We start from the raw sequence: 122,647 nt of genomic DNA, 5'->3' as shown, positions 1-122,647 counted from the left end.
TAGGCCATAGTCCACCACACTGGTAAAGGGTGGATTGGTAGTTCACTTGCTTTTAAGAACATTATGGTGGATTGGTAGTTCACTTGCTTTTAAGAACATTATGGAGAACTTACTTACACAAACAACTTACCGTATTGTTTGGTATTGTATCCTTTGTGTTGCAGAAACACAAATTCTTAAGACTATAATAGCTAAATATTTAAATCTACCACATCTTTGAATAATTTCAGATCGGAAGAATTACAAAAAATAAAAAACTTCACGTCTGTGGGTGGTGAATTTGAAGCTACTATAAAACAAGTTAGTATCCACAAAGTAGTATTGACAACTGTATGATGTAATGTTAAGCCATCAGCGAACAGCCATCTGCAATATCTTATTGTGATAATGCACTTTGAAAATGAAAATAAAAATGAAATTTGTTGTTGAAATATCTGTCACTTTACAATAGTATTAGGAATCCGGAATCCCCGCTATCCTGCATATACAATTAATCTATCTAACAATGAAAACAAAATACCTACAATTTAACATGCTAATAAATAAAGATATTACTACAATACACAAATCGCCATCTAGCCCCAAAGTAAACGTACCTTGTGTTATGGGTAATATACATAAATACTTATAATATACAGATGAACACCCAGATACTGAAAAACTGTAATGTTCATCACACAAACATTTTCCCGTTGTGGGAATCAAACCCAGGGCCTGGGACTCAGAAAGCAGGATTGCTACAAACTGTGCCAATCGGCCGTCGAAAAATTTATGTGTGCTTGTTGTGTGTGTGTTTTTTGTTTTTTTTGTGAAGTATGAAAATATCTCAGTTATTATTAAAAAAAAGCTTTGGTTAAGCTTTTTCTACAATAATTATTGAGATATTGGCCCTAAGCTATTTCTTATAATAATTGAACTTAGCTAGTATACATCTTTTTACCTTTATGTGCATTATGCAATGCAGTTACAAGTGATCTACAGCAGGACTAAGTTTCATCAAAAATTGATTCCCTGTCCAGAAATCCATTTTGAAACACCTACGCAACATTCGGTTAATTGCACCGGCAAATGAAAAGGTTTAAGAGGTCTTGCTGCATTTTATGAAAAGATACTTTATTGTAGCATAGACAAGTAACATTAGAGCTAAGAATTTAATTCACAAACCTTTTCAGAATACATCTTTGATGGCTTCCCTGGCAAATATGCAGAAGATAGATATTTTGAATTTACCACCAGTGGCACGGACCCAGTTAGATTTGAAGCATGTTCAAACAAACCAAGCCAGTATGGATGAATCTCAGTAGTTGTTTTTTTTTTGTTTGTTGTGTAAATATGCTTTAAGTATCTGTTTAAGGTTTTAGTATATTCATTTTTAAATTAGTAAGTGTTTTTTTATTTCATTGTGATTCAGATTGTGCTACAAAAACGAGGTCCTGGTATCTCAATTGCGGAGTTGTAAAATTGGTATTGTCCACAGAAAAGATGTTTATATTTTCTGTACTGTCCACACAACCATCAAGCCGTCAGTTCTGGTTATTTTCTCTTTTAATGTAAATGTATATATATTTTTATAGTAATAGTTGACAAAACAAGCATTTGTCCCTGCTGATGGTAAGTAGAAAACCATTGTATATAAACTGAACAACACTTTGCAGGGCATGCAAGGAACATGTCCTGCAAAGTTACGCCCCATGTCCACCTACCTGAGGCAAGTATTAAGCCAAATGTGCCTGTAATTAAACCAAAAATTATGCTTTTCAGACCAGAAGACAGCAATGCTGTTCGGCGACAGAATAAGCATGGCGGTAATACTTTTCGGCACGAGCTCCGTCACAAAAGGCTCTTCAACTTTTATTAATATGATATTTATGCAATAATAGTTATTTGATAACCTGTATAGGAACAGCGAGGTGGGTAGACTTTGAATCCTTTTTCCCCTATGATAGAGGAAGCCTATTCTCCATTGAACAGTGGCTCTGGAAGGGCCTTAGAGAAGTAATAGCAGTTGAAGTAACTATTTTAATTATATATTAGATGTTTCCTATTTTACTTTCTTGCAATAACTACATTCTCTATTTAAAAGTACACACACCTACTCGATTCCTATTCATTGATTCAATGGGCCGGGAAGCGTGGCCCACTTCATGAATATTCATCATACTATTAGAAAGAAGTTTGATAAATGGATGTCTTATGTATGTCTTAAGCTGATTCTTGTGTTTTATCCTTTTTGATAATCCATAAATGAAACTCTGAATCAACTTTCGTTTTGAGTTAACCCAATTTAATAAAATTAACCAATTGTTGATTAATTTTATTGAAATGAAGCTTTGATACCTCTGTGACCGTGGAGCAAATTTTCACAAATACAGGGGGCCCCAGGTTCGATTAAAATCAAATAAACAATTAATATTTTCAAAAAGTTTAATTTAAATGTAAGTAAAATTAGATCACGTTTAATAACTTAAATAAAATCTTAACATATGAAACATGTAATCAACAAAGTACATTTATGATTACACTTAACACTTAGATAGGTACAATTTATTAAAGTCTAAACCACACTGGTCGGCCCTGCGTTACCAAAGATATTAAAAATTTTACATATTATGAGCTAAACTGCACTTAATTTTAGTGCAGTTTAGCAGCAGCAAAGCAATTCGTCGGGTGCGGTTCGGCTTTAATTCTTTAATGGTGCTGATTTGGCTGCACACAAAAATCTAAATTGACATTTAAAAAATAATGCTATCCTTCTCCTTCTTATTCTCATTTCAAAATTCTCAAAGGAATGCAGCACTATAGTCGTAAAAATGTAATAGGCCCGTTTTGACATTTGTGCAAGACCATAGAATGTAACTTGGAACGAAACTGAAAGAAACAAAAAAATAAAAATCAATTACATACAGTGTTTTAAAAAATACGTAAATTTTTTTGGGACGTTAAATAATACGAAAGAATATATCGCGAGTATTCTTTTTGCGCTTACTTCATAGTAGCATGCAATTTATAATTGTTGCGAAACGTTCCGAAAACAGTTACGTTCTCAGTCTTTTTTTTTTTTATACTAGAGCTGTAACCATTTTTTTACTGAATATCGAAATTATATATTGTGTAGTTATTTTTACTGCAACGAATGAGCTTGGTTCTCAAAATGGGTTCTAAATAATGAGTCTGAGTTGATGTATCTGACCAAGCGGCACATGACTGAAGCGTCCCCGCGCGCACTGCGCAGTTTTTCGTTCCTCATCTTGTAAAGTTGACTGTGCGCTCGTTTAAGTTTGATATATATTGTTTACTTTTACGTTAACTATGGCTCTTCTATTTTGGACATTAATTTAAACATAGTGATTTGACTCGATTTTTGTGTTTGTTTTTATATAGTACTAACTCTGTTTCAACATGTTGAAAAGTGGACGTATAATCAACAGCCAGTTACGCGTATTGGTTGTGAAGTTAAAGGAATACTTTGAACGAACGAACACTTTACAATACATAATAATATCAATCCAGTACTGATACAAACTTGAATTGATTTATCGTGAGTATCGAGTACAGAGTCTTATGGTTCCATAACTAGTTACGTCGCGATGACAAATGTCAAAACGGGCCTATTATATTTTTACGACTATAGTTCAAAAACTGTCAATTTAAATTACATTACATTTGTGTCAAGCCTAATTAGTGCCATACATTTTTCTACATTTAGGCACATAGGTAGGTATATATAACAAGTGCTCCCGAAAGCAATTAATCGTACTTTACTAATATCATGACACCATTTCACATGCAAATATATATTTGCTAGCACAAGGGTCAGCGCAGACCAACCGGCAAATTGTTGTGATGCTGTCGTGAATGGTGGAATACTTTTCCCACTTTTTAACCCACTTCCTTGAAAAATTCAGGTTATCAATTATAATGTTTTTTTATATATATGTTCCGGCATAACTCCATCATTTATATACAGACCAATTTGCAAAATTATTTTTCTTTTCGAAAGGATTTTATTCCGAAATGGTCCCATTTAAATTTCATTTATATTTGATGAAGTGTGACGGAGGCAGACAACCGAACTCTTCAAAAAATTACAGCAAATCAACCGCGATTGCTGCTATTACATAAATAAGTATTCAATATTTACGCATCGGACAACATTTAAACATCACGTACAGGCGTGATGTTTAAATGTACACTCGCACAGATGTATTTACTAGGTATATTGTAGTACACCCACATTTTATCTGTAATTTATTCGAATTGATCTATAATTTCTTCATACAAACAATCCTCTACAATATCGTCTGAAGCTGCAGAGTATACAATAATAGTTAAATAACAACAGTACTGGGCCCCAAGTCTACTATTACAATAATTTGGTCGATCATTGACAAAAAGTATCTATAATTTGACAATAATAATTGTACTAGGTCAGCCTGTAGGGAGGGTGCAATTCAAGTTGTTTACTTTTCGCTCGGTTACCGTTTCGTTAAGTTTTTTACAGTGAATTATTTTATGAAATAAAAACTAGTCAGTACAGATTGTGTTTAAGTAATTTAATGGAAATATCACAATATCAAACGTAGAAATATGAGTATGCAATCAGAGTTTGACGTGCGGTCTGCGTTTACCCTTACAACTTAGGTTATAATATTAAACAGGTTTAACATAACATAAAACATAATGCACGAAGTTCCTAAGTTTAATTCATTAAAAAAAATTTAAAACCAAAAGCAATTTTGACATGATGCGCTAAATCTTTTGCTAAAAATAACAGATTGTTTATCCCTAAAGCCATATGGTAACAGCTTACAGACTAGATAGGCCAACAGCTTATTTTAATTTTTTAGGTAGATATAATAAGGTAACTGTTTGATTTTACGGGAGTTTAGCTGCGTCTCGTGTCGACCAAGGGCTATAAGCTAATTCAGTTATTTTGAGCTCGCTTTGGGACAATCATGCCTGAGGTATGACTGACTTGTGGACTACCTGAGTCAGACTCGATTAGAAAATGTCCATTTAATCTCTGGGCCTTATGGTACTCAAGCTAAATGCACGGGAAAGGCATATGACGACTTTGTTCACCACAGCGCTTTTTTTTTTAAATTCCAGAACAAGTTAGCCCTTGACTACAGGCTCACTTGGTGGTGACCATGAGGCAGTCTAACATGGTAGAGGGCTAACCTATTAGGGGTATGGGTGTTTTATTGCAACCTGATAGATACCTACTTTTAATCAGTTTTTACGGGTCATCGTACCGGAACGCTGAATCTCTTGGTGGCACGTCTTACTTAGGGCCGTTAGGTAACTAACTACGGCCGATGCCTCCCACCTGATCCCCCAGAGATTACTCTCGTGGAGATTGAACCCTGGACCTCCCACTTATGAGATAACAGCGCCAGAGAGCTCATATTGAATCAACACATCAACCATATAAGGATTAGGTTAGGACACTTATCATAGCTGATGGGATTGATTGTACTTTACATAATGATAATTCGAACGCAAACTATTGCTTAGTAAACTTCTTGGTCGAAAACCTGTGTTGTTTGCTTCCTTAGAAATTTTGTAAGAGGTATAATTTCTTATCTTAACTAAACACCTACTATAATAATATATTCTAGATAGTTTGCCTGAACATATTTCGATTACCTAGGTATCCATAATATAACTATAATGTTCCATAAATTCCACCGATCACTGTTGAAATACGGCCGATTTTTCCTTAAATCTCTGCTTACGCATTGCCTTTTCCTCAGCCTCGCGTCGCTTTTCCTCTTGTTCTTGTATAATTTCAGTGTGAAATTTATTAGTTTTCGCTAGTTCTTCGATCTTAGCTTCAAAGAAATTTTTGGCTCCATTTACCCCTACTTGATCTACATTAATCTCAGTTAACCGCGCGAGTGCTTCAAGTCCGGAGTCTGTTTCAAGCTCGCCCGCTCTCGCTTTTCTAGAATAATAATATGATAATTAAATTTAAAAAATTAGAAACTCCCTGACACAGGTTTGTCATCATTATTATCAAGATGTCAAACCATTACTGGCCCATACAGGGGACGGATCTCCTTCCATAATGATGGATGTAGTCCTCTTCGTGTGGATTGGTGGACTTCACACGCCTTTGAGACCATTATGGACAAATCTCAGACAGACAGGTTACCTCACGATGTTTTCCTCTTGACCGTTGAGACAAGTAATGGTTTTATTGCTTAAAACGCGCATAACTTAGACAACTTCGAGGTGTGTTCTGAGATTCGACTTTGTCACCCCTAAAGAGAAGCCGATCTCCTAACCACTTGGCTTCGCTTCCATCGCGGCCATCTTAGACCGATGAATGTTTTGTTTCTTTAGCATCATAAGAAGTGGTCTGTCGGTCATATCTAAACCGATTTTGTTTTATTTATATTATTGTAAAGGGTTTAGGTAGGTACCATCAGTTTAGTTCTGCCGAATTTTCGTAAAGATCAGGTCAATAAAAGTGTGTATTGCAGATAAAAAAGACAAATCCTCTGCAAACCCACAATTAAGAGATAACGAAAACAAAAAAAAAAATATAAGTACTTATGCGATTATGCCACCATAGATAAGAGCGTGGCCGCTAGCACATAATGAAAAAAGTTGGTCGTAAAAAGAAAAAGTTTCAGTGGACTCAGTTGCATAACTTTGCAGGCTATTCTCAATGTTTGCTCAATTAGTATTCATTTATTCTTTTCAAACTAGACGAGATCGGGCGTAACTAACAAAAAATGAAATTTCCTCTCGGTCTCAACTAAATGTTGTATACCCTTATTCGATGTCTAGACCCGACAATCAATAACTTTAGGTATGTTTCTCGTCGAGAGAAACTCGGTCTAGCTACCTTTTAAAGCTTGACGTAAATCCGCATGTTTCGTATGTTTGAATAATAATAATCTTCTGAAACTACTATCCTTATTTAGAGTGGTAAACTTTATATGTATCTATAATATGGACATTCAAATAAATACTTTATCACACTAAACAACAACCGAACGCGTCGCGTCGCGTAAATTAGTTTGGGCTAAATGCAGACTCAAATCCGTCAGGAAGTTTCAGAGATAAGCGCTTTAAAACTATCAAACATAACATCTAACCCTTTAGCTATATTAATTGTTCAGCTATAGATTAAAACTACAAAGTGGTTTTTCGCAACCTAAAAATGTATTTCATTATCATGATTTCCTATCACCGTCGTATGACACATCTTATGGATCACCCAGGGCAATGCTTACCGGTAAATTAGTAAGAATTCTCGAAAGCTAATTTTGTTGTCACCGTCTTCGTCCACCTCAGATATCATGGCTTTTAATCCAAGATGGGTTTGCGGTGCGCCCAGTCGTTCCATCATACGTTTGACTTCGTTCAGATCCAGGTAACCATCTTTACCCTCGTCGAATCTGTAAAGAGAGAAAATAAATTATTAATGTATTATCTATCTAGTATATATGTATATGTTGTGGCCACCACATATATACTTCTGTAATCTATCTCGTCATCATCATTATCATTATCAACCCATTGCCGGTCCACTATAGAGCACAGGTCTCCAGCCACAATTAGGGATTAGAGAAGGGTTTAGACCGTATCCTACCACGTTGGCCAAGTAGCAAGCACGCAAGCCTTTGAAAACGTTATGGAGAGCTCTTAGATTCAGGCATGCACGTTTTGTCACTGTGTTTCTTCACCGTTAAAGCAAGTGATATTTTATAAAGAGCCCATAAGTCCTAATAGTTAGAGGTGCGTGCCGTGAACACGATTCCGTTCGGTGAGGTCCGAGTCACTAGGCTAAGCCCTAATCAATAGTCTATCACCGCATCATTATTTATCTATATATAATTATTATAAAACTGTTATTAGACTATTCCTGTAGATTAAATATTTTTTGATAGTTTCCATCGGGAGATTTATTTATTGGATTAAATAATTCTACAACCGACAACACACAAAGCACAAACGTTGGACGTCCATCGCTGGTCATGTTAGCTCCGGGTATAACACAAGGGTTAAAGATTTGTTCTCACACATGTCACCAATCATTCAAAAATTATATGAGTGTCGTGGTGTGACTGACCTAAACCAATGCCCTACCATTTGTACAAATCAGTAACGTAAGTGGTTTGTTTGAATGGACTCTAAAAATCGATCGTATTATAATGCAACTGAAGTCTCAAGCAAGTCACAAACAATGATAAATTATTATGGTAGGTATTGAGAATACTTTCAATCAACGTTAATATTTCATAATAATCATGGATTCATAGGAATGTGACTCACACGATAATATTATTAATTATAAGCACCAATCCACACTACGTGGTAGACTACGGCCTAAACCCTTCTCATTCTGAGTAAAGACCTGGGCCCTGTAGTGGGCCGGTAATGGGTGATGATGATGACTATGAGCTTTGTAAAATAACCCACGGTCTCTCAGACACGAACAAGAACAAGCTTCAACTAATAAATCAATTTCAAATCTTTGTCTACTTGTTCTTCCGGGCTACTAAGAAGAAAATTAGACGGCAATATTTATAGGCATTTAATAACAAAGGTAGCCTGACAGAAAAGAGAAGCAATAAATAGGGGCGCTACGTCCACCATCGCTAACTTAGCTTGAATGTAGCAACCCATTGATTACGACAGAACAATTTGATACTCATACTGAAAAGATAAGGAGAATTAGATTTGCGGGGGGAAAAATCAAGAAGAATCTTCAATATTTACGTGGAAGGACAAAGTAGAGGAAGACCAAAAAAGAGATGGTGATATTATGTCAAAGACTGTAGATATGCGTTTAAGTGGATAGGAAATGGATGAAGGTTAATGAAACTGAGTGGAACGAGAAGGCATGTTGTGCTGACCTCACTCAGGGTGGGCTTGGGGTAAGCAAAGAAAAATAATCATAGTCATCAACATCCACAACCTAATGTCCAACTGCTGTCCATATTTCATTTAGAGGTTTGTAATCAACTTATTAGAAATAGGATATGATACGTAATAAGTTAATAACTAATAACGTCAAGTGGGTACCTATAATTAAGGTTTCCCTAACAGAAAAAGGTCCGTTAACACTGACGTAAGGCCAGTTATACGATAATGAAAGTATTATACGCATGTTATGAATACTGATGGATGTCGTAGATATTGCGAAGCCGGAATACATACTTGTCACAAAGGTTTTTACTGCCGTCGTTGTTAAACTATAAAATATCTCTATTTATTAAAATAATTTCAATTGAAGTAGCCCAATCAGCTACTGTAAAGTCCCGGTTTAAGAATACGACAGCTGTTTACATGGATGTCGTATAATATTCCCAAAGTGGATAATTGTAAAATAATAATATAATAATAGTATTGTATAGTTGGTTATTATGTGAAGTCCTGTCTCCCGCGGTAGTTTTACAGGAGGCGATATTGCCTTCTGTTAAACTACCGATCCCTTTTTTTTATTGTCATAATTACAAAAAAAAAGTCCTAAACTACATTTGATAAATTAACAGGCAAAATTATATTAAGGGAAAAAAGAATTAAATGAAAGACATTGAAAAGGTGAGATATTCTTTCCATTTTTGCATATAAATTATATCTTTACCTACTCCTTTGGAGCGATAGATGGACTTTATGGAGAATTAAAAGGAGTTATATTAATCTAGGGGAATCACTGATAGGAAACATTTCAATGTTCTTTCAAATTTCGCCCTTGCGTTAGTTGCCGTTTTGAAACTTAGTGATTTACATTATTTTTTCAAGAATACCGTCCAAACTAATACTCTCGCATTCATCATCAGAGGAATGGACATAAAATACAATTTCAATTTCCACTAGGAACAATGTGTAACATTTCTAAGATTTTTTTCTAAACTTTTTTTTTTTATAATGTAGAGGACTTTTCAAGGACTTTGTAATAACCACCGAGGAAGGCGGAACGTAATGGAACTTTACAACCTTAGGACTTCGCCAGAATTATTTAGAATACTTAATGCCGAGGACACCGAAAGATAGCAATTGTGAAGTGTAGGGCAATGAGGGACTTATGCCGGTACTGCTCTTTATTGTTTCGGATCCTCCGCGCAAAATACGAAACAATAAAGTCGCGGGAAACTGTTTTAAAGTACCGCACTACCTTAATATACTGTAACAAAGTTTATTTCTTATTGCTTGCCATACATATCGATGACCTTTTTATTACATTTTTTTGTTATTTCCGAAACATTCTATTCCATTAACTTCCGGGAAACGTTACGTATTCTGTACACACATAATTAATTTTATAAACGTTGTGGTCTGGCTGGTTCGATAAAACATTGCTGTAAGTACCGGGTAGGTTGGTACTTTTAATTACGATAACAAAGCTGAGAGCAATTTTTTTATATTTTAAACCTAAAAATATTTTTTTATTATTTATTTTATAGCTTATCCCTGAAACATATAATACACTAGCGATTACCTGCGACTTCATCTTTACACAGTATTAAACAAAGAAGCTCGTGCTGTTCTATAGATCTTTTAAGTTACATATTTTTAATACGGATTTTTTAGTAATAAGTAGATATATTGAGTTAGAATCCAAGGCTATAACTGCTGGCAAAAAACTTGGCATCCTCAACAAAGTCAAGCGCGCCGCAACAGCTTCTTACTCTGTACCAAGCTCAAGTCCGGTCGTGCATGGGGTACCTACTGCAGCCATTTATGGGACGGCTCTACCAAGTACCAGCTCGATGCTTTGGATTCGGTGGATCGTCGTGCTAGGAGACTCACTAGGAACGACGCTGTAGACTTCAAAGTTTTTAACACCGTCGTAAGGTTTCCCGTCTAGCGGTATTCTACAAGAGAGAGTGTTCTCAGGAGCTATTCGATTTGAATTTGCAGAAAGAGTCGGCACCGTCACGTTGTTGAAGTACCATCAACACGTGGGAAGCACTTTGCTTCCTCCTATCTAATACGCACAGATCGCAAAGATCTGGAATGCCCTTCCAGCTTCAGTCTTCCCTAATACCTATATCTTCTTCTATAATCTTCTTCAAATCAAGAGTGAATAGGCATGTTCTAGGCACACGTGAATAGGCTCCATCTTAGACTACATAATCACATACTCGTGTTTGCAGATTCAAGAAGAACCTTTACAAATACATATGTATAAAATTACTCTAGAGAAAAGAAGAAAAATTCAAAGATTAGTAATATGATGTCGTTACATATATATTTTTTGTGCTTAAAAACGCAACAGATTATATTAATAGACTAAGGAATTGTCTGCCCCATTAGTAGGTTCATAGCGACCGTGCGAAGTAGGGTCAGGTCGCTAATAGTAGTAACCGGTAGTGTTTTAAAATTAGACAGTGTTATTCAACAAGGTTTATCTTACGGAATATTTTTAATGGTAGTTCCCCTTACCTACGACCTCACTGATTTTGGTATCTCCGAGACATACGTTATGACCAATTGCTTGTTCTAATCGATGCAATAGATAGATAGACGTTCACTGCTAATCCTTATATTAAGGATTTCCACATAACGAGGCCTTCATGTCGGCCATCTAACTTGTGAGGGGTCTATCAAAGCTGTATTTTCCCCTGTAGTGACTCCATCGGTTCTCAAATCTTTTAGGGTTTCCTCGTACCTCATTTGATCACGTGCTTTATTTACGAACGTTATACTACTGTCGTAGCTCGCCCGCTCACTCACGTTTCTTATGAGACCCATATTATGTCATAACTTGGTGGTACCATGAGTCTCAGAAACATAGTCACTAACCTTAGTTATGTTCCCGAGCATGTTATTTACTTGTTAGAGAAACCCAAAAAATTTGTTTTTGTCCAAACCTGAGATCGAACATCCGTAATCTAAAAGGCTTACTGATTGACCAACGAGGCAGTAGAGTGACATGGCGCATGGGCCGAGGCATAGAATTACTACAAATACTTTTAAAACTCTTGTTAGGTATGTAGTTATGTAAATATCTCAAAAGATTGCTTGTTGACAGAAGTGGATGTTAAGAAAAATTACCTTGAATAAAACAATTGTGAAGACTCGTTATATTAATCTATATGTATCTGTCTTGTACTTACGTATTCCTAAGTCCTTGAAACTTGTTTTTATGGTTGTTATTAAAATATTATGAAGGTAGCATCTAACTAGGTAATAATTATTGTAATCTTTTTTTTATTGTCGTTTCATTTACTATCCGACTGCCCAAAAAAGGAAAATAGGTAAGGTTTTAGATTGTAGATACGTATGTTTTTAGCCGTAAAATATAGCCCAAAGAAGAAAGTTACATAGGGTACCTACTAATCACATAGAATATCAGCAGTATTACGTATACCTGAGCATTTATATAAAAATATATCCACCTATTTGGGTGACATATTGAACGGTTAATGGGTCATCATTCGCATTATAAGAATGCATGAACAGATGGCTTATAAAAAAGATAAACTTTAAAGAAATATACTAAAATTCTACGCAGATGAGTACTAACTTATCTGCGTAGGTTTATTATTAAACAGAACTGGGATAAATTCTTGCCTGCGGTTCAAGCCCCGTCTAAAAATAAAAAAAAATTTACTCTCTTGACCGATTTTCCGCCTTGGAAACGATGCAGATGTTTTCCGCCGTAGGTTCCAGATTATTATTTTTTCAGTGGCATTTTATTGCATCTAGATTACCGAACGGACTACCCTAGATTGGATCGCTGGATGGTTATCTATAGGATGTGAATATTGCAGTGCAATAAAAAAAAAAATTATACAAACTGACATTAGTAAACGTACATAATATTGTTAAATTTTCTATGTATTTGCAAATGTCATAATTTTACACTTTTTAACTATGGAGCCAAATTTAGTTACCTATTTGACATCGTTCACCGTTACTTACTTCGATTCTGACGTCACTTGTGTTAACTTGTAGTGTCCAAGTGCCGTGCCGTGCTGTAATATGAGATGTACACTCTAAAATGAAATACCATCTCACTGTTGATGTTTTACATAAAGGAAACCTATCCTCATTATAATTGTAAAACGTAAAGTATCCGATGTCAACAGCCTACACAAAAACGTGCCTACTGCAGATATAAAGGTAGATAAAGTAGGTACTTGCGGCTGCCTATTGTAACGCATTCAGTAGTAAAACGTAATGCTAGTTGCGGTTTGCAAACTGCATTGTCCAAACGCAAACCGTTTTCAAACAAGGCATGTGCTATTATAAACACAGAATAAATAAACTACGACAATATACACATCGCCATCTAGCCCCAAAGTAAGCGAAGCTTGTGTTATGGGTACTAAGATAGCTGATGAATATTTTTTTATGAAAATAATACACATATATACTTATAATATACAGATAAACAGCCAGATACTGAAAAAAAAAATGTTCATCACACAAACATTTTCCAGTTGTGGGAATCGAACCCACGACCTTGGACTCGGAAAGTGGTCGCTGCCCACTGCGATACTCGGCCGTCAATAATAAATAAATAATAAGAAAATCCTTCAATTATCAGACACCCAAACAAAGGAGGTAAATAGGTATATTCTTTTATATGTATGTAAACCGACGGCTCACCTGATGGTGTAAGTGGAAAACCATCGCCTCATATCAGGGCAACACTTCGTAGGGGCACGTCCTGCAACTTGCTGCCCTATATACTTCAACCTTAGGCGTAGGTGTTGAGCCTCATGAGCCTGTAATTGCACCGGTAACCACGCCCTCTAGACCGGAACACAGCATTGCAACAATAAGCTTTATCTATCTATTTTCATCTTTATATTTGCATCATCATACAATTTACTAACTCCAGGTTTGAAAAACTCTAACTTGAAACCCGAAACCTAAAATTATTATATTTTTGACCTTACTAGAGGAACTTCTGATCCGCAGGCCGATTTACTATCGCAGTTGACAAATTAAGCAAGCCGCTGTGTAAATTAGCCAATAAACAACTTGTTTAAATCCATATTTTGCATTCCAAGACGTAAGTTTCCAACTGAGTTCATTTCATCTCAATTGGCAGGTACAAATACAATGTGCAACAACGTTTGGATCTGCTTGCCGGAATCTAAAGTCAAACACAGCTACAGGCTACAGCTATTAGTTAGAGACAAGATCAACTTACAGTTCCGCCAAAAACTTAACCCACAATCCAAGTACTCAACACTCATGCGCTCACACACTCAAGGGACTCCAAGAAGTATTTCTTTAGTACCGAGGTGATCACGTAAACCACAGCATATTTGCTGGGGTTAAGTGGTTGTTTTGGGTCGCCATTGAGTCCCACATTATATACCCTTTCTCTGAAGTTTTGGGTATAAATAAGCATAAAAAAGCATAATGAAGCAGAAGACGAAGGTTCGCTGCGCCTACCATTCATCAAATAACCTAACAGTCCACAGCTGGACTAAAGGAAAAAAACTCCCAACGAGATGATACGCCCATAATCACCACGCTGGACACGGGTTTGTGATCGCAGTAAATGGCCGTTTTATTCTCTTAGTCCCCTCATACGACCCCGCGAGAAGAAGGGTGTCGTATGGCAAACCCTACCATAATAAATATCTAATAAGTACTTATTTTGAAAGTGACGAGGTTACGTAATACGTAGCTGTATTAAGACAGATAACCGTAGACTTCCGTAGACTTTCATAGTCGGATAAAAACAGACCGACAACTTCACCAATTAATTAATTTTATTGGACATCCCATTAAGGAAGCTTTCAAGTGAAAGCAAAAGTAAAAAACAGTTTCAAATAAAAACTTATCCTATTTTGTTACCTATATTTTTACCAAAAATGCCCCAAACGTAGAACATTACTCATAAGTGTTCAGAGTTCTATCATCAGTAGGGTTGTCAGAAACAGAAGAAGAAGGGTTGCGTTTTTTTTTTAATTCCTTGGTCTCTGTAACCATCATTACTATCAGTCTTCATCATTATCACCATATTGAATTTAATAATTCCACATGCAATGTGTGGCGGCACACCATGCATCGACAACACCGACCTATTGGAATGTGAGCTTTACGGATTGTGATTTAAAGCAAACTTCAACATATTTGTGCCGACTCGTATACGACGAATCAGTGGCGTGCAGATAAATAAATAAATAAATAAATAAATATAAATATACTACGACAATACACACATCGCCATCTAGTCCCAAAGTAAGCGTAGCTTGTGTTATGGGTACTAAGATGACTGATATTTTATGAATAATATACATAAATACTTATAATATACAGATAAACACCCAGACACTGAAAAACATTCATGTTCATCACACAAACATGTTCCAGTTGTGGGAATCGAACCCACGGCCATGGACTCAGAAAGCAGGGTCGCTACCCACTGCGCCAGTCGGCCGTCAAGATGACATTAAATTAAGAAAATCTCCAGTAAGAGCTATAAAAATTTAAGGGTATACTTTTTATCACTCTTTCAATGCCTATCCTTAAATTTTCTTTACCTCGTACGTGGAGATTTTTTAAATTTTATATCATCTTCCCGCTTAGTGCATACCCTGTATGCACGCCACTGCGACTAAGGTTTAAAAACTGATTTACTTGGGTAATCTCGTAATGAGATATTTTTTTAAAGGGAAGAATCTGCTGGTTACGGGTTTTGTTGGGATAATTTTCCACCAAAAATCTTTTTAAATACAAGGGCTCGGATATCTAGTGCCATTTTTTAAACGCTATCAAATATCTTCGAACAGTCTGTGTAGATAATTACTTATAAGCTACATCTTAAATCACCTTATCCGGTGCATATGGTTGGCGACCCTAATAGCTTAACAGCATGATGCTCATCCTTGCGGGAGTCCCGCTCGACCCGCGTCATGGTTTTGTTGATACGCGACTGCGGTAACATTTCGCGTCATTGCGGTCGAATCAATGATCATAATATTTAAACCATAATATACGAGTACCTACGTAGTATTCCCAAAAGATTGAATATACTGATTCATACGCTCTTCAGTCTTGTTCTCTTGAATAATAGTGCCTTTTAATGAGTATACCTATACTTATCAATTAAAGACACGCATAGTCTCTCCCATCTATCAAGCTTGAATAATATGTACTACACGTAGCTTCCAGTCGCGAAAAAACACGCAACTACTACTGAACTTGATAGAAAATGTGAATGTACCCTGATATATTATTGAATACATCTGCATAACCTTTTTTAGGGTACAGACGTGATGTTATGTTGTGTGATTGCGCAAACAACGCATCGCGCTTGATGTGCTATATTTTTTTGAAGAGTTCCGTTGTGTTTCTCCGAACCTCTCCATCAGATCAATATGGATCGATAACCTCCTGCCTTTTGAACGGTAAAAACTGAAATCTAATGTTAAAAGTCTATAGCAACAGCTAACTTTAAGCTCATTACTACATAATATAACATTTTAAGAGTGTCTGTTTGTTTGTTTATTTGTATCACCAAGACCGACCAGACCATGTGTAGGTACCGTTCAATCGTTGAAGAGATTTTGATAAAATTTGATAAGACCCGTTAAAATTTGATATCCCGAAAACGGACATGGGGTAGTTACTTTTTAGTTTTGATCCCAGAAAATAAAGATAGGTAGTTTCATATTCATTTCCTAGCTAGCTTGTTTATTAAATAGTATTGAATGACGTGAATTTGAGCACCTTTGTAGGGAGAGGGTGATAAAGAAAAATAATTGGTTTACTTAGACATGCAACTCAAATAAAACGTTCATTTATCAGTAGAAAATGATGAAATAGAAAAGTAGGTCAAAGATAATAAAATGGAACTGCCTGGTATCTAGACTAACGAACTACGCCACCTTTACGCTGTCGACAATTAATCAAATGATCAAAGCCAAAATAGTCTTTTTAGTTTAGTCATACTCCACTTAGGGTCGACGCAAACTAAAGATTTTTATTCCTACTTCCAATTCCTTTAAAATTGCAAGGCTCATTCTCACAATTTTTGTTTGCAAAAAACCAAAGGTCACATTGCACAAAACATTATAGCGTTACAGTTCCTAAAATATACGAGTACTTAAATGAAAGGGAACGTAGAAACGGTATATTTACATATACACATATGATATGTGGTATAAATACTACCCATATTTATACAACTAGCATAATGCATTACAAAACTTATTTATTTACTAAATAAGTTTTGTAATTTATAATTACTTTTTATTGCAACACAATGAATGAATGTCATAAAGTGATAAATTACAGTTTCAGACTTAAGTATAATAAATAACTGATATAATTTTTGTAGGTACCACCACCACATTTTTGATACTCCCTTTTTCACAATACAAATAATATATTTTCAAATTGAAATCTTATTTAAAATCCCAATGAAATAGGTAAATGGCTTCTCTTAAAAAGCAGGTATTTCAATGCAAAACAGGAATGTTTGAATAACAAATTATATAATGAATTATTGTTACCGATTCATATTTTGAGAACGTTCAACGTATGTTTAAAAGTTGAGAAAGCGGTAAAAGTGTTTTGTAGTGATATAAGCTTCCTAAATTATTTAACCTCGTTTAAATTTTTCATTATTGGGTACTTTTTATTTATAAAGTTAGGATGTAAGCAGCTTTTTATAGCTGCTATTCAAAGGTTCAATATATTTTTTGTGGATCATTAAACTAGTTATATATAAAATGTTTAACATAAATTAAATAACATCTATGACTGCAATGGGATTACATTTACTTTTGCAAAATAATAGATATGATAGTAGACAGGAACCTTGCCTGCTCATGTTAATCATGGGTAGATAACATACTAACAAAGCTACGAGTGAACTATCTATATTAGGTACTAACATATTGTAAAACAACAGCAAAACGAACTAGTAGTTATGAAACTTAACTATTTCCCAACTATCCATTATATTGTTTATTTCCAACGCATTTAATTTTTAAACGATCTAGCGACCGCGATTCTATTGAGATCGATTTCGTAAATGTAACAAAACAAATCTAAAATTGCGGTTACTAATAATATAAACATGCAATACTTTTGTTGCTAGCTCTACCTATTGGCGTTGGTAGCATATTATTACTATGAAGTCTCACGAGCTGAAAGCAAAACTACTGTAAGTTCCACCAATCAGATTTTTTCAATAAATAGCGAAGCTGAATTCTCATAATCTAAAACAGAATCCTGATACGTTTATTAAGATTATTTAAAAAAAGTGACTTGAAAGTGGTGGTGGAAAAGCGACCCTGCACTGGAAAAAGTCACGTTGGTAGAGTTTTTCTTATATTTCAACTGGCAACTAAATGTTCACGAGGAGTGTACGCAAGGAGCCGCAAGACTCTATAACCAAACCAGACTGGTGCGCAAAAATGTCTATACAAAACATAAAATCCATCGAATGAATTAAATTTCGTCGTTAAATCTTTTAGTTCAAAAAATAATAATATCACCAACATCGACATCTCAACCACAGGACATCCACAACTGGACAATAAACGTTTGAAACAGCACACTCCCCAAAGACGAGCCCCAAAGCTAGTATCCCCTAGAGCTAGAGCAAAATCCTGCGATAACAGCTTTTGGGCCGGTTCCTCGGTGTATGACGTGTGAGTAAGCAGTTTCGAACGTTTGTTCGTAGTTTTCATACAGCTATTTACTGTGACCTTGTGGAGGGTCTACCAAAATTGCACTTTCCAGTGCGGGGTCGCCACTTCAACACCTTTGGCACGCAATGCCTATCAATTCTCCTAGCTATGTGCCTCACCACTTGGCATCTCTGGTTCTTTAAAAAACTACCTTATATAGCGCTCGGTAATTTTATGACTTCTGCAAACTAGTTGTATTGAATTTCAACAAGGAGTGGCAATATAAGTCTGTCGGTACCTAGTTAAACTTATCAGTGAACGCTGTAGCCATTTAAAGAGCATTGACATGCTCGCAATTGATAGGTACTTAGCTACCTACCTATTTTATTATGTTATCTTATTAAATTGCGTTATTTAACGCAATTTTGCTCATCAGTTCAGAGATGTATAGATTTCATACTATACAAAAAAGCGGAGTTATTTTTTGATATTTATCAGTTAGGTAGGTGGGTAGCCGACTTCTAAAAGAAGGGTTTAGGGATTATTTAAGATTTCAACCCACTAAAAACTCGATTGGGATTTCCTAAAAACGTTTTATCCAGGGTCAAAATCTTCAGACCTGCAAATTTTGGAGATATTTCATAGAAAAGATATTTGAATGGCCCACATTATAAATGTCATCAGAATAAGCCACTAGCCACGACCACAAAACGCCGCAAATGTATCGGCATATTTTCTGAAGTGAGCGACAGCGACGATTTCTAGTGTATGACGGCTACCGCGCTGGCGTCAACCATGTGCGGCTAGTACATATAAAATGTATGAAAACTTCAGAAAATATGCTGGTTGCGGCATTTTGTGTACAAACAATTACACGAAATCGATTAGACATTTCCGTCAAGCGATATCGATACGTAGTATTTATTATCAGTTTCCGTGATATCTGACGGCCGATATCGTTACTGACCGATATTTACAGTACCTAATATCGAAGTAACGATGCAATGATGATGGAGCTTTGGAAGCACACTAAAAATAATATAGAATGGTTCAGTTTGGTTGGTAACTGTTCTCAAAAAAAGAGTCTAAGAAATTACGAAATAACAAAATCCCGAATAGCGGGAAATCGAAATCGGTCACTCGGGAACAGTAAGTATACTTACTTATATGTACATTTACTGTACATGCGATCAACTTCTTTGCAGAATCAGGCTATGGTTAAAACCGAACGTAAATCAATAGTATCGTTTCTAAACGTAAACCGCGAAAATCAAGCTATCTGAGAGCTTTACGTGAGAGAGCTGCCTACTAATATAAAATAAAGTAAATACTAGGTACCCATAACTATAAACTGTAACGAGAAAAAAAAAAAAAAATAATGTACCTCGCTAACCTGCATAAAAGGATAACCCCTAAAAAACTGACAAGTTTTCTAGGGGTTATCCTTCTATGCAGGTAGTATTGTGATTTAAGTATATATACAGTGTACAAGTTTATATCAGAATTGATACCAATGTTAGTTTTAGACTGTCATACGTATTTAAACTTTGAAACCATTGAATTAATCTTGGGAAAATTGGGATCTTTGGGAACGTCCATAGGCTGCCGTGCGAAAATTTCGCTGTAGGGAATGCATATGACGTTAGATTGGGGCTAAGTAAGCGTAAGCGAGATACCGCGAGTTTATGAATAACAATACTGCGAGTTCTCGCGAGATTGGCAGTTTCGTGTGTTTTTTTGCAAATAATTCCAATATTTGAATAAATTAGGAAATAAAATATATAACCTACCTACTGATTATAAGAAAATATATAAAAGTACTTAATATTTTACAAATTATTTTCAATAGGCTTTTCAAATTCAATTCTTGTTCAGAGCTTTTGTCTGTGCCAACTGTGCACAAGGTACTTCGCCAATTTCTTGTAGATGGAGAAGGCACGATCGATCGATTGATCGGTGAAACGTGTAATGAAAAGTTAATGTTTAGGCTTTTATGTATTAAACATTGTTTGACGTATCTGTCTATAATTCTTAAATGACTTCTAAGTAACAAACTTTGACGCAAGAAGTAGGTATCTATCAAATAACAAATGAAAGAAACAACTAGAGAGAACATCTTCTCTTCTAATATCAAACAAAAATCTTTCAGTAATGAAACAGTTATTTTATAACAAACAAAAAATAATTAAGAAAATATACCTATATATATATATTTATATATTAGTCATACTATAACAAATTACAGAAGAAGACACAAAAATTATACTAATTGAAGGAAAGATTTGTTCGGTTCAAATGAAAAAAACAAAAAACGTTTTATTCGTTTCATTCGAATAATGGCTTGCATTATTCGAATGAAACGAATAAAACGTTTTTAACCCACGAGATCTCGCCCTTTTTTCGTCCGAGATTAGTCTCGCTAAAAAGGCCAAGATTTCGCGAAAATGACAAAAAAAAATTTTATGGGATTGTTTTATGGGATTAATATTTGTTTTATTATTAATTATTTTTAAAGTACCAAAATTAAAATTAAATATTTATTTTATTCTGCTTGTTACTATGTGCTGTTATATCGGCAACAGAAATACATCCTAAAAATTTGGGAAAATTTCAACTGTCTAACTATCACGGTTCATGATATATAGCCTGGTGACAGACGGACAGACGACAGACAGGCAGGCAGGTAGATGGAACCATAAAAATTTTATAGGTACAACAAGCAGCAAGCTATTGACAACCTACACTCAATGGCATTACTTTCAATGAATCGTTTATATAAACTTTTACTTATTGGCTATAAATATTGATATGAAATATCGAGGTTTTCCGTTCGATTTGATTCGTATGACTCATGGGTGACTTCATTTTATTGAATGACCAATCCATATACTTACCCTTATTTGTAATTTTAATAACGAGTCGATCGTAACTATGCTAAATTGAAGTGGGAAAAGGTATTTTTAGACTGGTACCTATCGCGCGGCAGGTAGGTAGTTGCAGGAGGGTGAGAACCGCACAGCTCGCCACCCTGTATGATATTCCCAGGCCAAGCTTTTCTCCCGAAAAATAAGAAACGGTGCCAATTCTGTACATTCGTAAAAAGTCAACTAAAAAAGTTTTAATTAGGTTGCTTTATTTGTATCCTCATTGGATTTGGTTATGATACTATATAAAAATTAAGCCATTGATTTATTATATTGAATGAAGCTTCTGCCAAGTTATATTATTAAGAAATAAGTACAAAAGGTGTACGGTAATATAACGATAATAAAAACTATTTCATCAGATTTAAAAAAAACAAATAACATTTCGGAAGATTTCTTCGAATTTTGTTAATACATTAACTGAGTAGGTAACTCTACCTACGATGATATGATTATGATAGTATAAGCAATTATATATTAATACACAAGTAGTCACGCGCGAATTCTGCCGCTGATAGTGAAGATTACCTACAAATTACCAGTGAGTCTCGCCAAAATCGGTTCAGTTTACAAAGATTAGCCCGGCAAAACAGACAGGTTTGTTGGATTATTCTTACGTTCAAACAATCATCTGAGCCAGAATGAGGCAGATACCATCTCGATTACAGAAATATAACAACTGAATTTATTTATTCGTATCGATGTATGGATAGCCCACGATAATATGTTATCTGTATTTAATATTAAGCACGTTACATATTAATGTGTATTATCTAATCTCATAGATCATTATGAAAATTATTTGTTACGTTAAAATAATAAAACGAAGCAGACAGTTACTCTAGTAATGACCTTAAGACCTTAAGTGAAAAATTGCAGGATGACGTTCCATAAAAGGAAGTTTCAGAGGGGATCCTTCAAAAAGGGCGACCATGATTTTCTGTAGTACGGGATTTGTCGTTGTTTTTAGATGAGCATTGAAACTAATATTTGTATTCATAAACACTACCCACTCTACCCAGTTGTGTTTGTGAATCGCTCTAGCAAACCAACTGCTGCCGGATGCAAAAAAATCCAACAGTTGTTGCAAGCGTCGGCCGATTGTTACCATACAAATTATGCAAAGAGTTTACGAATGTCGTTATCAAATTACGCATTTTGTATTAAGACGAGGAGCTGCGTGGTGACGAAAGATCAGACTACAGTTATCACCACCCCTCTTCTTGCGGCGAGTGTCGTAACTCGTACAAGGCGCCTAAGGAATTAAACGGAGAACTTGCAGCGTCCTCTGTGCACCATCTGTGGAATCACTAACCCGTCTACCCACCGTGGTGATTGAGGGCAAACGCTCCCGTTGGGAGAGGCTTTTACGCATGTAGTGGACTGTTATAGGCTATTGATGAATTTGAAATCATATAGCCCGAATTAAAATGGGTTTAGGTATTATTAAAATATCCTTAAATTATTAGGAAATCGACAAAGTTTTAAAGTCTGTTATGTGGGTACCGTGCGTTTCAAAAAGAAAACACATGAAAACATTGCGAAAAAAATGTACAGTTAGTAAAAATATATTTGTGTCCGTGAAAACATTATAATGTGGTTAGTTAGTGTTCACGGGGCACATGACATTGATTTTGTCGCCCGATATCTCTACCGTCCGGTACATCTTCTGCCTAGCAATGTGATCATACAATTCTTTTAGAATGTAAAAATGATATTTCCTTGGAATTAGACTGATAAGTTAGCTCGAAAAACAGGGATTAGCTTACAATCGCATAAAGCTGACAATTGGTATGAACTATGAATGTTAGAAGCACTTTTTTTAACGAAATGTGATAAGTCTCCATCGATCCCACCTGTGCGATTTTTTTAATTTTATTCAAGGTGCTGGCTATATTTTGGGGATTTCAGCAAAAAGATAAGCTTCACCATAAGGTTAGATGTCTAACTTCACAGGAATATATTTTTAACTAGGAATAAATTTAATTTATATTGAAGTCGTTGCTTTTAATAGACAATACAAGAATCACCAACCTCCTGATAACACCAATGATTTTTCCCCAGAAAGGTTGTTGAATTTAATTATGTCAATATTATTATATCATAGAGCAGACTTTGAACGATGACTAAACTTAATATTCAAGAGACAATAAAACCGTGTTACCTAAACGTTTAACGTTCTTGCGCTGGCTAGGTCATGTTCACCGGATGGAACCTTCTAGTTTGCCTCGGCAGGTTCTTCTTGGTGAGGTGACACATGCTAAGAGGCCAGTGGGCCGACCTCGCTTGAGATTTAAAGACTGTGCCAAGATTGACATGACCGAATTCAACATCGACCATAGACATTGGGAGAGGCTGACGGAAGGAAGAGATGAATGGCGCAAGAGCGTTAATGAGGGATGCCATATCTATGACGAAGCTTGGCTTGGTGTTCTCGCTCAAAAAGGAAACGAAGGCATACCACGGGATCTTCAGGTTGCGCCGAAGGGTTTAACTACCATAATATCTGCGGCCGTGAATGTCGCTTGCGCATCGGCTTATTTAGCCATACAAAGAAGTGTCGCTTAGACAGTGTTTGAACCGTCTCTCAAGACGAATAGGCCATTAATAATTAACGTAGGTAAAAAAAATCTAACTTGCGTTTTCCAGTGAATAGTAGTAAAAAGACGCGTAATCAGAATACCTACTGCAAGTATGTGAATAAGCCTTACAAACCGCTAAGCTATGAATCGGATATGACTAAGTATGTAATAGTTGACACTTATGTTATGAATACCGCTAACAGTTATTCTACTTGTTAATTTGCTATGTAAAGGTGAGCAATCCATCTACTAAGAAGCCGACCTTGCAAAAGTAGCGATAAATTACAGGTACCTAATAAGTAATACTTAAGACGTAACTCACCATTTTATTTACCTAATTTTATTTTATTTAAGCGAATGCTAGATAGACGATAGGCAAGAGTATGTCCTGTCCCAGAATTAGCTATTAATACATATTTACACCTACAGGTAAGCTAAAATTTGGGAGTATTATTATGTTTTAATGAGGGAAATAAAAAATATATATATAGCCCCGAGCTTGGCACCGTGAAAATTAACAATTTCATTTTTTTTTTTGTAGGTACACAAAGCAGGCATCGTCTTGTAAATCCTATTTTTTTTTCCGTCCTCTGAACTAACATTTTCATACATGCACAATGCACATTTATATATATATATATATATTATAGTAATATATTTTATTTATATATTTGTATAATTTATAAATCTTATTGAATGCACCTATGTTTTTTCCTTTTACGCCTTTGGTTGCCTGGAAGAAATCGCTACGTAGCGATAAGGCCACCAAATTGTACTCTCTTGCTCTGTATTAATATCTTTGTAACTACTTTTTTTCTTTGTGTAAAGTGCATTCTTTCATTTTCGAGGAAGCATTTAGGTACAGTCCAATAAATCAGAAGCTAATAAATGTTCTATCGCACATAAAATAAACTCAATCAACAATCGCGCCTTATGAATGTTGTTATTACAATTTGTTTAGCATTGAAGAAACAAAAGGCTTTTGTTTAGTATAATGAGGAGTAAAAGGCGGGATAGGGTATAAATATACTGGCATCTTAAATATATTATGTACGATATTAGAAGTGCCATTAATTGTGGTTTTGAATGGTTAGTAGGTACTATGAACTAAAATTCATACATAATATTATAAATGCGAAGGTAACTCTATCTGTCTGTCCGTTTGTCTGTTTGTTTGTTACCTTTCCACGAATAACCGGCTAAACAGATCTTAATGAAAATGTGAAATTCATGTTTTTCATTCTCTAAAGTCGCATTTAGGTTTATAGTTATAAATATCAAATACTTATATAAAAGTTTTTTCGAAATCACCTTTTAAGGGTGGTAAAATAGGGAATGAAATACTCTGTTTATTTATTTTATTACTAAGCCCACACACCTGTAATTTGGAATAGGTATAGGTTTCTTTTATATAATTTACCCCAGTTAAGAAAAATATTTTATCCTAATCTACACCTAAACTACTACACGGGTGAAACAGGGGTTGAAAGTTTTTATGAAAATCCTATGTTTTTAAGTTAGAGGCAAAAAAATTTGCATTTAGGTTAATATTATGAATAAATTAAAGGCTAAAAGGTCAGGGATGCATGCACAACAGACGAGAGAGAAGCTTTAAATGCGGAAACCAGCCAGATAAAGTAAAAGAGAGGGATGATTTAAGGCGGTGTAATTAGGTCAGCAGCATATGGGGAGAAAATTTTGGGGCATAGCACCAACGGGATCTTCTCAAGCCCACCGATAGGAACCGCTCAGGAATGCCGACTTAAATTAGGAATTTCTAGGAACACTTGTACAACAACAAGCAATATTTCATAAAACTTTACTGTTATAAATGAGATATAATATTGTGACCTGATAAATCATGGAACTGATTTTATGATTCTGCTGGAGATTGGCGTAGGTGGTTCCGATTTTTTTTCTATTTATTAAATATATTTTTAATTACAGGGCAAATAAAAATTGCATGGCGTACGAAGTCGCGGGCACCAGCTAGTTGGATATATCTAGCAGTTAATTGAAAAAAGTGATTATAATTAAAGGTACTATTTCGGTAAACAGAGCTGAGCACAGGTACAAGACATCAAATCGCTCCGCTTTTGAGTAAAGATTAAATTGTTATTCTAGGATACAACAATTGAGCATTTTTGTTAAATAAGTCGGTGAGCAATATAATGTTACATGTCGGTTCAGTTTTATTGTTGTCAATTTATCTTCTTCTGAGAGCTTCTGGACATACGAGAATTTCAGTTCATAAGACAAATTGATGGCCATAAAAATTCCATGAGGGTCATAACAATTTGGGCGAAATAATTACACTTATTTGAGGCGGACCAAATATTTTTGTTATAGATAAGACTGTTCAAATTAATCTATTATTATTGTTATGTAAACGAGATCTACATCAATCTTTAATCTCATTTATAAATTGCTTGAGTTTAAGTAAAAGTATTTCTAAATTTACGTAAATTAACGTTAATATCTTTAGTGAGAGTTACCTAGACGGTAATGTCTTAATATATAAGTAAGTACTACCTGGTAAATATGCAATACAGTCAATCTCAGGTGGGTAATGTTTTAATTACAATTTAAGACATCAAAATGCACTTTACTTCACAGTTCGTGTGAATCTTCCAGTTGTCTTATTAAACAGGTAATCAAATGAAAGTTTTGATGAAGTTAATAATAGATCGCATAATCGTGAGGGATCTATTCTCTGCTCTCTCCCACGACGGGTCACCACATTATTTAATAAGTTACGTGTAAATTATACTAATGAGAAATAAAGTTTGTCTTCTTTACTACTTTCTCTACTTATTTAACTAAGCTATGTTCGAAGTTGTAAAAAAAGTTTTAAGTTAAGTTTTAGCTTTGTGTAAAAAAAGTTTTATTTGATACTTCAATATTTGGGATAGTTTGGTTGTATGTTACTTAGATAAAAATGAATCGTACTTAGGTATTAATTGAATTAAATCAATCTTTCTATTCAATTCTTAAAAGGTATCTATTAGTAAAAATTAAAGATAGAAATCTTTGCCCGGGAAGTCAGAATAATTACTAGGCAATTCAATTTTTAATTTCGGGTAGTCAGTGCCGCTAATAACGCAGGTAAAAGATAAAGTATTTACAATGCTAAAATACAATTCAATGAAAACTAAGAGGTATTTCAATGGGTAAAATAAAGCAAGTAATTATTTTTTAACTAAATCAATTTGCAATCTGATCTCAAGTTAAACAACATCAGCAAAATGCAAACACCTGTCAGGCTTATTTATGTATTCCACTCGCTCAAGTACAAAGCATGCATTATTAATTTTTCTAACAGGTTCATGTTTAATATTAAGTTTGGCTTACTTGTTAAACGTGTCCTCGTACTGTTTTATTTCCTTCCTGGAGAATTCGTGAAATTCCGTATAAACGTTTACGATTTTGTATTGAGGCTTGACCTCGACACCTTCTTCAAGTTTATCATTTATCGCCTGTCTCCTCAATAGGATGCCACTGAGCTCCTCTGTAGCTGCCATAGTAGTAATGCGCGGGAAAGACGTTAAAAAAATGTGCTTTTCCGTTAGGAGGAACCGTGAACACAGGCGCTGTTCGTACGGCTTTACGAGCACTGATGGGCGATGGCGGTTTTGGCCGGTCTGCACCCGCAGTCGAAACTCGGCAGTCAGTGCGTCGCACTCCGCACGCTTCCTTGTATAACAATCAAGTTGCGGGGGACGGAAGGATCGACTTGCGACGCGTCTGTGTGCCGCGCACCATACAATCTTACTAATCTTACAGCTATCGACGCAAAATAAACATTCACTAAGAATGACCTTCAATGACATACCAACATTGAAGCATATGGAGTCGATTTATCTAGATTTTAAGCTAGAGCAAGCTGCCTGGATTAGAACTAAAGTTTAAAAATAGTCCGCATCCCACTAGTCGTGTGATTTTATCAATAGTAAAGGTTAAAACGCCAAAGGCGTAATAGGTCAAGGTTACGAAGCATTCAAGTCTCTAGTTTAGAAAAAAATATTGAATGACTGTAAATATTGAACAATATGATATACCTTACGGTATGGTTTATGAAATAATATCGTAGCCGAGTTTGAAAACTGTCGTGTCAAGAATGGTCCCATATCCGGCGCACCCTGGCACCCCTTCAACAGTAGGTACACACAAGGGACACTTAAAAACCTTACTTAAAAAAAACATGAACTTATCACCAATGATAACCTAATAGTACTGGGACCCAATTGGGTCATTACGAGGAAAACAAATTTTGTAAATACATTAATATTGTAATTAATACTGTCAAATTAAAGTTAAGTAAATTTTTAAATATATTCCATAGAGCTTAACAATCGTTTATACGTTTTATGTAGTCTTACACTGGTTAATAGCCTAGCATTCGAAATTTGAAAACTCATTTAACTATTATTATTCTATTAACATTATTATTACTATAATTATGTTAATAGCTATATATCGGAGACTACCTACATTTTATACAATAAATATATATTATATATATATATATAAAAAAATGTTATTTTGGTTTGTGTACGCTTCAAAAATTCAAAAAGTACTGCACCGATCAAGCTGAAATTTTAGCATGATATTTAATACGCATCAAGGATTTTTTTTATCTATTTTTCTCAACCATTCAATCACAGTGTGCCACAAAGAAGCATGGCAGGGTACAGCTAGTAAAACATAAATTTGGCTTATTGAGTCGCATACACAATCGAAAGTTCACTAAAAGAAGGCATAATGTTTTTTCATCAATCAACTACATACATTTTATCTTCACAACAACTTTTATCTTGAAACCTAAGACCTAGTTGTCGGGTAGAATAATTTAGAAAACTGAATTCTTATGCAGTCTAATAGCGCCACTCTTGCTCCTGAAAATCAGTAAGGGATCACGGCCCTAAGTAATCGGATAAGTTAATTCCAATTGTGACACACATAATTCATGTGAGACGCATTTACAGAAATCAAGAAGAAAGTTTAAAAAAATCAAGAAATCTAATTTTATCAAAGTTCCCACTCACACAACTGTTTAACAAAAATTTATTTACTAACTTACCAAATTTAAAAAGACATTTTACTTCTAAACTAGAGGAAAGATTGTAAAATGAAACTCCTTTTTTCTATTTTTTTTTATTCATCATTTACGTAAAATTAAAACATTGATAATAATTAACGGTTTGTGTAGCTACCTTACGATGTATGTCTCAAAATCTCACCCTTCATAAATCAATATATAGAGGATAAGGGTTTTTTCTTTTAACCGCTACAATGGTGAGTATTCTACGAGTAGATATCTAGATTACCTAATACAATAAAGCTGGGAGAGCATCTACGCAAAGGGTTATTAAAAAACTCAACTGCCCATGTAGCACGTATACCCAATATAGAGAAGAAATTGATTTGGAAAGGAAATATTTTGTCGTACCATTTTAATCAAACCCTTTATTTTGTTTATAAAGCGTTTTTAAGCTCTACTATTTTTTTTCAGAAACTACTGCGTACCCGCAATGTATCTGGCACCTGTGGCACCTACTTTAAAACCATATTTCTTATGAAAGAGCAGCGACTCCATTATACTTATGGTATTTGTGCTCGATGATGATGACGGTGATTCGTAGTCGGAATAGAAGATATTTTCGTTATTCCTACTAAAAAACTAAAAATGAAACTAATGTTCTAAGTATATGCATTAGGGTCTGGCGTGGTCCAACCAGTTGCAGTTGCAGCCTCAATTTCAAATAGTACGCTGCGATGATGATGACGGTGATTCGTAGTCGGAATAGAAGATATTTTCGTTATTCCTACTAAAAAACTAAAAATGAAACTAATGTTCTAAGTATATGCATTAGGGTCTGGCGTGGTCCAACCAGTTGCAGTTGCAGCCTCAATTTCAAATAGTACGCTGCGGGCACCCGAGTGGCTTGCCGCAATGCCAGTAACTAAACCTTGCGTATACCTCATTATTAGCTGCGGATGCGTATACGCAATGATTGCGCATGCGCGAAGTCCATTGAGAGTACCCACGCGGACGCCGCATCGGCGCGGCGTACGATTCAGTAAGGTTAGTGGCAAGACGCAAGCTGGATTGCGAAAGTCGCGAGTGCGTTCCCGCGTAAATACATGTACCTACCTATTAATTTTGCTTTGGGTTATTAAGCAAAATTCTTTGAAAACCATTTAACCATTTATTTAACCATGATGTATCTTTGCATCGCCTGAGTCTCTCACAAGACTTAGATTTTCAATACACAATCTTGTCAAAATACCTATAATATAATATATATAATTTTAACTATTTCTGAAAACTAATGAAATAAAAATTATTACGGCATTTCATGAAATGCTAATCAATTTAATAAAATATCTGGCACATAATAGATATGAAAAATTTACAAAATTACTGTAACACTTAAATTCTCGTTAAAAAATCACGCTTCACGATAACCAACCATCTCCAATATCCATCATAATCATCATCATCTCAAACGATGGACGTCCACTGCTGGAAATAGGTTTAATAAAGGGATTTCCAAATTCCAGAGTCTTGTGCCGCCCGTGTATAACAACTCCCTGCAATTCGGACGTTGTTTATCTATAAGATTACTCGTTGTAAAATTAAAACAAAAACGTATCTTGTGCCAAGTAAGTACAACTCTTAACTCTCTGCAATCTTGAACACAACGCACCACTATTACGTGCTAATTCTCCAACACATTTTTATTTTACTGTTTTCTCACTCAAAGTATAGCTACTCCATGCAAATTCCTTTACGTGTGTGCGAGTCCCATCAAAATTATTTTTAAATCAGTTTCTCAAACTCTGTGAGTCGGACGACCTTTCATGACACGATTTTTTAAAAACAAAAGTAGGTAATGACCAGTCAAGAAACTCTGCACCTACACTGTATCACTACTCTATTTTTATGATCTATAAGAAAACATTCGAGACATTTATAATTCATAGTTGCAATAACATAATATCATGGAGTTTAAAAACAAAACGAAGCCGAATTCCATATGCTATCTTCTACTAACAAATGGTGAAAAGTGAACTGTTTAAAGTTTTACACCGATAGCGAGTGATTAACTGCTGTCCGCTGAGTAGTTCCATCCTTTATTTTCCAAGCTTTTCATGAAACCTACATCAAATAGATCAATTACACAATTGGTACACCCCGAAAATAGAAATGATTTTATTTTGGGATCATTCTAAAATTTACAATAGATACTACAAAACATTTCAAGAAACTAACAAAACGTTTAATCCGTTTAAATAAAAATAATATATTTACCTAATTTATTGTTTCTTATCTTCTCTTCTTTTAGTCTATCTGGTATTTTCTTGATGATCGATTCCGTAAACAGCCGCCTGGTTAGGTTCGGCCTAATAAATCAGATTTCTAATTTATATAGAGGAAAGTAGGATTGGAATGATGTGTGATTTCATTATAACTGCACTTATAAACATCCCGGCTTGTTTTCAATTTAGGGTTACGCCTTCTGAAATCTTAACTTAACCTTCTCTTGGCTATGTAAGCTAATTACATACATTTTGTATGTAATGTATGTAAGCTCTTAAAAATCTATTTAAGCTACGTTCAGTTATTTCTGGCGTTAATCAAACCAGTGTACGGCCTCTCTCTTCTTTCTTCTTCATACATCGCTTTTCAGGCATTTTTTCTTGTATTTCAGCTCCTTTAAAAGTTCCTCGAATGTTTTGGATTTAATTAAGTCTCTGCTTTCTTAATTTAATCTGTCCAATGTCCATGTTAGCGTTTTCATCATCATTATACAATTTTTGTTATATTATCAACTCCTTCTCACCGCATCTCTCGATAACAACGCATAAATAACGAAATGTGATTTAATCCGTATTAGCTTTTCTTTTCTCATAATTTTTCTTCACCCTTATCAAACTCATATTAAGATTTTTTTTAACTAAAGAAAAACCTAAAAATGATTTGAAAACTTTTTCAATTAAGTTTTTCATATTAATTACGTGAATGGGCAGTGGTAAACGCATAACGTTTTCCCTAAATAATAAGGTGACACACCTTTGAAACTTAATTTACAAAGTATGACACAATCGTTTTGTTTTTTTAATGTACGTTTGATGTTAATAATATTATCAAATATGTAATTCTTAGTAACATTTCTAATTTAGTAATTGGCATACGGACATCCCAGGGGATGCAGTTATGGGTATTTTTTGCTGTCTAAACCAAGCCCGAATATTATTATTCGTCAATGTGCAAGGCTAACAGTCACTCGTCAACATGAGGCGACATTCCAGGTGAATTTATTTTTTTTTATTTGGTTGATAGATTGTAAAAATCTCTTAATTCGGAGAATAAAATTTTCAGGTCAGAGAGTCTAACAAACGTTCCAGTTGATACGGAAAATAATCAAGACCAACCCGATGCTGCGAATGTGAAGATCAAAAGAGGAAAAATAAGCATCATTAAGAAATATTTGGTAGATTACACTGCTAATTCTAATCTCCATGGTCTCAAATACATTGGGGAAAAAGAACGCACGTCTGTTGAAAAGTAGGAAATTGTTTAATATTTTTGAATTTGACTAAACTATTTTCGACTGTCCATAATTCTCTCTAAAATTCGGCAATCATAAATTTTGTATGTAATTAGTATAAACATGTTTCAGAATATTTTGGCTATTTATGTTCACATGCTGCGTGGTACTCTGCGCCGGGTTGATTCGCAAAGTTTGGATAAAATGGAACGAAAGTCCAGTAATTGTGAGCTTTGCGGAAAATTCTACTCCAGTATGGCAGGTTTGTATTTAAATATTTAAATTGACATCGAAGAAAATGAGCTGAAATGAGTTATGATTCGCCGCGGCTTTGTATGCCAAATTATAAAAAAAATCCCAAGCAAAACTCTACGGCTAATCGCCGTGGCTTTGAATGCCAAATTATTAAAATTTGCTCAATCAAAACTCTACGGCTAATCTATTTTAATCTTGGCTTATTTCTCTTTTATAAACACACATTTTATATCGCTTTATAGATTCCGTATCCTGCTGTGACGGTGTGTTTTGAAACAAAAGCACAGCAAACCAAATTCAATTTTACGGAGTATTATCATCTTTACATGAATGAGACTACCTATAAAAATTTGACAGAGGAGGAGTAAGTACTTTATTCTGAAAACGTTGTTCAAGGCCTCTAAAATATTATTTTTAACTTTGGTAACTTGGGAGTAGGGTAGCGGTTTACCGCTACCCTACTCCCAAGTTACCATTAAACAGTGTCAGTTTCGGCTAGCTTCAACAGATGAAAATGCTGCAAGTTCTTTTTTAGGAATATGGGCTCCAGAGACAGGTCGACAGTCTTGTGTTGTGCCTTTAAAGTGCTAAAATCTCTTCCTAACAAGTGAAAATAGACCTAGTCGTAAAAAAATTAAAGTAACAAACACAGCCCAACTAGTCGTAAATCCCAAATAGCAGTAGGCCGTGCACATAGCTCTGAGAACTGTGGCATTGAAGTCAAAAGGATTCGCAACCTCATACCGGGCGAGGTACCTACCTAATGTATCCGATATATGGGCAGGTTAATATAGTAAAGATAAAAGCACGTTTTCTGATCGTTTTCATATCTAATAGTAGTTATTAAACATGATTAATGGTTAAAACGTATTATAAACAAAACGATAGGTCAGGGAGCTTCACTGACAAAAATGTATTCTTAAATCATACTTAAATATTTTTTCCCAACAGGCGAATTTTATTTGAGGACATTTCATTAGTATGCGACGATCATCTTGCACCGGCGAAAGGGAGAAGATTTTCTCTTGGGAACATGACAGTTGAAAATCTAAAAGAGGTACTTCATACGGTGTATTTTGCTGTCGGTCACTATGCATACTTAAAATGACTAAGGCATTATAAGTTAACATTTAATGGTATCATTATTACCTATTTTACAGTTATCACCAAACATAAGCGAAGTTTTTTTCGGATGCAAGTGGAAGGATATTCCAAAAGAAAATTGTTCAGATCTATTTTTACCTATACTGACTGAGGAAGGACTTTGCTATACCTTTAACACAATGGGCGCCGAAGATCTGTTCAGAGTGGAAAAGTATTAATTTTAATTATTCATATTCTTACATCCGAACAAAATACAGATAAATTTCACAAAAATCCAAATTCGGTAAATACTGTATATTATAAGTATTTATGTGTATTATAGTCATAAAAAAAATATTCAACAGCTATCTTAGAACTTATAACACAAGCTACGCTTACTTTGGGCCTAGATGGCGATGTGTGTATTGTCGTAGTATATATATTTTTTTTTATTTATTTATTTAGTACATAGCTATTGTGTGATATATAATTTGTAAATACTGCACGTAAATATTAAACTCTGAACAAATTACCTTAATTAATAATTAATTCTTTTAATTGCGGCGCAGTATGTAGCTACTTATAACTTTGTCCTAAAATTATTTCTCTAGTTATGTAAATGAAATAATATGTTGTTTGACTAGTCTCAACACAGATTACAATTATCTTGAATACTCAAATCGAACGGAAAACGAAAGTTGGAGTTTAGAAACGGGATATTCTCCAGAAACACCATTAGAAACTTATCCGCATAGAGGTTCTGTAAGTACCTGATCACAATTTTTTTATTTGGAATTTCATAATTTTTAATATTCACCCTGCAACTTCGAAAAAATATACTTTTAATTTATTATGATTTGATTAATTATGAAAGATATCGACGCCTTGTACACATTCTTTCATGTATACATTTTAAATTCAAATTCCAGGGTTATGGAGCTAAGGCTGGATTGACATTTTTGTTGAAAGCAAAAAAGGGTGAACTGGATTATCTGTGCAAAGGACCGGTACAAGGTTTTAAGGTAAATAGCTCAACTTTTTTATTTTAAAATAGATGTTAATTATTATCTCTGTTAAAATTGTAGCATTCAAATTTTAGCTTTATGTTTAACTTTTCTTTTCATGATATGGTGTTATTACTTATATATTTTCATATGCAGTGTTTAATGTTAAGAAAACATTACACTTACATAGAATAGTTAAAAATTTTAAAAACGGTTGTATTAGTGTAAGTGTTTGTAAGTAAACCTAATAAATAAAATAAAAATAAATAAATAAAATAAACTAGCTGCGCCCCGCGGTGTTATCTGCGGTCAACGAGACATTTGGTTATCTTGTTAGGGAGGTGAAGGACGGATGATTCTCGCTGTAAAAATACGAATGTCTGTAAACAAACACTTGGAAATTGATGTATTCCCAGGACCAAATGTAGCCTGTGAAGCTGTGACTTAGGTGTAGTTTGTGAAGTTAGACCATCTAAAGTTTCAGCGTGTAGAGTTAGAAGCTTGACTCTACATGAGATCTGATAACATTTTGTCATATGGTATCGTCTTGGCAACATTTAAAATGAGAATTCTCTTGTATGGTAAAACTATCCCACGATAGTTTACGTAGCCATGCAAGTTAAAAAGTAAGGCAAAAACAAACTAACCTTTGCGGTTCTACCAACACAACGATAAAGCTAAGGCCGCAGGTTTTTTATTGGTCCCACGCAGGACACAAACTTGAACTCAGCTAAGGACGCAAGTTAGACGCCGCGTTTTAACCTTGCCTTGCCATGACAAGATGCTCAGCGCCGGTTGGAGCAATAGTCTCGTGAAACGTGATTGGTCGCAAGTAAAACGCAAATATGCACGTCAATGTCAGCACGTAAGACGCGTTTTTTGTGATGCGTTAAAGTACCCGACTAATTCCTGCTCATGAAATTTCAGATTTTACTACATAATCCAGCGGAACTGCCGCGTCTCTCCCAGCAGTATTTTAGATCTCCGCTGTCCCAGGAAGTCGTTGTCGCTGTCAAGCCGAAAATGATGACCACCTCCGAAGGACTAAAACCTTACGACCCCTCCAGGTGACATTATGAAATGCATTTTGGTTCTCTGAAGTTTATGTGCAAGGTTTATGATGATACCACCGCAACCTGGGAGATGGATACGGACTATACGAAAACAGCTGCCCGATTACTTTTTTTTCAACAAGTTGCCAACTCGTCGTCTTCTTACAAAACCCATAATATGATAGGGACAGTTGTCAACTGTCATCGCTATATAACACAACAAGTGGCCACGGCTTTAAAACTGTTGGGAGCGTTAATGAATTGGACAGCAGGTCTGGCCTGATAGAAGTGCGGCAATTCTAAAAGTTCCCTGTCTTGAATGCCGATTGGTGACGACAGAGGTAGGGGAACAACGGAGAATGGGCAGCAGCTCTGTGCTACTACTACCATCTTCTGCGATGTAAATGTTGATGTTGGAAAAGAGCAACTACTGAGTTTCTTGCCGGCTCTTCTGGGTAGAATCTGCTTTCCGAACCGGTGGTAGAGTCACTACAAACATACATACTTGACGTTTCAAAAGTGCTTATAAAGTAGGCCTACTTGAAATAAATGAATTTGAATTTGATCACAAAACCGTCTGCCGAGCGTGGTGGTGATTACGGGCAATTCCTACCGTTGGGTGAGGCCTTTAGTCCAGAACGGCTAGAATGGACAGGAGACAATTTATATCCGCGATCAGATATTATCCTCCGTCAGGGATAAAATTGACGTGTCCACCTGCCAAAGCACGACGACAGGGAATAGGAGAAGTTTACCCCGTTTATTATTACACGTATATTATTTAGCTTTTATTTCCACATATGCGCCAATGCTCGGGGAGTTAATAAATCTGTGGGAGAGGATAAAATGTTGTCTTTTCCCCGGCGGAAAATCTTCTAGCCGTGCAGTAGTGGACTATTATAGGCTGTTGATGATGATGATGATGAATGACAGAGAAGCCTGTAACTAGCTATGGGATATTGATTATTAGCTGATGATGATGCTGATGACGATTGGCAAAATTCTTTGCAGGCGACAATGTTACTTCCCCAGCGAGCGCTACCTCCAATACTTCAAAGTGTACACGCAAGCCAATTGTGAAATGGAATGCCTAACCAACTTTACGTACGCACGATGCGAGTGTGTCCATTTCGGCATGCCACGTGAGTCTTTTATAGATTAATCGCTTATTCTTATGACAGACAGGAGGTTAGGCATACTTACAGAAAGCGGAATCACACATCTGGAAAAGGCAGAAGTGTTAAATGGTTTTTGGATTAATTTAGGGACTAAGCTCATGGTCATCCTGATAGTACGAGGACAACAATCGCATAGAAACCGAGCAACACTTCGCAAGGCATGCAAGGAAAATTCCCTACTAAGTGCCGACCTGAGGCATAGGTGTTAAGCTTCAAATGCCTGTAATTACACCGGCAACCACGCTGGTAGGTAAGATAGATCTGAGGACAGTGAGTCTCTCATCTGTCTGTGTAAAGTCTGATGATGGATGGTGGATGTCAATAAAAATCCAAAAAAATATGGAAATAGTCAAAATGCGTCAGCCCGCGAAAATCGAAAATTTACATTTACAGAATTTTAGATTTTTGTACCTTTTTTGACGCAGTGGTGAGCAGTCTTATGAGTGCGAGGTCTCGGGTTTGGTCCCCAGCAGGAACAATTTGGGTATTTATTATCCATGAATTTTCCCATGTCTGATCTAGAGGGACAGTCTGACCGTGGAAATTAGCTCTCCCTTAGACTGAATCATTTCTTAATTACCACCAGTGAGATCAAGTGAGTGCAGTCATGGGCAAACTTGTAGACTTTTTTTTTTAATTTTTATTATATCAAATGCTTCGCTGGCATGCTTATAATGGGTACAAAGTTTTCTTTATTCACTTATTATATTTACTTAATAATTCATGGTTATCATTTTCACAACAGACGGTCCTAACATGGCAGTATGCAACGCTGGAAGCGTAGCGTGTATTAAGAAAGCACAAAGTAAGCAAACTAATTTAACCTTAATTCTTAATTTTGTCTTCTAGAGATGGCATTTAAGCTTCAATCAAAAAATAATCATATTTGTTAATAATTACCTTATTTAATCATTGTGCCTATTTAATACCTATTCTAGAGTAGTTATGTCCTCTAATCTAAATAATTTCGTATACAGTTTGTGACGTTCCTATTTTAGTAGGCAATGTTTTAACAAGATTTTATTGTTTCGAATGTTTGGAAAGAGAATATACCGACTTATTTTTAACCCCAATTTAATAATATATATTTTTTTATTTACAAAATATATTAGTATTAATTTAACACATGATTTAAAAATTTTAGTGGAACTGGTCACAGCAGACATTGAAACTCGTATAGCCAGGGAAACGCAGGCTAACGACACTCTTGGTCAAGCACGTAAAGTGGCGTCCGAATGCAGATGCCTGCCAGCGTGCACTTCCATAGAATACGAAGCAGAAACGTCGCAAGCTGATTACGACTGGAAGGCAATTTATAGAGCTTACAACATACCGATACCCGAAGAAGACAATGAGTAACATTTTTTTTTATGTGTAGTAATATATTCTTATTTACGTACATCCTGGAGCCCAACCATTTCCGCAAGATTTAATAAGTTACTATGAGCTCACCGAATAGAGATCAGTAGTTGATTTGGTCCCGCATATGAATTTACAGAAACAGTCCATGAGTATACAAACTCTACGTTAATGTCATAATTTTTGTTAACACTGAAACAACCCATTATACGTCCGTAGTGCTGTAATCACTACGTTCAGACGTTGAAAGAATGCGTTCCTGGCAGCAAGATTGAATGCACGGTTTAATAATTGTCCATTTAAAACTATAATGTAGCAACGTATGTAGTTTTTTTTATTATTGTGTTATCTGTAATAACAAGCTTATTTTTATTATTATTATTATTTTAAGTGTAAAAAAATTACAACCTGAAAAGATTAAAAAAGCTTTTTGTTTGATAAGTACTAAGTTTTTATCGTAAGGTAAATGCTTCGTGCTTTTTCTACTGTCATTGTTAACGTATTTTTTTTTTCAGCTTACTCTACGCACGAGTAATGATATTCTTTAAAGAAGCGCAATTTATAACCTCACGACGTTCGGAACTTTACGGTCAAACGGATTTTCTTGCCAACTGTGGAGGTCTGCTCGGTCTTTTCATGGGATTTTCCATACTAAGCGTTGCGGAAATTTTATATTTCTTAACTTTGAGGTACATACTACTAGATAAGAATATATTATTTATGCTACGATTAAACTAATTATTTATTAACTTTATTTTTCAGACTTTTCTGTTTGCTTTGGCGACGACGTCAAAATAAGAAACAAAACTTTGAAAACTCAGTTAAGACTTATGGTATCCAAAAACCCAAAAGCGATAAAATTAAACAACTGTATATTGATTAGGATTTTATTAGGAGCATCAATTTATCTTTGTGACATATCAAAGAAACAGCAAAAGAAGCAGCTCATCGAAATTTTCTATAAAACGTGGTTGTTTAAAATTGAAGCATTATTAATCGGCTCTTACTAAAAGTCAGAGAGGATACGAATATTACTCACGAGTCCTTGTTGAAATTAGGAGATGATAATATTAAAGAGCTGACATTTTATTTTAGACCAAATTAACACCATTGTCTGTATCTAAAGCACTATTGTACCAAGTAGCTGAGTAATTTTAAATATCATTATTAAATAATACCTACACAAACATTTGCACTCATGCCACAGACATTTGAAGCTTAATGCTTAATTTTACATTATTTAATGAAGATTAATGTTTTTTATGTTAAAATAATGTAAATTTTATTCAGTGTTTTGATAAATGTTTATAAATGAGGAATTGGTTTTATTTAAACTGTACTGGGCCCCCTAGGCTTTTTAGGTGCATAGCCTATCCTATTATGTATTTCTTCAATAGTTTTAGGTCCACCCGTTAATTGTTTGGGTGTTTCTTCCTGCATTTCATTCCCAATCGATGAGGTATTTCCTTGATTCCGCCTGAAGGCTTCGTACTCTTGTAATACATCAAGTTTTAATGTTATTTCTGTCAACGGCCTGCGTATCATTTTGTATCTGTAAATAATTATTAAATATAATGTAATATTGCCTTAAAGGATTTGAGTCCACGGCCGGAAAATAGATTTAAAAAAGAATGAAATGTTAAGTGGTTTAGATCTAATAGTTGGTACTACTGAAAAAAAGGAATATCCAAAGAGATATATAGAAGTTAAGGGATGTACTCAAGTAACTGTCGATTTCTTTGATAACTTGTAATAGGCATGATGATTTTTTTGACGTGACAACGTCTAATAATGCGATGGAGCCGGCTGCACGCACAAAAAAACATGACGCATGCGGCGTTACCTCGCTATGAGGCGTTCTATTCAAGGCTTGAAGTGCAAGCGAGAGCGCAGAACGAGCGACAAAGAGGCACAGTCGGCCTCCGCGTTCGACATCTGTCTCTCTCCTACTTGAGTGAGCGATGCGTCCGCGTGGACAGCTTCTATACAATAATACATTTACATGTTTTCGGCAAGGATGAAGTGCAGTGAAAAGTGAATGTGGTGTCAATTGTTTATAGCAACAATAATATCCATCGAACAAATAAAATTAAAAATTTCTTTTGAAAAATGCAACCATTCCATCAGTATTTTCTAACGACGTTGTCACGTTCAACCATCGTCAGTAAGCCGACTTTACAGACAACCGATTTTTTTTAAAATAATTATACTGCGACAATACACGCATCGTCATCTAGCCCCAAAGTAAGCGTAGCTTGTGTTATGGATACTAAAATGACTGATGAATATTTTTTATGAATAATATACATAAACTTTTAATACACAGATAAACACCCAGACACCAAACATTTTCCAGTTGTGGGAATCGAACTCACGGCCGTCGACTCAGAAAGCAGGGTCGCTGCCCACTGCGCCAATCAGCCGTCAAATTTGATTTGATTTGATTGATGACTAATTTTGAAAAACTGCCCTATTATGTTCGGAAGTATCTACTTTATCAAAAAAAATGTCTTACTATTGCAGAAATTTTAGGTTTTATTGATATAAGTTGCATATTATATTTAAAAAAATGTTTTCTCCGAAAACGTTCGCCGATTGTCATGACCACATACTTGTGACGTCATAGGCACATTAGAGCTGTCTGCTTTCCTAAGTATTTGTTCCATAGCTAAAGATTTTGGGATTAATATCAAAAAACTTAGCAACTGATAAATTGAAATCACAAAACATTACGGTAACAAACGGTACAAAATTTTGTTTATATAGACTTAACGTCATTTCGCATTTCACCTGTCATGGTGGAGCGCTTAGTTTGGAGTTTTTTTTTAAAATATATCTTACTTCGAATATAAATAATAATGGAAAAATATTTTTAGAAGCATGACAACTACTCTGGCAACTAATGCTGGCATGAAAGCATAACAGAGCGTCATATCCTTTTCCGCGACGGCATACGTGTCGTTTATAATGCAAAGGCGCACCAGTAGATATTTAACATAAGAAATTATGCGAGCTTACATAGCGAACGTGGTTAAGTGAATTATTACCATACTTCTTTTAAAATTTGTTGCTTGCAGGGCACGAAAACAAATTTTCTAAATAGAGCTACATCTTTTGAATATAAGCCTCTTACTATCGATATCGGTATAATTAATATTCACATTACATCACTACGCCTTTTATAATTATTCGTAAAATCGTTGTTCGGTCACGTCACCTTCACTTATTTGCGTTTTACAATTAGAAAATACGCGACATTTCTTTAAATAGTTAATACTAAGTGTCTATTAAGTGGTAAAACTTAATTTAACTCACCAAAATGCTGTATCTCGAGGATTACTTGGAAAGTAAGTTTGCCTTTGGTGATTAACAACCAAACACGCTAGCGCCATTACGGTTGGCAGCTATGAATCAAGCCTACTTTATTTTTATGCCGCGCAGTTTAAATTTTTGATCTATGAAATAAAACAATAAGATATTAATTACTTATGTGTTAATGTTCCAGTGATTGAGCATTTGCCCCAAGAATTAAGGGACAGATTCACAGAAATGCGAGAAATGGATTTATCAGTACAGAGTAAGTAAATACAATTTAATGTTACATGATATTTAAGAAGTTGAATTTAGATGAGTAACTTTTGGCATAAGGGCTTTTCACCTTTTAAAAGGTGTCGAGTTTTTGTAGGACTAAGACAGTTTATAGCAGATTTTTTTTTGTGCTGGTACACCTAAAAGCCAGAACAAAAACATGATGCCTTTAGAATATAGACTAGGTACCTCTGTGCGTAAAAAGGTAACAGACAAACGCACTTGCGCTTAAAATGGAATGTAGGGAGAAGTGATAGCCTACTGTTTAACCTCATATTCATGGGGCCCAGTAGTTATTTGCGAAGTGAATAAAATATCACTAGCTTTAGCAGTTTAGGAAAACAGTGTGAAGAGACCTGCATGCCTTCATTATGTTCTCAAAGGTGTGCAAAAGCTGCCAACATGGTACCAGCGCTTCAGCATTCCAGTACAATGCAGCGTACAAACTGATTAGGGGTTTTATAAAACGTGTCATTATCCTAAAAGGATAGCCTGTTACCATCTTAGACTGCATCATCACTTACCAGCAGTTTAGATTGCAGACGAGGGCTAACTTGTAATGGAATAAAACAACTAAAATTAAAACAGTTAGAGTTGTCTGACAGGCTGCTGTCATGTCTATCTTATTTATATTTCAGATAATATGGATACACTAGAGAAAAGAGTGCGTACTCTATTTGGTGGATGTCGCAGGGGCGACGTGAACACTGATCAGGCCAACACAGAGTTTGCAGACATTAAGAAAGGGTACACTAAAACTCTGGAGGAGGCTGATGAGAAAGTTTCATTAGCAAATCAGATGTATGAATTGGTTGACAGATATCTCCGGAGACTAGGTAAAATTAAACATCTATCTTAACCAGTGGTGTGCACTTAATACATGCACAAAAGCACTGCCTACCCTAAAATTTATATATAGTCCGTATAAGAGGAGGGTTCTTTATGCATGTTTCCACTCCACTGATCTTAACTAATTATAAAGCTGAATTTTTTGTTTATTTAAACTTGGAAATCTCTAGAATTATCAGTCTGATAATAGTTGTATATTTAATAGCTCAATTCTTGAGGAAGGTTACAGGCTATCAACATCAACCCATGACCAGTAGCAGTAAGAAAGAAGAAGATCCAGCAAAACCAACAATAAAAAGTGCCATGTATGGCAATACTAGAATAAAAAAATATTTAGCTTTGATTCTGACTATGCATCTGCAAAACTGAAAGTTGCTGATGGACAGACTTAAAATTTTTACAGAATGCTACATTCCTACACTTAATAGTGCATTTTTAAATGATTTTATTTCAATTTGATGATCAAAATCTTGTTATTACCAAAATACTTTTACTACTAATACATACTTTTGGATAAAATAGCTTTCTAATAGTGAAAGTATTATTTATATCAGCCCAGTACTTCCAGAGTTTATCAAATACAAATAAAAAGTGTTTCCCCTTTAAAATATAAGCATAGAATAAATAAATGCAAATAATAAATAAATCAAAATACTATGACAATACACACATCACCATCTAGCCCCAAAGAAAGCGTAGCTTGTGTTTTGGGTACTAAGATGTCTGATGAATATTTTATGAACAATATACACCAATACTTAGAATATACATATAAACACCCAGTAACTGAAAAACATTCATGCTCATAACACAAACATTTTCCAGTAGTGGATATCAAACCCACAGCCTTGGACTCAGAAAGCAGGGTTGCTGCAAACTGCGTGAATCAGCTGTATGTAAGTTAAGGTTTTATAATAGCTTATTGTCTTTTAACAGATACAGAGCTTCACAAATTCAAGTGCGAGCTGGAAGCTGACAATAAGGGAATAACAGAGTTGCTAGAGAAACGTTCACTAGATCTTGACACAAACACCAATCATACTGGCACATCCAACAATAACCATTATAAAGACAGCAGGTGAGTTTATTTTAGTTATATGTGCTTGAAATGGTGATAACCAGGTGGTTAGAGTATTTGCATTCCTTAAAGGTGGATTCAGTTTGATCCCCTGCATGTACCTTTAATTTTTCGGAGTTATGTGCGTTTTTAATTTAAGCAATTCAAATATTCCATTCATAAATGGTGAAGATAAACATTGTGAGGAAACCTGCATGCAAGGAATTTAGTCAAGCAAAATTATTAAATTTACAGCGCTCACCATTTAAGAACTATGAGGTCACGGGTTCAATTTGGGAATATATAATTTTCTGTTACCACTACCGACAAAGACGTGCCGCTAAGTGATATAGTGTTCCGGTGCAATGTCGCGTAGATACCGATTAGGGGTATGACTACCAGGGGCGTGCACTTCATACTTGCACAAAAGCACTGCATACCCAAATTATTTTATACAGCTTGTATTAAAGGGGAATCTTTCCATTTTATGCCATGTACCTACTTCATGCATACCCTGTGCACGCCGCTGAAGACTACCATACTCCCTAAAAGGGTAGCCATCGCTACCATCTTAGACAGCATCATAACTTACTACTAGGTGAAACTGCAGTCAAGGGCTAACCTTTAGTGGCATTAAACAAAACTGCACTAGTGGGATGGTAATGGGTCAATAATGATGATGATGACGATTACAAAGTGAAATGTCAAACTCAAGGCACAGGGAGAATGTTTTCTTTTATTCCACTACAAAGTAGCCCTCAAAAACAACAAACTCATCTAATGGTAAGTGACCAAGCAGGCTAAATTATTACCCCGTTAGTAATACCTAAAAGTGGCATAACCCTGCAATGGTTATGACAAATGATGCCCCTAAATGGTTCCCTAATTGATCGAAAAGGTGAAAAGGTTTACGGTTTCTGGACCCAGGGACACAGGACCTTGTTAGTCAAACATGCTAAACCATGAGGTCATGAAATCACGAGGCAATAAATACAGGCATCACACTGAGGACATCCAAACTTTACAATGAACACTTGTTCTTCATAACAATTATTCACTCCTGAGGATGCTCCGGTTTAAACGTGCGTAGAGGGTACATTGAAGATCTGTTTGGTGTGGAGTATAAGGATTGAAGAAATTATAAATTACACCATGCAAATTCTCCTGCTTTTCGCGGAGTAGAGCAAATTAAGCTTCATTTTCATAATATATCATGGATTTCCGCAAACTAACGCCTGCTTCTATCCAATATGTTCTATTTTTATCTTTGTATCGCAGATATCGCATCCGAGCTGAGAAGAGGCGAGATAGTTGGGCAACTAGGGAGTCGCGAGGTCACGCCAGCAACGGTACCATGTCTAGAACGGACACTGCGTTACAGGTATGACTATTAAACTTATGCTTTATTGACTTAAATAATGTACAAAAGTTTTTCCTCTAGTCCCATTGTGTGTTCCTTTTGTATTGTCAGTACAAAAATCAGTAAATTTATTAACAAAGAATCTTTAAATGTTAAAGAATGGGCTTAATTTGCTTTAATCTGCGAAAACCAGGCAAATTTGCCTGGTGTAATTATTATATTTCTTTTTTAATTTTTGTACACTACACAGATCTTTCAAAATGCTCAGCTCAGACACTGGAGCATCCTCAGATGTTAACTTTACAATGCACAATTGCTAAGTCAATAATTATTGTTATTGCATAGGTACTTTATTAATAATTAATTAATAAAGTGTTTAAAAGGTGCTGACTTTCATCATCATCATTATCATCAGTTCAACTAATAAATCAACTAATAAAATCATCGTCCACTGGTAGCTGAGACTTCTGTAGGATGTTACAAAATCCACAGTCCTGGGCCGCTTGTTTCCAGCGACTCCCAACGACTCGCTTGATTTCGTGTTCCCACCTTGTTGGAGGCAGACCTACGCTGCTTTTACCCGTGCGGAGTCGCCATTCCAGCACCTTAGGACCCCAATGTCCATCGGTTCACAGAGCTATGTGCCCGCCCATTCAGCTTCGTGACTATGCTATGACTAAGCTATAACGTGCTTTGTCGGTACTCTATTTCTTCTACTATAGTCGTACATATTTAATAGGCCCGTTTTGACATTTGTGCAGGACCATAGAATGTAACTTGGAACAAAACTGAAAGAAACAATAAAATAAAAATATAATTTTATATAGTGTTTTAAAAAATACGTAAATTTTTTTGGGACGTTAAATAATATGAAAGAATATATCGCGAGTATTCTTTTTGCGCTTACTTTATAGTAGCATGCAATTTATAATAGTTGCGAAACGTTTCTAAAACAGTTACGTTCTCAGTCTTTTTTTTTTTTATTCTAGAGTACTGTGCGCTCATTTAAGTTTGATATATATTGCTTACTATTACGTAAACTTTGGCTCTTCTACTTTGGACATTGATTTAAACATTGTTATTTGACTCGAATTTTGTGTTTGTTGTTATATAGTACGAACTCTGTTTCAAAGTGTTGAAAAGTGGACGTATAATCAACAGCCAGTCACGCGAATTGTTTGTGAAGGTAAAGGAATGCTTTGAACGAAAGAACACTTTACAATACATAATCATATCAATCAAGTACTGATACAAACTTGAATTGATTTATCGTGAGTATCGAGTAGTCTTATGGTTCCATAACTAGTTACGTCGCGATGACAAACGTCAAAACGTGCCTATTACTTTTTTACGACTATAGGTCTCTCCATCGCCCGCTTAGTAACTCTGATCCTTATGTGGGTCATATTAAGCGACAACGTTTCAATGCTGACTTTACAAATTACAATGCACAAATGCTAAGTCAATTGTTATTCCTAACCTGTGTCAGAGCAAAAGCTTAAAAAGTGCATTATGGACCATCGATTATGTGTGGTGTGTGGTTTGAAGAAATTATACACCGTTTGGATTTGCCTGGTTTTATCGGATTAAAGCAAATTCAGCTTAGTATTCATTTGTATGTCATGGAATTCCAAAAGAAACGCCTGCTTCAGTCCTTAGAGAATCTGTTATTAAATGTTTAACTAAAGCTAAGGGCGTTATCACACTGGCGATCAAAAGGCCCAGCAAGGCGATGGAACAAAACCATCGCAACGGTTCGTGCTCGTCGCAAGTATGAATTAAATTTGATAAGCGTTTAGATTGATGTCGTAACACAGCCGCGGCGAGTTATTTGAAAGCATTCATTAATCGTATCGCTTTAAACCTTGTCTGACGTGTATGGTCACGAGATGTTTGTTTTGGGCTCTTCGTAGACTAGTGCGCGTTTGGAACCCTCTTGGATTTAGTTTTAAGTTTTTTAAGAATGCGGTTATCATTATCACTTCGCAATTATGACGTTTCAAAAGTGCTTATAAACTGGGCCTATTTGAAATAAATGAATTTTGAATTTAAATGAAAGATGTATGTAGATATGACGGTTCATAAGTGCCTGGGATAGGCCTACACGAATAGAGTGTTTTCGACGGCTCCCATCGGCCGTGCCACTAAAAGTGCGTTTTGCAGTGTAAATACCACGCGCTGGAAGTCATACATTTCTGTTTTCACAAATCGTACACGACGACGTTAGAGCGTAAGAAGCAATGTAGTTCAAAAATTACAATAAAGACGCCAACTGTGACATGTGTTTATGTACCTATTAGTATGAAATAACAATTGCTGTGCTCACATACACGTTTGCGGCGACAAATTGACTTGTACACATTCTAATGTCTTGTTATTAACGTCTCCATGGCGGGTACTCATTATATTGTATCGAGACCGCGTCACGTGCCCTGATTTGTTCCGTTGTCGGGACGTGAAAGAAATCTCCAGTGTGATAATGCCCTAAAACCCCCGCACGGCATACCCGGTCCGATTTATTACAAAAACACCCCGTTATCGGGTTGTTTGTTCGGGTGTTTCTAGTGTGATTCTGGGCATGGTACCTGCTATAACGCTTTCATTTGATCTTCATGTTTGGTGACGTGTTTCGCCCTTATTTCTCCCGTACACCATACCGTATTAACCCCCCTAATATACGGATTACATTAATGGATAGGAGATAAACTGGGGGGTTTTAAGTAACGAATGCAACGTGATGGTCGCAGGCTGCACTTGGACGCGATTCTTACTCGCTGGGGCATGCGGGCAGTGCCATAGCCGCTGCCGCCAGTCAGGCCATCGCCGCTACACAACAGGTAATTCCCTTTTTAACACCATTTAACGATTACTCTTTCACCCCAACTCATTTGTGAAACTCACTTAAAATTAGACGTAGGGAAACCTAAAAGGATAATAAGTAGTAGTTAAGCTTTTTGTGACAGAACTCGTCCGCGGAAGTACTAAAACCATGCTTATTTCTGCCGCTAAGCAGCAGTGTTAAAATACTGTGTACCACATGAGGCTTCACACCGACGCCTCAGGTCGATGGACACAGGATGTTGCAGGACGAAAAGTAAATTTTGCTTAACGGTAATTGTTTTAGAGTCGCAAATCCGGTACTATTGATTTTTGCTTTACGTTTAAACGTTCTGTCTAAATTTAGGCAAATTTGAGCTTTAAAGTCATATAAATATGATCCATTTTACTCCGATGTTCAACTATTTCCATACTCGAGAACGACTACTCGATTGCAACAAATCTTGTACTAAGGCTACCATTAGGGTAGGTAGGCTATTTGCTTGGTCCGTCAAATATGACTATAAAATAAATAAAAAAAAACTTATCTGTTTCTTCTTTGGTTGTACTTCGGGGTTGATCATAAAGAGTCAAGAGATAGGTACTCGGCATAACTCTTTGTCGCCCGCTGCGAGATGCACCCTGTATTTATAGCAACATTTATTTGGTCAGATGCAGCAAGGCCGGCGAACTGCGTCGCTGAAGGCTTCGTACGAGGCGGTCGCGGGTGAACTGGCGCACCAACACGCTCACCACAGCCACCACGCCCATCATACTCATCACGAACACGGTAATTATATCACTAAAGATGTTGCTACGAAGCTTATGTTCATACTTTTATATAATGTGGCCAAGATGTCCGCGGACCATACGTAAACAAACAAATTACAGGTGGTTCGCCTATTGCAGGGGTAAACAACATTTTAGCCTTCTGTAAAGATTAAAATCGATTTCAACTTTAGTCATCTGTAAAATTTTAAATCAATATATGCCGTTTATCCTAAAATACTAAATTAATCGATCCTAACATAATCTAATATTTTCACGACTTGTCATTTGCTTGTTTACATTTGCTCCGCGGATAAATTGGCCTCAATTTAGTATTAAGTAGTGTTGGACAGTCAGTCGGGTGTTAAGGAAGGCGTTCGGTTTTTGTTTATTGTATAAGTTATATTATTATAAAACTCTTTATTTGTATACCACAACATTAACACATACAAAATATAATAAAAACAGAAACATAAAGAAAGAAATAGAATACAAAAGGCGGCCGTACGCTTAATAGCGATCTCTGCCAAGCAACCTTTGAATTAGGAAAAAAAAAGAAGAGGAGAATAGACTGCTAATGGTGCAAATTTTTAAAATACATATATGCGAATAACTACATACTAATACATAAACTAGTGTACACAAATAGATCAAAGAACATAATAATAAAAATAAACTATTATAAATAATAACAATTAATTATATTTATAAAATTTAACATACAATAAATGAGTAACTGTATATGTCAATTTACAGTTACGGTTTTCCTATTTTTTACTACAATGTAGCCCTTGAATTCAATCACACCAAATCATGGGCGTACCTAGGGAGGGGCAGGGGAAAACTGGCAAAAAATGTATAAACTCTCCTAAAAAATGTAAGCTACAGACAGAAAAAAAAAATACAATTTGGGCTTCAGTATGGATCTCTATAGAGAGTGTATATATTCTTTCAGGTCCAGGTATGTCCTCGGGACACGTCGTGCAGAGCACGGTTCACTCACATTCCACACCAACGAGTTCCACTAATAAACGCCACAAGCAAAAGTAAGTCTTTCAGTTTATCATCATCTTTATGTGTTAAAATAGCTGTTAGCGTTGCGATGTACAATGAGCGTAAAATTTAAATTAAAATGCATACATTTTTTATACATTGTGGCCTCTCACATGCACTTTCTCTCAGACTTTAGCGATAACAATGAAAAAGTCTGGCTAAGTTTGCCGTGGGCTTCTCTAAGACCAGCAGAGCTATTTTATATGTGAAAAGATGGCACTAAATAAACTGTTAATCCATCTTTGCATTACGTTGACATTTGCACAACATAAGTTTCCAACTATTTTAATTTCAATTCGGTTTGCAGATACAATTAGGAAATGGATAATAAAATGGTTTGCGTTATTTGATCGCAACTCTCCACCACGGCTAGTTAAATTCGGTGTCAACTAAGATACACGATTACTCTCCTGGTCTAAGCAGTGCCCAACACATCAGTCAGACTTTTTTACTCAACGCCCGCACCTGAGTATCCAAAGGGTTATGTGCGCCGGCTTATTTCAGTACTACGAGTTTCCATCAGACTCAAAAATTGTATCCAGGACCTATAGATACGAACTTGAACATGCTAACCACTTGACCAACGAGGCAATTTATATTTTTTTTTACAGAAAGACTACATACGCCACTTCAAGCAATGTGGCCACACTGCACACTCAACAGTCGGTTTCTGCCACCGCCAGCCGCTCGTCTTCGCCCACTGTTGGGTGAGCTTTATTTATTTACTACAAGTACTATAACTGTTTTTACAAATCCCGTGGAACTCATTTATTTTCCTGGAATAAAAATGCCTTTGTGACCCTCTATCGTTTTAAAGTTACTCTATGCTAAAAATTAAGTTGTATACCAATCAACTTTTTATTTGCGTTAAGAACAGATAATCAAGCACTCTTTCCCATTTATAAAATTAGTGAGGTCTACCTGTTACCCGCGTTTTTCGTCCGCGTTTATAACGGTTTTTATAAATCGTAATAAACAATTTTCTAGGGATAAAAATGCTATTTTACTCTCCATCGTTTCAACTAACTGCCAAAAATAACTGCAAATCGTAATTTTAATAGATAGAATAGAACCCATAGTTAATATCAATATTAATAATCTTAAAAAAAAAGATTATACCTTGCAATAAAATATTAATATATTATAGCTTAAATAAAAATATAATTTGTCAATAATTTTCATGACTATTTGTTTCGGGGTATTCAGCGTTCATACATAAGTTTCTATGTAGTAGAAGCTGAAGTGGATAACCGAAAGACGTTGGGGTCCCAAGGTCTTGGAATGGCGACCCTGCACCAGGAAATACAGCGTTAGTCGGCCCCAACGAGGTGGACAGACGACATCAATTAAGTCGCCAGTGGATTTTGGAGCTCCCTACAAGCAGTGGACGTCAATCGGTTAAAGTGACGATGATAATGAATGTTATAAGATGTTTTTCTGTGTGTGTCCCACTCGCACTTTTTCGCTTTAACTATAACTATTTTTTATTTATTTACTTCCAGTAACATGGCGACTGTAGTAAACAAGGTAGTGAACACAATAGAGGAACCCATGGAGGAGGAATGGACCTACGACCCCAACGAGCCACGCTACTGTATCTGCAACCAAGTGTCCTACGGGGACATGGTCGCCTGTGACAACCAAGACGTGAGTGCCAAGCATACTAATAAAAAAACTGAAAACTTTGTTTGTTCGTTCGTTTGTTTGCTAATCTCTGGAAGTTCGATAGAGAGATATAGAATCTTTTTTGCGTTTGATATCATTAGTAGTAAAGCTCTTTGACAGCTCGTCCGGGAAAGTACATTGTTGATATACTGTGCTCTGTCCGTAAGGAATTGTGTAAAGTCACGAATGAACGATTCCCACCCGCCAGAGCAGAGAAAATTCAAAAATTATAAATTTACTAATTGCTCCCGCCGGGGATGAAACCTGGGACTTCCCACTTAAAGCCCCAACTCACAGATGCGCCACAGAGATCGTCAAAAAAAAAAGATGTGTCCTTGAAAGGTTGTTTTGTTTCCAGTGCCCGTACGAGTGGTTCCACTACCCCTGCGTGGGCATCACTGCGCCGCCGAAGGGCAAGTGGTACTGCCCGCAGTGCCAGACCAACATGCGTCGCAACCGCGCTCACCGCAAGAACTAAGCAAATAACTCGAACAGCACGGTCAAACTACGGTCCTGTGCCGGTTCGGACCCTGGTTCCTTGTTATCACCATACGAAGCTAGTTCGAAAGCACCCACTTTCACGACGCCGATGGCTATCATAATATATTTTATGATACTGAAAAAAAAATTTACAATTTTAGATCTAGATCTACTAACTACTCTACTTTTAGAACAATACTACAAAGTTTTGTAAAAAAATATGCGGTCACAAATATAACATTAGCTGTGTAAATGTTATGTTAAGTCGCTACAATTAGTTACGTTTGTCACATTATTTCAGCTCCCTTTCTCGCTACTAAGCGATATGGCCGCCATTTATAACCTAATTCATCTGGTTTCCTCTTATCAGTTTATTTCCTTAACTTTATGTGGTGCACAAATAAAGAGTATAATGAAATATGATAACTTAAATATACCTTACATGGTATTATAATCCTTTCTCCAATCGAGTATAAATACTGTGAGAACTGCTGTTTGTCGCTCTAGCAGCAATTATAGTAAAGCTAGGTAAAGAGCGACCAATCGTGAACATTTTAGGTTATTTTAGTAGGTATTTTAGAGTTAAAAACACATTTTCTTTTTAATTTTTACAGAAGACTGAAATTCAAATTTATATAACCCCTTCAAGCGAACAAACTGACATTTGATTGCTTACGTTTAGTCCTTGGATAAAACTCCCGCACTTTTGCAGTGTTAAGAAAACGTAACCCTGAGTCACTAGGTGGATTAACGTCATCATACGAGTCGCACGACCATGGAACTTAGAAATACCTTCAAAGACCGATCGTTTTAAAAAAAAACCATTGTCCATACCACGAAGCAGCATTTATTGCTGCAATGTTGTGCTGGGGTCGGAAGGAGCTCGTGTGCCTGTAATTATTACAACTTATCTAAATAAGATGATCATGCTTATTTACTATGTTAGCTTTTAAATGCTTAACTAGCTATCTAAGGACCACCTTACAGACCTAAGATCTGTGTGAAGAAAAGATGTCGTGATTTTAAGGGCATTAAAAAGATCCTATGTACTAGGTATATATTATTGAATGGGTGGAACCAAAACCTTAATATAAAAACATGTTGCCACAGAATAACTTATATAAATGTAGTAGTATGTTGCTTATATGAACTTGCGAAATATTCTAAAGAATATTATCTGTATTCCGTATTAATAAATTATTTGTTCGGAATACTTATTAGTGTAGTGTAACTCATTAGTGTGTTTGTATCTAACTGTTTTAATATTATTTGACTATTAATTATAATAAGTTAGTAGCTAAAACGGGCTTAGGACAGGCGAGGACTTAATAAGGCTGCGTTGCCACTTCCGACATCTTGTCTATCAGTTATACCGTGCAGCCGAAAATTATAGGCGAATTACGAAGGTTATTCTTCAAAAAATACCTTTATTACATTAAGTTATTATTATAGTAACACCTTTAAATACTTATTATATATACTTATTTCTATTTAGAATTAGTATTCATTTATATAAGTTTTCATTAACTGAATATCACTAAGTAGCATGTTATCTTAAGTAAGCAGGTCTCAATTTAAATAAGAGTTACTTACTTTTCCTAGTCGTGTTGCAAATCGCAGCCCAATTTAGCCTGAGCCTAAGCCATTCTGCTGATATAAATTTTTCTTATCAGTCAGCCTTTGGCTTGATGTAGCCATTTTAAAATTATTGGCGTGTTGTAATCTAATTTTACACAAAAAAATATTAAAATGATTCCTTGATTTGCTACTATAAGCTTGCATAGTGCAATAGAAAATATATAATTTAAAAAATGTGCTGTTTAAAATATTTACATATTTTATGTTAAATTTTTGTACTAGTACATTAGGATTTAATTTGATTAATCTTCAGTTGTGTAATCATGTGAACTATGCTTAATTATTGTGCATACTTTTAACAATAAATATATCAAAAAATTTTCGGTACCATTTTTTTCTTGAAATTATGCTTCACTTAGTGTGTTATGATATTCAAGCTATTTTTCCAAATGTACCACAGTGTTCACCGTTTAAATATCTTCACCCGAGCCTTTATTTAGACAATAATACAATTACAAGTTATATTTAACGACTACGGTGATTGAAGGCACCAACTTTGTCTGTTTGCCCGACTTTTGCAAAGATCCCCGTGTATTTCCAATACTTCTCCTATGCTTTTTCTAATTTGGAATGATAATTTTGGCATATGCACGCCCATGGAATTTCGTATTCTCTTCCGGTAAAACATATTCTTACTTCATTGATAGCTAACGCCCACTTGATGCATGCCAGTTAGCATGCATAAAGACCAACTATCGACATCGGTTTTGAAATAAAATAAATCGAACATTCAATCAACACAATTACTTCATATTATTATTTTTTGTAAATATTAGATAAACCTATTCGAAACTTATGTGTAGTTATTTTGTGTAGCATATAAAATTCATAGATGGGATTAATTTCATAAAAAAATAAATGATTTATTAAGGTCATACAGCATTGGCATGAAAAAATCGAACCCAGGTTCTATGATATTCGAATAGGTTCAGTAACGATTATACACTTCTTACTTCCGCTGTCAAAATTATCACCCTATTGAGCTTTTATTAAGTCTTCCTACTTTCGAAACTGTCTGCCTCGATTCTTCTAATCTCTACTTCTGTCTACAAGTAAGATTATGGTCTAACTTGAACTAGAATATGGAAAAATGATAATAATAATTATTATTATTATATGTTTTAATAAAAACTGTTCGTTTGATTGTTTGTAATAAATAAATTTCTTCGCCATATATTTTAACTAAACTGACAGTGTGGGAACATGAACATCCTTTTTTATTTGCCACACTAATAATAACACAAATAATGTAGGTACTCTACGATTTAAACGTAAATGCGCCCCTGAAGTTTGCGCACCACACACATTTTGGGTGTCCGGTGTAGAGGGAAGGGTAACAGCGCACGTCTGCAAACTTCACGCAGACGCATTTAAGTTTAGAATCATACTGTATGTCTAATCAATTTCATTTTTTAATGTAACTCTAGAAAATCTGAACTAAAAAGTAAATTTACGTTTCAGAAGATTCAATGTCTTTTTCTAGTCACGATAATAATAATTTAAAATTTTCATAATTTTATCGATACTTCGTGATGACTTGTTGGCAACTGGAGCCATATATGCCTACAGGGATATAAGAAGGTAACGCCGACCCCAATAGGTATTATGTATCTATTAACGATAGAAACATAGTCATACATAAATAATAGGTAAAGCTTGACCATAGTTAATATATAAGCCAAAGCAGTATGGATACGATTGTTAAAACCGATTTAGTTAAAGCATCAATAATTATTACCGAGAAAATTTTTTTCCGCTAAGCTTTCCCGTAAAATCCGTGTGTATGGTACGCCATGGCACATAGACTCCCGGGATTAGGTGGAGCAGGATAGGCTGAGCACTCGATGGACCGTTAGATGTTTTACAAATAATACAAGAGTCAATAAACTGACATACGATTTTGGACATTTCAGGAAATCAACATTTTTCGTAAAGTTTATCTCAAGTTTCATCTTTGCCTAAATGCTATATTATTATGGATGCGGTTAATTAGCGTCCAAATTAAAGAACAAGGACCCAAAAAACAGTTTTGTTTCGGTTTATTATTTTTATTAAGAATTAGCTGAATAAGCTTTCGGAATCTTATAAAGAATTATATAAGAATGCACAAATGTGAAACGAAATTTTTCTTAACATTAAATTATCTTTCTGCTTTAAATTCCATTTAGAGATTAGAGAAAATGACAACTAGACTACTAGACATTCTTAGCATCAGGTTGTTTCGAATGAAATGTAGAGCTATTTTTCAAAACATTCTATAGACTATTTCATTTTATCTTTACTAGTAAGTAAGCTAAATAAGGCCTAAACTAAGGAGACAACATTTTTCTTTCGCAAATTGATTAACACTAGGCAACTCTATGACTTGCTTAACTTGTCTATGAATTTTTTGGTACAATTTGTCATTTGTGTTTGACATTTTCGATTTAGATTTCATGTCATTTTAGGATTTTCCTACCGTAAGCTTACAAAAGCTTAGTCTTAAACTTAAAATGTCAGCCGATAAACGCAAGCGTTGTCCTAATTTCAGCGAGGATGAAAAGATAAGATTTTTGGGAATATTACACAGACATGGGCAAGTAATCTTATCTAAAGTCACTTCACACGATTTACAAACGAATCGTCTAAAAGAAAAAGCTTGGATAGAAATTACGAAGGATTTAAATTCTTCCGGTACTGTCGTAAGGTATTACGGACAATAATATCTCACATCGTAAATGAGTCAAAATTTATAGGTAGTTACCATACTTTGCTACGATTGCAATATCTTCGTTGTAGCTTTATTTATTTCAGAACTACAGATAATCTAAAAAAACTATGGCAAAAAATGAAAACTGATGCTAAAACATACAAGTCTAATGCCATTGACCAAACAACGGGGACAGAGGGTGAGACATCACAAAAAATGGACGACCCGATTCTTGAATTGGTGGCACAGATGACTAGTGGTGGCAGCTTTGGGATAGAGTCAACTAATGACTGTGACTATGAGAACTCATGTGGGTAAAAAATACTAATATAATAAATTAAATTATTATAATATATATGAAATCCAACTATTATATAAACATTTGTGTTTATGTAAATTATGGTCCTATCCTTTTCTAGATTATAGTAGTTTGCTTTTTTGCTTTAAAGCTATCATTATACATTTTTATGTATTAACTTCGAGGTAAAAATTTTTTTTTTAGACTTAATGAAGATGAAATGACATCGCACACTTTGACAACAAATAAACCTAATACATATAAAAATTTATATACTTAAGCCCCCCCCCCCCCCCCTCTCCTCCCACAATGTCAATATTATAAAATTCCAAATTTCTTTATTGTTTTTAAATTTTAACTTTAGAGTTATCCCTTGACTCTCTTCTGCAGGACCTACTACCCTATAATAAAATGCTATACGACATGTTGCTGTGAAAATAACTAAAATAAAACATCCTAATTAATGTTATAAATTGTGTAACAAAAGTCGGTTTGTTTGCTTGTTTGTCCTTTCTTCATGCACTTACCAATTAGTTTAATTTTTGGCATAATATTGCCTGTGTAATGAAGAATCGTAATATTTATAAGAAATATTTTTTAATTCCACATTGATTCAGATTTTGTTAAGATTTTTAATGCTCTTGTGCAGGTTCTTCCACTGCTGATCAATGCAATGTTGGCATCCCAATTGCTACAGACAAGATCAAAGATGAATTTGCTACTTATTATGAGGTATACTTGATATTTAAGACTTAAAATAACAAATACCTACATTCATTAATTTTTTTGTCTTTAGTACAGATTATTTGAATTTTAGGTCAGTACAGAGGAGGTGGAAAAAATTACATTCCAAACTCAAAAAAAAGACATGTCAAATTTAAAAAGACGCTGGCCACCCCTTTGCCATAATGCAAATGAGCGTTCAAAAGTTAAATCATCACATATTCGTACAAATAGTAGTTTAGCCAGTGAGCGGTTAAAATGCGAAAGAGAAAAAAGAGAATTAATACAGCTACAGAAACAGCACATGATCGAACTGCATGCGTTAAAACTTAAGCAAGTGAAAATAAAAACACAAATAATGGAGGCTGTTTTAAAGAAAATATGTGGTAAATATGTTATAAATCTTATTTTATGAAAAAAAATTATGTGTAATCACTGCTCGTGCTGCTTCATTGTCAATGTCTTCATTTCTATTATTATCAGCATAATAGTGGTCAATTTGGCCATCCTCTATGTGAGCATCCAAAAAACTGTTGTCCATTTCTTGAGGTGGTATATCCTCTCCTTCATCTATGCATATATTATGTAGTATACAACAAGCAACAATCACATCAACTGCTGTATATAGATTGATTCTCAAGCCAATTGCAAGTGCAGGGAATCTCTGTTTCAATACTCTATATTGTCTTTCCACAGTGTTTCTAGTTCTTATGTGGCTATAATTATATTGCTCTTGTGATTGCGAGTTTGGGTGTAGGTATGGTGTTAGTAAATAATTCTGTGAACAACATAATTTATCACATAATTCACATACTCATTATTGTTTCAGGTGAAAAACCAGTTGATCCTGGATTAGTTAAGGCTCTCTCTGAATCGAGTTAATAGAAATTTATAATATGGTAACTCAACAAGTGTTGAAATGCTTGAAGTATTAAAATAGATTGCACCTATATTTTCTGTTTTAAAAAGATTTTTTTTTTGAAAAATGTTGGTGCAATCAGATCCATGATGATGACAAGTATATGTATACGGAGCATTATTTTTGGAGTGTTCATACTATTTATGTATGCTCTTTATTTGTACTCCAAAATTAAAAAGTAAATAGACTCCTGACAGAAAAGGCGGCCTTATCGCTAAGTAGATAATTCTGCCAGAAAAAAATGAGGTGTATACTATTAAAACATACATACGAAAACTATATATGAATACATACACCAGACACATAAAGCAATAATAACAATACATATATATTAAAAAATAATAAACATATATTTTAGCAACCCTTGAATACTTGTTAAGAGAGATGAAAGTGAGTAAATAAATAATAATAGTTGTAATTGTGAGAGATGATGGGCCTTAAAAGCATTTTTAAATATGCCTAGTGACTTAGCCTGTCTTATGTTCATTGGGACTGCATTCCACAATTCAATAGCTTAAAGAATAGTGAAATAATGCTTGTAAAATTTTGATTGAATGCTTTTAGTAGTCCTACATAAGCATCTTCGAAGGTAGTAAGGTTTGTTGTAGTTGGATGCTTGTCTTGATCTCAGATAACCAAAAACAAGCTTGTGGGTATTGGTTGTGAAATGCATCTACTCCTTGAAATCTGATCATCAAGATGTGTTTCTGAAATAATTTCTGGTGACAAACCTGGATCTGGTATGAGTCTCTTCAGATAGGCTAGTTTTGTGGAATTGACATTAATTATTGTTGCCAATGCTGTTAAATTTTAATAGCATTCTCAAAAATTTACAAGCTGTATGTATGTAAGAGAAGACTAAAACCTTCAGAAAATCTGGCTGCATCTTCACATCTTCCTTAGAACAAAGGTGTTTATTGAGGAATCTGGTGTAATTTTTGTAGTTACAAACTGGTAAAAGTGTTTTCCAACAGTGTGTTGGAAAACACTTTTGTAAATATACCAATAGAATATTTATAAAAGATTAAAAAAATAAAGAAGATTTAAAATAAATTTATCTCAAAATGTATTGAGTGAATTACTGAATGAATTTCATTCAGTAATGTCACATTGACTCTTTTATTCTATTTTGTGTTATTAATCAGCTTGTCAATATATGATAATGTACCTTTAGTGGGTACCCACTATCTCCCAACAAACATGAACTACCGTAAACTCCCATCTCAAAGTCATGACATAATTGACTATTAATAAAAATATCGGAGTCATTAGTAGAGCCAGGACAATGAGCAACCACGTTTGTGACTTTCAAATTTGAATCTGACACTGTTTGTACATTAATAGAAAAGTAACCCTTTCTATTTCGAAACTTTTCAGCATCCCCTCCACCTGCAAAAACATATTCAGTTATGAATAAATAAGTAATGATTTCTATAACAATAATACCTGTTTTCAATAAATATAGGATACACCGAAATTGCATACCTAATGCTTTAGATGATGCCTGGAGGAAAAACTTTTCACCAACTCCTATTTGGTGACTAACACTGATTTGGTGTTGCTAAAACTTGGAATACTTAAACATGAATAAATTATCTGAACATGCTTCCCATTCAATAGACCAATATTAGTTTGTCTAAGAACTGATAGTGTCAAAAATTGTGATTGTAGATTTCTTTCCCTGTCCCTAAGGCATTATTATATTGGCTGATATTTTTATTAATAGGAAGATATGTAAGTTTACAAAAATAAAAATCTTACAAACATCATCAAACACAAAATCTCCCAAATTGTGGATAGAAGTAATAGACAAGTTGGCAACTGAAAGTGTAAATAGATTGGAGAGATGTATGCCTAGGAATAAATAAATGAATTTGAATTTGAAAAAATAAAATTTGAATTTGAATTAATAAAATTTTAGGCATTGCCTTGTTTGTTGTTAGGAAAAAAGGGGAATGATATTTAATTGAATTTCAAAATCATTATAAAATATTATTAATAAATATAGGTACCTGGGGATTGTATTTTTACATGGGTACAATCTATAGAACCAATGATAAATGGAAAATTTGCTATTTTGTTAAACTCCCTTTGGCAATTTTCTATTTCTGCTGTAGTTGCTGGCATTTTGATATACTTTGGTTGCAGTTTAACTATTGCTCTGGACACTTTCCTAACCACTCTACTAACCGTAGGGACGCTTACTCTATGAGCATCTGCTATGGCTTGAAGATGAGTTCCAGTAGCATAAAATCTAAGAGCTATCAACAACTGCTGTATGGGAGCTACACTCTCATTTCTGAAAGAAAATAATACATAGGAAAACAATTATTTATGATTTTAAATGGTCTACAACAAACCATTGCTACATTAATGGCCTCACCACACAGGTGAGTTTGTAAGAGGTAGGGATAACTGTTTTCTGATCTGTCATCACCACACGGCAGTATAATATAACTTTATTATTTTAGTTAACAATTCAATGATGAAGGAGGTAGGTATTTCCTTTCCTCTACAAACGGGTTCGCCTTTAAAACAACAAATAAAATCGTCGTCGTCTTACCTGTTGCTATCAAACTTCAAATCTCCTTCAAGTTGATGCAATAATAATGTAACAGTGCATTTGGACATTCTGTATGTTTTAAAGAAATCTATATCATCGTAATTTTTTAATGCATCAGTCCTAGGTCGAATCGGTCTTGGTCTATTAGTAGGACGCATGTTCACATCATTAAGGTTGTCTAAAAACTCAAAAAAATGCAATAAATCTTCGGTACTAGTCATGATTATTAGATAATGTTATTTAATAACAATTAGTAGCGAGAATTTAATTTTTTCAGTCAAGTAGGTAACAACATACGTCTTTGCTCACAATACACAAGTGTCAACTCAGTTTATTATTTAATAATCGGTCTGTGGTACTGGGTTTTGTATATGGAGTATGGAGGGTAGAGGTAAGGAGAGTCATCTTATATGGGAGAAAAGTTGAAAAAGTGTCCAGTTGTTGCGCTAAATAACAGTTCAAAAATCCTCCACAATGGCGCTGGTGGATGCACAGGGTATGGTATAAATGTAGCAATCGTAGATGAATTGAAGTATGCCTAGTTAAAAAATTTAATGTCATTATCGACTAAAGTAGTTAATTATTGAGAATTTCAACAACTTACGTTGTACAAAATATTGTGGTAAATATAACCTTACAGATTTATTATAACGCGTTTAGAGTGATTTTATTTCGTAAACAGTAAATAGTACGGTATTTATATTTGGCGCTTCTTTTAAGAGTTACCCTGATGCAAATGTGGCGCCATCCCTTACCTCTACCCTCCATAACATACGCGGACGAAGTTGCTAGGGACCGCTAATCTTTTATAAAGTGCTTAGTTACTATAACTATCGATAATCTATATTTTTTAAATATTTTAGATGTCGAAAAAATTCAATAGATTCTATCGAACTAATCGATAGTTTTGCAATCGATATTATCATTATCTTCATCACCATGATGATGTCCTTCCACACTGAGAAGGGGTTAAGGCCGTAGTGCACCACATTGGCCCAGTGCGGATTGGTACCGATACTATCGATAGAGATAAACAGTAAACTATTACCAGTGCAACAACACTATTTTTTGAGGCATATTTAAATTAATATTATACTCTTTGGATTCAAGCATATCATCACAGACCAGTAAATATCGTAAAACATATTAAATCTGTAGGTTTAAGATTGTTTGCGAATTGAACTATAAATGTAAAGGAATCCAATATTAATTCCTCCCTTCTACTGTATTTTGTAACAGAAATAACAATATCGTTTATTCTATAAATTCGAAGTTTAATACGATGTCTGGATCAAAATTAAATGAGGTAAGTAACCTGTCAAGTCTTAAATTACCTTTTTTTTTACGGGTATTAATAATTGAGATTCTTGAATTTTATAGCTGCGACACGATATCGACGAGCTAAATACACTACTCAAGCAAGCCAAACGGAAGAAAGTTCAGAATATTTTATCGTTGGAGGCACGCAAATTGGAAACGGAGTGGGTTAATCTCACGGAAATCGAGAAAAGTGTAGTTGCATCAGATGTGATCGCTGCACCTACTACTTCCTCAACCTCCACCCAGAGCAAACGTTACCAGATCAAATTGAACGGCTATGGTATGCATGTCTTATACTTAACTAGTTGTTCCCCGCGGTTTCACCGGCGTGAACTAAAAGTCGCAACGTAATGTTATACTGGCCATCTCGTAAAGCTGCTATTGTGACTTAGCTAAGATAGTTAGATATGTTTATTTTTATTTATCATCAATACTTAATTGCAAACGGAATTCAAGCTAACTGCAGTCAAATCTTTTCATAAAAACTATATTTTATAACATAATAAAATAATTCTACAAAATTAGCAAATAGTAAGTACCTGTGCTGTAAAATTACATACCTCATCACACCCGTGAGATATTGCTTTAGTTCAATAGGTATGATGAGAGTAACAAAGAATCACTGAAATATTTTATTTATGGAATGATTTAAGATTAATGCATTTTCTAAAACATTTTTATTTAAATTCTCAGCAAGATTGGTATTTATTTTCAATAAATAGAAGAGCAATATTAAGATATTTAATTTTTGCAAATAATAAGATATTTTTTATGGAAATAGAAGATACTTCCTAACATCATAGAGCAGTTTAAAAAAAAAAACTTTCATCATAACTGATTTTCTTTATATTTGACATAATAAATAATAGTAAGAACTAAAATAGATGGGTATACTATTTCTTTCTTGGTGCATTTTCAAAATTAACTTTTCATTAGTTACACCAATCAATCTCCTTTGTGCCTTCGCCATCTACAAGACATTGGCGAAGTACCTTGTGCCCAGTTGGCATAGACAAAAGCCATAAACAAGAATTAAATTGAATTGAAAATAGATGGTTAATTATTTGGTACATACTGTTTTATTACTTACTTAAAGCAACACATGTGAATCTGAACATGTTGAGTATCAACTAAGCCAGTGAATAGTGAGATGAATGTAAACAAATTTTTACTTTTATTATGTGTAAGAAGAAAGAGTATAGGACAGTTTGTCTCACACTGTTATTATGCCAAACTTCATTTACCTAGTTTTTATTATCTCATTGGTCCGGTTGATATGCTCAGATTCACATGTGTGGTCTTAAGTAGTTCGTAAAACAGTATATTTACTATTGTATTATGATACAATTAGCGATTTCTGTGTATGGAATTCTCACAATGTGTTTTGGATTCATAACAAAGTTAAGAATTCAAAAGATGAGCTGGACTAATCTAATATAAAAAAATAATATATACTATGAAAATACACACATAGCCATGTAGCCCAAAAGTAAGCGTAGCTTGTGTTATGGGTACTAAGATGCCTGATAAATATTTTTATAAATTATATACATAAATACTTAGAATAATACATAAAAACACCCAGACACTGAAAAACATTCATGCTCATCTCACAAACTTTTTCCATTAGTGGGAATCGAACCTACGGCCTTGGGCTCAGAAAGCAGGGTTGCTGCAAACTGCGCCAATCGGTTGTCGATGTTTTTGAAATCATCAGATTACATATCAACTAACTGCTTAAAACTTTCTTAATTATAATGAAAACAGAGCTTTTAAGCTTTTAAGTTGTTGTGGTATACATCACAATTCACAACAAATTAAAAGCTAGCTAAATACAAAATAGTACTACTTCAACTTTGTTGTATTACTACTTAGTGATATTAAAAACAAAGTCTACTTTCAGGGTGGGATCAATCGGATAAATATGTGAAGGTGTTTGTTACTCTGAAAGATGTGCAGAATGTGCCAAAGGATCATGTGTTCTGTAAGCTAACCGATAAATCAATGGAGCTGCATGTTGAGAATTTGGATAACAAACACTACCTGTTGGTTATCAACAAACTACTCTATCCCATTAATGTGGAGGAATGTCACTGGAAACAAAAAACAGGTAACATTTTAATGTCTATAACTATCATAATAGTTCAGAAACACACACACACACACACACACACACACACACACACACACACACACACACACACACTTTCTGCCTAGATAAAATAATGTAACACTATAAACAAATTATAAATTTTAGATTTTTTCGGTAAAAAGTACTAGTAATGGAAAATAACAATTTTTCGATACAAAAGATTATTGGGTAGTCAGAAAGGTTGTTATTATTGAAGTTATTCCTTCAAAGTATGGCCTTTGGATATTTTATATATACAGTGTAAACTCTATGTAACGACACTGAAGGGATTGTGCATTTTATGAATCAGAATTAAAAATAAAAAAAAGTGTTAGATTTGAAACAAAAGAACGAATTTCTTAAAAAGTTCGTATGGATGACGCCGACAATCGAGTTTATTGCGGACTAGGATAATAAAGCAACAAAAAAAACATACACAGCAGCGCAGTTTTTAGTAATTTTAGCAACTTAAAAAGTACTTTATTACTCAATTGTTGTCGTTATTGAGGGTGGGTGTAATGCTATGTAGTTTATCATTGTATGGAAGACAAACTAAACCAACCAAAACCTATTAATTTCAACGCTTTAGGGAGAAATCGAGGAACGTTACACCGAGTTTACACTGTATATATGAATAGTTAAGGAAGATTCAAGCATGAACTAGTCAATGTAACATAAATTAAATGTTTTTTAGATATGGTTGTTGTTTTCTTGGCAAAATCTGAACAGAATGTCAAATGGTCGCATATGACTGAGCTTGAGAAGAAGTTTGAGGACCAGCGTAGTAATCGCTTTAAACCAGATGAGATGGATAACAAAGATCCACAAGAGTCTATCATAGGACTCATGAAGAACATGTGAGTATCACACAACAAATATTTTTGGAACCAAAAGTATTTCATCTATTGTAGGTGTCATTCAAAATAGAGAGTTCTATCTATATTCAATAAACATATACAGGCTATAAACATATTATAAATAAATAAAATATAATTTATCAGGTCATTGAATAAAAGCCTAATTTGCAGTAAGACACCTCTAAGTAATGTCTAGAGAAAAGCCTGTATTCCTATATACTTAATAATAAATAAGTTGACAATAATTTTTACAAACCCCTTCAACATTAATCCTATTTTCAGGTATGAATCAGGAGATGATGAAATGAAGAGAATGATTTCTAAAGCTTGGTATGAAGGACAGCATAAAAAGAAAACTGATGCCCTAGATTTGTAAAATTTATTCCATCAAATGTTTCCATTTTATATCTAATATTATATAAATTTTGCTTATAGTATTTTGTTTCCCATTCTTTAAAAATATGTTGTTTTTAAGAGTAAATGCTATTGAATTGGTTCAGTAGAACATTGAATTTTGGGAAAACATTATAGTATTTATGTGCTTAAGCAAATACATGACGTAATTCCAAGGTATAGTAGAACTGATAAATAAAAGATATAGTTACAATTTTAACTTGTTTTAATAGTTGCTAAATAATTTATAATAAATATTTTAAATACATAACATTTCATTTACCTACACTGTGTTTATATTTGCTATTTTTATGTAGAGATCGGGTTGTCATGTTCTTACTAAACTTTCAGATAATCCATCATTGTGAACCAGTCTGCAGCCCTGAAAAAACAATTAAAATTATTAGAGATTTTAAAATTCTGAATTTAAGACATTCTGATGTTTCTAAACTTTTTAAAAAATTACCTTGTTTTCCTCAAGTTTCCATCGTTAGATTTTTTTGTAAATAGACTGCTCAAGTAGATTCCTTCCAATATATAGAATAGGTATTGCCATTTCAATACAAATGTGCTTTCTATTTCGGAATTTAAAACAAGTATTGGGTTAGCAGATAAATGTAACATTGTACGTTTCTCTTCCCTTAGCAAAGGCGCAACTCGAGTATTTCTTTTCTGATTACTATTTACAGCAACTTGATCTTTAGCTAGTACTTTTTCTAATTTAGGTTTGATATGGTGCCTATATTTGCGAATTTCATCAGCATCTGCGACTCTTAAGGTCTGTCTGAGTGTTCTTTTACTAACACGAGTTGTATCATCAGCCAAAAGCATAACGCGTCTTGTATCTGCAAGCCTTTGTTGAGTTCGTTGGATTTCATTTGTCGTTTTTTCTCCGCGAGAAATGCTATTGCGTTGATCTTCATTTTCTTCACGAACGTCTCTAGCATGTCTAATAACATTTTCTGCTTCGCGAGTTGTAAGAGTACGTTGATTATTCATTGCTGCTCTTCCTTCGCGAACATCAGTTGCAAGTCTGATAAGATTTGTACCACGATTTTCGCGTGTGTTGGGAGTACGTTGAATTTCAATGGTTGCTCTCTCTTCGGGAGTGTTGCGAGTACGTTGTATTTCATTTTGTGCTCTTTCTTCGCGAACATGCCTTGCAAGTCTGATAAGATTTGTACCACGATTTTCGCGTGTGTCGACAGCACGTAGAATTTCAATGGGTGCTCTCTCTTCGCGAGTGCTGCGAGTACGTATTTCCTTTGTTATTCTTTCTTCGTGGGCACCCCGAGCATGTCTATTAACATTTGTAGCGCGTTCGTCGTGTGTTCTGAATGTACGTTGTATTACATTTGGTGCTCCTTCCGCACGAACATATCTTGCAAGTCTAATAACATTTGTACCTCTATTTTCGCGTATGTCGAGGGCACGTTGAATTTCAATGGTTGCTCTCTCTTCGCGTATGCTGCGAGTACGTTGTATTTCCTTTGTTGTTCTTTCATCGCGAGCATCCCTAGCATGTCTAATAACATTTGTAACGCGTTCTTCGCGTGTTCTGAATGTACGTTGATTTTCAATAGTTGCTCTTTCGTCGCGAGTGCTTCGAGTACGTTGTATTTCATTTGGTGCTATTTTTTCACGAACATCCCTTGCAAGTCTAATAAGATTTGTACCACGATTTTGGCGTGTGTTGAGAGCACGTTGAATTTCAATGGTTGCTCTCTCTTCGCGAGTGTTAGGAGTACGTTGTATTTCATGTTGTGCTCTTTCTTCGCGAACATGCCTTGCAAGTATGACAAGATTTGTACCACGATTTTCGCGTGTGTCGACAGCACGTAGAATTTCAATGGTTTCTCTCTCTTCGCGTGGGCTGCGAGTACGTTGTATTTCCTTTGTTGTTCTTTCATCGCGAGCATCCTTAGCATGTCTATTAATATTTGTAGCGCGTTCTTTGCGTGTTCTGAATGTACGTTGAATTTCAATGGTTTCTCTCTCTTCGCGAATACTGCGAGTACGTTGTATTTCCTTTGTTGTTATTTCATCGCGAGCATCCCTAGCAAGTCTATAAATATTTGTAGCGCGTTCTGCGCGTGTTCTGAATGAACGTTGACTTTCAATAGTTGCTCTTTCGTCGCGAGTGCTTCGAGTACGCTGTATTTCATTTGGTGCGCTTTCTTTGCAAACATCTCTTGTAAGTCTAATAAGATCTGTACCACTATTTTCGCGTGTGTCGACGGCACGTTGAATTTCAATTGTTGCTCTCTCTTCGCGAATGCTGCGAGTACGTTGTATTTCCTTTGTTGTGCTTTCATCGCGAGCATGCCTAGCAAGTCTAATAAGATTTGTTCCACGATTTTCGCGTGTGTCGACAGCACGTAGAATTTCAATGTTTGTTCTCCCTTCGCGAGTGCTGCGAGTACGTATTTCCTTTGTCATTCTTTCATCGCGAGCATCCCGAACATGTCTAATAACATTTGTAGCGCGTTCGTCACCTGTTCTGAATGTACGTTGATTTTCAATAGTTGCCCTTTCGTCGCGAGTGCTGCGAGTGGGTTGTATGTCATTTGTTGCTCTATCAACACGAACATCCCTTGCAAGTGTAATAAGATTTGTATCCCGGTCTTCGCGAGTGTTGAAAGCACGTCCATTTTTGTTGGTTGCTCTTTCGTTGCGAGTGCTGCGAGTACGTTGTATTTCATTTGGTCCTCTTTCTTCTCGAACATCCCTTGCAAGTCTATTAAGATTTGTACCACGATTTTCGCGTGTGTTGAGAACACGTTGAATTTCAATGGTTTCTCTCTCTTCGCGAATACTGCGAGTACGTTGTATTTCCTTTGTTGTTATTTCATCGCGAGCATCCCTAGCAAGTCTATTAATATTTGTAGCGCGTTCTGCGCGTGTTCTGAATGAACGTTGACTTTTAATAGTTGCTCTTTCGTCGCGAGTGCTTCGAGTACGCTGTATTTCATTTGGTGCTCTTTCTTTGCGAACATCTCTTGTAAGTCTAATAAGATCTGTACCACTATTTTCGCGTGTGTCGACGGCACGTTGAATTTCAATTGTTGCTCTCCCTTCGCGAGTGCTGCGAGTACGTATTTCCTTTGTCATTCTTTCATCGCGAGCATCCCGAACATGTCTAATAACATTTGTAGCGCGTTCGTCGCCTGTTCTGAATGTACGTTGATTTTCAATAGTTGCCCTTTCGTCGCGAGTGCTGCGAGTGGGTTGTATGTCATTTGTTGCTCTATCAACACGAACATCCCTTGCAAGTGTAATAAGATTTGTATCCCGGTCTTCGCGAGTGTTGAAAGCACGTCCATTTTTGTTGGTTGCTCTTTCGTTGCGAGTGCTGCGAGTACGTTGTATTTCATTTGGTCCTCTTTCTTCTCGAACATCCCTTGCAAGTCTATTAAGATTTGTACCACGATTTTCGCGTGTGTTGAGAACACGTTGAATTTCAATGGTTTCTCTCTCTTCGCGAATACTGCGAGTACGTTGTATTTCCTTTGTTGTTATTTCATCGCGAGCATCCCTAGCAAGTCTATTAATATTTGTAGCGCGTTCTGCGCGTGTTCTGAATGAACGTTGACTTTCAATAGTTGCTCTTTCGTCGCGAGTGCTTCGAGTACGCTGTATTTCATTTGGTGCGCTTTCTTTGCGAACATCTCTTGTAAGTCTAATAAGATCTGTACCACTATTTTCGCGTGTGTCGACGGCACGTTGAATTTCAATTGTTGCTCTCTCTTCGCGAATGCTGCGTGTACGTTGTATTTCCTTTGTTGTGCTTTCATCGCGAGCATGCCTTGCAAGTCTAATAATATTTTTACCATGATTTTCGCGTGTGTCGACAGCACGTAGAATTTCAATGTTTGCTCTCCCTTCGCGAGTGCTGCGAGTACGTATTTCCTTTGTCATATTTTCATCGCGAGCATCCCGAACATGTCTAATAACATTTGTAGCGCGTTCGTCGCCTGTTCTGAATGTACGTTGATTTTCAATAGTTGCCCTTTCGTCGCGAGTGCTGCGAGTAGGTTGTATGTCATTTGTTGCTCTATCAACACGAACATCCCTTGCAAGTGTAATAAGATTTGTATCCCGGTCTTCGCGAGTGTTGAAAGCACGTCCATTTCTGTTGGTTGCTCTTTCTTCGCGAGTGCTGCGAATACGTTGTATTTCATTTGGTGCTCTTTCTTCAGGAACATCCCTTGCAAGTCTGATAAGATTTGTACCACGATTTTCGCGTGTTTCGACAGCACGTAGAATTTCAATGGTTGCTCTCTCTCCGCGAGTGCTGCGAGTACGTTGTATTTCCTTTGTTGTTATTTCATCGCGAGCATCCCTAGCAAGTCTATTAATATTTGTAGCGCGTTCTGCGCGTGTTCTGAATGAACGTTGACTTTCAATAGTTGCTCTTTCGTCGCGAGTGCTTCGAGTACGCTGTATTTCATTTGGTGCGCTTTCTTTGCGAACATCTCTTGTAAGTCTAATAAGATCTGTACCACTATTTTCGCGTGTGTCGACGGCACGTTGAATTTCAATTGTTGCTCTCTCTTCGCGAATGCTGCGAGTACGTTGTATTTCCTTTGTTGTGCTTTCATCGCGAGCATGCCTTGCAAGTCCGATAAGATTTATACCACGATTTTCGAGTGCACGTAGAATTCCAATGGGTGCTCTTTCTTCGCTAGTGCTGCGAGTACGTATTTCCTTTGTTATTCTTTCATCGCGGGCATCCCGAGCATTTCTAATAACATTTGTAGCGCGTTCGACGCGTGTTCTGAATGTGCTTTGATTTTCAATAGTTGCCCTTTCGTCGCGAGTGCTGCGAGTACGTTGTATTTCATTTGGTGCTCTTTCTTCAGGAACATTCCTTGCTGGTCTGATAAGATTTGTACCACGATTTTCGCGTGTGTCGACAGCACGTAGAATTTCAATGGGTGCTCTCTCTTCGCCATTGCTGCGAGTACGTTGTATTTCCTTTGTTGTTATTTCATCGCGAGCATCCCTAGCATGTATATTAACATTTGTAGCGCGTTCGTCGCGTGTTCTGAATGTACGTTGATTTTTAAAAGTTGCCCTTTCGACGCGAGTGCTTCGAGTACGTTGTATTTCCTTTAGTGCTCTTTCTTCACGAACATCCTTTGCAAGTGTAATAAGATTTGTATCCCGGTCTTCGCGAGTGTTGAAAGCACGTCCATTTTTGTTGATTGCTCTTTCTTCGCGAGTGCTGCGAATACGTTGTATTTCGTTAATTGCTGTTTCATCGTGAGCATCCTTTACGTGTCTTATAAAATTTGAAGCGCGTTTGTCGCTTGTTTTGAGAGTAAGTTGATTTTGACTTTTGGCTCTTTCTTCGCGAGTATCGCGAGTACCTTGTAGATCACCTGTTTCTCTTTCTTCTGCCGATAGACGTGTTTTTCTAGATGATGATATACGTCGCATATTTGGAAGACGTTCTGTAGTACGTTGAATTTCATTTGTTACTCCTTCATTAGGCAACATTCGATATCCGTCTTTTTGAGTATTTGATTTTGGCAGTATAGTGCCTCGTTGCGTAATGGAGACCTCATTATTTCGATTCCATTTATTATGAACTTCTACTGTTATCCTTTCTTCAATGGGTAGGTTCCGAGAGCTACATTGGCGGTTATTACCATTGCTTTGCCTAATAAACCTTGTACTGGCGGTTCTTATAGTACACATTTTTAGTGACTTATCCCAGAGTAAATTATCTTGAATATTTTCCTGTATGTCGTTCCGATTTTGTATTCGCCTTTCGTCAAATGTATTTCTCGAAAGTATTTTGAGGTTATTTCTCAATACTGAATTACTCATATTCATTCTAGATTTGTCTGTTCGAAATTGGTTGATTTTATTTGTAACAAATCTTTTACCACCCAATGACCCAATGACGTGACCATTCCTTACAGCGCCTTTGTTGGTTTTGTGAGCTTGTCTTTCTGGTACACCGTATTCAGTTTCAGTGCGCTTATAATTAACTCTATATCGGGAATGGGGTCCAATTTTCTTTATGGTAATATCATTGTGCTTTGCTTTTACATGTTCCTGATTTACTTTGTTTTCTTTAGAGACGCCACGGATTGATGAAGCAGAATTGTTGGGACCCTCATGTTGTTTTAAAATTCGATTACTTCGAATAACGACTCGACCAGCCTCATGATGGATTTTATTTCTTTGTCTCTCAGTTTGGGCGACAACTTCAGTTTTCTCTGCTTCAGTAGTTCTTCGGTGATCACTCAGTAGCTCATTATTCTGTTCTGATGTAGATCGCCATTGAAGTTCATGACGTGTAGAGTGACGTATAGAAGGCGCTCCATTTAACTCAGCATCTCTGACCGAAAAGTGCAAATCTCTTAGTGAACTTTGTTGCGGTTTTTCAGGTAGAAGTTTTTGAATGCGGTGAGGATGTTGGATAGAAAACCTTGTATCTAAACGGTAATGGTCCCTTCCATCAATGAAATTGCGAGCTGCCGAAGCTGATTGCAATAGGCTTAGAACCGAAAGGAGTAGTAAACGCCACTTATTCATAGTCACTTCACTTGGAGAGATTGTATTTTACTCTCCCTGAATGTGAACTGTAGAAGGTTGCTACTGTACTGATGCTTTGAAAGAGCTGGCTTCCCTTTTTATACTCAACTGAAAGCCATTGATAGAACTGCTATTAAACGCTAGAACGAATTCAATTTTCTTTCAACGTATGCGAGGTCCTTATATACTCAGACCGACAACTTTTGAGATATATCTTTTCGGTTGGAATATTATTATAATATAATATTATTGGATTGATAATGGTTATGTCGCCGGATGAACGAACGATGGGACACCCAAAACTTAAAAGGGATTTAAAAATTAAATCCCTTTTAAGTTTTCCCTATCAGTTAGATAGGGATAGTTTGACTGGTACAGTTTCGACGTCTTGCAACTGGTATCTTAGAATGTATAATCAACCGACGTCTTTCAGTACAGACTACTTAAGTAAAACGACTATATTTCTTCAAAGAATATTTTATATATACTTTTTTTATTTTCATAACCAAGTATCAAGATTAAGTCTATCCACGAACTTATAGCCTGTTCATGGTTTATCACTGGTCGCAGCTGCACATGAAAATTTGTCAACGCGCGCGAAATAATTATCTGATCGAACCCACTGGAGCAGGATATAGGACTCGTAAATTGAAATTCTATGACGTCAAACAAGATCTACCAACTAGCTTTCAAATTCAGATTTGCTTATTGACGTCGTCTTCGTCTCATACGTTGGACGTCCATTGCTGGAATAAGTATTGTGCTGCCTATTCTAAGTACAGCGGCTCCCAGCGATTCTCTTGATGTCAGGAGTTTCACAAAGTGTAGATAAGTTATGATGTTCATGATATATAATTCAAAATTCATTTATTTCAAGTAGGCCTAATATAAGCACTTTTGAAACGTCAAGTCTGTCTGTTTGTAGTGATTCTACCACCGGTTCGGAAGGCAGATTCTACCGAGAAGAAGCCGGCAAGAAACTCAGCAGTTGCTCTTTTCCAACATCAACAATTTACATTTTGCATTTTAACATAAATTTTTCTATCTTGTGAGAGCTGAAAGCGGAGCCGGATGCTTCCAAGCAACCTTGTCATTAAAAAATTCATCAATTGTATAGTAACCTCGCTGTAATATAGGATTTTTAATACCTGGTATATAGGTTTTTTAGGATTTATTAGCCTAGCTAGCTAGCTTACTTATGGGATCCCCAAGCGTCTGTGTACCGTAGGTTTTTTTTATTTTTATTCCACTTAAAGTTAGCCCTTTACTGAAATCTCACCTGGTGGTAAGTGATGAGGCAGTCTAAGATGGTAGCAAGCTAACCTATGATGGTCAGTATGGTATTCATACTCCTAATAGATTTCTACGCGACATCGTACCAGAACACTAAATCGCTTAGCGGCACGTCTTTGTCGGCTTTTGCATATATATCAGAATTGACATAAGAAATTGGAGATCTTTTTAAGTTGCTCCCAGTCCTGGATTTATCAATAGGTCGTAAAGGCTGCGGCCTAGGGCCGGCTTCGTCCTAGGGGCGGGGGATTTCAAAGGACGCTCACTCTATTATAGAGGATAATAATTAAACAAGTTTACTTGTTTTTATACAAATGGAAACATATTCGTATCCAAAATTATCAATCTTAAATCTAGGCAAAAGTATTATTTTAGAAAGGTAAATGGGGCGACGGAAATCAAGTGGTTTGAACTCATAAAAAATATAAGTAAATCGGGCACAGGTTGTCCTTGTTTGATTAAAATTGCCAGTGTCCTTTTACTGCGGCATAGAATTGTGTTGAAGCCAAAGCAACTCTGGGAACTATGATGACTGCAAAGGACAGATAAAGGACAAGTCGCGTCCACGCGAGTGGAGCCAGATGGAATGATGATGATTAATGTGTTCTAAGATGGCGGCGTAATAACCTTATAGGAGACAGGGCTTTAGGAGCTTAAAACACCAAGCTGCTTATATGAGAGTTGGTGGGCTTTGAGTGCCTAATATTCTCATGTAAGTGGAAACGATCGGTTCGACAAACTCTCTGAAGCACGGTACTAGACAGCGCTAATTCTGAATTCCGATTGGTAGATTGGTAGGTAAAGTTATGAGAATTTGCTTGACAAACAAACAAACACTTAACTTGTTTGTCCCCATCCAGGTACCGAACCTAGGTCTTCGTCAATTCCTAGTTGAACATCCTTACGTGTACATATATCATTAGCTAGGAAAAGAGTTAAGCTAATTCTGAGTTCGATGAGAAAAGTATGGTTGAATGGTGTAGCCTGACGCCAAACAAAAAAAACTACCAAAACTTCCAAAACGCAATCGTATTGATTGATGAGTAGGTAAACACGAAAATCAGAGTATATGTATCCCCCTGGCTCATCAGACTAGGGGAAATAGTTTAGTGCGCAATGCCAATGCAGAAAATAAAGCTAACTATGATCACACAATTCCCCATTCTATCCGTTTTTATAACATGGACAAGGTTTCTTGGAAGCAACGGCAACCTTGTCTCTGCTTCATTTATCACAACTAGCGGACCCGCGCGACTTTGTCCGCGAATGTACAGACTTAAAAAAATATTCGTATGTTGTCGCGGACTGTTTTATAGAACTTTAAAGAAAAAATAATTCCGACAATTCCGATATACTTACACGTTTGGCGTAACGTTTACCGTTCACGCAGTCGCACGCATCAGAATCTCTCAAAAAGGATATTTTTTGCAGTTTTTGCCAAAGATTCCAATATAAAAGAATCCTAGCTAGATCTATTTATCGCCACCGAAACCCCCTGTATTCTAAATTTCATGAAAATCGTTGGAACCGATTCCAAGATTCCAATTATATAGCACACTGCCTGCCTGCCTGCTTAACATGACCGTATCTTGCTACTGCTTGACCATACAATAACATTTTGCAATCAACTGCTTCAAGTGGTCTCGTACATTACAAATAGATAAATAGTTTATAATCTACTGCATTACAAACTATTTATCTAATGTATAATCAGCTGTAAGTTGTTCTGTTTCAAGCTGCTGTAAGTGGGTCCTGCTTCAAGCTGCCGTATGGGCACCCTTAGCCTCAGGGTAAGACCATAGGGCCTAGGGGCAGTATCCTGGATTTAAAAAGTAATTAATTTGCGAAATTAAACAAAATATGGGCAACCATAGGTTTATTTTTTTATATAATTCCCTTAGTTCTAATTGTATCCATAGGATTGCATCACTGCAGTGAAGGGTGCTGTAGCCTTGGCAACTTTGGCGCCTGCGTCCTTGGTGATTTTCTGTGAACAAATTATGAGAGTTCAATATACAATTTTTAGGGAAGTGAAAATATAATTTTTTGTTCAATTTAATCAGTGCATATTTATTTTCATAACACATCAAATAATGTAGGTAAGATAGAATAATCATCATTTCAAAATGGTTTATTAATAACAAGACTCTCAAATAGCATCAATTATCTAGTGGAAGATCCAAACAACCATCCCATACTAAAGTATTATTCAAAATAATTAGTTAAGGTTGTCATGACACTTGGTCCTCATACCCTTAACTCTCCAGCACAGAATAAAGATTTATTTTCAAATCTTATTTAATCTTATGGATCAATATTACTCAATAAAGAGCATAAATATTAAATAAGTAGAAGTTTTCTAATTGTCAAAATTAGCTATTAGTTAAGATAAATTACTACAGAGAACCATTATATTGAAAATTTAGCACCAAGTGGCTAAAAAATCGCTTTATTTTGAGTATTTGGTACATGGAATAACCATAACCAAGAATTAAAAAAAAAACTCTCACAAACCTTGAGTTTCTTCTCATATGCCAATTTGTGGATGGTCTTGAACTTTCTCTTGTCCTCCAGTTTGCGCACAACTTCACGGTATTTCCAACCAACCTCGTGGGAGAGGCGGCCCACGTGACAGTACTGGAAATAACAATTAAATACTCACATTTACTTACTGAAAATACTCTTGTGGTAACAAACAAGTTACTCAATAATATCAGAATGTTATTTAATTACAACAGCAGTCAATATTAACTTTCAGTCGCAAATTACCCAAAAAATTGCATCATAATAGTGTAGGAGTAATACTATGTGAACCTTTATGATTTTTTACACTATATTAAGAGAATCAATGAGTCTATTCTGCTCCCTGCAAAAAAACAAATCGAACTATTTATTAAAAAGCAAATAAAATGAGAAATATATTTATATTTTAACTGCAAGTAGAAATTTAATATAACAAAATATACACTATATTAAATATCCCTTATATGTAATATATCCAATTATCACTAATCAGTCCGTCAGATTGCATATCCCCCATTATAATACCCAGTATTTTTACTAAACCATATATGTTGAATAATGTTTTTAAACATTTAAAATTTTGATGGATATGCATAACAAAATAATAGTTATGTGATCATAGTACAACACAGGTACAACTGGCACACAAATACACTACATATTATAAAAAGTTAAAGAAACATACCTTACGCCCGGGTTTCAGACAGAATACACGGAGAGCTGCTGGTACAACAACACGTCTGCGATTGTCATAAGGTGGAGGGCATCCATCATAGGAGCGAAGCCTCTTGAGTGCATCCTTTCCACGCTCTGTTTTGTGTGGGATCATGCCTAGAAAGAAATTATGCTTTTTTAGAATATGAAAAATATTACAAATGTCAAAAATATACTATGATTGGCTTCATATGTGTTTTTTTATCACAAACTATCAAATAATGTAGGTATGTAATTGATTAATCATAATAATTAAAAATCTTCCACAATACATTTAAAGTGGAATTCTAGTATAATAGTAAATTACAATTGAACTGAATTATTAGAATACCTAATATTAGCAGCCAATCTGGTTTGATGACATTGGCACTCTAGTGTTATTAGCCAAATATGATTGCAATTTGCCTTATCTATACAAATATCATAAATGCAAAAGTGTATTATTATACTTTGTTAACAATGTTAGGCTCAAAAGTTGAACCAAAGAGATTAAATGGCACTCTTGTCGCTTGGAGATGGCCATAGGCCACACATTGCTGGACATTATATCCAGTGTTGAGCATACAGGGTATGCACAGGGCATACACTTCGCGGACAGATGTAATAAACTTTTTAAAATCTCCAGTACGGTTTATAAATAACAACATGAGGAAGGAAAGTGCATTGTAAGAGTTACAAAAAGCCTACCCTAAACTTTTTATAACTCATACTGGAGATTTTTTTCATTTTATAACATCTGCATATCCTGTGCATACCCTCTATGCACGCCACTGATTGTATTGTTGAAGAAGAAATCAATCCTGCAGATATTTAAAAACCTATTAGCACAGCAACAGCTATTTTTTTAATTAATAGAAAAACTTACTGCTATACTATTCTGCTGCCCTTAATGTAAAGAAATATTACCTCTGACAGTCTTCCACAAGACTTTGGAGGGAGCCCTAAAGTGGAATGGTCCACGGGCTGGGTTCACATTGCACCGTTTGCGCAAGAATGACATGAACTTCAACTTGTTCCTGAAATAAATAATTTCTCATTATTACAATGTATTCACCTTTCTTACAAAGTTTATTAAACTATTTAAGTCAGATTATATAAAATGACAACATATAAGCCTTCAGTCGCAAATTACCCAATAAACATCATCATTTAATTAATGTATCTACTAGATAGCCCCACATTAATTTTAGAACTTTCTTGTGGGTAAGGGGACAGAACAAATGAGGATTCGATATCATCAGAGTATAAAGTATAAATTTATCAAAATCTGACCTGAAGAAGTTTCCTGAGATATTGAGCTGTTCACATCTCACGACAACAACTTTGTTTCCTTCTAGGAGTACCTTGGCAATCACTGCGGCCAGCCGGCCTAGTAGATGGCCGCGGCCATCGATTACTATGGACTGAAACAAGAAAGAAATTGATGTTTGAGTGCCGGAGCGATTTAACACATCGCTGTTCTAACCTCAAATGTTATAAAAACAAACGCGAAACACAATTAGGGCAATACGAGATTTCAACTAAATATTGCTAATACAACTGAATTAAGCAGACAACATAGAAAATCAGAAATTTGAGACAATTAACACCGAAAAAACTTTCAACACTAACACGGCGGCACGTGTACATCAGACGGCGACATTTTTATCAGTTTTCACAGTTAATTATTCATATCTACATGAACTAGAACGTTTTTATCGCATTGACCAAAACTTAAGAAGTCAATCGATAGATTTTTAAGTATAAAAATACTATTTTCACCTCACCTTATTACTAAAGCCCGTCATTTTCTCGACAACAAAACGGAAAAGGCTAACTTTTGAAAGAAATATGGCTACCGGATACTAACAATGTTTTTTTAAATAGCGGTTTGCGCCGCTATAGTTACGAGTCTTTTTGTGACTTCCTGCGAACTACACGTTGTGTGCGCACATTTTGAGTTTTGTTTATGGAATATTTTTGAGTTATTCGTCTGTGATCACATTGTTTCTGCTGTCTTAATTAGGTTAGAACGCAGAGATGTAAAGCATGTTAGGAAAAAAAATCTGATAATGACTAATGTCATGTATGACCAGTATGAGCAGAGTCAGAAAAAAAGATACTTAAACGTCAAAACAAAAGCAGCTGTGAATGATGTGCGAGCTAAATTTATCACAGTTTTAGATAGATTTGCTAATCGCTTCCAATTTTCTAGACCACGTCATAGCTAGGAAATGATGAAAAGTTCGAAGGTTTGAAAACACACAGGGTTTGATTCTCAAAATGGAAATACCCTATAGGAAGTTGTTTATTTATTTTTTAACTTTTGCGGCCTATGCTTACACGGGCATTGGATCGAGTATGTTACGAAATTTAAAAGATGCTGTTTTATCCGCTGAGTCAGTATTTGGAGATATGTTTAAAAATGTGATCACTGTTGCGGAAAAATTTAAATCTTTACATGATGTGTTTGATGCAGCTGTTGAAGAAGAATGTTTATTTTCTTGCCCTGAAGGTGAATGGCACTCCATTATAAAAGCTTTAAAATGTTTTGTAACATTCTCTAACAAAATTGTGAAAAGATTTGCACATTTACTTGTTTAAATGCCTATTGCACAGATTGTTAATCTGTGTGGCTATTCATTTATTGGTTAAGTTGTTAGAAGGCAATTAACTTATTTTATTTATAGGACAGAAACCAGTTCGCAATAGAAACCATATACCAAAATCAGATGGATGTGGTTCTCTAGGAATTGAAATATCTACTGAATATTTACCTATAGAACAGATGACTAAATGTTGTGACACCCATGATATATGTTATGATACATGTAACAGTGGTAAAGAAGTTTGCGATTTAGAATTCAAGAGATGCTTGTACAATTACTGTGAGACCTATAGAAGTATAAATGTTGGTGGGGAAACCATCACTAAAGGTGAGTTTATAGCTTTTACTTAAAATTTACATATTATAGATAGTATTAAAAATAAGTAGGTGCAAAACTATTTTTAGTCATTAATTAATTTCTTTAAAAAACATCCATATTAGATAATTATACTGCAATAATATATATTAATATTCTATAAAATACATTGAATGTTAAAAGATAGTGTACTTTTCCCTTACTCCCCTGTAGTAATTTCTACAGGCACAAGCCCAGTGACGGTAAACAAAATTATTTATGAAACAACATTATAAAAGTGTTAAAATGTAGCAAATTCAAGGTGGTAAGCGATAGATTGGGGCGTCACATTCAGCCAGGTTCACACCTAACTAACAGAATTGTAGTTAGTTGTCAGCAAAATAATTGTATAAGAAATCTTAATGAGTAGACAGATTTCAAGTCTTGCATCATAATAAGAGAAGAAGAGAAGATGTTCATGAGAATCTTCTGCCTAGATTCATTGGTTGTCATTATGGCCTATCTAAAGCTTTAAAACAAGGCTAATTTATTTCTTTCATTTTAGTTTCTTTAATTATAATCAAGAACCATTCTTGAATTATAAGCATGGAAATCTCATACTAAGGATAATTAAATAATTAGTTTGGCTGCTTTTGTTTATGGATAGACAAACTGGGCTGCTTCAATAGCCATGCAAAGGCTTTCTGCAATAAAATTAATCCACCCTATCCCAGTATGCTTGTATAATCAGACTGCACTTACCATCAATTCTTTACTTTCCAGGTTGTAAAGCAGCAGCTAAGTTACTGTTTACTGGCACGTTAACACTGGGTTGCAAGTCATATTTAGATGCACAGAAAAATGCTTGTTACTGTCCACCTGCTAAGAATAAATATAAAAAATATACCACTGGAAATGATGAATTTTAAAATTGTACTAGCAGTTGTCTGATATCTGTTTTAATTTTGTTAAATGTTAAAATAAATAAAATTATATATATTATTTATATTGTTTTTGTATATATTTGTTCTCTAATATTATTTGTCATGTGTTTTTTAGCTCTAGTAGTGACTCTTTAATAAAGTTCTTGCTCTTAATACCCTTTATAATAAACTAGCGACCCGCCCCGGCTTCGCACGGGTGCAATGCTGATACTAAATTAAATACACTACAGAAAAACTATGAACGTTGTATATAAAAACATAGCGGCCCGCTCCGACTTTGCACGGGCATAAAATATATATGCCTATGTCACTCAATGAAAACATGATTAAAATCGATCCAGTATTTTTGATTCATTCATTACTGCCCTTGGCCTGCACGCATTAAATTTGGAGTAAAACAATTCCTCTTTCCCTATACTTACTATGAAGATTTCCTGCTATCTTTGGAATATCTAAATTCATACAATTTTTATTACATTACACACTTTTACTTATTCACTTTTTACATTTTTACCTAGGTATTTATTTTATTTTTACAACAATTAATATATTACAGGATGTCTTTATACACAACGTTCACAGCTTTCTTTTCATTAGACAATACAAACATGTTTTCTCTTGAGGTTACTCTTGAAAGAGCGACATACAGTTGGCCATGTGAAAAACAGTCAACGCTCAAATCTAAGCCTGCAACGTTGAAGGTTTGACCTTGCGATTTATTAATGGTCATTGCAAAAGATGATATTTATTCTATTCTTTTCTTTTTTTTTTACTGAAATAACTTAAACTACGATTTTAATGAAATCAACTTAAAATACGATTTTAATTAAATTAAAAACACCTAAAAAATAATTTGCCATGCGTGTGACTAAAAACAAAAGATAATCTACAATCATCAAGAACAAAAGAAAGCTATATTCTATTAAGTTTTTTTTGAAAATAATTTCCTTATTATTAAATTAATTGATTATTATTTATCGTATCTTATAATTATTAACTGATACGTTGTCGCGCTGAAAAGCACGTTTTTATCAAGTACTGTTATTTTCCTCGCTAGAGAGCTCCGGCACTGCCCTGTCCGACCGGTACCGCCCGCCGCAAACGCAAATTTTAAATTTGTAATATCTCCGAAAATATTTGTTTAATTTACATGCTGTAAGGAACCATATTGATATATATTAATTGCACACTGTATTTAAGGTACTTAATTCGATAAGGATTAATGCCGTATTGCTTAAAATAGCTTCGTAAATAAGCCATTTTTTCACGTAAAAAGTAAACAATACAAATGGTTAATGTGGGTTATCCCTAAAATATAAACATATACCATCGCGGACTTTTTTGTAGACCTTTTTATGGTGTACATTACTGTAGTACATTAATTTGATCTAACTCGTAGGGTTTAGGCAGCGTTTTTGCTAAATTGCTAAATAAGCCCAAAAAATTAGGTTAATTTACGACATCACGTTAGAAACCTCTAAAATTAGCATTGTTGCCTTAGTATATGATGCATGTATTATACATATAAACCTTCCTCTTGAATCAGTCTATCTATTGGAAAAAACCGCATCAAAATCCGTTGCGTAGTTTTAAAGATTTAAGCGCACATAGGGATATAGGGACAGAAAAGGCGACTTTGTTTTATACTATGTAGTGATTACAGGTATTATTTAAGTAAGTTATGAAATGTGATTTTTAAGTTTTAAATTTAGATTATGCATGCAATATGGAAGTGAAAGGTGGTTAGAAATAAAATATAAAACACATATTTTATGGGTTTATTTTAGCAATTATATTTACTCCCTTTATATTATGTTGCCTTCTCCATTATATAAAATAATAAATTTGCATTCAGAGTGTAGGCCTTTAAAAGTAAAGAAATGCTATAAACAAAAAAACCTGAAATGCATTACAAAACCTTCGTGCAATTGGTTAGTTTATATGACTTAAAAAGTACTTGTTAGTAGATAATATAAACAAATAGTACTAGTGGACGCAGTCATAATACATAACTATGCTTTTTTCCTTAATTCATAATAAAATCTTGAGACTATAATAATAATTAATCGCAATATAAATAAATGCATGTAAATATATGATCATTAATTTAATTTCAATCTACTGGTTTGATGTAGCTTAAATTTTTTTTACTGTGAGCGAATTTAACTTAAAGAATTAGATTTTTGGGTTCTTTCTATGTTAATAGCTCTTTGATCTCATCCTTTTCAGCAGCTTCAATGTATGGTGTGCCATCTGGAGTTTTGCCATTTTTGGATGCACCCTGTAATGAATATGTTAAAATAAGACACATTTAAGATTTAATACTAGGATGATCTCAAAATAATCATACTAATAATACACAAGAATAATATTATTATTATTACATAATAATAATATTATATCCTCCATATTTTATTACTCTGCCTGACTATAACTAATAGCTATTATTATATCTTATTATAGAGACTGCAACAGTTGGCTTATCATGCTCTTTGGTTGATTTATAAAGTGTCAGAATAATTTCAATAAAATTGTTTATTTGCCAGTTAAGTACAGTACACAAAAAGTTAAAAATTTAATGAGAACTTACATGTTTTAGTAATGTTTTAACACAATCAGTATGCCCTTCCCAAATAGCAGCAAGAATCACAGATATTCCATGTTTGTCAACCATCTGAAATAATAAAATATGACATTGTATGATGGTTTTGTGCATCCCTTTTTACAATCAAGACAAAAATAATGAGATCTAGGTTGGAACATGCTCTATACTATTTTTAAGATACTCATGTTATATATTGGAAGAGTTGATATAATGTCATCGGAGTACTTTCCTAGCTGTAACAATACAGTTAGGAATCCTCCTTTAGATAGTTGGGGTAGTTAAACAAAAAGGAACCAATCCTCATTGAAGAAGTCTTGAGACATTTAGCGCATCAAAAATAAATGTGTGTAACATTGCAACATCACACTAACTGAGAACACCTTTCAAATGTCAGTGTGTAAAAATAATGCATATATATTTCATTAAGTTCAGTTATAAAAGCTAATTTATGTAATCCATAATCAAACAAGGGAGTTACAAAATGTTCCCATAATTTACTTTCTTTTTAATAATGTGTCAAATTAAATCAATCTTGTAGGTAGTTATTATGATACATTTCAAATAATCATTACTTACATTGGGATCAGCTCCTTTGTCTAATAAATAATTTACAACAGCGGTCTGGCCGTAATCTGCAGCATAATGTAAGGGAACTCGTCCATCGATAAGTGCGTTTACATCTATTTTCTGAAGAAAAAATTAAGAGCGTTTTAAGAAAAATAACAATGTGATATTAAATTGTTCTCCAAAACATAATTTTAAGTTCCATTATGAATTCATATTTGAAACAAACCCGTTTAGGGTTTGTTTCAAATATGAATTACCACACAATATGCTTTCATTAATTTCTATTCGTACATGATGGCCAACAATGAATCGAAATTTCAGTTCTTGAGGTTTCTTAGTTTTACCTTTTGTTCAACGATGTCTTTTACTTGATCAATATCGCCGTTTTTAATTCCCCAAACTAATTCACCCATTATTACGTACTTTCTAAGTTCTTTCTGTTTATATCTTACGAATCTGAAATCTTACTAATTGACAAATCTATCAAAAATGCAAATTGGCATTCGGCAATACAATACAATCACAGAGTACCTACAGTGTACAGACTAATTTTTATCAACAGATGAATTATTTTTTGCCTGGTCTGTGAGATGGATTGACCGATTATCATTAAGTTTGTTGGTAAAAAATGCAGCGGACAGCTTATAAACGAGTTATTATTACTTAGGATTTTTACTTTATGTACATCTTACGTGTAAGGGCAAGAAGAAGAAGAATTCAAGGAAGATTTAACATCTACATATAACATAAAATGTATTTAGTGAGTGTTTTTATTCTTTATCTTTAAAAGCTTTCAAACCTCCAGTTCAGTAGAGTCATCCATATATTTATCAACTTAAGTTAACGTTGCTTACTCAACACAATCAAGTAATAATTGGTGTTGCTGCTAGGCTAAACTTTTCTCCATCATTTGTCAGCTGTCAGGTTTTTTCAGGATTCTATTACGAACTAACTATACTATCTTTATTAAAAACTATAATAATATTTTCTGCCTTTATTAAAAATTCGATAGTTAGCGATATGGTCTGCAGCTATTTAATTACTGATATAGGACTCTAACAGCCATTCTAACATTCCAAAGCACACTTCCACATAATACGAATAATATTTATGTTTATCACACATTTTCCAGTTGTGGGAATCGAACCCACAGTCTTGAACGCATAAAGCCATTGCCAACTGCGGAAATCGGCCGTCAATGATTGACCATAAACTTTTAGCAATGAACAAAGAACTCATACACTCATTTTTACACTGGTCAAGTCGATATAATCGAAAATTGATTGTGGGTCCAAATAAAAACATCACACAAACAAATTGGCCCGTACGCAAAGCCAAGTTTGCTTGATCAAGTCTCATGTAAATTGGACGCCATACTGCATAGGTTGGCCAAATAAGATCGTGCAATCTATAAGTTGGGTTCTCATCGTGTTGTGTATAATTGGTCACCGCAGTCATACATTTTTAGACAATTATCCTATTATCCTACATATTTTACAAACAATTGACTGTGTACATCTGCATGTAAATAAATATACAGCGGCAGTGCTTTTGATGCATCATGTTAGATATTTTCTTACATTGGTTAATAATTTTTCATATTACAATTATACCTTTTCCTACTGCATTGATAAGATTGATCCACTCTACAAAAAATTGTCTATTTGACATATACGTTACATTGCACACTGACGTAAGATGACTCATTCATCTCATTCACTCATCATTCATGAAATATATGGATCTACCATTTATTTGATAAATGTAGGTAAATATTAAGACCAAGCCTAGTATAACATTCATCAATATCAATATAATACCCATTCCAACTCATCACGTAATCTATTCATTTCATAATAATTTCATAGTAAAATAAATGTAATAATTCTAATAATGCTTCGTTTCTTTTTGTTTATATTTTAATGATAACGCCATAGTTCATTTTATTACGTTTTCAATAACTGATTGGGCGTTCTTGCGTGACATGCATCATCAATAATCGGCATACTCAACCTTGGTTTGTATCATTAACTAAGCTTTGAACTTGCATACGCGAGCTTATAACAGGACTGTATCTGAGCCAGTTAGTACAAAGGGCAAAGAAGATTTTTGTATGGTCTTTATTTTTCTTCTATTTATTTCATAAAAAGTTCGAGAATTTTTTTTTTACCGAAAAATAAGTTCGCTAGTACACGTACGAGCGAGAAAAATTATAGAATCGGACATTAGGTATTGCCAGAAAAACTTATGTCCTCATTTAACGGTAAAGAAAATGTTCTGTCGAACTTTATATTATAAATATAGAAAAAATAACATCATTATAAGATAAGGTATCTCAGATAGACAAAACAGAAAAAAGTCTGTCTGTTTGTGGTCGAGTCACCACCATACCATATATATAGCACACAAAAAAGTCTTTTAAACGAATTAATTGGGGCATGTAGTTTAATTAGTATTGACATCATCTTTCGCTAAAACGTGCCGGGTGAGGCTGTACGCAGGGTGGCAGGGCAAAAAACTTCTTATTCACAAGAAATTAGACCCCAAGAAACGTAGTCATCTACGTTGGGTTTCTAATTTCTTCTCTGCCGTGACTTTGTAGTTACGGGCTAGTGAAGAATAAAGAAAATTTTATAGAATAATAAAATATTACAAACCAAACCTACAAAATAAACAAACAATTTATTATTCAGTAATTTATATAAAATAACACATGGATGCTGGGTATCCAGTTCCTTATAGGCTTTACTTTGGCTGACAAACTATCGTGTGTCTTGATCATACCGTCTCTTGTTTTTCATAATTATGTTTCTGTTTCCTTTTTTATTTAAAATTGGCTATGAAGAAAACAATAACATTGAAGAATATATAGTGAAGATTTTAAAATGATAACAGTGTACATACTTGAAAATTAAATAAGAAAATTATGGACTATTTACATCGTATATTCAACAAACTTGAGTCACTTTCTATCCATGCCATCCTTATGGATATCTCCAACGTTATTAAAACTATTATATTTAATTATGATGTTACACCAACTCATTGACATTCCGCCCCACAACTTGTAGGTTCTATATCTGTGAGTATGAATACTGCTTGCTCCATTATTTTACTACAACTTTATGGTTTAAAATATCTTAATCTGTGTTGTTCATTTTCCTATCTGTGTATGGAGGGTAGAGGTAAGGAAAGTCATCTGTGTATATGAAAAAGTGTCGTAGGATGGCGCCACATTTGCATCAGGGTAACTCTTAAAAGAAGCGCCAAATACAAATATTGTTAGAGTAGGCTTGAAAAATAAACAAGGAAGTATGGAGATACAAGGAAGTAAGGTTATATTTACCACAATATTTTGTACAACGTAAGTTGTTGAAATTCTCAATAATTAACTACTTTAGTCGATAATGACATTAAATTTTTTAACTCGGCATACTTCAATTCATCTACGATTACTACATTCATACCATACCCTGTGCATCCACCAGCGCCATTGTGGAGGATTTTTGAACTGTTATTTAGCATACACTGGACACTTTTTCAACTTTTCTCCCATATAAGATGACTCTCCTTACCTCTACCCTCCATATATCTGTGCTTTGAAATTAAACGTTACTTTTAAACTTTAAAGGGCAGAATTTAAAAAGGTGTATTTAATGGTAGGGATTAATAGAAAAATTAAAAATTTCTAAATATACTTTATTAAGAGTTTTTCATTATATTAATTAATATCTTTATTGTGACGCGTTTCGCTTATTTTGTAATGTTGTCATTGGCTTGTTTATTTTAGAAAGAAACAATGGATCAATCTCTATTGGATATGAATTTGAAAAACTTGCCTATTGACTCTCGCAGAGCTGTTAAAATCATTGTGGTGAGATTGAAATGCATTAAGCTAGAACTTCTGCACCTAATAGATACCTCCTACTACGGTACATAAAGTACCACATACATGTACATAAAGTAAGTAGTAATAAAATATTGTTTGCAGGATTCATTATTATGCAGCATATATCCGTTGTTGAGTAAAATTAGTGATAAACTACATTATCAGATAAAGGATGAGATACCAGATGAACATTTTATACAAATTCGTAATGTTTATACTTTATGTGCAGATCAAATTAAGAAATGTATGATCATTTTATTTGATGTAATTAAAAAAGAATATCACGAAGGTGTTTACCTACAGGTGAGCTAAGTTTTTTTTTTAAATGGTTGCTTTTCTCTTAATTCAGCCCTTTAGCTGTTTGGTTGCTGTATTTGCAGCGGTGCAAATAAGCTAAGTTTGCTGGCTATGAAATATTTACCCTTCTCTGGATGTGGATGGCTCCATAGACACAGTCAATATTATTGTCAATATTTATATTTTTTATCAACACTTAAATTCTTCAATGTGTGTGCTGAACCCAGGCAATATTATTGTCAATAATCAGATTATTGTCACTAAAATAATAAACACAAATGACGGCCGATGGCGAAGTGGGCAGCAACCCTACTTTCTGAGTCCAAGGCTTTGGGTTTGATTCCAACAAATGGAAAATGTTTGTGTGAAGAACAGGAATGTTTTTCAGTGTTTGGGTGTTAATATGTATTTTATAAGTATTTGTATGTTATTCATGAAAAAAATATTCATAAGTCATCTCTGTGCCCATAACTCAAGCTACACTTACTTTGGGGCTAGATGGCGAAGTGTGTATTGTTGTAGTATATTTATTTACTTATATTTAATATTGATGGTGCATGTGGAGCCAATGGGTGACCAAAGTTGACCATTTGCTCCATCCCTATCAAAATTCAGTAACAAAAGCAATAATTATGTAAATCAAAAGACTTTCCTGGAATAAAAAGTAGCAAATGTGCTATTCCAGACTATAATCTACCTCTATGCTAGATTTCATCCAGAACCATTCTGGTGTGATCAAGTAGCAAACATCTATTGAGCCAAACCTCACTTTTATAATATTAGTATGGATATAATGTTATAACAAAAAAGTTGTCTTTTTCAGGAAGCCCGTCAATTTACTATAGAAAGAATATGTTGGTGTGTACAAAAATTGACATCAGTTGAACAACTTTTACAGAAACCGTCAAAAGAAATATCAGACTCTTCCAATGAATTTATAACTGTTTCTATGATGTATTTTGTCAATTGGATAGACCAAACATTTGATTTACTCGGAAAATTGACTAACGTTGTATCCAGAAATGATTTCAAGAAAACAGAAGAGCTTTCTAATGAGTGGAAGACAGAGGTAATATGGTTTTGGAAAATCAAAACAACCATTTGTTTTTTTTGATTGATTTTATTTGGCAGTAGAATCTTTTGTACCAATTTCAAATTTAAATTCAAAAATGTTTTATTCATGTAGTCATCACAGGCAATTATGCAACCTAAAAATGTTAATGGGGCCTGAGGGTGTGATTTCCCACTAACAGTTGATTTCCAAACTTCCTGACAAAATAAGTAGGAAGGAAAGAAGGAAGGAGAAATATTACTGTTGTTTTATTCTTTGTTGGTATATACTTTTAATAAGAATTTTTATTAGTACAACACAATTTTCTTTTGTCTTGTCTTAAGTTACATTTTGCACACAAGTGTTTTTTACTTTTTCTTATTAATTACTGGTGTCCCAAGCCATAGAATAGAAACTCTTGTTTCATACAAGGGTTTCTATTCTACCATTTTATATAAACTAAAAATATATTATATCATTCCTCAGAATTCATACTGTAATATAATTTACTAGACTTGCAAAACTACACTACTATCTACGATGACTCTGTGAATTGGATATAAATGTTGTTTTTCTATTTTCTGTTGTTTTGTGTGGTGTACAGGTGTATAATAATAATAAAGATATTCATTGATTCCTTTGTATATATTTTTTAGTTAGTTGAATGTGTGTGTGGCCTCCATACATCGGTAGATGAACTTCTCCTCTCTGCAATGACTCTGTGTAAGCATTGCCTGCCTGCTGATCAGTATGTTGTTAAAGCACGCTGTCAAGTGGTTAGTAGTGATCAAGTCTTATTTTTAATGCTTTACTATTTTTTTGTAATTTAAAACGATTGCAGTGTTTTTAGGTTTAGCTTTTAGGTTTAGTAATTTGTAAGATGTACTTCAAATCCCCCTCTTTACCCACTGGTGTTGTACGAGGCGAATAAGGGAATGTAACGGAGAGCAGCCAGCAGCGCCTTCTGTGCTATTACTACCATCACTGCGATTACCAACCCGCCTGCCCAGTGTAGATATTATGGGCAAATCTTCTAGTTGGGAAAGGCCTTTAGTCCACCAGTGAACTGTAATAGGCTCTTGATGATGATGACTTCAAATCCCAGCTTGCACCGCTAACTTTTCTAAGTTATATGCATTAACAGTGAAGGAAAATATTGTGAGGGAACCTGCGTGCTTGAGAGTTCTCCATAATAATAATAATAATAATAATAAAAAAAACTATTTCAAAAAGATTACAAAAATTGTTTGACTAAGGTCTAAAACGCTTCTCATTGTGGTAGGAGACCCGTGCCCTGTAGTGGGCTGGTAAAGGGATGATATGATGATGATTTAAGATGACGACGACTACGATGATGACGATGATGATGATGATGATGACGACGACGCCGACGACGACGATGACGACGACGACGCCGACGACGACGACGACGACGACGACGACGACGACGACGACGACGATGACGACGACGTTGATGTTTGTTATGAATTATAATGTAACATCCTTTTTCAGGTTCTGAGAGAGACCAAAACTTTACTGAATGAACTCATTGAAGGTGATTCAGACACAGTCCGTGCGACAATAGAAACACTGAAATTACCTATAATGCCTTTTAATATTAATGTACGTATAGATGTCTTAAAGGATGTTTTGTACGTGCTGGAGACCAACACCAACACAGCCTTGTTAGCTTTGGTCGTCCATTGCTTCAGCCATGATGTTCCTCCCGTGGAAATATTGATGAAACATTTTGAAAATTCCTCCAAAACATGTGCGTGTGTCGAAGCTGGTGACAGTAATGATGATGTTACCGAGAGGTGCACTTTTATAAAGGATTTTGATTTGTACAACGAGAGATTACTTCAAATTGGATCATTTGCTATGTCATGCTCATCTGATCAAAAGAGTTAGTTTTTTTACTTATATTTATATCTTCTTTTTGGTTTGTTTTTTTATTAAAGTTAATGAAAATGAAATGAAAATGAAATGAAAAATTAAAAACAATTTATTTGTTATATCAATTTCTTTAAAAACAATAGGGTAAGACCTCCATTTAAGTTTGGAAGAAACCTGTATTTGGAGGTTTCTCTCTTTCCGATACAAAGTTTGCACATATACTGATAACATGACTTAACCAATTTATTACATTTTATAATTTTATCCTTTTTTTTTGTTTTTATAGTTATAATTGTGACCATCTTGTTGGTGGCTTTGACTTACAAGTTGGCTCAGTTCCTTCAAGCAACTCTATGCCAAAAATAAAGTCTTTTGCTTCCTTAGTTAGGGCGTTCAGAAAGGACAGACAAACGTACAAACACTTTCGCATTTATAATATTATAGTAAGCATTAAATATGATACAAAAGTTAATAATTACTTTTTTATTTATCTTATATTTATCAAGATATGTTACTTTATAGAACTAAAGCAATGAATGCATGTCTTTATCAGGGATTTTAAACCTACGCAGTGGCCTAGCCAGCCTAGAAGCACTGGATCCTCACTTGGTCCCAGCTGTTATGTTCTCCCCGAGGAGCCACCATGCCTGCATACTCACCAGAACTTGGAGGCAGGAGATGATGCTGATCAGAGATAGTGTCTTCTTGATAGTTGACCCTGCTGCTTTCGCAGATGTAAGTTGTAAACTTCTCTTACTGTCTATCTACTGCCAAGTATAGCTGTTTCAATACCTAACATTTTATAGTAAAACCTGGGAATCGAAGTCTGTAGCCAAATGGGCTATTTTTGGTTTTATCACACTACAAGTTAGCCCTTGACTGTAATCTCACCTGGTGGTAAATGATGGTGCAGTCTAACATGGTTCGGGCTAATTTGTCAGAGACTATGGTAGTTATACTCTAATTGGTTTCTAAGCGACATCGCTTCGGAATATGGCTTAACTGTGGCTTAGCGGCACATCTTTGTTATTAGGGTGGTAAATAGCCACGGCCAAAGCCCGCCAGACCAGGCCAGAGAAAATTCAGAAATAATAAATTCCCAAATTGCCTCTGCCGGAAATCGAACTCGGGACCTCCTACTTAAATTCATAGCGCTCACCGTTGCGCAAGGAAAGTCTTCAAAATCAATGTCTTTGGCATGATCCGCTCAGCTGGGTCACTCCAATCAGCCTGTGAAGCTAACTGCAGAAGCAATAAATTACTTTTTATTTATTTAGAATGCAAGTGGCATAAATGTGATAGTTTAAATCATTTATACCCGAAGTGGTTCCGACGGCGAACCACGTGGGGTATAAATGATTTCAGGGATTCTTAAAGGGGTCTATGATAGTCTTCTTTACATCAGGTTTAATTTTGAGTTACCGCGAATGTAACTTAAAAGTTGCATTTACATCCATCAGGCGATCAGCTGAAGCAGCTATAAGCAGAGATGTGTTTTGTGACATGTGAGGCCAGCCAGTGGCGTGCACTTAATAGATGCACAAAAGCACTGCCTACCCTATAATTTATGTCTAGCTCGTATAAGAGGAGGATTTTTGCCATTTTATGCAATTTTCCCACTGTATCCATATTCTGGTAAGAAACCCAGTGCACGCCACTGAGGCCAGCCATCCATCAATGGCTTTGTCTCTTATTTTAGAATGTGCATGTGTTAGTAAAATCCCAAATCGAAGCATGTTTAAGCCTTATAATTTCCATTGGGACCCTGAGAGAAGTAGAAGCAGAAGTTACTATGAGTTTATTCGCTCTTTATAGCTCTTTGCTCGGTGCTCAACTTCTTCCTTTATTTTATTATCTTACTAGCTGTTACCCGCGACTTCGTCTGCGTTTGATTTTGTTTTTTCATGTGGCATTCAATTTAGTTGTAGTTCTATAAAAAAATAAAGTATTCAGTATTGCTAAGCCTTAAATGAAGAGTTCTGTCCTCTATCTCCAACCACATTCAGATCTACACAAAGTTTAGGGAAAATTAAACACATTATAACCTCTATAGTACAAAAATAATTATTTAAATCGTTTATAATTTGTAGGAGTGATGGTGTAAAATCGTCAAACACTTTCATCCCCTCTCCCAAAGGAACCGAGCTTAATGTGGGGATAAAAAGTATCCTATATTACTTCTGATACTTCCAAGAATATGTGTACAAAGTTTCATGAGGATCGGTTAGTAATTTTTGCGTGAAAGCGTAACAAACAAACTTACATTCACATTTATAATATTAGTAGGGAGTCTGTTATCTTAGTGAACAATGGTGCATTTGATATGGTTTAAAGGACTTTGTTTTCAAACCTTTGAAGTATTTCTAAATTCGAGTTTCTTGATGTGCCCCAAAGCTCAATGCCATATGTCCACACAGGTCTTTTTAATGAGTAGTTTATTATTGAGGGAGACTGGATGTTGAGGGAGACTGAGTGGGGAGTTGATGAATTAGCAAACATTTCATTCCTAAGTCAAAGACAGCGTATCTGTTCTATGAGAGGTCTAAATCATAGATCCAAGAGGTAATTTCGCTAAACTTTACTGTCACCGTCACTGTTAGTAAATTACATTCATTATTTTTATTCCAGAAAGCGAGGCAAATGATGCATCAGAGTTTGTTGGAAATAATGAAAGAGAGTCATTACGATAATAATAAAATTTGCCTATTTATCAACATGGGTTGTGTTATTAATGAATTTTTTGAAGTTTATGAGAAATGGGAACCGGATGCATTGACTTGTAATGAACAATTGGCTCATTTGCTGAAATATTTGAAAAAGGGTGAGTTAGTCCCAATAAATAATTTGAGAATGCGTTCACGGTTGACTTTTCTTTTCAGAGTATATTATTGGTCTAAAGCCCGTTTTCACTAACGATGAACAAGGCAATACTTTAATAAGAATCGCCTAATCTAACGAGATAGGCATACATAAATTTTTCACGAATAGTTGTCACCTAAGAGTTGGTGAAACATTTTTTTTTCTATGGACTTCGCCTAAATCATAAGGGATTACATTTAGGCGATTCCTTGGTTAAGTGAAAACAGACATAAGACTCGTTCTCAAGCAAGAATTTCCAAGTAAGCATATCGTAGACATTGTTTATAAAAACTTATAGGATTCAAAGCTTTGCTCAGCTGTTTTTGATAAGGGTTCAACAAAGCTGTTATTTTTATCGTAGCTAAAGTCTTCAAAACTTAAGTAAGATGGTGTACATACTTTTGAATAAGATATGATATTATCACAAAAGAGCAAGGTAAAGGGTCCAATTTGGTGTTCTTATCACCTAACAATTTTAAGCGTAGGTTTAAGAATTATATTTTCTTTCAGTACAATTAGAGTGCAAAATAGTAAGCAATCTACTCAGTTCAACAAATGAATACAAATACGACGTAAAAAGCACGAACAAATCTACGAACCCAACAATTCAACAACTCATAAAACGTCTAAAACTTCTGTACACCTTGGTCAAAAGAATAAACTTACTGTATAATCCACGAGAAAATGACGATGAATTTTACGAAGAACCGCCCGATAGTAAAACTTACAATAAATACGCTACGTACGTGAACTCGCCCAAGAAACAAACTAATAATCTGTCGAAAAGCGTTTTCGCTAGGACAAATGTGAGGTGCTCAACGGGAAAATTCCCTCTGGCGATACTAAAAAACCATTTAAAAACAAGGAATACCAGAGATTTGAGCTTCTCACTCAAACTGGATGCAATAAGTGATTTATCGGAACTAAAATTAAATCGTGAGCCGTCGATTTTGTATTATTCGCTGATGAAGTCGAAATCTTCGTTAAGAAAAGTCGTTTTGTGCAAACAGCGTGCTTTGCCGTATGAGAAAACAGATATAAACGATAAAACCAAACTTGAAAGCAGCGTTTTAGAAAGAGATAGCGTCATGGATGACGCAATGAGTTTACACATAACAGGTAATATTTCAAGCACCTAGAAAGGGCGCGCCATGGGAAATATCACGCTGCGTAAAATTTCGCGCAATTTATATGGGTAGACACGACGCAAGCCGCGCCGCCGGTCGCCGCTAACCTTAGCATGCTTGCTACATTTGACGGCCGATTGGCGCAGTGGGCGGTGACCCTGCTTTCCGAGTCCAAAAATGTGGTTCGATTCCCACAACTGGAAAATGTTGGTGTGATGAACATGAAGTTTTTCAGTGCCTGGGTTTTTAACTGTATATTATAAGTATTTATTAACCTACAACGTGTCACCTAATTACGAAATACTGTTTGTGCATAATTCCATAATAAATCACGCTGTAAAGATATTAATTCAAAAGAAGCATATTTATTTTTCCATACAAACAAATTCATTCTAAGTGCTTACTTATGACGACGCTTACGACGACGACGACGCCGCGGAAACGAGAGCATTGAAAAGTTGATAGTGGTTGGAAATGTAGAAGGCAAACGTCCCCGTGGCAGATCTCCAACCCGGTGGTCAGATCAACTGAGAGAATCTGGTGCCCGTACCTTCTATAACGCAATACAAATGGCCAAAGACAGGACCCGATGGAGAGAGATCTTATATGACAAGATTAATAAAATTGCAGTAACTTGATTTTATTGTGCATGTGATCTGATTACTTTCAGTATAAAACTATGGCAGTGGTTTACTCGGAAAGTATTAGCGTTTTGGTTTCACAGATAAGTCTGAGAGACAGTACATAATCTTACCTCTAAATATTATGAAAAAATATTTCGGTTTTCATTTAAACTTTGTATTATTCAGTCATCTTATGGCAATCTGTATTCTAATATGCGGGGTGGTGACGGTAGATTGGTCTGTAGAATACAGTTGTCACCACTCCTCCTCTACCTGCGGGTGTCGTGCTAGGCGACTAAGGGAATATAACGGACAGCGGGAAGCAGTATCCTCTATGCTACTACTACCAAAGACTGCGAACACTAACCCGCAGTGGCGTGCACAGGGTTTTTGACCAGGGTATGCATAAAGCAGGTAGGTAGATGGCATACAATAGAAAAATTCCCGTCCAATACTAGTTATGTAAAATTATTGGGTATGCAGTGCTTTTGTGCTTGTATGAAGTGCACGCCACTGCTAACCCGTCTGCCCAGCGTGGCGATTATGGGCACACCCTCCAGTTGGGAAAGGCCTTTAGTCACAAAGGCGACAAAAATCATATCCCCTGATTATTTACCCTGACAGAGGATATAATTAACGTGTCCACCTCCTAAAGCAAGGGAATGGGATAAGAGAAGTTTACCCGTGTCTATTACACATATATTATTTGTATATTATTTACACTTGTGCGCCAGTGCTCTGAGAGTTGATAAAGCTGTGGGAGAAGATACATTTTTATCCTTACCCCGGGGATATAATTGTCTCCTGTCAATACTAGCCGTGCCGTAGGGAACTGTTATGGGTTATACGATGATAATAAATATACTACGACAATAACCACAACACCAACTAGCCGCAAAGTAAGCGTAGCTTGTGTTATGGGTACTAAGATATTTGATGAAAATTTTTATGAATATAATACACATATTTACTTATAATATACAGATAAACACCCAGACATTGAAAAACATTCATGTTCATCACACAATTTTTTTTCCAGTTGTGGTAAGCGAACCCACCGCCTTGGACGCAGAAAGCAGGGTCGTTGCCCACTGCGTCAACCGGCTTTCTATGATATTTATGAACTTTGTATTTTTCAGATGTCCTGAACCAAATAAATAATTTAACTTTTAAAGCATCAACAGCTACAAGAAGAGCTTTTAATTCAACTGTGCTAATTGATAAACCAATTAAAAATAATGTAGATACGACGAAAAATGTGTTAAAGATGTCTATAAATAACGACGCTACGTTAAGACGCATTTGGAACATCACCGTAAACAGTAGCGCTGCAGATATAGAAACTACATCTAATTTGACACAGCCTTCGGAAGTTAACACCTTGGAAAGAATCAACGACTTGGATCTGCTAGAAAGTAAATTGAGCGATTTGAAATCATGTCATACTGAAACTAGTTTATAGATGAAATGTTTATTATATATTGTTTTATTTTTATTATATGAGTGTCGAAATCCGTCCAAAACAATAATAATGTTTATGTGTAAGTTTTCTAAATGCATTGGTGATTCGGTTCAAGAAATAAAGTTTTATTTTATAATTTTGGCCTCTTTATTCTAAATTAACCCGCGAACGGAAAAAATATAGAAGCCAAATAATAGTTAAAGTACAGAACCCGCAATGCGCGGGTCTGTTTTGCAGTGGACGGTGGTTTGGACAACAGCCGCTGCTGTATTCTCGCTGGTACAGAAGGAGCACATTCAGAATTGCCTTTCCAGTACTTTCAAGTATAATTACTGCAAGTGTGATTATTTATTTTGCTAAATATATGACGCCTTGTGGTAACATTAGTAACCTGACTTAGGTTACTCTGACCTGATGCTCATAAATAGCCCAAAGAAAACTAAGCGTCAGTGGGATTGGCTTGTGAACAAATTCTTTCTTCCAGAACTGAAAAATTTAAAACCAGTTTTTTTTTAAATTTTCGATGCTTTTATGTGGAGTGAAGTAGTGTCGAAGAAATCATTCAGATGTATATTGGAATTAACTTCACTTCACGCGTAAATATTAGTAAAACATAATAAAAAATAATTACAGAAATGTCTTAATGGATGGTGCTATGCCATATGTAGTTAATTACCAGATAATAATATAATTAAGCGAAAGGAGTTTCTCCAGTTTACCCGGCGCGGTGCGGCAGCGGTATTAATTCCATCTATTGCGGTTGATTCATGCAACAGAAAAAATCGAATAGCTTCTTCATTTGATAAGCTCCTTCTGAATTTCTAGATGCAAAAATGAATGTTTAAATTTTTCATCACTGGTGTAGTAAACTTTATAGTAAATCTAACAGTAACTCAACAAGAGTTACTGTTGAGCGGATAGATTAAAGGGGCTGCGAATGGTCGACGATAAAAAAAAAAACTATGGCCACATAAAGACATATAGAACCCTTATTCAGCCATTATTGCATGCAGCGCATTGTGACCAAAAACTTTGAAAACACCCGCGCACATCTCACTTCACACCTGCGGAATGTTGCTAGCTCACAAACTTCCCATTTTCCCCATTTTTTGATAAAAGTTTTGAACTTTAGAGGTAAAATATTTACCGTCAACTGCTAATTGGAATGAATTGTACTAACCGGTTTTCCAAGAAACCCTACTAAAGTGGTTTTTGATAAATAAATAATGATAAATAAGCAATAAGTACACACATCGCTGTCTAGCCCCAAAGTATGGGTAGCTTGTTTTATGGGTACTAAGATGACTGATGAATATTTTATAACCCACTGAATAACATTCATGTTCATCACACAAACGTTTTCCAGTAGTGGGAATCGAACCTACTGCCTTGGACTCGGAAAGCAGGGTCGCTGCAAACTGCGCCAATCGGCAGTCCTATATAAGTCTTGTACGCGGTTTTTGTATGTTGTCAATCCTATGTGTATAGGTAACTCTTATAACTTTCAACCAGCTTTCGTCTATGTGGGAACTCTTTGACTATATAAGCCTCCACGACTTGTCGTATAGCGCGGTGTTCCCTATCAAGGTTACGTGAGATTAAATGAGGCTAGTTTAATGAGGTTAGTGACTTTAAACATTTAATAACTTTACAATTAACTGACATACAAGGTGGACCAGTGTAAGCGGCGGGCGAGAGACAACTGACTCCTTCTAGTCACAAACGTTCCTACAAGCCTTTCGGCGAAACCGCTGACGCCAGCAGGCCCGCTACAGTCTCTGTTTTACGTGCTCAACGATTATATATTCTCCAAAAAATCCTTTCCGTTAGCCTATTCTTAATGGAAAGGTCTATGGGGTTCTGTAGTAATGTGTATGAAGTATCGTTATAATTGGTTCTTCGGTAAGTTACAAAATTAAATGTCTAAACAAATCAATAATCTAAACTTAACAGCGCGGCGTGGTGTGCGAGTTACCGTGATGCGTACACGCACGTACCACCTACGGCAGAGTCACGCAGAGTCCCGCACACACTGGCGAATCCCGACAGCCGGACGGACTCGAGCGACCACGAACGCTCCCGAATACCTATCTAATTAATGCTTCTAAATCTTCTACTGATTCGTAGTAAGTCACCCTACTGACATCAGCAACGTTCCGAAAAGCTTAGCGTTCCGGAACGATACTGCGTGGAAACCGATTTAGGGAAGCTATAACTTCCATCCGCCAAAAACTACATCATCACTTACCCCAATGATATTACAGTTGAGGTCTAACTTGTGGTAGAAAAAAACCCTAGAATTTTCAGCTAGACTGTTCAATCGGTTAACTTCAGTTTTATTGCCCATTCGTAAATCATACAGACGTAACTTGAGCCTAAGAGATCCCTATGCGTCCAATCAGTGATGTAAATGAAACCCTCTAGAGAATCACATATAATTTTTCTTACCCGCCTTCGAATGATACCTACATGAAATAGAAATATCTAAGGAAACTTTCCGGAAAAAATTCTTGCTGCTTATTTATTACTTTTAATACCATTATCAATCCATAACCGTCCCACTAAAGGGCATGGTGAACTTGAAGAGGTGATAGCCTAGGCAGGAGCCTATAGGTAGAAGCTTGACTTCAATTTCGGTGGGTCGACTTCGAATCCCAGCACGCATCTCTGACTTTTCGTACGTAATTAAAATACGGTGAAGGAAAACTCAATGTTCTCAAAGGTGTGCGGAGTCCACCAATCCGCGCCAGCGTGTGGACTACGGCCTTAACCCCCTTCTTATCGTGGGAGGAGACCCATTCTCCTTATAGTGCGTCATAAACTCTCAGAAAGAGGGGGTTTAGGCAATAGGTGCGCGCTACGCGCTGCTGGCCAAGTGCAGATTGGTAGACTTCCACCACCACATTTGAGAACGTTACGAAAAACTCACAGGTTTTCTCCTTCATCGTTAAAGCAAGTGATACTTCAAATTTCTTAAATTACAAAAAAAAAAAAACGTGCGCACCTAAATCTAAATATTAAGAGGTGCATGCCGGCGATCGAACGCGGTCACCCCTAAATGGAGGCTGAAGCTCTAACCACTGTTCTTCAGTATAATTAATAGCAAATCAATAAATAAAATGTTTGCAACTTTATAATTAGGTAGGTGTATGAGAAAAATTACTTGGTCTGTTTAGCGGTCATATATGTTTATTGGTTAGGTAGGATATAGGTAGGTCTAACCCCCATATATTTAGGATAGAATTAAGAAGAACCGTCTTGTATGAGTGTTCGAAAAAGTGTCCAGCTGTATTGAATATATTATCAACTACACTATGTTAGTGTATTTGATGAAACTGCAACATATTAAATCTTTTAGACAGTCTTTTCAGAGACTGGTTAAGGAGTAAATCCTAAAAAGGTTTGAGTGGCACCCTTCTCCGCGGCGTAAGCACTCCTGTTTTTTTTTTAATTTTGAATACTCGTTACCATGAATGTACACTCATGTCTATAAATTGTATACTTATATATTTACATAAATGTAATATATATATATCTATGTGTTATGTGTGTTATATATATATATTACTTCCTGAAGTTTTGGCCACACCCTCACTCATTTTTCTCGCACATCCGGTTGGCTGGTAGAAAATACTTTATAGCATTAAGTCCGCCAATTGTAAACGAATTTATTGATTGTGCAATGAAGTGAATAAATAAAAAAATAAACCCAAATTGTTGACATAGTATATTTATAACAAATATTTTCAACAAAAAGCTATTCAATTCTGAAGTAACATAGCCTATCTTTAATTTCAGTAGTTAATATTATTAACATTCAGCATGAACTATTGATTTGTAAACGAAGCCAGAAGAATCTAAATAAAATACTACGATCTCTTTCTTTCAATCTTTAGTAGATTAAAAAAAGGCTCCGGTATACCTATTCTGAATCTGAATCTGTTGAAAAATAACTAAATATTAAAATGAGATTTTCAGTTATAATTTTTAGAGGTGAAATATTAAACATTACAAAAAAGTAATTTTATTAGTTAGAATAACCTTCCCCTTGACAGCATGTTATTTGTATGCATAGTTTAGGTGATAAGTAGAAATATTTTGTATCTTATTCCGAAGGATCGTTATTGATTTTCTGTTGAAAAGCTTAAATATCCAGCTGGAGTATCAACCGAATTGCACTTAAATCCGTTCAGTAGTTAGCTATCGCGCGATGCGTTAATGGATAAAGAGACAGAAAGATAGAAAATAGACAGGCAGACAAAAAGTTATTTAAATCTGTTGGGTTCCCTATCGATATTTAAGCTTCTATTTATTAAAATTTCTAAAAATTATTTAAAGTAAATTAAATTTTTCAGCTAGTTTTGTTTTTCGTATAGATATTTAAAGGAATATTGTACTTTTCGAATGTACAATAAACAAACTTGGGTACAATTTGTTATTACTTTACCGAGCTTGTTCTTAGTTCAATATGCATTCTGGCATGCATGCCAAATTTCATTAAGATTTGGGAGACCAGTACCTAGTTGAGAGAAATGTAGGTGACCTGACACCTCGTTAAAAGTCATCACAATTTAGTGTACAAAATCATGAATTTAATTATTTACTATCAGTTTAGCAAGACCAAGAAGCCACCCGACCTTTAATGGATATAGACCTTGGCAAATATATTTCCATCCGTAATTCTATAAAGTAATACCCACCTGCACTCAATTTAAATAAACCTAGAGCTAAGTGCCTATCAATTTGAGTGCATATTGTGCAATACCTTGAAAACTCCACCCCTGTGTACCCGGGACAAAAAATGTGTTACTTGATATTACTGAATATCAATCGTATTATCACAGCCATATGAGCTATAACAGTATAAACCTGCCGATTAAAACGTGGCCTACCGTACGCGCATGTCTCTAAAAGTTTTGGGCCCAGTATAAAAGCTGAAACGCTCTGGACCCAACATCATTCCCGCCAAGATCTTACAGTTGAAGCAATTTGAAATCAAACTTACGGGAAAGTTTAAGTTTAGTGTGTGAAACTGGAATAACTTCCAAAGTAAGTATAATATAGCTAAGCGCATACTAGTAGATATACCGGGCTAAAACAATTCACTAATACTGTGTACCACCAGTTTTTTATTAGTTTTATTATTTATTAGCTGTTGCCCGCGTTTTTCGTTTTCGTTTATTACGGGGTTTTAGCGATCCCGTGGGAAACTTTTGTTTTTCTGGGATGAAAAGTAACATATGCTTCTCTACTAAATTTCAAACACCTCTATGAAAAAATGTAGTTGATCGGTTACTTAGTTAAGGCGAGAAGAAATGCAACAAACAAACAAACAGACTTTCGCATTTATAATATAGAAGTTATATTTTTTTTGCGTAAAAACGTGTTTTATTAAATTATTAACCAACAAACAAACAATATAATAGGTAAATACAACGAGATAAAAGCTAACAATTTAATAGGTGAAACCTTATATTACATTAGTGCATTTCGAACGCAATTTCGGACGCCGAGTCATCCTCGTCAGTTGAATTTTTAAAAAATACGATGGAATCCTGAGCTTTTTAGGGAAAACTTTCTGCCATAAATATTAATTTTTCAAGCCATAATCAGTTATACTAAACTAAAACTTAGGTTTGATTTTCGATAAGGTTCGGTTTGTAGATAAGGTTAAGTTCTTATGTATTGTCCCAGAGTTACTTTTTAATCTTCTTATAATTCGCGTCCCACGAATTCACGCTTGGCGGGACCGGCGAAGCGTCTCATGTCTGAAATGTATGGAAATGTACCAAGCATATCGCGGGTAGCGGAGAACGGCGGCGTGCGGCTTTCCTTACTTTTGCGCGAAGCGATTTGACTCGTGGCCAGCACGTTAAACAATAGTTTACGTTTATCAATAGTAAGTTCTTTGCAGTAGGTACTGATTTTTTTTTATTTTTAATTCCTAGATATCTTTATAATTTTTAACCGTTTATACTTTTTTATATCTTCTTCCTCTTTTGCTTTTTAGGTGTACCAAATCAGAACGTTGTATTTCGCCAATCTCACGTATATTTGGAAGATTCACTAAGGAGATTGTTAAAAATACATTATATTAATATAGTACCATACTTTTTTGTAATCTTAGTCCAAAATAAGGCGTTTGAAATTTATTTAAATATTACGTTACCGATTTCTACGTCAGTCCAACATACCAATAGACATATTTAAGGATTTACGGAAAGACATGATGGCAGGAAAAACATGATAAAAATATCTAACAATTATTGTTCCTTGGTTGTCTACGGAACTCTATTAAAATGGGGGCCGCAACAAAGCCGGGTAGCTTAATTGCAGTTTGGGGGATGGAAGGGATAGCCACATTTCAGTCTTCGATGGATTATAGATAAATATTGTTTCATACCTGGATAACGTTCTGGATAGTTATTATTATGTTTATCTAAAATCATTCATTTCAAGATAACCCAAAATGATGTACCTTTTTATCAAATGGCACTAATACCTGGCAACGTTTTGCGATTTTAAGATTTTAACGCTACTTAAGTCCTTTGTATGAAAATCAACTATAATTGAACGCTATAATTTATTCTACGACATGCTACAATGCTTAGACTGTTTAACATTAAAATACAGGGCTCTTCGCATATCTACTTGGATAATAATAATTTCCATTTAGAATTAAAGTTGATTTTTTATTCAAATCCAGACTGAATAAGGCGAACTAACTGTCTTAGGCGATTTTGCTCCTAAGCTAATACGCTAAGTAAAGTAAAAGGACAAGAGATTTATTTAGCTTTCCGGTGCGATGTTATAAATCGGTATGGGTTTAATAAAACTGCGATACCCACTAACAGGTTAGCCCATTGCCAATTCGTAAAGACTGTCTTATCGACAGCAGAGTTGCGAAAAAGTGACTAACATTAAAGATACCTCGGCAATTCAATTACATATAGGTACGCGCAGTTGTTGATTTTACACGAGCATAAAATACGCAGAAAACTTTTATAACGAGATAGGTACTAATTATTTGCAATGTCCCCAAAGCGTCAGTGTCGATACTAACGCGGATAGACGTCGATACGGAGATATCTCAGTACGCTACTCGAGACTTTGCGTCAACGCGCAAGTGAATTTCATTAAAACTTGAATATTAACGACTTTGGAAGAGAAACTTATTATTAATGGAAACTCAGGTGCAACAACCGTGCACCTGTGTAATTAAATCTGTCAAGTTAATTGTATCTATTATATATATAGCTTTTTCGCAACTCACAACGAAGGTGTCTGCGATTAGTAGGTCTCTACTGAGGTACCTAAATCTTTATGAATATGCCAGTTTCCTTACGTTACGTTTCATATGAAACAATACAAGGCAAGCGAAGCGAAACATGAATCTTTTTGTGTCTAGGTGTTTACTTATTATAAGTTTCTTTGAATATTTTTCATAAAAATATTCATCTGTCGTCTCGGGCTAGAAAGCGATGTGTGCATTGTCGTAGTATATTTACGAGTATTACTTTGCTCCTTTTGCTGCAACTCGAAAGGGAGGTCGATAAGTCAGTCTTTACGAATATGAAAGTATCGTTATAAGGACAAGATTTATTTGACAATATTATGAAAAAAATTTAGCATTTATTTTATAAGTCAACGCATATTTATGTGAAGTTTGTAACGATTTTAATTTTTTATTTTATTTGGTTTACCAACAGCTTTACATTTCAAAAAAACAATTTAAACTAGCTTATACTGTATGAAGACAAAATGTAAATCTACTTGCAGGTAAACACCGCATGCAATAAATAGCTTTAAACTAGCTTACAACTACACAAACAAGATGAAAGTAGAAATACAGTGTAGGGAGGAAAAAAAAAATTAAATTATTATACTTTGCTTAAAGCTAATTCTTTCTACTTTCGGTAGAAAATACGCGGTTTATACCAACAAAAAATACTTCATCATCATCATCAGAATCAATAGCCTATAACAGTCCACTGCGCGAGTAAAGGGTTGGTTCGCCCAAAATCACCCACGCTGGGCAGACAGGTTGACAGTAGAACGTAGTAGATCGTAGTAGTAGCTTAGGAAATCCGAGGGAAGAGGGAGGGCGAAGGGCGTAACCTATTCTTGGTAGGTATAAAACAATTAAAAAGTTTGGGGTGGTATTTAAACGAAATGCAATTTCCATTAAAACTTGAATGTCAATATCGACGGTAGAAGAGGAACGCGTAACACAGTTAGCTATTATTAACTGAAACTCAGGTGCAACAATGGCGTGCAGCCTTTGTAATTGAATTTACCAAGTTATCTTTTGTTTTAGTCGCTTCGTTGCGACTCGGCTGTCGAGAAGTCAGTCTTTACGTTATTAATGAGACAATGCATGTTTTCTTAACATTAATAAGACATACTTACTCGCTGCTTTGATAAAATGAAAACAATGCAATTTCTTTTAAATTGAAACGTAAATGTACTCTAACATTTTATACGTAGTACGTATTAAATATCTTTCACTTCTATAGTATTGTATAGTGTAGTGTCGTTTATTTATTTATTTATATTTATTAAAAAAAAAACAAGATTTTGTTTTTAGGTGCCAACCCAAATAATATCTTATTATTAAGCAAAATTAAAAAAAAAAAGTATTAAAATATTAATATTCCAACACCATAGATTGCCCAGATTAAATCGCAGTGGTACCATAGGATAGAAAAACTAAAACCAAGCGCTAAACACGCGCACCTACCTGCGAAATAAAAATAAAATAAAAATTTACTTTGTTGTACACCAAACACAAGGAATTATAAACAATAATTACAGATATAACACGCAAACCAACAAACACGCAAGCACGTCTGTGTTTCAAGTTTCCTACCAACAAATTTCTAAAGTACAATTATCAAAAGATTTGATTATTAGTACCAAATTTATGAGGCTTTGCATTGAATTGGACTTTAAACAAATACAGCCAGTATTTGAAAAATTTAATGTTTTGGTCATTTTGTCTTTAGATGAAGAGGTCGGCACATGTGGGAAATCCTGGTAGGCACAGTAGTTGCTTCCTTATGAGTATCACGACATTGGTTTTGGCGTATTCGATTTATATTGATCAGGTAAGATAGACCGTATCCCATTTATTTATTTCTTATATCTTATTGATTTCGTGTTGCTAATTGAATATTTTTATTGAATTGTAAGGTTGTGGGCTTACCACCGGAAGCATCTTCTAATCCCTGGCCAACGTTCCCAAGAAGAAATGTTGGAGCTTTGGCCAGAGACGGGTATTTGAGAAGCGCATCTCCTGGTTACAAAAGGAGCATCTCAACCTTAGCCAAAAATGGTCAGCTTCCAACATTTAGAGCCCCTTACGACGAAACTGATAAACAGGAGCAAGATGACGAAGAATCGCACGAAAAAAGGAACTTGGCATCAATTGCAAGACTGCGCAGCTACTCAGCAATGAAAAGAAACATACAATCTCTGGCAAGAGATGGTTTTCGTTTTGGAAGAGGACAATACAGCCAACCGAATGATAAGCGCAACATTGCCGCCTTAGCGCGTAACGGTCTAATTCACAAAAAGGATGAAATAGTTGGGGATGAATACTACTTCCCATTCTATCAAAATCCGGTACCACCACTTTCAGAAATCGACGGCCCATTGGATTATAACGAAATTTATGATTTACAACAATCGATAAATCCCGAAATGCTGCCACCTCTTTCACAAGTGTTTAAAAGAAGTGATACTGGCTATTCACCCGATGCTTATGCGATGCCTTCGAAAATGGATTACGGCGATAATTGGTATCTAAAACGAGGTTCTTTTGGACTACCAGCACATGGACTTTACAGACCAATTTACATCGAATCAAGTGGCAACATCAGAAACAAAAGATCTATTTACTCTCTGCCTGACGTAATTGACCGTAACGACATCAATGATCCTGAAGATTATGAAAATGAAGACAAGCGATCTGTTGGTAAGTGAGAGGGCTAGGAAACTTGTTGATATAATCTTTTTCCTAATATTTACCAGTATACTACCGTTTTACATGATTTTTTTGTTATTTTTTGTTGTTGCGTCTGTTACAGATCAAGACGATGACGTTTCTCGTGAAAATTTCGAAAAGCGTCACATTGGTTCACTCGCCCGATTAGGTTTATTGCCATCTTTTAGATTTACGGGTGGACGATATAGTAGGTCAGGAAGAGCCAGGTTGTTATTACCTAGCCATGAAATTTACAGGTGTTTAAAATCTAAATGGATATGCAATCGGTGTTCTATAGTTTGTAGATAGACAAAAATAATGTGCTTTTAATGCTTTTCGAATAGTTAATCGAAATAACACTAAATATATTAATAGAGGCATGATAAATGTTTAGAACGCATTCGTTAAAATTTTATGTCGGTGTCTAGAAGGCCTTGATTGATTTAAATGTTGTGCTAAAAGAAGTCATGGTTACGGTAAAAAATTCAAAGCGCATGTTTATGTTCATTGTTTAGATGCTATCAGTCGGCGTTGACTACAAAATTTAGCATTTCTTGTGAATGAATTTGAATATTTAAGATAAATGTATAGATGTCATTCAAATTTTTCATTGTTTTAAATGATTAAAGATAGTTCTTTTTCAGGAAGCATTCCACTGACGAGAATTTCGGGACTAGGTAAGTTATCAAATTTACTCGAATACTAATGTAGCGTTTCCTAAATAATCCAACCTAAAATAACAATTAAAAATTTATCAATGATGATAATGAATCTACTAAAAAAATAATCTTTATCCCATTCGGAAAGTTGGTGAATAAAGAATTGTAACTGGGCCATGCATTTTACACGGAAGCTGTATGCAAGCCGAGAACGTTTCTTCAGGAAATTAATTTTAGTGTAACATACGGTAGCGCTTTTGTTTTTAAATAGTAGTAGAGGAAAGCAATGCAAGACAAATGCTTTATACCACTTTCAGGCTTCCTTGTTTTTAACGGACGGACGGACAGAGATCAGTTCTGAACTGTTCAAAAAATTACAGCAAATCAACCGCGATTGCTGCTGCCTTATAAATATGCATTGTTTACGCAAGCATACAAGATAAAATCACGTCGGGGTGCACCTATTCTATCAAAGTTAGAAGTAGCTGCATAATTTTTTGCGACTGGAATCTACTGTACATATAGTTTTCAAACTTGATTAATGCAACAATCCATTAACTTTTTAGTTGGCATTATTTTTATTTCCGAACTCTTTTTTTTTGTTAGTCTTCTGTTCATATTTTATCCTTTTAATTTGATTTAACGGAAGTCATCATTTACCTTAGAGTCTCGTGTGGATTATAGCTTGTTGAACTCAATTTAAAATATATTCGTATGCGTAGTTTATTAATCACATTAAAAAAATGTTTTTTTCGACAGGGAATATCTCTCTGATTCCGAAGCTGACGTATCCATCGATTCAGACGACTCCGACCTACCGCCGCCGCCAGTACCTGCTCACTCGCACCCGACCGGCCGGTACCTCCATCGACCGCTAAAGAATGATCTCCCGAACACACCTCTCCCCCAGTCTCCCCTAATACTCTACAATCAGGATACTTTTGCCAAGAACCGCTGGCAGAGTAAGGACAATCCTAAGTTCTATTACTTTAGGTCCCTAAAAGTCCCCTACCATTCATCCGGAAAACGGTACTTGACGCTTCCCGCCGCGAATAACATCCATTTACGGAAGGAGTACCGCAACAGCAGTCTCCCAAGTCGTCGTAAAAATCAGTAGCAATGCGATTGCAAGCTGAGGAACAAACAGGCCCTCAGCTCTGTCGAAGCCAGTGGACATTAAACTGGAAATATTGTTCAGTTTGGTTCAATATCAGGGCTTCGACAATTGCGTTTTCCGCATAATTTATTACTCTGTTAATGATTGCATTACGTAGAATAATCGATTTAGTTATTCAGGAAAGTGGGAACATGCAAAATTGACAATAAACTTAGTTGAATGGAACGAAGGGTAGGGCATGTACCATTAGTAAATTTTTAGGCTAGCGGTTAAGGCTATTTGAAATATATTATATGATCAATAGCATTTAAGAAAACGACTTTGGCCAGCACATGACAAACAGATCAAACTAAGGATAATATTTAAGATATATTAGAGATTACGTTGCCAATCGCAAATTACGTGTCTATCAAATATTATAGATTATAGGAAATGTTATTTGATGTTCGAATAAGTATATGGGCATTACAAAATAAAAAAAATATATTGACTGGAACCTTGTTTAAAGAATATGGGAAAACTGTATAGTTCATGATTGTAATTCTACATTCTATAACTTCTTACACCTATGTAGTTTCTACAACTGATCATCAAAAAGTTGTGCTTATTCAAATATTAATTAGTTTACATATCGAAAGATGTCTCTAACTAGAATTTGCTGTGTTTGACAAATAAATTAGTATTTCTAATATTTTTTAAATTAATATATTGTATTTTTTATCTTTTGAGCTTTTAAACAAACGAGTTAATGTATGTAATCGAATCTTTAAAATTGGACAATAAAGCGGGCAACTTTCGGTGACCACTCTATGATAATAATTTTAAAATATTTACTGTAGTTCTTTCGATTGTCTTCTTAACTACTAATAACTATTTCTAAGATAGCGTAGGTGTCTATTTATTCAAGTAGAGTCCTATTTATTGTAAATAAATGAGAACCACCATAATATTCTTGTTTTATTATCAGCTTTTCTGGTACTTACCTCAGTTTGTGGATATGCAAGTATGTCTTTCCGGCACAAAAAGTTTAGTTGGTTTTTCGGTCACTTCTAAGTTTTACATCAGCATTTTTAGGAGTATTTGTTTACTTGATGATACTGGATGATTAGGGTGCTTAGTAATAATAGAGGTCATTGATTTAGCTAAATTTATATGAAGATCCAAGATGTGCCTTTCCCAGGAGTAAATAAGGATGATATTATTTTTAAAGAAGGAAATATTTGATTTCTTCTTAGTTATTAACCCTCGTAACCCCCGATGTAAAAACGACGGGGTGTTATAAGTTTGATGTGTCAAAGTAGTATCCGAATGGCTGAACCGATTTTGATTTTTTGCTTCTTTGCAAAGTCGACTAATTCAGTCGGGAGTATTCTTATATTTGATGGAAATCGGACAATAATGACCGCGGCCATAAAGGGGGGGTGTGTTTCTCAACTCCCTCAATATGGGTAACAAACGAAAGGGCTTCACTAGGAGAACACTAAAATGATATAATAATGCTGTTAGTCCAAGATGGCCGCCACCACAAAATAGCGATTTGAAATTTTTAATTTAAAATAATTTTAATTTACTTACTTTACTTTGGGAATTGGTAATGGTTCGCATTTCACTAATTCACGGAAACCGTCAATGCCGAATTAGTTCCTTTTTTTCAATCAGATTTAAAAAAAAAAAAAAAAAAATATTAGTAAATATATATAAAATTGGAATCTCGGAATCGGCTCCAACGATTTTCATGAAATTTAGTATACAGGGGGTTTCGGGGGCGATAAATGGATCTAGCTAGGATTCATTTTTAGAAAATGACATTTTATTTGTGTTTTCCGGTAATAACCGATTTGCTGCAGACAAAGTTGCACGGGTGAGCTAGTAAAATATATAAACGATATTATTTTCGAAAAAATATTTAGCGTATAGGAATCGTCCAGTTTCCGTTTAATTTAAGTAAAGTAAAGGAAGGTAGATCGAAAATATAGAAGCTTATTCCGCTTTTCATATAGCAATTTAGTCAATATAACATAAGTATATATATCTCGAATTGCGGAACCATATGGACACGATTCAAAGAAAATCAAGGTTGATAATATTGTTTAAGTCAGGCTTTGAGACACGTGAGGTGAGTGCTATGACTGGATGATGTGTAATGGACTCTGTCTAGAGCACTCGCATATTAATAAAACCAGTAAGTATTTGGCTAACAGACATTTATTAAAGGATTACATTAGTTGAAGAAACTATTGAAAATATATAAATTTCAGGTAATTTGTGTTGCGAAATCTGTAACAAAAATAATAAAATAAATATTAGCTATTTATTACGGTTTCCTTACCAAATCCCGTGGGAACCTTATGTTCTCCTGGGATAAATAGAAGCATATGTCTACTCAGTGCTTTCAACTAACTGTTTAATAACTTTGCACTGTCGTATTAGGATAACTTTTTCCTGTAATGACAAAAATGTAAGATGGGAATAAATAAATAAATAAACTCTATGGCGTAAATCAAGTTGATTGCTTGCCTTGTTGGCCTCGCCTTCACCATTACCGGATTGGGGTGTCGGGTGGTTTTATCAAAGTATAATTAGGACAGCTTTTTAAAGGGTTTGGGCCGTGATAGAGAGATCGAGGTGTTTGTGAATATCGACGTTGCGCGAATCACGGATTGTGTGCGGATCCATGCGCGTGAATTTATTCTGAGCGACTTGGAGGCTTTTATAAGAGAGAGAAAGAGAAAGAGTGTGAGAAAGAGAAAGAGAGAGTGAGAGGAAGTTTCTCTAGTGTCTATGCTAGAAGTAGAACATAATTGAACGTACATACGTTTTGTACCGTGACCTTTTTATGGAAGGATTTTGCTTTAAGCTCAATATCATAGGGTTTAAATGATTCATAGCATCCGAAACTTTGTTACGAACTTCGCGTAGGTAATTTAATGGAATAGGTAATAAAAGGACTATACAACGAACGTTCTGTGCTACTTTATAGTGCAGGAAATTAAATATGTGAATAATTTAGAACAGTAAACTTAGCTATGCTCAGAGAAATATGAGCTCCTGCTTCTTATTATGATGGTAAAATTTGCCTGAAGAAGAAACGTTGGTCATATAAACAAGTCCTGGCAACTCAACATCAGAGAGAGGAACAGAATAGCGAGTGGAGCAAAATTATCTCGCCTCTTGAAAAATAGACAACAATATACACAACTGGATAATGTTTGTGTGATGAGCATGAATGTTTTTCAGTGTCTGGGTGTTTATATGTATATTCTAAGTAATTATGTATATTATTCATGAACATATTCATCAGTCATCTTAGTACCCATAACACAAGCTACGCTCACTTTGGGGCTAGATAGCGATGTGCGTGTTGTCGTAATATGTTTATTTATTCAATAGCCGGAGAGGCACCGCTAGAAGATGAAGAAGACACTTAGCTTACTTACCAGTTAGTGTAGCGATTGAGTTATGTTCTCAAATTTAGCCGGAGCTAGTCCCGTTGCAGGCGACGGGATCAGGGAAGATTGAGCAGCGGCCACCGTTGCAGTACCGTAAGATTAAGCCATTGCAGCGGCGCACAATTCCAACGTTGTTAGATTGACACCGAACTGCTCGAGTGCAGCTGGCGCAATAGTTACCGGGCTAAAAATAGTTGATAATAATTACAGAATAGTTAATAATGACCTATGGGTCAAGTATGTAGAAGGCTAGAACGTTAAAACCATTTATTCCATATCCCGAAGGAATACTATTGCGTTGAAAATATCCTAAATGTTAAACGGGAGTTTCCATTATATGTATTTAACTAGCTGACCCACGCAACTTCTGCACCAAATCAGTTATTATCGGTTTTGATATCTTAAAAAGAATCTAGAACCTTTAAGTATTAATATCATGATAACATGGAACGTTTCGTTTGTAGCCGTGCTCTGATTGACAAATTAGAACAAAAAGCGGTTATTGTGAATTAACCACAACAGTCAGACATATAACCTCGGGGACTGTTTTTGTAGATAATAATGATTACTCCAAACATGTGGTACATTATTTTTATGTATTATCAATCATTTTCGCGGCTCACTCCAGAAAGCTCCAAGACGGTATGACATCTTTGACAAATATCGCTATATTTAAGTCAATTTACAGAGAACCATTTATAAATATACACTAAAACCTTCCTAATGAATCACCACTGTTCATTAGTGTAAACCGTATAAAAATCTGTTCGGTAGTTTTTTAATTTTCGCGCCCAGACAGACAGATAGACTCAGCGGGGGACTTTGTTTTATAATATGAAAAGATGATCAGCAATCGTCAAGAAGCTGTTTCATTAACCGAATTTTTATAAGTATAGAGAAGGATGGGCAGATATAACTCATGATAATATAAGACATAAAGAACCATGTACATGTTTCAGTGAGGGCTTAAAATTCTTTTAGGTACTTACATTAGACGTGTAATTGCATTGAGTTGTTAAAGTGTTGAAGAATAGTCGTTCCTCGGCCTGTCTTGCTTGACGGGATACACTCTCAGTGAGGTCGACTTGATTTTCGTCTGATAGAAGCGTATCATCAGCAAAAATTATGTTTACGGCTACCTACAAAAACAGTTTTTAATTGAGACACATGCAATTGCTTTAATAGGTATTCTAAATATTTTTAAAATGCATGTCAACATTTCGGAACCTTTAGGCTCTGAATCTGCGACTCTGTGGCAAACGGCCTGCGCTTTACCATTAAACCATGGCTCTCCTTAGCCTTTATTTTACTCCATAGTGTGAAAGCGTTCAGACCCCGATTGCCAGAGAGTCAGAGGTTAAAAATATTGTCAGTTCCGAAACTTTTACATGCAATTTAAAAATTTATAAATGGATATTTTCTCAATAAAAATTAGAAAGGTATATTCAATATAGTGCTGGCACGCAACGCACGGCTACAATTTTGGAGTGTTGTAGTCAGAAGCGTGAAAATTCCATAAAGCGTAGAATCAAATGTAAGGGATGAAACGGGGGTTGTTAAAAACCGTTCGTCCCAGACGAAGGGACATCAGGGTTGCGTCCGGTCCGACGGGGACTAACAGTCACGTCACCACCTCTACTTACGACCCCGGGAAGATGGCTGCTTGCTAAAGCAAGGCAACTTGTGTGGCCTTACCTCACAGTGACGTACCCCTATCAAAATGACTAGGAGTATGTCCCAGGTGTATAGGGCCTACGTGCAGTGAGAACCAAAAATTTTACGTTAAAGAAATCAAGAACATCACCTAGAGAAATATTTAAGAAAATCTGAAAGGTTTCGCTCGATGGTGAAAATTTAAATTTCTATATTGATGATATGCCGTAGAAACAATTAATCTTTAAAGTTCATAAAACTCTTAAAGCTGTTTCTAAAATTTATTGTAAGCAAGTGGGTAAACTTTACTTATTATAAGTTGGCAGCTCAGTAATTAATTTTAATTTCTTCAAACAATTTAATTATTTATGAGAATTAAAACAAATCTTACCAGCGCCGTAAAAACGAGGAAGTAGACGTTTCCGAAGGCCATTTTGTGGAATTTATAGAAGTTTTAATTCTTGGCTTAGATGTTAAGTTAGTTTTGCTGATGTCGAGATGAGCTGCTGAATTTCCACTGATGGAACGACTTTATATACTGCGAATTTCTATTACTTATGCTAATTTCTAGCTTATTTCAGGGATGCCGGCACAAAGATATTAGTATATTGGATATGGCTCTTTGTGTAGAATAGAATATCTTTATTTGCTGGAATGTGTTTTTTTTGCTCTTACAATTATTTGTGTCACTTTACATTAAAATTATTAAATAGTATGCAATTGTTTTGTAATTAAATAAATATTATTATAATTTATAAAAAAATCATCATTATCATCAACAAACATTGTTTAAATTTAATTAATATTAATAAAATTTACTATAGATTCATATAGTTAAACAAAACAAATTAATTATTGATATGAGAAAAATATAATGTAATAATTATTAATTGTCGCTTTAGTTGGATTTCTTGAGTTTATTAACCGCTTAGAATTTTTAAAAATATCGGAATAGGCGCCGACTTTTACAGGCCATACGTAAATTCATAAAACATTTCAATTCAATATCCCCTAAAAAAAAAAAGTATAATGTAATAATAATGTATTCGACTTACAAAAACGTAATTTTCTTTGTTATTAATAATTCACGGACCAAGATGATGACCTACCTGTTGGTACGTGAAAACCATCGCCTATCGACACATAAACATTTCGCAAGAGTATGCAAGGAGTGTCCTACAAAGTGTCTCCCTGTGTCCATCAACCTGAGGCGTAGGTGTTGCCTCGTGTGCCTGTAATTACACCGGAAACTAAGCCCTTCACACTGGAACACAGCAATGAGGCTTCGCGTAAGAGTTAAGCGGTAGTACTTAGTTACCCACCTATTATGATTTTACGAAGTTTCATTTTTGCAATAAATGTTAAAACAAAATATCAAATAATGTTTTATTCATTTATTATTTGTCTTCTAAAGCTTAAAACTTCAAAAGTGTATGTACTTTATTATAGGTATATGTAAAAACTTGCATGTCTCCGGATCTACTAATTGGATTGAGATGGGGTTTAAGTATTTTATGCCTAAAATGTTACATCTTCATCATCGTATCAACCGATAGACATAGGTCTTTTGTAGGGAGTTCCACGTTCCACGGTTTTGTGTACAAGGTCTGGTGATTATAATGACAAATAACTATTTTATTTCTTACCAAAACCTCTTGACCACATTCTTATATTTGTGTTGGGGATGGTAAGATTCCAAAACAGCAGATCTGGCTTGCTAGCAGGCCTGCCTGTTGCAGTATATATAGTATTTCAGCTTTTAGTTTGGAAACTTGTCATCTGACAGCACGGTTTCGGTTTTTAAACGTACTAACAAGTCTTACTAAACAAGTATTTTTGCTCCCTAGCTAAGCGGTAAAGCGATTTTAAGTTTGAGGTACCGGGTCCTATCCCTCGCAGGATTAATTTGGGAATGAATGATTTCTGTTTTTTTTTTTGTATGGTTTGGTGGGAGGCTTCCGCCATTGCCATTCTCAAACCTACCGACAACGACGCCAGGCAATTTAGCGTTCCGGTACAGAAACGAAGCCGGTTCCGGAACGAACGAAAGAATAAAAATAATCTTAGTAGAGTATAACAATATAGCGCTATAATAATAGTTCAAGCCCGCCAATCCGTATTGGAGTAGTGTGGTGGGTCGATGCTCTGACAACATCAGAAGGACGTTTATGATAATCTCACAGATCAAACTTTATTTAAGCATTATTAAAGTGGCAAATATTTATGCGCTTCAAATAATCCCATAATCTACAGCCCTGGCCGTGAACGTGATATCAAACCTAATACACACAATGCCCAACAAACAAGAATATTTCAGCGCAATATCCACTTTCATTTCATACACAATACAAACACTATCTACATTCAATTCATTTCATATTTTCATACACAATGGGGAAAACAACTCGTGAGGTCGTGATGCATGTTTCTAACAAAGCCTGATAACAGTGAATAGTATACTGAGTATACTGACAGTGGTAGTAGAGTTGAAGATAATCAAATCTAAACATTTCTAAAGGATACGCATTACTGTCTGACAACAACGACTTAAATATATTTACATAATGTAATAAAAACCGTCGCGTTGGAAAATTTCTCTCTTCGATCACCCGTGATGGAATATGGAGGCAGTTTGTATTTGATCCGCTAAGAAAAACGCTCTACGTACGTAAACTAGGCAAAACGCATTTGGTGATATACATTTTGATACTTCTTTAAACAAATTTAAAGTATATTTAACTTGAAAAATAATTCTTAGGTCTATATTTACGAGTCATTTTTATTACAGAATCGGGACCCTAAAATATTAACAAAAGGCTTCCCTGGGGCAATGGGAGTTTCCGGGTTTGATTCTCGGCAGGGGCTATTTGGGAAATTAATTTTTCTGAATTTTCTCTGGTCTGGGATGGTGGGAGGCTTTGGCCGTGTCTGTTTGCCACCTACAGACAAAGACGTGCCGCTAAGCGATTTAGTCCCTAACAGGTTAACCCTACCATCTTAGACTGCATCATCACTTACCACCTATTATACACCTATATCACACATATTTATTTCCTGCATAGAGTTGTGTTTACCACATCTTCCCACGGGTATTGTAAGAGGCGACTAGGGGAATATAGCGAAAAATGGGTAGTAGCGTCCTTTGTGGTACTACGTACTACGACCACCAACCCGTCTGCCCAGCGTGGTGATTATGAGCAAACCCTCCGTTGGGCAAGTCCTGTAGTCCAGCAGTGGGCTGTTTTAGAATATTGAATATTTATTTGATGCTTCACAAAACCATATTGAAACTGAACTTTAATTATGCTCATCTTAATCTAGATACATTTACAATTCAATTACAGTTTCTTGCTACTAACTTGTTGACAGTCGGATGCGATTAGCACAACCCGTAAATCAGTTAACTTGCAAAATGGAGTTAGGCGCGTCGGGAGAACAGCGCTCTACATTTGATTGCATTAAAGGTATAAGGATTTTAATCTTTGTCCTAGGTTTTCCTGGGAAATATTATAGCATTTTGGCTTGCTGAACTACGGTTAAAACCCTTCTCAATGCAAAAGCAGACCCGTGCCCTGTAGTGGGCCGGTAATAGGTTGATATGATGATGATGATGATGATGATAAATATCTTAAGAATAAATATTAATTTTTTCCTCCAAATATTTCTGTCAGGTCATATCAAATCAGCTGATGGACATCCACTGTGACACTTTTATGTCGCCTTTCCACCTAACAAGAGGTCTTCGAAATCTGTGTTTTGTGCGGTGTAATGTCATTAGCACCTTGGGGCCCACATCTATCAGGCCTCTGAGTTACGTGCCCCACCGGTTCCAGTAGGTTCGTAACTCTTGTTTTTATAATAGCAGTTCACAAAGAGATATTCCAGTAAGCGACCCGTCTCAAAGTCTCAGTTTATATGAAATATCTGTCTGGTTATATGAAGAAACTAATCGCATTTTCAAAGGACAATATTGAGTTAGGTCAAAACACACTTTCCACCCACCTCGTATTAAAGCTAAACATACAGGCTGACAAGGGTCTACAGATAAAGTATATTGATGAAAGTAGATGGAGTGGAATTTCATTAAATTCAAACACTCATCCTGCTTTGAAAAAACTCTAGTCTAATTGAATTCTTTGCAGTCCATATATTATACAAACAACCGGGTACGAAATTTTAGGTATTCAGCTTCGAAGATCAAATATTTCAGCCGAATTGTGTGAAACGATTTTCATACTATGTCCAACTACGGGAGTGGCGATTTACAGCCCGTTTGATTTTAAATTAAATTATTGATTTATCATCTCTCTTTCTTTCTTCTTAAGAAAGAATTTCGCTTGGTATTTTCTGTGCTATTAGATGACTGGTTGGAGAGAAACCAGGAACTACTTATCTACCCTTTTGGATTGAGTAAGTATTGTAGGTCTGTGTCGTAGTGTTTGTATTTTATATTATAAAAAAAAATTACAAAAATAAACTGACTTGGCCAAGTGAAATATAAAAAAAATTGTATACGATTTGTCTACATTTTACTTGGCACAAATTTACAGATGCTGTAGATTTTTTTTTCTTACTTTTTAGTAGTTGTGTTACAAAGTCGGTTTCTTTTTGTCTGTAATTTATTTTTTAACAAAATAGCAACTTGAAGCAATAGTATTTGTATTCCAAATAAGACGACAAAACTACTTACTATCATTGAATAGGTGAAAATTGATGTAGGCAAATAAAATAAGTTTTTAAGTGCTCAATGTTTTATTATATTAGCAAAAGAAAATGAAATTCCGGTGTATGGATAACATTGATTTGAACTGCAAGTATAGTTTGCTAACTAAGCACAAGCTAAACTAGGAACAGCTGAACAGATGCCAAGATTACAGTGAGGTCTTGCTGGATTGTCACATGTCTTAAGAAGACCACCAATAGGTTTGCAAATGACGCGAGTATTACAATCGTGGCAGGAGATTTTCGGAATGACTGTCACATCGCACGTAGTCCAGTTCAAAGGATTCAGTGCGAAACCATCTTCTGTGGTTACTCCTTCTGCTTGGCGACGAGCTCTTCCTTCATTTTGGTGAAGGCCACCTTGAGATGTTTGTGGTCCACCTTGCCCGGTTTGACCCGTACATTTCAGAGCGCCTTACTGGCTATTTGCCAGTAAGGCGCTCTGAAATGTTAAGCTAAATATAGCTGCGAGGTTTGCATTCCTAAGGCTATTTGACTTTCATAGAAAGCTCGATCGCCTAGGCGATCGGCCCAGGACCGTGTATTGTGGAACTCCCTACAAAAGACCTATGTCCAGCAGTGGACTTCGATTGTTTGACATCATGATGATGATGATACAACTTGACCTTTCACAACACCGCATGACGTCGCAACCACGATCCATGTAACTCGAGTGATTTGATTATTTTGTTACTTAAGACAATGGAATGTGGTTTCACTCAAGCATATTTAAAATTATATTTTTGTTAATGTGTTTCTTTGTATTTTGTTTTTGTGTGTGCAATAAAGAATTTATTATTATTATTTTTATTATTATCATATAACTAAATGCTACTTACCAGCACCATAATAGCAACAATATTCTTGATACCAGCCATTGTTCCATTTAATGTTTCTGCTGATAAATGGGACTGCTTTTATACTATTCTGTAATAGTCGGTTATCTACGTAAACTATCCCCCGCTTAGAAAGTGTAAACTGTAAACAAGGAAATTACATGCCATCTCGTATAGGGTTTTCCTACAATGCAACGTCAACAGCGGAAAGTTTATTGTTTGTTATAAAATCTCTATTCTAGATTGATTTAGCTAGTTGTTTAGCTTTTAATTATACATAACAGTTGAATATTTAAAATAACTTCGAACAAATTAATAAACGAACATGATTTTGGGAATGAATCACCATTTCATGATATCAAACATAAGTTTGATATCATGAATTGGTTGGAAAAAACAGTTTACATATTAAGAATTTCTGAATTTCCTCTGGTCTAGTCTAGTCTTGGTGTGAGGCTTTGGCCGTGGCTAGTTACCATCCTACCGGCAAAGACGTGCCGCTAAGCGATTAAGTGTTCCGGTGCGATGTCGTGTAGAAACCGATAAGGGGTATGACTACCATACTCCCTAACAGGTTAGCCTGCTACCATCTTAGACTGCATCATCACTTAACACCAGGGTAAATTGAAGACAAGGTTTTTGCTTATTCCTAAATATCAGCTGGTGTCATCTAAAACAAACGAAAGGTAAGTTTTGAAAGGTTTTAAATGTCATCTGACAAGAGAACTGTAAGAAGAGATAACAAAAAAACTGATCAACTGAAATTCTGCATAGAAAAAGAACCCGTACAAGAGTAGAGCGGAGGCAGGAGGAGACCTGTACCCAGCGGCGAGCACTAAGAGGCAAAGATAACGACGATGAATTTAAAATCGTTTCGCTTTTGAAGTTAAGAATTATACAGAAATAATAACAGGCACGAGTAAAATCCACGTAAATTTATTTCACTGTAATATTTATTTGAAGTGAGCTTATTTTTAGAACATTGTACAAACATGGCGAACAGTTTATTTATGGCCGGCATAGGGCTGGCTTTCCACTAGAGCTGTGCTAGATTGTGAAGCTATGGAACAAAACCAAAGCTAAGAAAGGAGCTAAACATAACTTTTTGATGACATGCGTCAGATTTCAGTTCGATTTTTTAAAATTATATCTTGAGCTTCAGCACGGCTGCCCATGAGACAGGAGACATTGTCTCCACTGTTGATCTCCTCCCACAGTATTATCCATTCTAGGCTTGGGCGCACGTACGTGTGGAAATAATATATAAATAATACACTTAAGGGGGTGTAAGTGGGTGTGGCTAGTACCAGTCAGCCTCCCAAATTGCCAACCTCACCTGCACGTGGTGCACCCTGCCGTTTAACCGACGAGGCTCTGGCGACCGACAAGTGGCGGTATAACCACTTCGAATTGGCTAGGCTGAACAAATGGCACAGACCGGTGTCGGGCAGCAGCGACGCCGGGGCGATCAGTCTAGCCCTGCGATGACCAACCCGCCTGCCCAGCGTGGTCATTATCGGGCATATCTTTAATGGGAAGGAGAAAAAAACCACAGCCCCTAGTTCCCGGCGGCCCCGCTATTCCTGGCTCTGGCAGCGGTTATGGTAACGGCGGGGCAAGGGGTGTTAAGAATCTCCGGCAGAGATTCCGCTGCCAACCCCGACGACTTGACCTGGCAACATACAACGCACGCACGTTGAGGACCGATGGAAAGGTGATTGAGCTGGAAGAAGTGGTGAGCAAGTTGCGCTGGGATATTATAGGATTGTCTGAAGTCCGGCGAGAGGGGGAGGACTCGATAATCTTGGAATCCGGCAACTTGTTTTACTACCGGGAGGGTGACCAACAGTCACAGGGTGGTGTCGGGTTTATCGTCCACAAGTCTCTCGTCAACAATGTTGTAAAAGTCGAAAGTGTGTCGAGCAGGGTAGCATACCTTATACTCAGAATTACCAAACGGTATTCGTTGAAGGTCATACAGGTATACGCGCCGACTTCGGCACACCCAGACGAGGATGTAGAGGTTTTGTATGAGGACATTTCAAAAGCCATACATGCCTCGAACACCTACTACAATATTGTGATGGGGGATTTCAACGCGAAGCTTGGCGAGCGAACTGGTTCAGAGTTGAGGGTGGGGCAATTTGGGTATGGGCAACGGAACCACAGGGGTCAAATGTTGGCTGACTTCATGGAGAAGGAGGGCCTTTATATGATGAACTCCTTCTTCAAGAAGCGGCCACACAGGAAATGGACCTGGATAAGCCCCGATGGTTCCACGAGAAACGAGATCGACTTCATCATGTCGACCAAACGGCATGTATTCAATGATGTCTCTGTGATCAACAGGGTTAAAACCGGAAGTGATCACCGTATGGTAAGAGGCACATTGAGTATAAACGTTCAACTTGAAAGAGTCAGACTGGTGAAGTCTACACTCCGGCCTACTCGTGCCCATATTCAAAACCCCGAGAGCTTTCAACTAGAACTACAGAACCGGTTCGGTTGCCTAGCAGATTGCGACACTGTGGACGATTTGAACAACAGGCTGGTGGAAACTGTCCAAACAGTCGGGTCCAAATTCTACAAGGCCCACCGTAGAAACAAGGCCAATAGGTTCTCAACCAATACACTCAAGCTTATGACGGAGAGGCAAGAGATGAGACTACAGTCTATAGCAGACGCGTCCGCTTACCGGCGGATTAATAGGCAGATCTCTAAATCACAGACTCGTGATATGCGGCACTTCAATACAGAGCGTATTAAAAATGCCATCGAGCAAAACAGAGGCTCTAAAGTGTTCGCTAGAGATCTGTCTATCGGTCAGAGCCAGTTGATGCGACTGAAGACCAATAATGGTAGTCTTGTCTCTTCCAAACCTGAGATCTTGGGTGAGGTTGAGAACTTTTATGGACAGTTGTACACCACAGTACAGACGCCTGTTGAAGATTTGGCTAAGGATCCTAGAGCCAAATTAACTCGACATTATACCGAAGATATCCCAGACGTCAGCCTATACGAGATTAGTGTGGCTCTCAAGCAGCTTAAAAATGGAAAGGCGCCGGGTGATGACGGAATAACGGCAGAACTCCTGAAGGCAGGTGGAAAACCGATACTGAAAGTCCTTCAGCGATTGTTTGATTCCGTTATTCACCAAGGCACAACGCCAGAGGCATGGCACAGGAGTGTGGTGGTTCTGTTCTTCAAAAAAGG

General features: G+C 35.5%; 12 protein-coding genes across 17 annotated transcripts; 6 read left to right on the top strand and 6 right to left on the bottom strand.

Moving 5' to 3' along the window:
* Positions 1 to 4,532: 4,532 nt before the first annotated feature.
* Positions 4,533 to 27,599, bottom strand: LOC120630863 (EF-hand domain-containing protein D2 homolog). Its single transcript, XM_039900173.1, has 3 exons — positions 27,430 to 27,599; positions 7,248 to 7,412; positions 4,533 to 5,947 (listed from the first exon to the last, which is right to left on the bottom strand). Exons 1-3 carry the CDS (start codon positions 27,597 to 27,599, stop codon positions 5,695 to 5,697), a joined length of 588 nt encoding a protein of 195 aa, XP_039756107.1. The 3' UTR covers positions 4,533 to 5,694.
* A 4,708-nt stretch (positions 27,600 to 32,307) lies between these two features.
* Positions 32,308 to 39,896, top strand: LOC120630873 (pickpocket protein 28-like). Its single transcript, XM_039900189.1, has 14 exons — positions 32,308 to 32,394; positions 32,465 to 32,650; positions 32,766 to 32,895; positions 33,131 to 33,252; positions 33,840 to 33,945; positions 34,049 to 34,203; positions 34,616 to 34,733; positions 34,901 to 34,993; positions 35,903 to 36,042; positions 37,039 to 37,169; positions 37,951 to 38,010; positions 38,350 to 38,560; positions 39,080 to 39,253; positions 39,327 to 39,896. Exons 1-14 carry the CDS (start codon positions 32,378 to 32,380, stop codon positions 39,445 to 39,447), a joined length of 1,764 nt encoding a protein of 587 aa, XP_039756123.1. The 5' UTR covers positions 32,308 to 32,377; the 3' UTR covers positions 39,448 to 39,896.
* A 1,727-nt stretch (positions 39,897 to 41,623) lies between these two features.
* Positions 41,624 to 52,213, top strand: LOC120630874 (inhibitor of growth protein 3). Of its 2 annotated transcripts, XM_039900190.1 has the most exons (11): positions 41,624 to 41,911; positions 42,070 to 42,141; positions 42,791 to 42,988; positions 43,938 to 44,079; positions 45,337 to 45,439; positions 48,166 to 48,255; positions 48,908 to 49,025; positions 49,959 to 50,049; positions 50,668 to 50,763; positions 51,559 to 51,703; positions 52,080 to 52,213. In XM_039900190.1, exons 1-11 carry the CDS (start codon positions 41,884 to 41,886, stop codon positions 52,197 to 52,199), a joined length of 1,203 nt encoding a protein of 400 aa, XP_039756124.1. In that variant the 5' UTR covers positions 41,624 to 41,883; the 3' UTR covers positions 52,200 to 52,213. The 2 variants fall into 2 exon arrangements, with proteins under 2 accessions (XP_039756124.1, XP_039756125.1); XM_039900191.1 differs by lacking the exon at positions 48,166 to 48,255.
* A 4,052-nt stretch (positions 52,214 to 56,265) lies between these two features.
* LOC120630974 lies at positions 56,266 to 58,894 on the top strand. Of its 2 annotated transcripts, none has more exons than XM_039900347.1 (5): positions 56,266 to 56,525; positions 56,633 to 56,838; positions 57,476 to 57,558; positions 57,644 to 57,935; positions 58,379 to 58,894. In XM_039900347.1, the coding sequence occupies exons 1-5, from the start codon at positions 56,332 to 56,334 to the stop codon at positions 58,429 to 58,431; spliced, it is 828 nt and encodes a 275-aa protein (XP_039756281.1). In that variant the 5' UTR covers positions 56,266 to 56,331; the 3' UTR covers positions 58,432 to 58,894. The 2 variants fall into 2 exon arrangements, with proteins under 2 accessions (XP_039756281.1, XP_039756279.1); XM_039900345.1 differs by having other exon boundaries at positions 56,618 to 56,838.
* Positions 57,937 to 61,386, bottom strand: LOC120630972 (putative nuclease HARBI1). 4 transcript variants are annotated; one of them, XM_039900343.1, is made up of 5 exons: positions 61,329 to 61,386; positions 61,032 to 61,209; positions 60,481 to 60,767; positions 59,637 to 59,857; positions 57,937 to 58,327 (listed from the first exon to the last, which is right to left on the bottom strand). In XM_039900343.1, exons 2-5 carry the CDS (start codon positions 61,187 to 61,189, stop codon positions 57,959 to 57,961), a joined length of 1,035 nt encoding a protein of 344 aa, XP_039756277.1. In that variant the 5' UTR covers positions 61,190 to 61,209; positions 61,329 to 61,386; the 3' UTR covers positions 57,937 to 57,958. The 4 variants fall into 4 exon arrangements, 3 of the variants coding, with proteins under 3 accessions (XP_039756277.1, XP_039756276.1, XP_039756278.1); XR_005659044.1 differs by adding an exon at positions 59,200 to 59,366 and having other exon boundaries at positions 58,212 to 58,327; positions 61,032 to 61,361; XM_039900342.1 differs by having other exon boundaries at positions 61,032 to 61,361.
* A 744-nt stretch (positions 61,387 to 62,130) lies between these two features.
* On the top strand, positions 62,131 to 65,947 carry LOC120631207 (calcyclin-binding protein). Its single transcript, XM_039900686.1, has 5 exons — positions 62,131 to 62,337; positions 62,412 to 62,631; positions 64,255 to 64,461; positions 65,177 to 65,339; positions 65,622 to 65,947. The coding sequence occupies exons 1-5, from the start codon at positions 62,314 to 62,316 to the stop codon at positions 65,713 to 65,715; spliced, it is 708 nt and encodes a 235-aa protein (XP_039756620.1). The 5' UTR covers positions 62,131 to 62,313; the 3' UTR covers positions 65,716 to 65,947.
* A 74-nt stretch (positions 65,948 to 66,021) lies between these two features.
* Positions 66,022 to 72,321, bottom strand: LOC120631253 (trichohyalin-like). The gene is made up of 2 exons (XM_039900737.1): positions 66,199 to 72,321; positions 66,022 to 66,114 (listed from the first exon to the last, which is right to left on the bottom strand). The coding sequence occupies exons 1-2, from the start codon at positions 72,279 to 72,281 to the stop codon at positions 66,072 to 66,074; spliced, it is 6,126 nt and encodes a 2,041-aa protein (XP_039756671.1). The 5' UTR covers positions 72,282 to 72,321; the 3' UTR covers positions 66,022 to 66,071.
* A 3,114-nt stretch (positions 72,322 to 75,435) lies between these two features.
* LOC120631167 (60S ribosomal protein L13a) lies at positions 75,436 to 78,670 on the bottom strand. The gene is made up of 6 exons (XM_039900624.1): positions 78,578 to 78,670; positions 78,084 to 78,214; positions 77,718 to 77,827; positions 76,783 to 76,928; positions 76,089 to 76,211; positions 75,436 to 75,561 (listed from the first exon to the last, which is right to left on the bottom strand). Exons 1-6 carry the CDS (start codon positions 78,596 to 78,598, stop codon positions 75,478 to 75,480), a joined length of 615 nt encoding a protein of 204 aa, XP_039756558.1. The 5' UTR covers positions 78,599 to 78,670; the 3' UTR covers positions 75,436 to 75,477.
* Positions 78,671 to 78,872: 202 nt separating this feature from the next.
* LOC120630943 (group XIIA secretory phospholipase A2) lies at positions 78,873 to 80,633 on the top strand. The gene is made up of 3 exons (XM_039900308.1): positions 78,873 to 79,305; positions 79,481 to 79,726; positions 80,477 to 80,633. The coding sequence occupies exons 1-3, from the start codon at positions 79,074 to 79,076 to the stop codon at positions 80,620 to 80,622; spliced, it is 624 nt and encodes a 207-aa protein (XP_039756242.1). The 5' UTR covers positions 78,873 to 79,073; the 3' UTR covers positions 80,623 to 80,633.
* Positions 80,634 to 82,401: 1,768 nt separating this feature from the next.
* LOC120630970 (myotrophin-like) lies at positions 82,402 to 84,322 on the bottom strand. The gene is made up of 4 exons (XM_039900340.1): positions 84,154 to 84,322; positions 83,819 to 83,929; positions 83,228 to 83,311; positions 82,402 to 82,918 (listed from the first exon to the last, which is right to left on the bottom strand). The coding sequence occupies exons 1-4, from the start codon at positions 84,220 to 84,222 to the stop codon at positions 82,832 to 82,834; spliced, it is 351 nt and encodes a 116-aa protein (XP_039756274.1). The 5' UTR covers positions 84,223 to 84,322; the 3' UTR covers positions 82,402 to 82,831.
* Positions 84,323 to 87,391: 3,069 nt separating this feature from the next.
* Positions 87,392 to 109,417, top strand: LOC120630987. Its single transcript, XM_039900369.1, has 17 exons — positions 87,392 to 87,468; positions 87,600 to 87,683; positions 87,801 to 88,001; positions 88,819 to 89,064; positions 89,703 to 89,822; positions 90,559 to 90,952; positions 91,496 to 91,677; positions 93,571 to 93,763; positions 94,312 to 94,920; positions 96,691 to 96,990; positions 99,063 to 99,088; positions 104,058 to 104,062; positions 106,063 to 106,120; positions 106,206 to 106,989; positions 107,102 to 107,255; positions 107,643 to 107,675; positions 108,417 to 109,417. Exons 1-17 carry the CDS (start codon positions 87,466 to 87,468, stop codon positions 108,772 to 108,774), a joined length of 3,750 nt encoding a protein of 1,249 aa, XP_039756303.1. The 5' UTR covers positions 87,392 to 87,465; the 3' UTR covers positions 108,775 to 109,417.
* Positions 109,418 to 110,961: 1,544 nt separating this feature from the next.
* Positions 110,962 to 114,416, bottom strand: LOC120630942. Its single transcript, XM_039900307.1, has 4 exons — positions 114,268 to 114,416; positions 113,213 to 113,362; positions 112,212 to 112,407; positions 110,962 to 111,051 (listed from the first exon to the last, which is right to left on the bottom strand). The coding sequence occupies exons 1-3, from the start codon at positions 114,307 to 114,309 to the stop codon at positions 112,246 to 112,248; spliced, it is 354 nt and encodes a 117-aa protein (XP_039756241.1). The 5' UTR covers positions 114,310 to 114,416; the 3' UTR covers positions 110,962 to 111,051; positions 112,212 to 112,245.
* Between the last annotated feature and the right edge of the window lie 8,231 nt (positions 114,417 to 122,647).

The sequence above is a fragment of the Pararge aegeria genome, chromosome 17, assembly GCF_905163445.1.
Source record: "Pararge aegeria chromosome 17, ilParAegt1.1, whole genome shotgun sequence".
NCBI lineage: Eukaryota > Metazoa > Arthropoda > Insecta > Lepidoptera > Nymphalidae > Pararge > Pararge aegeria.
The sequence above is the reverse complement of the archived record's forward strand: the minus strand, read 5'-3'. Positions and strand labels throughout refer to the sequence as shown.

What these genes read in the sequence shown, in the direction of transcription:
- LOC120630863 (XM_039900173.1), bottom strand. Translation starts at nt 27,599, where the DNA reads ATGGCAGCTACAGAGGAGCTCAGTGGCATCCTATTGAGGAGACAGGCG. An exon ending in TACGAGGACACGTTTAACAA is followed by an intron (nt 7,413 to 27,429) that starts GTAAGCCAAACT and finishes CTCTCTTTACAG; the next exon opens with ATTCGACGAGGGTAAAGATG. An exon ending in GAATTCTTACTAATTTACCG is followed by an intron (nt 5,948 to 7,247) that starts GTAAGCATTGCC and finishes TTATTATTCTAG; the next exon opens with AAAAGCGAGAGCGGGCGAGC.
- LOC120630873 (XM_039900189.1), top strand. An exon ending in CTTATCCGCATAGAGGTTCT is followed by an intron (nt 34,734 to 34,900) that starts GTAAGTACCTGA and finishes TTCAAATTCCAG; the next exon opens with GGTTATGGAGCTAAGGCTGG. An exon ending in GACCGGTACAAGGTTTTAAG is followed by an intron (nt 34,994 to 35,902) that starts GTAAATAGCTCA and finishes ATGAAATTTCAG; the next exon opens with ATTTTACTACATAATCCAGC.
- LOC120630874 (XM_039900190.1), top strand. Translation starts at nt 41,884, where the DNA reads ATGCTGTATCTCGAGGATTACTTGGAAA. An exon ending in AATGGATTTATCAGTACAGA is followed by an intron (nt 42,142 to 42,790) that starts GTAAGTAAATAC and finishes TTTATATTTCAG; the next exon opens with ATAATATGGATACACTAGAG. An exon ending in AACCATTATAAAGACAGCAG is followed by an intron (nt 44,080 to 45,336) that starts GTGAGTTTATTT and finishes TTTGTATCGCAG; the next exon opens with ATATCGCATCCGAGCTGAGA.
- LOC120630974 (XM_039900345.1), top strand. Translation starts at nt 56,332, where the DNA reads ATGTCAGCCGATAAACGCAAGCGTTGTCCTAATTTCAGCGAGGATGAA. An exon ending in AATTTGCTACTTATTATGAG is followed by an intron (nt 57,559 to 57,643) that starts GTATACTTGATA and finishes TTTGAATTTTAG; the next exon opens with GTCAGTACAGAGGAGGTGGA. An exon ending in TGTTTTAAAGAAAATATGTG is followed by an intron (nt 57,936 to 58,378) that starts GTAAATATGTTA and finishes TTATTGTTTCAG; the next exon opens with GTGAAAAACCAGTTGATCCT.
- LOC120630972 (XM_039900342.1), bottom strand. Translation starts at nt 61,252, where the DNA reads ATGACTAGTACCGAAGATTTATTGCATTTTTTTGAGTTTTTAGACAAC. An exon ending in TTGAAGTTTGATAGCAACAG is followed by an intron (nt 60,768 to 61,031) that starts GTAAGACGACGA and finishes ATTTTCTTTCAG; the next exon opens with AAATGAGAGTGTAGCTCCCA. An exon ending in TGTAAAAATACAATCCCCAG is followed by an intron (nt 59,858 to 60,480) that starts GTACCTATATTT and finishes ATGTTTTTGCAG; the next exon opens with GTGGAGGGGATGCTGAAAAG.
- LOC120631207 (XM_039900686.1), top strand. Translation starts at nt 62,314, where the DNA reads ATGTCTGGATCAAAATTAAATGAG. An exon ending in CTGGATCAAAATTAAATGAG is followed by an intron (nt 62,338 to 62,411) that starts GTAAGTAACCTG and finishes TGAATTTTATAG; the next exon opens with CTGCGACACGATATCGACGA. An exon ending in TCACTGGAAACAAAAAACAG is followed by an intron (nt 64,462 to 65,176) that starts GTAACATTTTAA and finishes AATGTTTTTTAG; the next exon opens with ATATGGTTGTTGTTTTCTTG.
- LOC120631253 (XM_039900737.1), bottom strand. Translation starts at nt 72,281, where the DNA reads ATGAATAAGTGGCGTTTACTACTCCTTTCGGTTCTAAGCCTATTGCAA. An exon ending in GGAAACTTGAGGAAAACAAG is followed by an intron (nt 66,115 to 66,198) that starts GTAATTTTTTAA and finishes TTGTTTTTTCAG; the next exon opens with GGCTGCAGACTGGTTCACAA.
- LOC120631167 (XM_039900624.1), bottom strand. Translation starts at nt 78,598, where the DNA reads ATGACGGGCTTTAGTAATAAG. An exon ending in ATCTCAGGAAACTTCTTCAG is followed by an intron (nt 77,828 to 78,083) that starts GTCAGATTTTGA and finishes TATTTATTTCAG; the next exon opens with GAACAAGTTGAAGTTCATGT. An exon ending in GTCTGAAACCCGGGCGTAAG is followed by an intron (nt 76,212 to 76,782) that starts GTATGTTTCTTT and finishes TGTTATTTCCAG; the next exon opens with TACTGTCACGTGGGCCGCCT.
- LOC120630943 (XM_039900308.1), top strand. Translation starts at nt 79,074, where the DNA reads ATGGAAATACCCTATAGGAAGTTGTTTATTTATTTTTTAACTTTTGCG. An exon ending in TTTATTTTCTTGCCCTGAAG is followed by an intron (nt 79,306 to 79,480) that starts GTGAATGGCACT and finishes TTTTATTTATAG; the next exon opens with GACAGAAACCAGTTCGCAAT. An exon ending in TGGGGAAACCATCACTAAAG is followed by an intron (nt 79,727 to 80,476) that starts GTGAGTTTATAG and finishes TTTACTTTCCAG; the next exon opens with GTTGTAAAGCAGCAGCTAAG.
- LOC120630970 (XM_039900340.1), bottom strand. Translation starts at nt 84,222, where the DNA reads ATGGGTGAATTAGTTTGGGGAATTAAAAACGGCGATATTGATCAAGTA. An exon ending in AAGACATCGTTGAACAAAAG is followed by an intron (nt 83,930 to 84,153) that starts GTAAAACTAAGA and finishes TTTTTTCTTCAG; the next exon opens with AAAATAGATGTAAACGCACT. An exon ending in TTAAAACATTACTAAAACAT is followed by an intron (nt 82,919 to 83,227) that starts GTAAGTTCTCAT and finishes TATTCATTACAG; the next exon opens with GGTGCATCCAAAAATGGCAA.
- LOC120630987 (XM_039900369.1), top strand. An exon ending in ACGAAGGTGTTTACCTACAG is followed by an intron (nt 88,002 to 88,818) that starts GTGAGCTAAGTT and finishes TGTCTTTTTCAG; the next exon opens with GAAGCCCGTCAATTTACTAT. An exon ending in TGAAGACAAGCGATCTGTTG is followed by an intron (nt 106,990 to 107,101) that starts GTAAGTGAGAGG and finishes CGTCTGTTACAG; the next exon opens with ATCAAGACGATGACGTTTCT.
- LOC120630942 (XM_039900307.1), bottom strand. Translation starts at nt 114,309, where the DNA reads ATGGCCTTCGGAAACGTCTACTTCCTCGTTTTTACGGCGCTG. An exon ending in TCCTCGTTTTTACGGCGCTG is followed by an intron (nt 113,363 to 114,267) that starts GTAAGATTTGTT and finishes CTGTTTTTGTAG; the next exon opens with GTAGCCGTAAACATAATTTT. An exon ending in AATGCAATTACACGTCTAAT is followed by an intron (nt 112,408 to 113,212) that starts GTAAGTACCTAA and finishes AACTATTTTTAG; the next exon opens with CCCGGTAACTATTGCGCCAG.